General features: G+C 40.4%; 1 protein-coding gene across 1 annotated transcript; it reads left to right on the top strand.

The window, feature by feature from the left end:
* Positions 1–29189: 29189 nt before the first annotated feature.
* On the top strand, positions 29190–102111 carry Hephl1 (hephaestin like 1). Its single transcript, XM_090342476.1, has 20 exons — positions 29190–29359; positions 51403–51647; positions 62053–62265; positions 62949–63128; positions 66508–66762; positions 67686–67854; positions 70538–70677; positions 70809–70940; positions 72641–72852; positions 76563–76713; positions 80109–80321; positions 83264–83477; positions 88097–88236; positions 90516–90656; positions 94787–94893; positions 97124–97346; positions 99832–99971; positions 101127–101289; positions 101746–101814; positions 101909–102111. Exons 1-20 carry the CDS (start codon positions 29190–29192, stop codon positions 102109–102111), a joined length of 3480 nt encoding a protein of 1159 aa, XP_090198602.1.
* The last annotated feature ends 6727 nt before the right edge of the window (positions 102112–108838 follow it).

Genomic DNA, 108838 nt, shown 5'->3' with positions numbered 1-108838 from the left:
ACAAAGGAGTTACCATTCACCCAAACAGAAATTTTCTTATCATCCCAAACAGAAACTTCTCACTTATTAAAAACAACTCCTTATTTTTTTACTTTCCTGGTGTCCTGAAAATATCTAAATATTGTATTCTCCATTTCGGAATTCAATTACTTTGGATGACATATAAGTGGAGCCATGGCATGTTCTTTTGTGTTTGGCTTGTTTTGCTAATGTTTTCAAGGATCCTGCAAAATGTATCAGAATTTCATTCCTGTTTTTTCTTTTTTGTCTGTTGTGCGGCTTAAAATCCGGCCTGGGTGCTGTCCCTGAGCTCTTCAGCTCAAGGCTAGCACTCTATCTCTTGGGCCACAGTGTCACTTCCAGTTTTCTGGTGGTTAATTGGAAATCAGAGTCTCACGGGCTGGCTTTGAACCATGATCTTCAGATCTCTGAAAAGCTAGGATTACAGGCATAAGCCATCAGCATCCAGCAGAATTTCATTCCTTTTTATGGCTAAATAGCATTCTGTTGTATGTATGTGATACATTTTTCTATCCATCTTCTTCATGGTGATTTGGATTTTTTTCCCACATTTTGACTATTTCTAGATGCTTCTACAAACATTGATATACATATATCTGTTTGAGAGACTGCTTTCAATCTTCTGGGGGAAAATCTAGGAATGCAATTGCCAGAACTGGTAATTTATGTTAGATTTTCTCAGAAACTGTAATTTTTTTTCTATATAGCTAGACCATTTTATATTCCTATCAGCAAGGTATAAATCACAAATATTCAAAGTTCTTTACATCTTTGCATCGTCTTCATAGATGTACATTGTGATTTTGATTTGCATTTTCTCAATGATTAGATTTGTTGATCATTTTTTCCAAGGCTTTTTGGACATCTATGTATTTTCTTTGGAGAAATGGCTATTCTTATCCTTTGCCCAACCTCAAAATTGGTTGCTTTAGTTGTGTTGTAGAAGTTATGTTTTTTTTTTTTCAATTTCATTTTTAGTTGTTCTGAGGCTTGCAGTAAGGGTTTGATGCTTGTGCCACGGGTTCTCTGCTACTTGAGCCATTCTGCCAGCCCTTTTATTGTCATTTTTCTTTTGATATAGGGTCTTTTTTTCCTTGGGGTTACTAGGCTTTGAACTCAGAACTCCATAGTTATCAGACAAGTACCCTACCACTTGAACCATATAGCTTGCCTTTTCTTTTTTTCTCCTTCCTTCCTTCCTTCGTTCCTTCCTTCCTTCGTTCGTTCGTTCCTTCCTTCCTTCCTTTCTTCCTCCTCCTCCTTCTTCTTTTCTTGTTCCTCTTTTTCCTCCTGCTTTTTCTATTCTGTCAGTACTAAGGCTTGAACTCAAGGCTTGTCCTCTCACTTAAGTTTTTCATTCAAGGCTGGCATTCTACCATGTGACTCACACATTTAATTCTGGTCTTTTGATGGTTAATTGGAGATAAGAGTCTCACAATGTTTTTTGCTTAGGCTGGTTTCTAAATGGGCATCAGGTCTTAGCCTCTTGAGTAGGTAGGATTACAAGTGTGAATTAGCTTCTTTTTTTTTTTTTTTTTTTTTTTTTTGGCCAGTCCAGGGGCTTGAACTCAGGGCCTGGGCACTGTTCTTGGACACTTTTTGCTCAAGGCTACTGCTCTGCCACTTGAGCTACAGTGCCATTTCTTACCTTTTCTGTGTATATGGTACTGAGGAATCGAAACCATAGCTTTGTGCATGTTAGGTGAGCACTCTACCACTAGGCTACGCTCCCAGCTGTGAGCTAGCTTTTAGATAGGGTCTTACTTTATTCCTAAACTGGTCTGGATTACAGTAGTAATTGTGCTCTCAGCACTGCTGGGATGACAGGAACATGCCATCATGTCTTGCAGACTTTTTCCGCTAATGCTGGCCTTGAAATGTAATTTCACATCCTTTGTTTCCTAAGTAGCTAGGATTATGGACTGGGGTCACAGAATCTAGCCTGTTTTAAGACTTTTTTTTAAAAAATATAGTCTGGACATTAACATATGGATGGTTTACATTTTCCCCCATTCTGTGTGTTCTTTTAAGAGTCCCATGGGTGTTTTTTTTTTTTTTTGGTTTTGTTTTATTTTGTTTTGTGGGTCTTGGGGCTTGAACTCGGCCTGGGTGCTGTCCCTGAGGTCTTCAGCTCAAGGATACCACCCTACCCTTGGGCCTGGGCACTGTTCCTGGCCCTACCCTTGAGCCAAGTCCCATTTCCCATCTTGTAGAGATTAATTGGAGATAAGAGTCTCAGGTCCTTTTGTGCAGGAGTCCCACAGTTTTAATGCGAAGTCTAGCAATTTAATGTATGTGTATGTCCTTTTCTACATGAGTGGTTCTTAGTCAAGAATCTTTTTGCCTAAAGGGACATTTAAAAATGTCTAGAGACATTAACTTGGGCAGGGAAACTCCAAATAAATAGAGGCCAGGGTTACTAGTATGTCTATGTACTATGCAAGAAATAATCCCCAGAGAGATACTATCTACTCTCAAAGCTCAGCAGTACTGAGCCTCAGAAGTTTTGCAGGCTGCTGTTTTAAACTCACTGTCTTCTAGGACTAGAAGTAATTCCAAATATGACAATGGTTACAGCAACTCCTTTTAGCATTCTCTGAATCTCTGTTGTTCTGACATTAATAGAGAGAGAGGATGGTGGTAGTGTTAGGAATAAGACTGAGTGAGGAGTTTTCAAAAAATACTTGTTCCATGGAACTATGATAGCCATAAGCTAATTTCCTCCACTCTTAAGGCCAGATAGTAACTTTCACTATAAAGCATTCCATGCAAAACAATACTATATACTGGCAACTATCCTAAATACTTAATTATTTTAATGGTTTTGGCTAGTAGATTCAATCTCTCTTTTGTACATAAATACCATTAAGTCTTAGAAAAGGTATGACTGTTAATTGCTGATTGGGTTGGATTTGCTTTCCTCTGTAGTAGACAAATAATAAATATTTCCCAAATACATGAGTTAATGCAACAACAGATTGCAGCTGCAGTGGTTTACCTTCCCAGTTCAAAGATGGAGTCTCTGAGAGTTGGGATCATTTGTTAAGATTATCCGTGGTGCTATAAGTACCCAGCATTCTGGTAAGATGATAATGAGTATTTCACAAGTACCTGGTCCTTTGAACTGAAGTAAATTGAGCATCATTTTGAAGGCCTGCTGTGTATGCCCAGCCCTTTGGTGACCGGAAGGCCTTGAAAGGCAGCATTTCTAGCAGTCAAGATTTGAAAAAAAAAGTTGATATTGTATTTTGTGGGGATGTACATGTTGTCATTTTTAAAAAGGGGGAAAGATAATGTCCAAATCTATGTAGAGCTGTCTAGCTGTCTAGCTATCTAAAAGACCTCACAGAAATTTGTAGGGTTTTTTTTGGGGGGGGTGGTTTGTTTTTTTTTTTTGGTCAACACATTAAAATCATTCTTGGATTTCAAGTAGCCAGTTTTTGCGTTTTATGTTCTTACAGTGTTTCCTCTTGAAAAAAAAAAAGCAAACAAGATTTGTGTGTGTGTGTGTGTGTGTGTGTGTGTGTGTGTGTGTGTTTCTGAATCCTTTGTTTTGTTTTTAAGTAAGCAATCAAAAGCTGCATATTGATTTCCCCTAGGTTCTAGTGAACACTTCATTTTTAGAATAAAAGGAGTTAACACAGCTTTGGTTTCATAGTTGCAGTAAAGAAAACTCCCAAAATGGCCCCTCCATAGACCAAGCCAAGTCAAGGGAAGGAATGAGTAGCTGCGGAGCCTGCAGGCTGTGTATGACACATTTCTGTCCCATCGGGGTGGTTAGTCCTAGCAAATGGTGAGCAGTGGCTTCGTGATGTCTTGGGAAAAGACCTTTCAAGAGGAAACTTGGTTATTTCAAACTATTTTCCCTCCTTTCTACCAATTGTCTTCTGTCTGTACTCACTGTGGGGCCTCCTGTGCAGCTGGTGGGTAACTGGGCATTGATTACCAGCATGCCACCTCCTCCATTTCTTCTCTAGAAAGCACCACGGAGGTCCGTGCTTGTCATGGCCTCTCACCTGGGGTGGTGGCAGCTGGGTGACGTCTGTGTATGAAGAACTTGTAGTGGTGGCTAATAAAAAGCTGTGTCTGGAGGGGTTTCCCCTCGTTTCATTTAACCATGCTTTCTTCATATTTCATCAGCTTGCACTTGATGATTCAAAAGAAGGTTGATTATTCCTCAGCTCTGCGCCAAGGAGGGCTTTTTGGGTTTCGTGTGTGTGTGTGTGTGTGTGTGTGTGTGTGTGTGTGTGTGTGTTTAAATATTTTAAATTCCAGACACCATATGGTGATAATTGATTTTAACTGTGTTTTATACCTTAGTAGAAAAGTGTTTGCACAGGCAACCTTTAGAAGTGTTTCAGAATCAGGGTAGGATGGGGGGAAGGGAGGGGAAGGGATGGGAAAGGGGGCAAAGCAAACCTATATTTGGAAACTAGGGAAAATTAAGAAACCAAATACATTGGTTCCTTACTATGAGTTCCGGAAGGACATAGTTCTAAAAAATAAAAATTCTTAGCTGGGTGTGGTGGCTCGTGCCTGTAATCCTAGCTAATCAGGAAGCTGAGATCTGAGGATCAAGGTTCAAAGCCAGCCCAGGCACTAAAGTCCAGGAAACTCTTATCTCCATTTAATTAATTAGTAAGGGTTACAAGATGTGAGGTGAGCTACAGCGCCTGGCTTCTGAAGGTACTTTTATGCAATTTAGCCTGATAAAAGAAAATACTTCTCAACAAAGCTTAATGATATCATTTTATTCCTTGCCTCAGACTTTATTTCCGCAACATCAACTTATAAACATTTGCCAAGAATTTTCATCACAGAAAATACATTTTTATTTGATTCTATTCACTTGAAAATATCATAACAATCAAGACATATGCATGGGTAAACCTTGGCAATATTACGTGAACTGAATGAACTAAATAGTCAGAGAAAAACAAATAGTGCACAAGCCTACTTATGAGTGCACTGGTTGGCTTCATGCTACTGTACTGAGTTGGCTTCATTGGCTATGGCCCCCTTTCAAGAGCAGCACATTGGGGCAGGCATATGTGGAAGAGCAAACCATTTATCTCATGAATGAAGATGGATGGGGAGGAAGAGAAGTCTGCTACACAGACTCTTGGTTGCATATTGAAGGAGAAATGACACAGCCATGTCAGAGATAGTGTAGCAGGACTGGCTACAGACAGGGTTTGAAGAATGATTTCAGTTTGGGTCCCAGCCATGGCTCCCAAAAACAGATTTCAATAAAAGGACAATATACACAGCTGCACCAGGTTCAATGCACACTGAAAGTGCTGTGGCACCAGAAGACCAGCCAAGGAGGAAGCAATCATATCTGTTAGGGTCACAGAAATAGAGATGGAAGAAGCAGAAGGAGGAAGCCCAGGGAGAGCTGAGATGAAGAGTAAGGTCTTGTAGAGGCAGCTGCTGTCACCCCAACGTTGCTATTGCTAAAGACAAGGCAGTGCCTTGTCATTTGGGACACAGAGTAAAGCAAGAAGAGGGAAAGGTGGATTTAGTGAGGATAAGCAGTACATGATCACCCCCAACTCCTCCCCAATTCCATGTAGGGGGGGTCTTTCGAATTCTCACATGGAACTTGAAAACTATCATTCCAGTGCAGAATGAATTGTTTTTTTTTTTTTTTGTGCAAGTCCTGGGGTTTGAACTCAGGCCCGGGTAGTGTCCTTAGGCTTTCCTCAAGGCTAACGCTCTACCACTTGAGCCACAGCACCACTTCTGGCTTTTTCTATGTGTGTGGTACCAAGGAATTGAACCCAGGGCTTCATGCATTGTAGGCAAGCACTCTACTACTAGGCCATACTCCTGGCCTATCATTAGTTTTTGAGGTGAGAATGGGGCCAAGAATGTTAGCCATATTAGAGTTTGTGAACAGCCATAGTTACAAATTTAGGGTCATTTTGTAATTTAGCCCCATTCCCATGAGTATAAATGAACAGGATTAAATCTCAGAAAGAAGTGCAACTTACAAACCATAATGCCAGTAAAGTTTCTAGTAGACACGATGGAAAAGTAAAATAGAAGTAGGTAATGGGATTTTACTAGTATGGTTTCTTTTTTGTAAGTTTTTAATTTTTTAAATTTGCAGGGTTTTTTACACAGCATGGCAAATGAATATATCTTCTTATATATACTATTTCAATATGTAATCAATGTAATTTTTTTCATTCTAGTTCTAAAGCTTGAACTCAAGGCTGGTACTTTACCACATGAGCCACTACTCCACTTCCAACTATTTGCTTGTGTATTAAAGCTAAGAGGTTTATGGACTTTGCTACTTGGACTGGTTTCAAATAGCAATTCTTAGGTGTCAGCTTCATGGGTAGCTAAGATGAAAAGTGTGAGCCACCAGCACCCAGCTTAATATAGAATTATTGTGACATTTTATGTTCTTTTCTTTACAGTAGACCTTTGAATTTTACAGTTAGAGCATTTCTTAGACCAGACTAGCTATAATTCCATCTCCACTGGCATGGGCTATCAAATAGAATGAAACAGTTCCTTTATGTCTTTTCTAGTTGCTATAGAGAATCTCTAGGCAAGCATCTAAGAAATTAGAGCTCAGTCTTCAGACGCTTCCTAGTGAAGTTTGGGTTTAATAAACTTTTTTTGTGTGTGTGCCAGTCCTGGGACTTGAAATCAGGGACTGGGCATTGTGCTTTCTTAAGGCTAGAGCTCTACCACTTGAGCCACAGTACCATTTCTGGCTTTTTCTGTGCATGTGGTACTGAGGATTTGAACCCAGGATTTCATGCATGCTAGGCAAGCAGTCTACCACTAGGCCAAACTCCCGGCCCCTTTAATAAACTTTTTATTGAGGGAACAATGTACAGGCAAGAGAAGAGCACCAATCATGAGTGTGCACCTTGAATTTTCACACAACCCATCTGTGTAATTGGCTCTAAGGTGAAGAAACAGAAATATTCCTCACAGTCACCATCGGTAATTTCCACACCTTCTATTTCCATATGCATTACCACCATCCCACCTTCCAGCAACACAGATACTTTTTGACTGCTTGTAAGAAATATGTATGGAAATTTCAAATCACTTTTGTTTCTACCCTTTTGTGCTCAGCATCTATTGATAATGACTGCTATCATAGCTGTAAAATACTCAGTTGAATGACTCTTCTATCATCCATTATCATCTTCTGGTTGAAAAGCATTTGGCTGGTTTTGATAGTGTTATGAACACACTTTTTTCTTTTTTCCTTTCTTTTGTAAAGTTTATTTATTGTTATTGTAAAGGTGATGCACAGAGAGATTAAAAGTTACGTAAGTCAGATAAAGAGTACATTTCTGTTTGAACAATCTTACCCCTTCCCTCACTCTCTCCCAGTTTTTCCCTCCTATCCTCCCCCAAAAGTTGTGTAGCTCATTTTCTTTATTTTCATAAATTTTTATTGTAATTAATAGAAGGGTTAATTATATTCACATACATTGATACCCTTTCTCATGTCATGGTCCCCATTTCCCTCCCCACCCCTCAGCCGCTCATCTTGTTTTCCCCCCTTCCCTATCCGATTTCAAATAACCAATCAGGCATATATACAATATATCAGATAACAAGATGAAATACTATAACAATATAAGATAACCAAGGGACAGCAAAAGAGATGAGAGATAACATACTACATTAAGGACAACAATGTATAGCTCATTTTCAACGTAGCATCTAGTGCCCACCTATCCTCCCAAAGATGGCAAACAAACAATCAAGACAAAATGAAATGAAAATAAGAAGAGCAACAAAGAAGAAAATCCTCATTTCCACTTTCTGAAGATCATTTTGATAAATATTATTGTTATTATTTTAAACTTTTATTGTAAAGGTGTTGTATGAAAGGGTTATAGTTATATAAGTCAAGGAATGAGTACATTTCCTTTTGAACAATGTCACCCCTTTTTTTCATTCTCTCCCAGTTTTCCCCCTCCAAACTTCCCTCACCCTCAAGTTGTATAGTTCATTTCCAACACAGTGTCTAGTGTGTTTCACTGCTAATTGGTCCACCCTTTGTCACACCACTGGTAAATATTATTTTATATGGTCAGATGCACCATAGCTATGAAGCCTATGTGATCCTCTCCTAAGAATGAGTAGAATGAATATATCCTCCTTTGCTCTCACTGTGTGAAGGCCCAGAGACCTGCATAATATATCACATTGTGTGTGTGTGTGTGTGTGTGTGTGTGTGTGTGTGTGTGTGTGTGTGTGTGAAATCATCCGGTGTGTTGGCCAAAAGGGAACTCTTCTACATTGTTGATGAGAATGTAAACTTGTTCAGCTGCTCTAGAAAGCAGAATGGAGGTTCCTCAAAAGATTAAACATGGAGCTCTCCTATGACCCAGCAATCCCACTTGGCGTTTACCCAGGTATCCACAAACAAGTCCATACTAAACCTACCAGCGTAACCATGTTCAATTGCTGCATTGTTTACCATAGCTAAGATATGGAATCAACCCAGATGCCCCTCAGGAGATGAATGGATCAACAAGATGTGGTATATATAACACAATGAAATTCTACCCTGCCATCAGAAAGAATGATATTGTACCATGCATAAGGAAAAGTAAGCCAGACCCACCAAAACATAGATGCATGGGTTCCCTCATTTGTGGACACACACACACACACACACACACACACACACACACACACACACATTGGTAGATAGCAGAAACACATCTCTTTTTTTTTGTAGAAAGTAATTCTCTCAGGTCTTACACTTTTTATTTTTGTGTATTATCTATTGTCAGTTTTTGTAATGTTTTATTAAGTAGGACACATTCATAATGAGCTAATACACTTTAATATAATTTAACCTAAAACTTTTCTTCATTAAGTAAAACCAAGAGTTTTCTCTATAAATACGAACATTCTAGCAGTTTTGCCTCCAGTGTTAAGTCTAGACTTCTCTGGCCATCAGTCAAAATAAGTATACATGGGCAGATCTTAACAGCTCTTGGAAATATGAGGTGACCTGACTTTACCCACAGTTAAGAGAAGAGCATTTTATATAACTTAGATCTTTGTCTGACCATGAGTCCCTGACTATACAAACAGGAAAGACAGCCACTGGAGCTACCTGGACTAATTAATATAGGTAAATGTGGGCTGAGAAGTCATTCATTAGTGCTTGTTAATTAAGGCCAAGTTAAAACAGAAACCAACTGATCAGCCTTGATATAGCTAGTAGTTCATATAATGTATGAACATAACACATCCTTTACCAGTGACAAGGGATCTGCCATAACACTCCACTGAGATGGTTCAGGTACAGCAAGCTGAAGTATGGGTCCTTTGAAAATATAGCTTGAGGTCTTTACCTTGCCATCCTTCTAACGTCCTATTTTCTCCACCAATGTTTCAGAAACAGAGATTAGGTTACTGCTAATAATAATTATAACAGGTTCCAATCAACATTGAGTAAACTCCTGCCATGTTCCAGGCTCTGACCAATGGGATAGAGGTGCAAATATTATAAATATAACCTTCCTTGCCCTCAGAGAACCATCCAAAGACTTTTATTAGTGGTCAGGGCTCTCAGGTTACCCTGTGTAAATCCTTTCAATAGCTGGTTACCAGTTGTTTGAAATGCTTGGTACCAGAAGCTTCATAGTTTGGATTTTCTTTGGAGGTTGGAATGTTTACACATATATAAGATTCCTTGGAGAAACCAAGTCTAAACACAAAATCATTTATATTCCAGTTATATCTTATACACATATGGCCTGTGGGTGATTATGTACATTTTTAGTGTGCTTTGCTACAGGAAGTCAGGTGTGAAATTTTCTCCTTGTAACATCATGCGGATGCCACAGAAAGTCGTAGAGCACTTCAAGTTTTAGAGTTTTGGATTAGAGATGTTCTATATTTGTCCCCATTTTACAAAGAAAGAAACATTAAGACACACTTCATGCATTGAAAATTAAAAACAGGTATCATGCAGATAACAAAATTAAGAAACATGGGCTAGGTGCAAGATTACAGGAACAGATGAGATTGTAGATAATATGAATGTGAATGCATTAACCAAAGATCTTGGATCAAAGCAACACAAAATAGGAGAGGCCTTTAAAGATCAGCCAAGAAGTTGAGGCCTGAGTCCTGATAGTCCACACCTGTATTTTTACCTATTCAGGAGAATGAACTCTGGGGATTTGGGGGCTGAAAACAGCTGTGAGACTATCTCCAGTTAATCATCCAAAAGCAGAAGAGAAGGTGTGGTTCAAGGGGTAGAGTACCAGCCTTGAGTGAAAAAGTTAAATGAGAGCCTAAAGCACAGTAGGTCCAGACCCAATACTAGCATGAGAGAGAATGAGAATAAGAGAGAGAGTGAGAGAGAGAGAGAGAGAGAGAGAGAGAGAGAGAGAGAGAGAGAGAGAGAGAGAGAGAGACAGACAGACAGACAGACAGACAGAGAGAGACAGAGAGAGAGACAGAGAGAGAGAGACAGATAGAGAAAGACAGAGAGAGAGAACAACCACAAAATTGCAGGGTAGTTGGAAGTTTTTAATATACCCTCACATTGCTATCACAGTCATTCAGATGATGATGATGGGAAAGAATAATAAAGTTCTCTGACCTACTCCAGCTTTCATTGTCCTCCTCTTGCCAAAACAGTGGGGCAATACTATTAGCAATGCTAATAAAGCATGTTACAAGTAACAGGGATTAAAAGTACATTGTTTGGAATTTAGAAGATTCATTGATGTAATAGAACATAAATTATAGAAATTTAAAATTGCAAAAGAACCTTGCAACAATCTAGAGACAATGTTATAGTAAGGAAGAAATCACTTTAATTTACATTTTGAGGAAGCTAAGTATCCATGGGGAAGAGAAGGAACTCAGAACAAAATTCTTTTTTAAATATATTTTTATTGTAATTAATAGAAGGGTTACATTATATTTGCCAGATAGAAGGTGCATTACTTCATAAACATTGATACCCTTTCTCATGTTTTTGTCCCCATTCCCTCCCCTATCACCTCTCCTCTTCTTGTTTTCCCCCTTCCCTATTCTATTTCAAATAAACAAATAAATAAATATACAATATATCAGATAACAAGGTAAAATACTGTAACAACAAAAAAGATGAGAAACAAAATTCTTAAATAAATATTTTTCCCTCCTTTTGCTGGTAGTAGGTTTGAACTCAGGGTCTGGAGTTTGCTTGGTAGGCACTGTACTACTGTAACCACCCTGGAAATCTGAATAGCTTTGACAGGAAGAGTGAAGTACTTGAATAAATACAGCCAGGCGCTGGTGCCTCATGCTTGTAATCCTACCTACTCAGGAGGTTGAGATCTGAGGATTGCGGTTCAAAGCCAGCCCAAGTATGAAAGTTCAGTGAGACTTACCTCCAATGAACCACCAGAAAATCAGAAGTGGCTTGAGCCACTTGAGAGGTAGAGCATTAACTAAAGAGCTCAGAGATAGCACCCAGGCCCAGAGTTCAAACCCCATGATCCACAGAAAAAAAAAAAGGCACAAAGGAGTTTGAAGGAAACAAATGAGCACAATCAAATACTGTTGAAGACAAGGTAAGATAGAATGCTAGCCTCTGTATGCATGACTGAATCGTGCATCCAGATACAGCAGAAAGTGCTGTAAAATACATAGAGAAAAGTAAAGGAATAGATTATACACATTTTTCTGTATAAGCTAGTTTAATGACTTGATAGTATGGTTTCAATGTAATCATGTTCTGCTGCTGTTGGACAAAGCATACTACCTTATGACAGGTGTGGGGGCTCAAGCCTGTAATCTTACGCACTTGGAAAGTGGGAATCATGATTGTAAGTCAAAGTCAGCCAGGGGAAAAATTCATGAGTTCCATCTCGACTAATAAAAAGCTAGGTGCCATGGCATATACCAGTCATCGCAGTCACATGTCAAGAGTAAAATAGGAGGATGGTAGTCCAGATAGGCCCTGGTCTAAGACTATTAAAAATAATTTAAAAAGAAGAGGGCTGAGCGTATGGCTCAAGTAGTAGAGCATCTACCTGGAAAGCACAAGGTCCTGAATTCAAACCCCAGCTCTTTTTTTTTAATATATTTTTTATTGTAATTAATAAAAGGGTTACATGATATTTGCCAGATAGAAGGTGCATTAATTCACTTACATTGATACCCTTTCACATGTCTTGGTGCCCATTACCCTCCCCCCACCCCCCCATCCCCTCCCACCCCCGTCTTCAAACCCCAGCTCTTAAAAACCAAAGATGAAAAACAAAAACAAGAAACAATCCTTAGCTGGGCGTGGTAGGTCACTCCTGTAATCCTAGCTACTCAGGGGGCTGAGATCTGAGGATCACAGTTTAAAGCCAGCGTGGGCACCAAAGAACATTACGACTCATCTCCAGTTAACTACTGAAAAATCAGAAGTTGGGGCTGTGGCTCAGGGGTAAGGCAGTAGTCTTGAGCGGAAGAGCTTGGGACAATGCCCAAGCCCAGAGTTCAAGCCCCATGACCCCCCCCCCCCCCGCCACACACACAAAAGGAACAATCCATGTTATCTCATCCTATGATAAAATGTCCATCCTTGTTAGTAATTAAAACAAGGTAAATGAAAACAACTCAGAGGTACCATTACATCCCTATCAAAGCCATAAAATCACTTATAACATTTTATGATGAAGAAATGGATTTCTCTCATGAGAAACTGTGAATTCATGTCATCTCTTGAGGTCCAATGAAGCAATGTCTGTTGAGGACTGTAAAGTTGTTTGCATGTTTTGATCAAATAGTTCCTGTTGCCATAAGAAGAGATGTCTAATGCCAAAATGTTTAGAGGAAAATCAATTATAAAACCCATAATGAGAAATGAAAAAAATGTACATTATCACTTGAAAGGACACACATACGAAGGATGAAATGTGAACAATCAGAATGTGAAAGTGTGGCTTCAGCTGACCACTGTGGTATAGACCTGCTAATGAGATGGATGAGGTTGAGCGAGATGGAGAGGTGGGGGGGGGATGCTGAAAGGTGACATTAGTCAAGCTGCATTGTACTCATAGACTGACCTGTTGAATAGTAATCCTTTCGTAAAACTACATAAAGATAATAAAACTATGCTAAAGACAAACAAGTCCCAATATGAACATTCATAGCTAAGAGGATTTTGAGTGACAGTTTGTTCAATTTATAGAGCACTAGCTAGTGACTGCTTGGTCCTAGGGAATAAGAGAAAAAGGTGTTTTCATATATACCCATGTAAATGTAAAAAGTTTCCAATGTGGTTTGGTGCTACCAAATGCCTAGAATGTAGGAAGCTATTAGTGTGTGTGGCAGGCATTATTGTCAGTGCTTTGCATACACTTTGAGTAATTTTCCTGGCAAGCCATGAGGATGAAACTGTCACCATTTAATTTGCAGAGCAGGAAATTAAGTGAAGAAAGGTCAGGTCCCTGTGTTAGGGTGAGAAGGCTAGGATGTTCTGTGCTTGCTCTCAGCTGAGCATGAAAGGAACAAAGATGTTTCCAGAAACAGTGACACATTCTCTAAATCTGAGGGAAGAGGAAGGAGATGGCAGAGCCAAGGGATTCCCGGTAGAGGAATCAGGTAAATGAAGGAAGAGGTGAGAATCACGCTGTTACAATGAATGCAAGGCTTGTGGGCACTGGGGACTGCTGAACAGGTCAGAGTGGGCATTTCTGATGGGAGCCAACACTCCCTTGGTGGGAACTTAACAAGCCATTAGAACTAGACTCCGTGTGGTTGAATTTGCCTTTCAGGAGAAGAATGAGAATTCATTGTTTATGGCCACTTGACAAATCTTGTTTTAGACGTTTAGTGTGACTGTTGCAATTTTCTTCTTTTTCTGAAGGCCTTTAAATTTCTGTGAATCACAGGCTATTTTGCACAGGCAGAAAGGCAGAGTATAGACAACATATCCTGTTTAATGTTGACGCTGTAAAAAAAACAAAAGATGCTCCCAGAATTAATAGCTCATTTTTTGCATCATTACACTGGACTTTTTTTTTCGCACATGTATAACTAACAGTTGACCGAGAAATGCAGAACACAGCTCAGAGCCACTAGTATTCAGCAATAAAGAAGGAAATGAAGTCAGAAAGACTTTTTCATTTCCTCCCAAACATATTGTCACAAGTATCCCAGGAACTCATAACCACACAAACGGCAGATTTCAATACACAGGGAGTTGAGACAACGCGGGTGATTAAGGATTGCCAGTCCACGGAGGCAGACTGGAAGCTGTGCTCCAGGAAGCTTCAGTCATCCAAACTGCAGGCACCTCACTTCCTTCAACTCCAAAATAGCCAATTCATTGACAGAAATCCTGCCAGCTCCAAACGCACGTGCCCAGGTCAAGTCTAAAGCCAGATCCCAGCTCGAATTCTGTAGGAGACGTTCCCCTGGCTGTCAGAGAGCACCTGCCCATCCAGTCCTGCCTTGCTGTGGAAGCTCTGACACTCTGGCTGTCCTGCCATCAGTTCTTGCAGCTGCAAGAACCATTTGGCAATGTACCACGGCCAGATCTGGAGTCCTCAGGCTCATTGCTGGGGCATTTCTCTTTGATGACCCGAGACTGCAGTGCTGGGAACCAAGCTCTGTGTCCCCAGGCCGTGGAACTCCTTCCCTCCTCTTCTTTCTGCTCTACCACTCCATCACTTCCGTTCCCCGACATCAGTAGAGATTCTGAGAGGCCTGCACTACACAGCTGTGTCCAAAGCCCAGGAGCTGTCAGAGGGATAGGGTAAGGCCAGCTTTCTTAAGGATTGAAAACAATTATTTACTGTTATTGGAAAGGTGATGTACAAAAGGATCAGAGTAACACAGGTCAGATAAAGAGTACATTTCTTTTTGAACAAAGTCATCCCTTCCCTTGCTCTCCATTTCTGTGTCCCCTCGCATATCCTCCCAAAGACAGATCAATATACAAACAAGCCAAAAGGAAATGAAAACAATAACTGCAACAAAGACAAAAGAAAGACTTTTGTTTCTATTTCCCAGAGTTCATTCTGAGGAGTATCATTTTGTATGGTCAGATCCACGTAGCTATTGTTCTGTGAGATCCTCTCCTAAGAATATCCTCCTTTGTAAAGTCTCACTGTGTGAATGCCCAGAGACCTGTATGTGTTATCATGTCCTCACAGTTCATGGCAGCATTGTTTACCATAGCCAAGATATGGAATCAACCCAGATGCCCCTCTGTGGATGAATGGATCAAAAAAATGTGGTACATATCCCCAATGGAATTTCACTCCTTCATCAGAAAGAATGATATTATACCATTCATAAGGAAATGGAAAGACTTGGAAAGAACAATACTAAGTCAAGTAAACCAGACCCAAAGAAACATAAGTTGCATGGTTTCCCTTGTTTGTAGTAAGTAGAATGCGCCTGCAAATCTTAAGGCCTTTTTGATCCCGCTGCAGTTTCTGCTCAGTAAATTTGTGGGTACGAATTTACTTTTCAAAAAAAAAATACACACGCTGGCAAAGAACTTCCTTATTGAGTGAGACTCTGAACCAGAATTCAGGGATCACAACTTCTATCCATCTACAAATGAGGTGTCCTGAACTGGTAAAGCAGCCTGACAAAAGACAGTGAGCGTGGGGGAGATCCATGGGTAGCTAGGGGTATCAGAGCCTTCAAGGGAAATAACAGTTTTGGCTTTTTGGTGACTTTTTCCCCCTAAATTGACACCTCACATTTGCTACACTGTCACTGTATCACTTGAGCCATGACTCCAACTTAGATTTTTGCTCACTAGTTTTGAGATCAATTCTCACTTTCTACCTAAGTGTTTGCCTGAGCTTCAATCTGACTATTTTAGGCTCCTGGTAGTTACTAAGGTCAGACACACGCCACGAGGTTTAGCTTCCTTCTAAGGAGATGCCGTCTCAGCCTTTTCTGCCAGGACTGGTCTCGATCTAAGAGGATGCCAGGTGTGTGACACTGTACTCATGGGATTCCTACTCTTCTCATGAAAACTTCTGCCCGGACTGTGGTTCTCCTGTTCTCAGACTTTTGTTACAGTCACAAAACCTCAGAACTCTTAATCTGTAGCCTTGTCTACAAGCCTTCTGCATGGTGAAATTATAGGTGCATACCACCACAACTAGCCCCAACTTTTTTTTATTGTAATTAATAAAAGGGTTACATGATATTTGCCAGATAGGAGGTACATTAATTCACATACATTGATACCCTTTCACATGTCTTGGTAGCCATTACCCTCCCCCCCACCCCCTAGCCCCTGTCTTGGTTTTCCCCCCTTCCCTATCAAATTTCAAATAACCAAATACAAATAAATTCAATATATCAGATAACAAAGTGAGATACTGTAACAATATGAGCTACCCAAGGGACAGCAAAGGAGATGAGAGACAACATAGTACATTAAGAACAACGGTCATTCATTATATGGCTTTTGTTTCAATATCCTGGAGGTCCTTTTAATTAGCAATATGTATCAAGGTTTTGCTCTATTGCAGATCTCTGCTAGTAGAGCCCAAGGTCTACTGATTATGACAAATAAGAGAAACCATTGAGCCTAAGTTCCTTTGAGTCTGGCTTACTTCATTTAATATGATTTTTTCTAAGTCTTTCCATTTCCTAACAAATGGGGCGATGTCGTTTTTTCTGACAGCAGCATAGAATTCCATTGTGTACAAATACCACAACTTGTTGATCCACTCATCAACTGAGGGACATCTAGGTTGGTTCCATATCTTTGCTATGGTGAATAGTGCTGCAATGAACATTGTTGTGCTAGTGGATTTAGTATGCCCTAGATTCTGGATGATTGGGTAAATGCCAAGTAGTGGAATTGCTGGGTCATAGGGGAGCTCTATGTTTAGCCTTTTGAGGCACTGCCATACTGCTTTCCATAGTGGTTGAATGAGTTTGCACTCCCACCAACAGTGTAGTAGTGATCCCTCCTGGCCACATCCCATCCAGCATCTGTTATTATTCGTTTTCCTGATCCTGGCCATTCTAACTGGAGTGAGGTGGAATCTGAGAGTTGTTTTGATTTGCATTTCTTTTATGACCAGAGATGTTGAGCATTTCTTCATGTGTCTATAGGCCATTTTTGTTTCTTCTTCAGAGAAGACTCTCTTTAAGTCTTTGGCCCATTTTTTAATGGGATGGTTGTTACTTTGGAGATTAGTTTTGGAGTGATTCAAGTTTTGGAGCTGTTGATATATTTTAGATATGAGGCCTTTATCCGTTGTTTGGTTGATGAAGATCTTCTCCCACTCTGTAGGCTTCCTAATTAATTTACTAGCTATGTCCTTTGCCATACAAAAGCTCTGATTTGTTGTGATTGTTGGTCCTTATTAAGAAAGTTTCGACCTGTGCCAAGGAGGCCTAGTGTATCTCCTATTCCTTCTTGTAAAGTTTTCAGTGTGTCAGCTTTTACCTCGAGGTCTTTGATCCATTTGGAGTTAATTCTAGTGCAGGGTGACAAAGAAGGATCCAACTTTAGTTTTCTGCAGGTGCTTAACCAGTTCTGCCAGCACAACTTGTTGAAGAGGCTGTCTTTCTTCCATTCTATTTTTTTGGCTCCCTTGTCAAAGATTAGGTGGCCATAGGTCTGTGGTTTAATATCTGGGTCCTCAGTTCTATTCCATTGGTCTTCAGGCCTGTTCTTGTGCCAGTACCAAGCTGTTTTGATAATTATAGCCCTGTAATAGAGTCTAAAGTTTGGAATTGAAATTCCTCCAGCGCTGTTCTTTCTGCTAAGAAGTGTTTTTGCTACATGGGGTCTTTTATTATTCCATATGAAATTTTGAATTGCCTCTTCTATTTCTTTAAAGAATGCCATTGGGATATTGATGGGTATTGCATTGAATTTGTAGAGAGCTCTTGGCAAGATTGTCATTTTCACAATGTTGATTCTTCCAATCCAGGAGCATGGGAGGTTTTTCCATTTCCTTAGTTCTGCTTTAATTTCCTTTTTTAGGGTTTTAAAGTTTTCATCAAAAAGGTCCTTTACATTCTTAGTTAAGCTAATTCCTAGGTACTTTATTTTCTTTGAGGCTATTCGTGAAAGGAGTTGCTTTCCTGATTATTGCCTCGTTCTTCTCACTGTTTAGCTCCAACTTTTTATTAGACATTATTTTAGACCAACAGCCAGGCTGGCCTGTGAGCTGTGAGTTGGGACTTCTCATGTGGATGTCCACTTGTTTTTATTTTTATTTATTTATTTTTTTTATTTGAAGCCATCTCACTGGTACCTCTTCCTGGAACACAAGTGCCTCATGGTCTCTTGGTCTAAACTTATTCATGGGAAAAAAACCAATAAACCCATTCACTGAAGGCAACCACAACCAGTAAGATCCATACTTAGATTTTTATGAGTTAGTTTTAAGCCCAACTGAGAATGCTCTGGTGGTAGAATTTCTGCATTAGTGATCGGGCTAGGTAGGTTTGGCTGAACAACAGGATCCATACCACATGTGTCTACGTGTCCAAGCCTGGCAACTGGGAGACAAAGCCCTACTTATGATGCTCTTTACTACAGAATGGATGAAGGCTTTGATCATCAGAAACACTTCTCCTGGGAATCTACATCCCTAGGAGGTCTCAGCTAAATGAACTCCCACCGGTAGCTACAGCTCTCCTTTCTAGAAGAAATTTACTTCCTGCAGGCACCCATATCTGGAAGGCTGTTGTAGCTGATAGCATCTTGATACCATGCAATAAGGTTTGCTTAAAAGTTCTGCTCCTCAGGCAGGGTTTTGTTTGTTTTTCTTTTGTTTAGAAGTGCTGAGGTAAGAAAAGTGCTCCTTTTGCAATGCCTTGCCCATTTCTTCTCCATTCTAGGAATCTAGGCACTGGATGTGTACTAGCAGCCTCTTAACTACCACTGGAAGAACCACAGTAATTGGGAGAAGGAAGAAGGCTCTTCTACTTTCTAAGAAGCTGAGGATCTAGAACGTGCATTGATCTCAGCCCACCTAGACACTGTCCTGACTTCCTAATGACATCAGCCAAATATCAGTCTAGACTTTGTGGCCTCAAAGAAAACGCTAAAGCGCTGAGTTCTTTTTATTTTTATTTTTTTGCCAGTCCTGGGGCTTGAACTCAGGGCCTGAGCACTGTCCTTTGGCTTTCTCAAGGGTTGCTCTCTACCACTTGAGCCACAGCACCACTTCTGGTTTTTTTCTGTGTATGTGGTACTGAGGAATCGAGCCCAAGGTTTCATGCATGCTAGGCAAACATTCTACCACATGTTCCAGGCCCTCTGAGTTCTTTTTGGTTGATGACTGATTTTTAAGAATGTGAAGATTTCTCTATCAGTATGAAATAGTACTGTGCCAATCAAGATCATTACAAAATAAGCACAAGGATCAGGGGAGACTCATTTGTTTTACAAGTGCATTGCATACATACAAGAGTTTAGGACCAACACAAACATCCTGAGAGATCTACTGTAATGGAATCTGACTTTTACTGAACACCAGGTAGCTGTCAGACCATTGTTGCATATTTTTGTAGTTATTTATACATGTGTTTCACTGTAAACACATAGGAAGCCTCGCTCTGTAGGTGGCCAGGTTTAGGAGATTAGAGCCACATTCTATGCACACAGGTTACACTGCAGCTGGTTGTGAGACTTGAGTGAGCAGGAAGGGCATCAGGGCATGCATGGGAGAGTGTGAAGGGTAACCTTAAATCATATGGAGGAGTGAATGGATGTCTTACTCTTTAGTCATGAAAAGAGGTAAGAGGTAGGTCTCTGGAATTGCTCTAGTTTTTTCTTGTTTTGCTCTTTGCATAAAAAACAGACAAGATACCATGGGAAAACTGTCTTTAAACCCCAGAGACATGCCTTCTACCCCATACCCTTTCCCTTCAAAAACCAAACCAAACCAAATCCAACCACTGGGCTTGAGAGGTGAATTGGCCAGATGTCTGAGCTTCAAAACTTGGGGTCCCTTTTTCTGATACCTTCCTCAAAGATGCTTCCCTTCTTGTGTCTGAGATTATCTGAGCCTGGAAGTACTGTTTGAGCAGGAAACTGAGTCCAGACAGTGGCCTACACACCTTGGTCTCTGGTCTGGGTTTATTTTGGGGGAGATTGGGGAAAAGAGAGGTAGTAGAGGGTTTGAGCTCAGGCACTTAGCTCAAGGCTGGAATCTACCGCATATCCACTTCTGGCCTCTTTTGGGAGTGCTGGTCAATTGTAATTGCAAAATAGACTCTTGCAGATTTGTCTACCTAGTCTGGCTTTAAATGGCAATCCTTAAATCTCAACCTCCTGACTAACTGGTGTGAGCCACCAGCATCTGGCTAGTCTCTGGTCTTGTTTTCATCCTTTGAAGTACTCTTTGATCCTCTAGCTTATATATAGGATCGACCAGGTCACCCAGAGGCCCTATAACTAGTGTGACAGGACTGGTCCAAGGCATTGTGGTTAGCTCCAATTCCATGAGGGTGGCCTTTGAGCTGGATAGTCTCTTCTGATGTTTTATTTGCAGGATTGTGTAAGGTTGGATTACCATAATGGTAGCTGGTAATGGTGTGGATACCCACACTGTTTATATGGAACCCTCTCAGCCCACACACACCCTAGAGATTGTCCTGCTTAAACTCATCACTATAGCGAGACACCTGTGGCTTATGCCTATAATCCTAACTGCTTTCAGCAGGCTGAAATCTGAGGATTACAGTCTGAAGCCAGTCTGAAAAAGTTTGCAAGTCTCTTGTCTCTAATTACCAAAAAGCTGGAAGTAAAGCTGTGGCTCAAGTGATAGAGTCCCAGTCTTGAGTGAAAAAGTTAGGGGCTAGTGCTCAGGTCTCTGAGTTCAAAGCCCATTAACAGCATACATGTATGGACACACAGACACAGACACACACACACACACACACACACACACACACACACACACACACGGACACCCCCCACCCCCCGAACCAAAACAGTCATCAAGAGTCACACATGAGAGTAGTGGGGGCTTACACTGTCTAGAGACTGTTGGTTTGGGTGGAAGGAGGGGAAGATGAGAATGAAGAGAGAGTGAAAGGGAGACAGCTTCTTCTGCTTTTCATTATACTCATGACTGAAGGTTGGCTGACATGAGTCTCTGAAACCATGGCTTGCCTCAGGCTGTAGGGTAAAAGGCAGCATCAGGCACTTCTCCAATGAGGAACCAGTGTCTGAAACGGATGTTCCTACCATTATCTTTCCTCATAGAAGTCACCCAGTGTCTCTTAGGCATGCTCTAGTAGGTTTTTTGTTGTTCTTTCTTTTGATGACAATGGGTGGAGTAAGTCTCCAGAGGTTTTGTTCTATCCTATAAAGCAGGCTGCTTCCTCTAGCTCCAAATGCTTCTCCTGGGCATGATTGCGAAGGTTTCTTTCTTTTTTTTTCCCTACACTTGAACTGCACTCAACTCATCATACTATTTAATGAATGTTTAAAATTTAATTATTATTTACAGTGTGTTTCTTCCACAAGAAGAAGGCACTCTCCCATCCCATCCTCAGCTGAAAAGAATAGAATGGCACCAGCTGAGGGATTTCATTCTGGGGCTTGCATTTGGTGGAGTGTTTATGTGTATTCTGTTCAGTAAACATGCTACGTCTTCATGTCTTGCATGTGTTTAAAGAAACCTACTATATAGTGTTAATGTTTCCCCCCCCCCAAGAGGCTATGCTGGCCTTGGACTTTATTTTAATACAGGTACCCCCACCTCCATTTTGTTTGTTTGTTTATGGGGTTTTTGTTGGTGCCAATCCTGGGGCCTGGACACTGTCTCTGAGTTTTTTATTTTGTTTGTTTGTTTGTTTTCCTCAAGACTAGTACTCTATCACTTGAGCCATAGCTCCACTTCCAGCTTGTTTTGGTAATTAATCAGAAATAAGTCACACAGAGATTTTCCTGCCCTGGCTTGCCTTAGACAGAGATCCTCATATCTCCACCTCCATATGCCTAGATTTACTGGCATGAACCCCATCCCTTCTAATCCAGTTTTTCTTTCTTTCTTTCTTTTTTTTTGCCAGTCCTGGGCATGAGCTCAGGGCCTGAGCACTGTCCTTGAACTTTCTCAAGGCTAGAGCTCTACCACTTGAGCCTCGGCACCACTTCCAGCTTTTTCCTATGTATGTGGTATGGAGGAATAGAACCTGGGTCTTTGTGCATGCTAGACAACTAAACTCCAGGCACCCTCTAATACAGTTCTTTTTTTTCCATATATTTTTTATTGTAATTAATAGAAGGGTTACATTATATTCACCAGATAGGAGATGCATTACTTCACATACATTGATACCCTTTCTCATGTCTTGGTTCCCACTTCCCTCCCCCACCCCCACCCCTTGTCTTGTTTTTCCCCCTTCCCTATCCTCTAATCCAGTTCTTTTAACATCTATTGAGTGCAGTAGTCCAGAATGCGGGCTCCAGTGTCAGAAAGACTTGAGTTTTCCCCTTGCTCAGATATTTTACTAACCTTCCCAAACAGTGTATACTATTTCCCTGCCATGGTATTATGGCTGCACAGAATAAAAGATGGTGTGTGTGTGTGTGTGTGTGTGTGTGTGTGTGTGTGTGTGTGTGTGTGTGTAACAGCTAGCAGACAGTGTTACTGTTACTGTCATTTCTTCAGAGTCTGCTTCTAGGCTAACCACAGAGATACACAGATGAACAAGATGCCTTTTAAATCTCCTGATCCAGATAAGAAATGATGCAAGGGCCATTCCTGGGCACGAGGATGAGGCAAGATTGTCTGAGAGTTTGGAGTAAAGGGACAAGGGAAAGGTAGCATTGCAGGCAAGCAGGTGAAGCTAACTCCCCAAACAGGAAGTAGTCAGCAGCTCCCCCACAAAATGTTGAGCCGGGCAGAGGCTGTTAGTAAAATGAAGAGCCTAAAGCTGGAGATGTGGCTCAAGTGGTAGAATGCCTGCCTGGCAAACATGAGGCCCGGAGTTCAAATCCCAGTACAGCCAAAAAAAAAAGTTAGTTATGGGAACGGGAGTTTGGCCTAGTGGTAGAGTGCTTGCCTAGCATGCACGAAGATCTGGGTTCGATTCCTCGGTACCACCTACTTAGAAAAAAGCCAGAAGTGGTGCTGTGGCTCAGGTGGTAGAGCTCTAACCTTGAGAAAATCTAGGGACAGTGCTCAGGCCCTGAGCTCAAGCCCAGGACTGGCAAAAAAAAAAAAAAGAGCCTAAAGCTTGGGGACCCTGAGGCGTGGATGTAGAGGCTAGAGTAGCCCCCTCCAAGCTTTGATTTTTTTTTTATTGTGCCAGTCCTCGTGCTAGCCCTGAGTCTTTTTGCTCAAGGCTAGTGCTACCACCTGAGTCACACTCCACTTCTGTTTTCTTGGTGGTTAGTGGAAGATGAGTCTCCTGGACTTGCCCCAGCTAGCTCAGAACGGAGATTCTCAGACCTCATTCTCCTGTGTAGCTAGGATAATAGAGATGAGCCACTGGCACCTGACTTGTTCCAACAAAATTGTGAGATGTCGTGTACTAGGAAAGTAGTGTGGATGGCTGGTGTGGCACTGTTTTCTTTTCTAGTAAAGGAGAGTAAGCTATAAGCTATTGACCATATAAACAGAGACAAGTGCCCAGTTCAGAGGAAGCCCAGCAAAAGGAATGGCTAATGTTGGAGGAGGAGGGTAGATGTGGTGGGCATGGTAGGAACCAAGGGCTGGGGGCATGAGAAGGTATTTCGCAGGGGTGGAGAGTGAAATGGCAGAGAATGATATGTTTGGGTTCTTGGAAGGTTTTCTAGTGATTAGCTACACTGTCAGAGGTGCATGGCCTAAGTTTAAGAGACATTCTCAGGATCCCCCTCTTATGGAGAGATTCTTAGGAAATCTGAGCTTATATCTCTTTATGGAGAGTGGCTCTCATTCCATCACATGAAGCAGATAGCTGTGGTCTCTGGTCCCTGTTTTCCTTTGGAGACTTATAGAACCCCATCTTTTACTGGTTGTAGGACAGGGAGGAAGAAAAAAACCACCTCATGTTTCTAAACCTCATCTTCCTTCCCTATAAAACAGGGTACAGATCGGACAGGACTGTTGTAATGAGCTCGTGTGATACCATATTTACAAATGTTGTCAGAATTAAAATGGAGTCACTTATGTCAACTGTAGAAAAGCCAATAAAGCCAGAAGGCTCTGAATGTAGCATGAACGTTTGCTTGACGGCAGTATTATCACAAAGGATTCGGGCAGAACCACAGGCTGGAATAGAAGCCCCTACAACCTTGTACAAAGAACACACCAGCAAATACATCTGCTCCGCACTGTGTGCCCCACCTTAGGCTGTCACCATCCTTCTGTAATTCCTGTAGTCAAAGATTGTTGTTCCAAAACAATGTTTGAAATCCTCATCCTCTATGCTCTAAATGTATCCTCTTAATAGTAGAACACATAGTAGCCCGGCATGCTGGCACCAGTGTCCTAGAAAGATGACAGGTTCTAGGCTAGCTTGGGTTACATAACAAGTTCCAGGCCCAGGCCAGCCTTGACCAAAACCAAATAAAACAAAGATAACAAGGCGAGCTAGAGTGCTGGTGGCTCATTCTTATAATACTAGCTACATAGGAGGCTGTGATCTGAGGATCGTGGCTTGAGGCCAGGCTGGGCAGGAAAAGTCCTCCTGAGACTCTTATTTCCAATTAGCGATACACCCATAAAAAGTCAGAAGTGAAGTTGTAGCTCAGGTGGTAGAGTGCTAGATTTGAACAAAAGAGCTCAAGGACAGTGTCCAGATCAGGGAAAAGAAAAAAAAAGACTCCTTGCTTCAATTCCAACTTAACCTCACACAGAATCTGTCTGTAATACATCATATATCATTGATCCTAAATTTGCAAATCCCTATTAAATTTATTTTTAAACGAGACCCAGCTGAGCTCATGCTTTTAATCCTAACTACTTAGGAGACTGAGATCTGAGGACCACAGTCTGAAGTTAACCCAGGCAGGAGGGTCTATGAAACTTTATTTGGAATAAAATATCAAGAAAACCAGAAGTGGCACTGTGGCTCAAGTGGTAGAGTGCTAGCCTTGAGCAAAAAGAAGCTCAAGGACAGTCCCTGGGCCCTGAGTTGAAGCTTCAGGACTGGAAAGAGAGAGACAGAGAGACAGAGACTGAGACCGAGAGAGACAGAGATAGAGAGAGTCTTTTTTGTTTGTTATTGAGGTTAAAGGAAATAAAGGGTATAGGGTAGAAATTGCTATGTAATAGAAGTTGTTGTATTTCTGTAAGCATCATTCATTCACACACGTATGGTTTTTACCCTTTCACCAGTGTCTATGATCTAGACATAAGCAAGGCCCAATCTATAGCCATAGGAAGCCTCTGCTAAGTGCATGGGAGGGGAGACAAGTAAGCATGTGATTGCCGGACTCTGGAAGAAGGTATGCAGAGGGAGGCCAAGCTCTGTTGGGCACACAGATGGAGGGTGCATTTGTCAGGATGATGGCCAGCAGAAGGAGTGCTCCAGGTTAGAAGCAACCTGGAGAGTCAAGAACATCATCATGACTATTCTAAAAGCCAAGAGGAGTCACAGAAAAATCGGAAGCAGTGGAGAGACCCAGTTCTGTCTGCATTTGAGCAGGTCTCTCTGGGACCAAGGGAAAAGGTTAGGAAGTTACAGGGGTCCAGATGAGAGGGAACGGACACCGTGAGGTTTGACATCCACAGTCCACTGTAGCAGGATAAGACTGGGGCTGATGGGACTTCCTAGCAGGAGGGTTAGCTATCAAATACAGAATGTATTTCACCAGAAACAGACTTTACTGCAGCAAGTCTCAAGATGGATCTGCCAATTTTGTCACCTTTAATCTAGTTGTTATTTAAACTGACACCTTAATTAAGGCTACTTAGAATATTATTTATCTCATTTGACTTCTGGCGAACTAACAGTTTTATTTAATAATGTAAACATTTCTGAGAAATACATCCACATCTGGGTATATCTTTCTCTTCTATTGAAGCATGATGTTATACTAACTAAACTTGAGTATATTGAGGAAATAATGTAGTGAACTTGTAGAACTGATCATCTCACATAGTAGGCTCTCTCTCTCTCTCTCTCTCTCTCTCTCTCTCTCTCTCTCTCTCTCTCGCCCTCCCCCCCTCTCTCTTTCTCTCTCTCTCTCAGGTCATGGGGCTTGAACTCTTGCCTGGGCACTGTCCCTGAGCTCTTCAGCTCAAGGCTACTGCCTTACCCTTGAGCCTAGCCCCACTTCCTGTTTTCTAGAGATTAATTGGAGATAAGAGTCTCAGGTCCTTTTGTGCCTGGGCTGGTTTTGAACTTGTAATCCTCAGATCTCAGCCTCCAGCGTAGCTAGGATTGCAGGTGTGAGCCACTGTGACCAGCCCAGCACTCTCTCTCTCTCTCTCTCTCTCTCTCTCTCTCTCTCTCTCTCTCTCTCTCTCTCTCTCTCTCTCTCGCTCTCTCTCTCTCTCTCTCTCTCTCTCTCTCTCTCTCTCTCTTCTCTCTTTTTTCTTTTTGCCAGTCCTGGGGCTTGAACTCAGGGCTTGGGCACTGTCCCTGGGCTTCTTTTGCTCAAAACTTAGGACTCTACCACTTTTTTCTGCTTCTTTGTTTTACTTATTTCTGAGTAGTGCTGAGTGGCGTTGAAAGTATTTGTTAATGTAAACATAGTTTTGTAGTCAAAATCTAGAAATACCAACAGTATCTCTTACAAAAATCACATCACATTTTCAGAGATGAATGTTCCGGGAATGCTGCTTGCTCGCACAACCATTGCTTTCTTTTCTTTTTCTCTGTGTAGGTCCTAGGGCTTGAACTCAGGCCCTGAACACTGTCCCTGAGTTTCTTTTTGCTCCAGGCTAGTGCTCTACCTCTTGAACCACAGATCTACTTCTGGATTTGGGGATAGGTAATTGGAAATAAGAGTCTCATGTATTTTCTTTCCTGGGCTGGTTTCAAGCTGTAATCCTCAAATCTCAGCCACTGACACCCAGCCAATTTCTTTTCTTTTATGGGATTCAGATATCCATCAAGCAGCACAACATCTTTGTTGTCCTAGAGTGAGAAAGACTTTAAGAAAGATTTCTAGAAATGATTTCATTATAGTAAATTCCCCTTGCCTTTTGCTTCTCCATTACCAAGCTCCTTGCTATAAAGAAGAAGAAGGATTCGGGTGCTGGTATCGCATATCTGGAATCCTAGCTACTCCGGAGGCTGAGATCTGAAGATCATGGTTCCAAGTCAACTCAGGAATGGTCCTGAAACTCTTATCTGCAATTAACTACTAGAAAACTAGAAGTGGTGCTGTGGCTTAAAGTGGTGGGGCACTAGCCTTGAGTGAAAAAGGTCAGGGAAAGTGCCCAGGCCCAGAGTTCAAACCCTACCCTGTGACCAAACACACACACACACACACACACACCCCAGAAGGAATGCATTGCTCTCACATACTACGGTAACTGTTGTTGTTGTTATTTGCCTTGTTTTATCTTCCCACAGACCTAACTGAATTGGAAATTGCTGTCTCTCCTTTCTCCTACGTGTTGTTCCAATAGTTTTTTCTCATCCAGAGCAGAAAAGTGTCCTTTTCCCTTTTTTTATTGCTATGGATTTTTATCTTTTGTCTTTTCTAACTAAAGAATCTGGGTAGAGAATGTCCTAATGAATTTTTCAGTAAGTCCAAAGCAACCTGCTTGGACTTTTGTTTTAACCTGGGTTAAAACAAAATTGATCCAGTCCAAACACTTCCAACTCATAACTCCTCACCTTTTTTTTTTTTGCAGGCTGTGCTGTGAGTTGTGGGTATCAATACCCCAAATTAATAGCCTCTGAGGTCATGTAGATTTGCATTAAATCAAAATATGCTGTGCTAATTATTCTACCAGAATATGTACAAAAGCCAAAATCAAGTAACCAAAGACTGTGAAAGAGTCCATCCAGCATACATTTAATGGACAGAGATTACTTCAAGACGTGTGTTAATGGAACATCTAAAGAGCAATATCTAATTTGAAGAAAAAGAGCTTCCGTACTTGCAATTGGTGAAATGATGGTGCATGGGAGTTGGGGAAGAGAAAAGAAAGCAGAAGAATGCTGTTGGAATTGCAAACCAGTCAATATACAGGCTGATAAGGGCTCTTCCAGGGTGTGGGTGGAATGAGGTTTTAGGTATTTACTGAGCACTTATGCTGTGCTAGAGGCTGTGGCAGACGAAAGACATCATCTCTTAAAATCATCTCAATAATCTCTCAATCCTATTTCACACACCGAAGCTTAGCGAGATTAAGCGATTCCTCCTTAACATCCAATGGCAGGATTCAAACCTGAGTCTGTCTGACCTCAGAGGCCAAGGGACTTGACTACTCTCAAGGCGGAGTTGACTCCAGAGCAGCTCGGCTGGGAATCAGATTGGGTCCCTGCCAGGGCTGAACAAGGTTTCATTCAACATTGAGATTCTAGGTCACAGACGAGCTCACCTTGTACTCCAAAGACCTCCTGTGACATTGGTTTTCAGGTGTTTGTGGGGCACTCCTCCTTTATCATTGGCACTATTCAGGGATGATGGTTCGGGAAGTCTGAGTGCCTCAGATTTGCTGGCGGTCAGAGGACTGCGGGATGATGTGATGGTGGGTGAATTAATGCAGTATTAGTGGAGTTTTTACAGTGTTGTTAGGAACTCTATGATGTGCCTTGATTGTTTCATGTAGCCTCATAAAGCCAGCTGCAGCTGGTTACATCACTCTTGCCCTCCTGACAGAGCCCAGATCTTCTTCGGGGCTTGGACTGTTTCCTGATGTTCCACTCAGCCTACTTTGTCAATTAACATAAGGTTCTGTGATAGATGTAAAGTGGAGAGGAACTGAAGGCAAGCCACCGCTCAAGGTGTTCCTGGGAAACATGATGGATGACTCATGTCAAAGCAGAGTACCAAAACTTTCAGAAACAGGCCTGTTTTGCTTGGGCAGTCTGTGAATAAGCCAGTTAGACATTTCTTGGATGGCTGGCAAAAATGTTGTCGTCATAGCAACTCTCCCACCGACCTCACTCTGCTTACACAAGTTGTCAGCTCCTGTCCCAACCCCAAGCTACCTGTGGGGGAGGAGCTGGGCTTTGTCCATTCCTTATTTATAAGTAGCTCAGAGCAAGGGGGAGGGACGAACAAGATTGACTCCTGTGTAGGTTCCTTGGCGGGGTTACATCCACAAATGCCTCGGAAGCAGCTGGCTGGCTGCCTCCTTCTCCTCATACTCTTGGCTCTTTCTGGGCTGGCTGGTGCACTTACCAGAACATACTACATTGGGATTGTGGAAGAATACTGGAACTATGTACCTAAAGGGAAGGATGTTATTACTGGAAAGAGTTTTGCAGAAGACAAGTGAGTGAACTTGGGGTTCTTACAGACTCCCAGATTTGCCTTTTTCTTTTCTACTTCAACTCTGCACGAGAAAAGTTGTCTTTCTTGGGTGGTTTTAAAGAGGGTCAGCTGCCTGAGACCAGGAAATTCACTGGTGCTTGAAGAGGTGTAGCATGGGTAAATGTGCAATTTGTAAGAGAAAATTCTTTACTTCATGTATTTGTTGAGTTGCCTGTTATTTTTATGAAGAGATGTAGACACATCTGGGTCTTCTGAAAAAAAAAAATAGTCTGATCTAGAAAAGAATAATTTTCAGCAGTAACTTCCAGGCAATTCTGCCCTGAGTTTTTAAAATATATATTCGCTATTTTCATTCTAAAGGTGATGACTAGAGAAATTGTGGTTTCAAATTCAGGTATCAGGTTTTTTAAATAAAAATTTGAGGTGAAAACTTGAGAACACTGTTAAAGCAGTGTTTTCTTAGTTGTAATTTTAGAATAAAACATTATAATTGTAGATAAGTGCTATAGTTATGTTTTGGGGTGCTTTTTGTAACACTTAAAACTGTGGGATGTTACAACAGATTCAGTATGTATTTCAAGAGTTTCTTGAGTCTACTTAGAAATGATTCTTTCTGTGATGAGACATTGATTCTAGTCTTCATTCATTCATTCCCAGGACAATGTTCTGCTTAGAGTCCGTGGCATAGATGGATGACTGGTAATGGAGTTTCATGCACCTTTGAGTTTTAATTATTTTTCCAGAAAATAGTCCTTGCTTCTTTCTCCCTGCCTGGATCTAGGGTCTTAAATGGTTTTTATTCCTCTGAAGTCATCAAGGCACCACCTCTTGTTCCAGAAGCTGTCATTTGCATTTTTTTATTTTGTTGCCAGTCCTGTGGCTTTGACTCAGGGCTTGGGCACTGTCCCTGAGCTTCTTTTGCTCAAGGATAGCACTCTGGCACTTGAACTACAGTGCCACTTCTGGCTTCTTATGCTTATGTGTTACTGAGGAATCAACCCTAGGGCTTCATGCATGCTAGGCAAGCACTCTGCCACTAAAGCCACATTCCCAGCCCTGTGATTTGTATTTTTATCTTGGTAGTTCGCAGAATCTCTTCTGAGTCGATTTAGCAACCAGTGTTGAGTAATCGAATGTGTGCTTCTTTCTTGATAGGCAGGCCCTTATATTCAACATCCACATTCTGTTTCCTCCAAGATGAGGTTTGTGAGTAAAACTCAGGCAGTCCTGTTACTGTTCAGGGTCTGCCAACAGGTCTTGAAGAACCAGCTCCTTCTTGGAGGGAAGACCTAAGAGCTAGTTGGTTTGGTTACATAGCTTCATTTCTAACAATACAAGTGGGATAGACAAGTGTTGTTAAATAAAGAACCATGGTGTTTCTACTAACCAACCTTCCGAGGAAAACATTTCCTGAATCTTTATGCTGAGCAATTTATTGTGTATAGCATTTTTCTAATGAAAGTCATGGATTATTTAACCTCTCATCTGCTGGATGGTGGTGGTTTTAATGTGACAAATGGATATTAATAAACAATATCCTAACTTCAATAGGCATAACTAAAAGAGGAGCTTTCCTCTCTCAGAGAAGGTCCCTAGGAAGTGGTTAGTGTGACCAACTATGAGAGATTAGAATATTCAGAAATGTGTTCATGGAGTACATTCAGTATGATCTTCCAGATAAAGTTTATATTGAGCTGCCTTTCTACACAATTGAATAAAACTCACAGAAATCCATTTCTTTCTCCTAAAATAACCATATCAGCCTCTCAGTTTGTAGTCTATTCTGACCCAGACATTCCACAAGGGATTTGCAATCTACCACTGTCTACAGATGTTACTGCTTCCATTTCACAAACCAGGAGCCAAGGCTGGTTAAATAGTTATCTGAATTGACTGCATAAATAGCTTCATCAAGCTTATTTTGGGACCGTAGCTCCTAGTTCTTTCTTGCCACACTACCTAATTCTTAACTAAGATGATCCTTTCCAACTAAATTAAACTTCGGAGAAAGCCAAGGATTGAAAAAGAACTTCCTAGACTGCTGTAATTCTTACCAAGGTACATGTAGTCTTACTTACCAAACTTCTGAGAGTTTTTGAAAAATAATCATAAATAACTTGTGGCCAAACTGGCTAGGTGGGTCTAATCATATGTATGCATATGTATGTATATATGCATATAATAACTATATATCTAATCATATATTTGTGTATGATATATGCATGTCATATAATACAGATATGTAGATATATTTATAAAGATATGTAATATATACTATGTATATACTAGGTATATACATATTAGATATGTACATTGCCATACCGATGTACAAAGGAGCTTTATTACGCCTGTTTTTTTTTTGTTGTTGTTTTTGTGTTTTTTTTGCCAGTCCTGGGGCTTGAGCTCAGGGCCTGAGCACTGTCCTTGGACTTTCTCAAGGCTAGAGCTCTACCGTTTGAGCCTCAGCACCACTTCTGGCTTTTTTCTATGTATGTGGTACCGAGGAATCGAACCCGGGTCTTCGTGCATGCTAGGCAAGCACTTTAACCACTAGGCCAAACTCCCGGCCCCCTCTTGATAATTTTATCTAATGACAGTGAGTGGTAGAGTGCTTGCCTAGCATGCATGAAGACCTGGGTTTGATTCCTCTGTACCATATACACAGAAAAAAAAAAGCTGGAACTGGTGCTGTGGTTCAAATGGTAGAGCTCTAACCTTGAGGAAAGCCCAACGACAGAGTTCAGGCCCTGAGTTCAAGCCCCAGGACTGGCAAAAAAAATAAAGTACAATATAATGTAGAAAAATTCTTATATTGACCAAGGAAATTAGCATAATGCAAATAGCTTAAAATTAGATGAGGCGGATCTATATGAGTAGACGCCTGGTCTCCAGAGCAGCTGACATGGTAAGCTGTCACACCTAGAATGTCAGGCCTCAGATGTTTCTTTCTGGTGTACAGATGGTGTTTTTGTAGGACTGACTGCTTCCCCTTGAAAAGAAAGCTCAAGTAAGTGTACAGTGCATCTTGGAAGCGTCTAGTGGCTATGCTAGATATCTGGGTAGGTATGGCGTGGTAGGCTCCTGCCCTTGCTTGAGGTCTATGGAATACCTATCACAGGTGCACAAGAAGATGCCATAATGGAGGGCCAGATACGGAGTTAGCTATGTATATTCTGCATTGTGCCATTTCCCTAGGAACAGGAAGGAGCCATTCACAATGATTCGCCATGCCTCAGCTTCCTGCTAGATGAATTTCTATATTCTGACAAATGCCAGTCAGTGCCTTGTATTTCACTGTGAATAGAAAGATCTTGAAATAGGAATCCAGAGACTTGGCTTCTAGCTCTCAGTCTACCTCAACATGCTTTGTGATAATGAGCGCCTCACCATGCTCTCTCTGAATATTACTCTCCTTAGTTTCCTTAATTCAATGGAGTTACAATCCCTAAAGCCACAAGAAGTATAGTTTCAAAACATCAATACAGTTTTTCAACCCCAATTGATTTTAAAAGTTAGAACATTTTTAATAAATGCTGAAAGAAAATAAAGAGAAATGATTTGCAAATGTCCAATATTAGCAGTTGAAGCTAGAGAGGATCTAGGAATAATAGTGGGAAGATGACAATTTTTAAAGTAGTTTGTGTCTTTCTTTAACCATACTCTTTTCTCTATTATGTAAGAACTATCTCCAACTCTCACTTCATGCTTAGAATTTTCAGCACAACTCTGACTTATTTTTGTCATTTCCCATCTCAGTTGAGGTCACCTCCTGAACTTGGTACAGTAATTTTCTTCTGTCTTTATTGCTCTCTAGTTGTTTGAAGACTATCAGCTACCTCTGCAGCTAGGGAAAAATCACCACAGTGGCAGGTGAGAGGGTCCAGATATACCTAACACCTCCCATCCCCCCCAAGCCTATACACACATAGAATCGTGTTAGTGAAATATCCAATGGAAGATGGAACAACTGGCGGGCATTTGGAATCATCAAAGCCAAAATATGTCACTTTATTAACACAATATATTAATATTAGTATCTTATATTACTTATGCGCGATTATTAATTATAATAATTAGCAATAAATGTATTAATATTAATATATTGACTAATATAATATTTAATACAATTCTGGTTGTTTCATTTTTAATAAGAGGAATGGGCAAAAGTGAAAAAAAGAAGAAGGTGAGGGGCCGGGAGTTTGGCCTAGTGGTTAAAGTGCTTGCCTAGCATGCATGAAGACCCGGGTTCGATTCCTCGGTACCACATACATAGATAAAAGCCAGAAGTGGTGCTGAGGTTCAAGTGGTAGAGCTCTGGCCTTGAGAAAGTCCAAGGACAGTGCTCAGGCCCTGAGCTCAAGCCCAGGACTGGCAAAAAAAAAAAAGAAGAAGGTGAATGTCAAACAAAAATTTCAGCAATATGAAGACCCTAGTAAATCCTGGTCAAAGAGATGACATGGGAAATAACTGAAACTATTTGACCAAGACTCTATAGCAATCAGATGGTGCAATTTGACTTTCCAGCTTGGTATCTTTCCTTGGTCTTAGTGTTCAAAACTATAACTCCGACTGTAATCACCAGTATTTTCTGGATTTTTTTTTTTTGTATTTCAGAGTTACATGCTATTTAAAACTATTTTCTTCAGGTAAAATACTCCTCTTCCTTTTACGCCACCTCTTCCTCTTCTTCTCCTCACTGGCTTAATTGGGAACACCAGTCTTTTTTGATTTGCCTGAGGATGGTGTCAGCATTTTGATCCATTTATGCCAGTCCAGCTCAGGCTCATAAAGTACTTAATTAAGGTGTGGCTGCTTCAGTGGTAAAGCCTGATCTTTAATGGGACCTGAGTGGGGTCACTTTAGTTAAAGTCACACAAGCAGGCTTCTTTCCAGTAAATATAGGGGTGTGTGTGTGTGTGTGTGTGTGTGTGTGTGTGTGAGTGTGTGTACATGTAGGCTCCCTCATGTTCAGAACTACCTTTGGACATGAGTAGGAATGACCAAGACAAAAAATAAAACCAACCTCCAAATTCATAGGAGTTATGATAGTGGGTCTACTAACCATATCTCTGCATCAGTCTGGTTGGTAGGGAGGAGGCATTACATTGGATCTGAGAAAGGGACTCATGTGTTTCTTTAAAAGAAGGACCAATTGAGGGAAAGCAGTTGAGTGCCAGAAGCTTTTATAAATGTATTTCCCTTTGAAATGAAGGGAAGAAGGCAGATGCAGGTGGTTCACATCTGTAATCCTGGCTACTCAGGAGGCTGAGATCTGAGGATCAGGGTTCAAAGCCAGCTTAGGCAGAAAAGTCTGTGAGACTCTTATCTCCAGTTAGCCACTGGAAAGCTAAAAATGGCTCTGTAGTTCAACGTGATAGAATTCTAGCCTTGAGATGAAGAGCTCAGGGACAATACTGGGGCCCAGAGTTCAAGCCCATGATTGACAAAAAAAAAGGAGGGGGGGGAGCAAAGAAAGGAAGAAAGAAAGGGAAGGATATAATTTCATTAGTAATTTAGCTTAGACAAATGATGACATTTGTCATACCAGTATTAAAAATGTATGTGGTCCTGCTGCCACATGGATATCTTGGAACTGCTATTACACCTTATAGCAGGAAGTGGTGGCTTTAGTTGCCAGAGTGATTAAAATACAACACCAAAACAAGTTAGGAGTTTGCATTTGTTTGAAAGAAATCCAGAGGTTCCTGGTATAAGGCTGGTTGACAGTTATTATGATAGGGACTTAGGAGCATTTTATATTTCTGACCTAATCACGGTTTTCATCACAAGATGGTTTCTGAAACTCCAGCCATTATCTTTATATTCTAGAAAGGAAAAGGTTGAAAGAGCACAGTTCCAGGAGCATCAATCCTTTAAAGATCCTTCATGAAAACGTTACCCAACTTTACTCTGCCCATATCTCTTTGAATATAAGGGAGACTCTAAAATATAGCCTGTTTTCAGAACAGTCTCTTAGAAAAGGATGACATTCAATTTTGTAACTAAGACAGAAGGGCATAGCAGCTGATAGTCCTCATTCCTTCTTCTTCCTATTTTCCTTTGCTTTTTACGAGTCACAAGTAGCTTCTTAGTCTCTTGCTTTTCCAACTTCCATAGAGAAAGGCCCCGTACCCTTTCTGGATCTGGAGCATTGACAGACAACATAACAGTTTAGTGTCTCTGAGTGCTTACTATGCTTCAAACATTGTTCCAAAGGCTGAACGTGTCATGCAGAAGGAATGACTCATCTTCTGCTCCTAGCCAAGGACTCGGAAAATATAACGAGGCTTTCGCAGGTAAGTGGAGCTAGCAGTGGTCCAACAAAAATACAGAGCAGCCCAGCTTGCTGGTGAAGTCGGGGGGCTCTGGCACAATTAACAAATTTAGAATTCTTGCTCCACTTATTTGTCAAGTATTTGAAGTTCTCTTTACTTTGATTTTCTTATTGGGAAAATAATAATAGTGATACTTGCCTTTGGCGCATATTAGTATCCGTGGCTGCTATAACAACTGACCACAAACTAGGTGCCTTTCAACAATGGCAGTTTATTTGCTACTAGTTTTGGAGATCACACGATACTGGCAGGGCCATATTCCTTGGAACCCTTAGAGTTTCCAATGGCTTGTCCTGTTCCTAGGCCTGTGGCTGTATCACTCCAGTCTCAGCCTCCATTTTCATAAAACACAGTAGCTTTCCTATGTCAATGGGTTTTGAGGATCAGGAGCTTTGATGGAGAGAACCCTTGAGCAGTCTCTTTCTTCTTGTATCTAAGAGAACTTCACCAGAAATGGTCCTATGTGCTGGTGATTGAGCTCTGTGTTCTAGGCACTGTGCACGGGGCTCTGAACTCATTTAATGCTTACAACACCTCTGTCATGACCAGTGGTTTACAGCTCAAAAATCTGGAATTCAGGAAGATAAATCTCTTTCCCTAATGGGAAAGTAGAGATTCAAGTGAATTCTTTTTTCTCCTTCACTCTATGGATTTTTTAAAAAATATAATTGTATATATTTCTAGTGGCACCTGTGGAAATGAAGTCCAAAAATGAAAGGTCCAAAGTGTATTTAGGGCTAGAGAGATCAGGGTAAAAAGTATTTGTATTTGGTTATCTGAAACTTGATAGGTAAGGGGGGAAAACCAATATGAGGAGTGGGTGGTGGGTGGGGGGAGGGTAATGGGTACCAAGACATGTGAAAGGGTATCAATGTATGTGAAATAATGCACCTTCTACCTGGCAAATATCATGTAACCCTTTTACTAATTACAATAAAAATATATAAAAAAAGAAAAAAAAGAATTTTACAGAAGCAACTAATAACCAAACTAACTAAGGAAGGTGTGGCTTCTGAGTTCTAATGTGCTGTTTCTATCCTTTTGGCCAAGTGGCATTTGTCCCAATCAGGCACTATTTCCTTGTGGAAAACAATTCCCTCTCAAGCTCAGACGATGCTCTGTGCCCTTATACATGTCTGTTCCAACAACATCTTCTGCTGACGTTACTTGGCAGCTCATCTTTATCAGGCTCTAAGCTGAATAATTACCACCTAATATATGAAGCCTTGTCCTATTATTTATTCTTCAATGTTTATGGTTTGATTCTCTCAACCAGTTTGTAAACCAGTAAGGACTGAGATTTAAATATCTTGGTTCCAGTTTTTAGTTTCATCTACCATACACAGTAGATGCTCAATGCAGAGTGCTGGGGAAAAAATCCTAATAAAGTATCCAGCTTAAAGATGAAACATTGTTAGTGAGGTAGGTACACGCGACTGATAAGCATTAAGCTCCTCTGAATCTGACCAGAAAGTCTCCCTCTTAAGGCAGACTCTTTCTGACTGTGGTTAATCTCACCTGCTTTTGGAAAGTATTCCTACTATCTTATTGAAACTCCGGAGTTCCACAGGTCAGGTTATGCTACTCACCCCTGTGTGCTAAATTAAGAGGCATGGTAAAGGGTAGAGCAAGACTGATTACATAGCAGCCATAGGAATGTAACACTTCAGCACATCTTCAGCTATCTTCAAGGGTAACAACATTTTCCTTAGGTTCTAATAGGGAGAGTTAAGGTGGGAGCTAAGAAAGTATTCATAATTAAAACCATTTTGAATCATAGATGTGTTCAGAGATGGTCAGAGGTAATGTTAGGTGAATTGAAAGCCCATTGTCTCAGGATTGCTTGGGTGGGATCTTGGGAGACTAAGGTTCATTAGCATCTGGCAGGAAATTTTCTGCTTTCTGCCTTCCAAACTAGCTTCTAAGTGACTGCAGAAGAGAATGCCTCAGGAAAAACAAAAGATACGGCTATAAAGGAGAGGAATCTGGAATGCCTAGCCTTTATCCAGTTTTATGGGCCCAAGTAAGGAGTCAAGGTTTCTCAATAAAAGGCAGCTTTTAAAATTTTATTTTGGTGCCGATCCTGAGGCTTGAGCTCAGAGCCTGGGTGCTGTTCCTGAGCTTTTTTGTTCATGGCTAGTTTTCTACCACTTGAGCCACAGCTTCACTTCTGGCTATTTGGTGATTCATTGAAGATAAAATCTCACAGACTTCTGTCCCCATGGCATCAAATCTCAGTCTTCAGATTTCAGCCTCCTGAGTTGCTAAAATTACAGGCATAAAGCAACTTTTAAGCATATTTTACAGTACAGCCTTTTGGCTTCAGCATATGAGGGTCTAAATTTCTTCCCTGTCTTTAAGGCAGTTGCTAATGTGAAACTTCCCCAGGAAACAGACACCTCTCCACATTGAGTGAAAAGGCTCTGATGTAAGTTGGGATGTTCCTATGGGATTATGATTACTTTGACCCTTATAATGTTTGTACAAGTAGCTTTACTGTATTCAGATTTATAGTATTTGGGGTTAATGCCCAGGAGTGGTATAGACAGATCATAGGGTAGTTCTATGTTTAGATTTTTGAGGACTCTCTACACTGCTTCCAACAGTAGTTGCACTACCTTACATTCCCACCAACAGTGTATTACGATTCTTTATCCTCCCATGTGTGCATCAGTATATGCTATTATTTGAGCTCTTTTTTTTTTCTTTTGGCAGTCCTGGGGACTGAACTCAGGGCCCGAGCACTGTGCTTGGGCTTTCTCCAGGCTAGCATTCTATCTTTTGAGCCACAGCACCATTTTTGTTTTTTTCTATGTATGTGGTACTGAGGAATCGAACCCCAGTCTTCATGCATGCTAGGCAAGCATTCTACCACCAGGCCAAACTCCCATCCCCTATTTGTACTCTTGATGATGACATTCTGACTGGAGTGGAATAGAAACCCAATGTTATTTGATTTGCATTTTCTTTATGGCCAGAGACGCTGCGCATTTTTATCATGTACCTTTTGGTCATTTTGTTTTGTTTTCCATAAAGTCTCTATTTAGCTCATTTGTCCATTTATTGATTGGGTTGTTGATTCTTTGAGGATTTAGTCTCTCAAGCTCTTCGTATCTTCTGGGTATGCCATTTTCTGATGAGCTTGAAAAGATCTCTTATTATGTAGGCTGTCTTTTTAGCTTATTAATTGTATCCTTTGCCATGTAGAAACTTTTCAGTTTGATTCAATCTCATTTGTCAATGGTTTCTTTATTTGCTGAACCCCTGGAACTTTAGTCAGAAAGTTCTTGCCTGTGTTGAAAAGTTTCAATATTTCTCCTTCTCCTTCCTGTAGTAGTTTTATGTTGTCAGATCTTAAAGTCTTTGATCCAGTTTGAATTGATAATAAAACAAGGTGACAGAGAGGGATCCAGTTTCAGTTTTCTACATGTGGATATCCAGTTTTCCCAATGCCATTTGTTGAAGAAGTTGTCTTTTTTTCTATTTTATATTTCTTGGCTTTTTTATGAATATTAGACAGCTGTAGGTCAGCGGATTTATTTCTGGGTCTTGTGTTCTGTTATATTCATCCTCAAGCCTGCTTTTGTGCCTATATCAAACTGTTTTCAATATGATACTTCTGCAGTAAAGTCTGAAGTCTGGAATTATTATATTTCCAGCATTACATTTTTTTTTTGCTCAGGATTGCTAATCTTTTCAGGGGAAGCTATTGGAAGGTTAGTAGATAAAAGTCCGGCAATGTGCAAAACAAATCAACCCGTAAGTCAGTGCTAAAATATGCAAATGCTGTGGAAAAGTAACACTTTCTGTCCCTCCAGTGTTCCATTTTGTCTCTTTGTCCTTTGTTTGTATGGCTTTCCTGATAAGTTATAGGAACATTTGGAGTATTGATGATAGGGAGCATAATGTGGTCATGCCCTGTGATTCCTGGGATACATCCTCCTTAGAGCAGGCACATCCTGGAACTTCCATGAGGCTTCTGAATCTCTGGGATTCTAGGGGTGATAGAGAAATTTCTAGCAGGGATGAGATCAAATTAAAAACAGCAGTGTGCACATGAGGATGTGAGTATGAATGTGAGAAGTTTCCAGTATGTATCTGTGTATGTATATTTGTGTGTATGTGGATGCACATACATGTTACATGTGTATCTGTTGGAACAGTAGGGTAGAGAAATGGGAGGGTGGGCTTCTTTCAGAGCTGGTTGCAGTGATCTATGAATAATTTCATTATATCTTTAGCCCATCAGGCTTGGCCAAGAGTACCAGCAATGGAATCGAATCCCAGCTTGTGGATGATTCATATCCGCTCTTTCCCATCCTTTTCATCAGTTTGTTGAGTCAGAAATTATAGTCGATTGTTTATTAGCAGGAAACTATAAAATAATGGTTTAAATATGTTAATTTTTTTTCTTACGCAAAAGAAAAGTTTTTGCCAAAAGAGTGACTTAGTATTTCTGACTCAAGGTCATATATGAGTCTACCTCCTAGGTGTAAATCATCTGTCAAGGACTTCTTTCATAAACAAATCTATACTAATGCTCTTTAAAAAAATGTTTTTTGTCGTCGTGGGGCTTCAACTCTGGGCCTGTGTTCTGTCCCTGAGCTTTTCAGCTAAATGTTATCACTCTAACAGTTGAACCACTGCACCACTTCTGGTTTTCTGATGGTTAATTGGAGATAAAAGTCTCCTGGACTTCCTTGCCTGGACTGGCTTTGAACCATGATCTTCAGAGCTCAGCCTCCTAAAGTAGCTGGGATTACAGGCATAAGCCACCAGCACCTGCCTACTAATGCTCTTTTAATAGGAAAATGACAATGTTCATTGATATTGGCTCTAAAACTTTGAATAGAAATCTTCATTTCACTGTTCAAAGCACTGATGAAAACTTTCCACCATTAAGTGATTTGTGTTCCCCAATTAAATGAAATTAGATTCAATTAGACTAAATGTTACCTTAGGCCTTAGCATATTGGTCTCATCCTTCACTTCAAGTTGGGAATGTTTTAAATCTCTAACTAATTTGTCTATTTTCATATCCACTTAACTACTTTTCAATTTTAAAGAGTTTCTTGTAAGTACAAAAAATATGCAGACTGAGTGAGCTTCTAAATATTTAACAAATTTCAAACATATAGTATGATTTTCATCTAAATGAAACAAGTTGATAAATTGTGTTCTTCTCAATTTAAAAAAAAACAAAAGCAACAAAGAGATCTAAAGGTTGACAACCATCAGGATTCAAGGTTCCTTTTGGTGTTCAGTTTGACTACCCCTATGGTATGGTCTTCTTCTTCATTATTTCAAAGTGGCTTCTGAAGCTTTAGTCATCCCTTCAGTTATGAATAAAGGGCAATAGCAAATGACAAAAGAGTCATTGCCAACTATACACAGAGAAGTGACATTGAGTGACTTCTGTTTATACTTCGTTGTATATAATTACTCAAACTACAAGTGAGGCTGATGAATGAAACAGCTTCTGTCAACACACCCCAGGACCAGAGGTCTAGACACTTTAATCCTCTTTATCTCCTTTTGGAGAATGCAGGCCTCTGCCTTATAAAGCAGAAGAGCAAGCACTTTTGGCTCAACCAAGAACACTCAATGTGTACAATATGCCTTGGGCCTTAGAGTCAGTGTCTGATCGGGATTTTAGGAAACCAGAGGCTGAGTGGTGATTCTTGGAGATCCAGCTCCTGGCAGCAAAGGAAAGATGACTCCATCCACATACTTCATGGTGCCAGCGTTGTCTTCAGGAGGTTATAATGTATGCAAGAGCATGTTAGTACCTCAGTGGCAAAACAGCCTAAACCATCTTTCCTATCTAAAATGTGAGCTTATGGTTGTCTTGTTACCATGTAAGTGAGGCCATGGTAGAATGAAGACGAAGCTTCTCAAAGCTGTTCTTGTTCTTGCTTCCCTGGCTACTTCCCCGATGTTTTTGCTGCTTATACTCATGTGAGTATGGCTCAAAACCACAGAAGTAGAGGACCAAATCTGATCAAGGTACACAGTATACATGGATGAATATGTCAAAGTAAATACCCTGTAAAAATAATGGATACTAATAGAATGTAGAAAAATACTCCACAAAAATGTTCGTGGATCAGCTTAAATACTTTTTAATTATCATTGAATAGTGGTCTCAAGGAGGTGTCATTTAACAAAGCAGTTTATTAACAGTGCATCTTGGTCAATGTCATCTCCTTCAACGTTTTCATCCCTCCGCCCCCCCCCCCCGCCTTGTAACCCACTACTTCACTTTTCTTTTTTTTAAAATAATTTTTATTGTGATTAATAGAAGGGTTACATTATATTCACCAGATGGAAGGTGCATAACTTCACAAACATTGATACCCTTTCTCATGACATGGTCCCCATTTCCCTCCCACCCTCCCCCCGCTTATCTTGATTTCCCCCTTCCCTACCCAATTTCAAATAACCAATTAAGCACATATAAAATATATCAGATAACAACGTGAAATATTATAACAATATGAGATAACCAAGGGATGGCAAAAGAGATGAGAAATAGTACATTAAGGACAAGTCACTCATTATATGGCTTTTGTTTCCTTCTCCTGGAGGTCCTTACATTACTGTCATACTATTTGGCCTAATGTCTCTAGATTTTGTTCTATTGTAAATCTCTGCTAGGAGAGCCCAAGGTTTCTATTGATTATGACAAATGCTTCCCTCACTTTTCTTAATTTTGTGGTATATATAAGAAGTTCTTGACTGCATTCTCTTTCCCTTTCATTTTTGAACCCCTTTGCCCTTGACCCAACCTCCCCTCTTGCACGTTCATGATGGAACTTTACTCATCCATTGGAAAAAAATAATATTGCACCATTTGGAAGGAAATAGAAAGTCTTGGAAAAAATTATATTACATGAAGTGAGGTAGGCCCATAGAAACAAAGGATACATGGTTTCCCTCATTTGTGGCAGACAGGATGTACTTACAAATCTTCAACTAAGAATGTTGGATGGTATGCAAGTGCTTACAAATATGAGCTCTTTTTTTAGTGCCTCTACATCACAAAAGATCATCGTGTATTTGCCTAATCACTAACAATTTACAGTTGAAAAACATTTCTTCTTTTTGGTCGGAAGTGGGACTTAAACTGTGGGCCTGGCCACTGTCCCTGAGCTCTTCAGCTCAAGGCTAGTGCTCTATCACTTAAGCCACAATGTCACTTCCAGTTTTATGGTAGTTCATTGGAGATAAGAGTCTCATGGACTTTAGTGCCAGGCTGGCTTTGAACTATGATCCTCAGATCTCAGCCTCCTGAGTAACTAAGTTTACAGGTGTGAGCCCCTAGCACCTATCTTTCAGATGTTCACAGTTGCAACTATTCTCTGACATTTTAAATGGGATTCCAATCATGTTAATTTCCATATGCAGATTGAAAGTTGAATCCAGGAAGCTGGAATGGGGGAGAGTTTTGTTGATTCTGGGAGATTTTGCCTGGTGTCTTTTGGAGTGTGTATACTTTACTGGCCAGGCACCTCTTGGTTTCTCCATGATGATTCTGAGTCTATGTCATTCTCTTCTGACCAGGTAAGTTCCTCTAGAGACTTAAAATTAAGCATTAGGCAGGGTTGCCCCATCTGAGTGCCTGAGTTGGTTAATAATCTGGTGCCTGCTTAGATAAACAGTGCAGGGCTCATTCAATTTATATTTGCAAAAGTACTTGTTCAATTCTTACTAAGCAAAGAAGCTGAGTGCTGAGGAGAGGAGATGACCTGCTAATAGCAGCTCTCAACTAACCTTTGGCAAAAGGAGCTCACCCTTGAGTTTACTGGACTAATCCGCTTGGGATGGATTTTGGTGACCACTTGCTTTAGTAGATCTTGAGGCCTTCCCTATTGGTGTATCATGGCCCAATCGGACTACCTAACCAAAGCTCTCTCTCCACCCTCATACAGTGCTCACCCTGGAAAAGTCCTGAAAGTTGCAGTTCTCTCAACCTTCAAAGTCATTTCTAGTGATTTTTGCTGACTTCTTGCCTTCCTACCCCCTCTTTATGGTACTTTTACCTCTTTGGTGTTGTTTTTTGTGAGACCCAGCCATTTAATACCTTCATCTGGCTCAGTTGAATACTCTTGTAAGTTCTTGAGCTTCTGAGACCAAGGGTAGTTGTCACTAGTGAGTTTGTCCTTATACATGATCTCATTATGTGGTCTGAACGAGGCTGAACCCTGGTGGTAGAAATAGGGAGCTGGTTAGAGACAGGAAATAATGACTCTTTAGTTTGATTCTAAAATCTTACTGTGCTCGGTTTCAGGGCTTTCCTTTTTAGTTTCACTACCTTGTAAACCATAGTTTATAAATTACCATGGATTTTCATCAATGTGACTATAAATCCTACCAGTCAATAGGTTCTTGGAAAGAAGCCAATGGTCTTTGGAAAGCATAGCTAGCAAAGGTAGGTTGATGAGCAAAAATGACTTAGGAGAAACTTTCAAGTCGTGTGCTACGTTTTGGAGGTGTATCTGCTAGTTCTTTTCTGATGACTATGAACTATACCCTGGAGCCAAGAGTCCTTGGATAATGGTCCAGTGATGTGCGATCCATTATCCATTATCATTGCATAATGCCTTGTGTAGTTTGGTTACAAGTGGGAATTAGTAAATGAACTTGAGTAGATTATTAGTTGTTGCCACCATGACCCAGTGTGTACGTTCGGCCAAGAGTGAGGTTTATCACTTGTAGAGAGGACCACACCTAAAGATCTTTGACACAACTATCGGCATGGAGAATGCAGAACAACCAGCATCATGTATGTCTCAAGCCCCATTTCTACTACAGACCTCTTGTGTGAATTATATCGTTCTTCCCATCTGATGGATCTCAATTCTGATCCCTTTACTAAGCAATCACTACCAATGATCAGATTTAGCACATAAATAAAACATGTTCAAAGTCAAACATGGCAGCACAATTTAGTTTGAAATACTATCCCACCTTTAACTTGCCAGCCTGGGAGAAAAACTCATCATTCTTTTGCTTGTTTTAGATTTCAAAGCCATGCAGTACCAACTCTCTTTCAAAGAGACAATTTGCAGTAGGATATTAAGCAATAGGAAATGAGGCTGGGCATTATGGAGAAGTAGACTATTTGAAGAAGCACTATGTTGAATAAATCACAAACTGGAGATGTATGTATCTTACCTTATAGCATAATTTAGAAAGTATTATTTCAAATGTATGTACAGAATGATGCATGCTATGTAGTGAGAAGGAAAGCAGAGAGAGTTTTCAACTGACAGAAGAGTTCTTGGAAGGTGGAAAATTAAAAAGATATTGAGACTCAAGAAACAGAATGTGTGGAAGTGTTAGAATGCTGAGAGCACGTGCTTCAAGAAGAGAAAGAAATGTGAAGGCCTAGAAAGTGGGGCAAACAAAGAAAATGAGGCCAAAAATCAAGCCGGGACATGTTTCTTCAGAGGACTTCTAATTTTGATTGAACCTGTGGATTTTTCCCCCACCTTAAATTCAAGTGTTCTCATTTCCATCTGCCTAAGTAATTCTTGTGAAATCTGGGGGATTCTCGTCTTCCATTCCACTGCAGAATGGGTTCCTGACTCCTTGCTATATTGACCTTCTCCATGTCCCAAGATGCCTGACGAATGGACAAAGCCATCATTCATAACTGAGACTGTTGAAAACTGAGTAGAAGGAAGTTCTGAGGCACTTGTTTCTGTCTCATGGGTATACTGACATTTGACAGTCTCTTCTAGTAAATGACAACGAGGCCCCTGCAATACCTTTGGCTTTGGATCTGTGGTGCTTTGCCCAATCTTAATGAAGAATCTGTATTTAGTACTGAGGATATCAGACTTGTGGCACTACCAGTGAAGGCTAGAGTGGTGATTGGATGGGGCAGGGATCAAGAACACAACCATGAAATAAAAGGAGATTATGACATTTACCAAATTGGCTAAAAAAAGATGCAGATTAGACTACTGTTGCTTGGGTAGTGGGGAATGTGAGGTTTCATTGAGTTCAGATAGCAAGGAATAAAAACCACCAAATCAAACATGGGATTAGATGAAGCCCTGGTAAGGTGCATACCTGCAATGACGAAGTCACCATTTGCATATATAAACACAGAAAGGGATTGATCCAATGAGCAAAAGGAAATGGAAAAAAAATCTTGTAAGCAGATAGGATAGAGACATAAGATAGGAAATCTACTGAACTGGATTCCTTAAACCCATATACGGTCAAATTTCTTTGATCAAGAATCTTAGAGACTTTTGCCATGCAGTGGCTCATGCCTATAATCCTAGGTATTCAGGAGGCTGAGATCTGAGGATCATGGTTCAAAACCAGTGGGGCACTATAGTCCATGAGACTCTTATCTCCAATTAATCTCTAGAAAACTGGAAGTGTCATGTTACTTCAGGGGTAGGGCAGTAACCTTGAGCTGAAAAGATCAGGGACAATGCGCAGGTCCAGAGGTCAAGCCCCACCACCATCAAAAAAAAAAAAAAGAATCTTGAAACATCATTATAAATTGTATTAATCCAGCACCCAAGTTTCGCCACGATTTTACTCTCATCAAGTTTCCTGAATTTTTCTTCATCTCTAACCACTACTCTTGCTCAAGCATCTTGCTCAAACAATTCCTGCCACATGGAGTGTCCATTGCATTATTTATTTATTTATTTATTTATTTATATTTTCTTATTGTCAAGATTCCATTGAATCCTTAATTCCCAGAGCATGTTGTTCTATTCTTAGGACTCTCATCAGTCTCTTTTGTATAACTATCAATGTGAGTCTCTTCTTCTTGCCCATAAACATACTCAGAGACTATATCTTGTTGATTGTGTCCTAAACATTTAGATTGGCACATTGGGTGTTAGGAACCCTTAATCTGTTCTTGAAAGTCTCTGGGCTTATCCCATGTTGGATGTGTCGGGTACGCATAAGTGGTGAGTTGTACATTGCGAGGGAGGGTTTGTGAGCTCTTTCTTATAGACAAAGCCTATTGCAGAGCCAGGACTTTTAACACTCGCTTCTTTCCAAAGTAGCCATGCATCTCAATGACAGGAACACAGTCACAAATAGCCATTGACTTCTTGGTTCAAAGGACATGTCTACCCCCTAGGATACCATCCCCGATCTGTCTTTGGGCATAATGGAAATGTGACGATGTCTCTGCATTTGTATCCATTCCTGTCAGTATCTGAAGTCGGGGCCTATAAGAAAATGAGGGCACCTGAATCAGGGCATCAGTCTAGGATTCTGACTCAGAAAGACAAGTCAGAGGTGATAATTGTGCCTGTGCTAAGGGGGATGAGGTGGCAGAAATTGGTACGAGACACTCAGGAGGAATGTGGGAGACTAGCGTAGCTCTTCAGGCTGCCATACCATATAACAAATTGTTTAGAGCCTTCTAGATCCAACTGGCCATACTAAAACCCCATAATATTCCTTATGAATCTGTGATGAGCAGAACTGACTGGTGTGCTCATTCTAGCACACTCAATTAAAGACACTAGACTGCTGCGTGTCAGTGACTCACACTTGTAGTCCTAGCCACTCAGGGAAATGAGATTGCAGTTCTAAACCTGTCTGAGAAGACAAATCTGATCTTTTTTTTTTGCCAGTCCTGGGCTTGATCTCAAGGCCTGAGCACTATCCTTGGACTTTCTCAAGGCTAGAGCTCTACCACCTGAGCCTCAGCACCACTTCTGGCTTTTTTCTATGTATGTGGTACTGAGGAATCGAATCTGGGTCTTCGTGCATGCTAGGCAAGCACTCTACCACTAGGCCAAACTCCCAGCCTGAATTTTTTTTTGATGTAAAGACCTCAAAAAGAAAAGAAAAATATTCAGAAAGGGTTTGAGGAGTGCTTCCTCTTTAGTAGAAAAAGAAAAACACCAAGTCACACCAGATAGGTACTTTATAACATTATTAAAAGAATTTGATGAATAATTAATTTCTTTTTTTTGCCAGTCCTGGGCTTGAACTCAAGGCCTGAGCACTGTCCTTTGGCTTTTCCTCAAGGCTAGCACGCTGCCACTTGAGCCACAGCACCATTTCTGGCTTTTTCTATGTATGTGGTACCAAGGAATCGAACTCAGGTCTTCGTGCATACTAGGCAAGAACTCTACCACTAGGTCAAACTCCTGTCCCAATAAAGGTAAATAAAGTATAAAGTAGAATAGAAACTATAAGAAATGGGAATAGTTCTAACTACTCAGAAAGCTGAGATTGGAGGATCAAGGTTTAAAACCAGCCTGGGCAGGAAAGCCCTTGAGACTCTTATCTTCAATTAACCACCAAAAAAAAAAGAAAAGAAAAGAAAGTCAGAAGTAGAGTTGTGGTTCAAGTGGTAGAGTGCCAGCTTTGAGAGATAAGAGCTAAGGGACACTGCTTAGGACCTGAGTTCAAGCCCCCTAGAACCAGAACAAAATGAATGAAGTAAGGAAGAAAAGAAGAAAGGAAGGAGGAAGGAAAAAGAAGAAAGGAAGGAAGGAAGGAAGGATGGAAGGAAGGAAGGAAGGAAGGAAGAGCAGGAATAGTGGTACATGTTTGTCATTCAAGCATTTGAGAGACTGACACAAGATTGTAAATTTGAGGGGCCGGGAGTTTGGCCTAGTGGTTGAGTGCTTGCCTAGTATGCACGAAGACCCAGGTTCGAATCCTCGGTACCACATACATAGGAAAAAGCCATAGTGGTGCTGAGGCTCAAGTGATAGAGATCTAGCCTTGAGAAAGTCCAAGGACAGTGCTCAGGCCTTGAGATCAAGCCCAGGACTGGCAAAAAAAAAAAAAAAAAAAGATTATGAGACCAGCCTGGGTTACAAAATAAGGTTTTATCTATAACAAAAGCAAAAACAAAATGGGGATGGAAAATCAACTGGAATGGTGAAGATGGTAGAAGCAACTACACTTGATTAGAGGTAAAAAGAAGTAGATGGTAAGCTTCAAGCAACTAGAGAAGCTGACATCTCTCAGGCAGACTTGGTCAAATGCATATTTTTCACAGGCCTTGAGATTCCCTCTGATTTAATCCCTCAGCCATTCTGTGGCTATCCTGGGTTTAGAGTAGGGGTCAGTCTGGATCATAAGTCCTCCCTGACAGCAGCTGAATTATGGGAACTTGGTATGCTCATAGATTAGGCTGAATTACCTGCTTCATCACCACACCTGGAGCTGAAAACCCAACCAAAGCCTCCATGATGCGAATGGGGAAGCACGCTCTTAGACTTAATGGAGCATGAGTGTTGCATTGCCAGGGCTCCAGAATGTTGGACACAAATCCTTCTTTCCCTCTTTGCTCTTTGGAAACACATTAAAGCATTTCTTGTGCTAGGCAGCCTCGATCTGACCTCCACTGCAGAGCAGATGTCCCAGAACGTAAACTGTGTGCCCACCATTCTCTTTTCTAGGTGAAACCCTTTCTCTGGATTCCTAGCACTGAGTACAGGGCTTGACAAAAATACCTTGTGTAAAATGACCCATGCATGTGTAGTTTGCAGCAGTCTCCCTGACGTAGACTTTAGCTTCACTCCCTGAAAGTTCACAGCTACACCAAATGGCAGCTTGCACACTAGTCATTCATTCTTTACTCAAGCAGAGGCCAATACTTGTTGACTGGAGCCATGCGCGAGGCATGCGCTCTGAGTACAGAAGCAGGCTGCACTTTTCCAGAAGCTGGTATGGCTGCTGCCAAACTTAGCCAGTACACCTTTTTTTTTATTAAAGGATTTATTAACGTTGCTTTTTACATCATATTTCAAATGACAGGTTTAACAAACAAGTGCCAGTACACCTTTTTTCCCCCGTCAAATTCTACTTCCACAGACCAAGTCTTCCCTTCAGCCCTGAGAACCAAAGGGTGTCTGTTCACATCAGGCCCAGAATTATGCTTTTCATTTTCCTTCACTTGCAATCTTCTCCCCTTTTGCCTTTCATCTTGCCTTTTCCCTTTATCTGACTCTAATATTCATTCACCACTGCCATGAAAGTTCCTTAGACATCAATGATCATTCACCCATTTTATGAAAAGTCCTAGCGAGTCCCGTCCTGTCCTTTCATTTCCTTCCCTTTCCTGTGCTAGTACTGAGGCTTGAACTCCGGGCCTTGCACTCTTGGTTGACTTGTCTGCCCGAGGCTGGCTCTTGAGCACTTGAGCCACACTTTTACTCACTGCTTCTTGCTGGTTATGCGAAGATAAGCATCTCTTGGATTTACCTGGTGGATTGGCTTTGAACCATTCTTCACAGGTATGTCTTCCTGAGCGGCTAAGATTCCAGGTGTGAACCACTGGAGCTCAACCCTAAGGACACTTCAGTGCTTCCGATGTAAATTCTAAATTCTTCAACCTGGAATTACTATTGTCCTGCTACTCTAGGCATTTCTGTGTACCACCTTTCTTGCTCTTTATCTTCTCAGGCAAGTGTCCAGCTCATAACCCAATCACCACCCTGGTAACTACAAGTCTTCTTTCGAGCTTGTCCAGAATCCTGCTCTTGTTCTACAAGCCTTCTTCTTAATTCCTGGTTTTGTCATGGTGCCTTTTCTCACATCTTTCTGTTCTTGGAATGATTCTAGAAAAGTTGACCCTGTATCACTCAGTTATCAAGTACATATTGCTATGTGCAAGTACTTAATTTTCCATGCTTAGATTCCCCCCCCCCTTTTTTTTTTTGCATCATTCACACAGCACCTAGCAAGGTTCTGGAAAGGTAGCAAGTGCACAGTAAGAGTGGGTTCCATGAAAACAGACAGAAGGTGTAAGATTCCACAGAAAGGAGGCTGCCACATGGTTCAGACAGAAAAGAGTTTATTGTGGGAGAGCTGTACTGTCGGCCTGCACAAGATGGAGGCATGCAGGAGCGCGGGAGATGGAGAGGAAGGGAGGAGGAAGGGAAGCAGGAGAGGGGCAAAGGGCAAGGGCAAGGCTGCAAGGGACCAGTGGCAAAAAAGGGGGGACTGCCCGCTGCCCCCAGGTATGCCAGATACCTGGGCGGGGCAGGGGCTTCTAGGGAAAGGACCACTGTGTATTGAGGAAGGCCAATGGGGAAGGCACCATTTTCTCCCGAGGACCTAACAGAAGGCATGTTGAATGAGAAGGGGCAAACCAGGCCTGGGACTTCAGAATCTTTTGCTTTTGATTTAGTTGGGGCTGTGAATGCTATTGTACTTTGTAGTTTTGTCATTGGTGGCTCCTGCCTGTAATCCTACTTGAGAAGCTGAGTTCTACGGATTGAAATTTGAAGCCGGCCTGGTAGAAAAGTTCATCTCCAGTTAACCACCACGCAGTGGAACTGTGCCTCAAATGGTAGAATTCTACCCCACCACCACCACACAAAAAATAAATGTTACCACAAAATCTGAAGGACATTGGCCCAGGATGGTGAACCCCAAACAATAATTTATAATGCAAGTATTTTATGGATATTTAAAAGTAAGCTATTAGGTCCGGGAGTTTGGCCCAGTGGTAGAGTGCTTGCCTAGCATGCACGGAGACGTGTGCTCAATTCCTTGGTAACCACATACATAGAAAAATTGGGAAGTGGTGCTATGGCTCAAGTGGTAGAGCTCTAGCCTTGAAAAAGTCCAAGAACAGTGCCCAGACACTGAGTTTAAGCTCCAGGACTGGCCAAAAAGAAAAAAAAAAAAGTAAGCTATTAGAGTTTGTTTCTCTTATAATCTCAATGATACTTTCCTTTTTCCTTTTAGACTTGCAACATTATTTCTCGAAAGAGGGCCCAATCGGATAGGTGGCATTTATAAAAAGGCTGTTTACAAACACTTCACGGATGAGAGCTATTCCATGGAGGTCCCCAAACCCCCCTGGCTTGGATTCCTGGGCCCGATCCTGCGGGCAGAAGTGGGTGATGTGATTGTCATTCATTTAAAGAACTTTGCCTCCCGACCCTACTCCTTGCATCCACATGGTGTTTTCTACAACAAAGATTCAGAAGGTAAATGTCGATGCCCTGTGATGTGTGTGGTGGTGGTGGTGGGGGGTGAGGATCTTGAATCAGGTCTACTTCCTGGGGGAGGGAAGGTCCTGAAACATAGTAGTTACACATGTTCATTTGTTTTCTTGTCCTTGCTCTCCCAGTCTCTCTCTTCTTTTTCTTCCTCCTTCTTTCGCTCTTTTATCATTCTTGCTCTTTTTTATATTGACACAGAAATGGGGCTGCAACCTCTTGGCATATGCCTACTGTGCCATGCCAAGGGCACAATGGTTTTCTTGTGTGTCACTCAGCGGTGTCCTGAAAGCACCATTGTTCTGCCACCCGTGGCGGCAGCCTGGGCTGCGGGGCTGTGGGTGGTCACCTTGCTCTGAGGATCTCCCTGGGCCTTTCTCCTGGGAAGCATCCTGGTCTGTCTCAAGTCTCACTACAGTAGTTTCTAGATTACTCTGTAATTAGAAAAGTAATGTGGACTGGGAGCATGGCCTAGTGGTAGAGTGCTTGCCTAGCATACACAAAGTCCTGGGTTCGATTCCTTGGTACCACATACCCAGAAAAATCCAGAAGTGTATTTGAAATTGGATAGGAAAGGGGGAAAACAAGATGAGGGGTTGGGGTGGGGGAGGGAAATGGGGACCAAGATATGAGAAAGGGTATCAATGTATGTGAAGTAATGCACCTTCTATCTGGTGAATATAATGTAACCCTTCTATTAATTACAATAAAAATATATGGAAAAAATAAAAAGGATGGGGGAAGGGAAATTGGGAGAAAAACATGAGAAGGGGAATCACTGTTCAAGAAGTAATGTACCCACTGCCTGATAAGTATAACTGTACACCTTCTATATATCACCCCGACAATAAAATACAAATTTTAAATAAAAATTAATAATAAAAAAGTAAAAAGAAAAAAAAGGCCAGAAGTGATGCTATGACTTAAGTGGGAGAGTGCCAGCCTTTAAAATGATTCTGGCTCACAGTTCTGGAATTGCCATGTATGGACTCCGTTCTTTTGAGGCCTGTTGTGAGGCAGAACACCACAATGGAGAGCAAACACATGGCAGAACAAAACTGCTCCTCCTGTGGCGGAGAAGCCATAGGAGCAGGAAGAAGCTGGGGCCTTCTGTCTTCATCCAGAGCTGGGCCTCAGAGACCTGAAGGCCTGTCTCCAGGTCCACATGTTTAAAGATTCTCTAACCTCTCCACAGCACCACTCTGGATACAACTGTTTTCTATTAGGTCTACACTGTGGCCCTGTCTTTACTGTCTTCGGGTCCACACTGGCAGCATCCCTTGAATTCTTACTTGTGATTGAGTGGAATGAGTTGAATGAGGCTACACCTGCTTGGTGGCTGTACCTGGGGAATGTGTCTGGCACAGTAACCATCAACACTGACGCAAACTCACCTTAGCATCAAGGAGGAGCTACTGGATATTATTGAAGGTTCTCAGGCAGCCAAACTTGATTGGCAGCTGCCACTGCCAGCTGTGTATAAGCCTGTAGAGGAGAAAACTCTGAGGATGAACTTGGCATTGGGGATGCCCTTTGTTCTTGACCCATTTCCTTCACCACAGGGTAGCAAAGAGTGGGTCATTTTTAATTGTTGAGAATGAGCTCAAGATCTCATGCTAAGCAAATGTGAAGGTTTGTAAAAACGGGACTGTTTTGGCGATAAGAACAGGAAGGTGGAAGAGGAAAAACGACCAGAAAGAAATATGATTGAAGTATATTGTCTGTATGTATGAATAGGACAAAACGCACTGATAATAAAAATTAAATTAAACTATCATTTTTACTTAGCTTTAATTTTTAATGTAGTTGTACAAGAAGGTTTTAATTCAATACATGCATTTAAAATTTTTCAAAGCAAGCTTCAACTAATTGAAAGGACCTCCAGGATATTGAAACAAAAGCCATATAACGAATGACTGTTGTCCTTAATGTACTATGTTGTCTCTCATCTCCTTTGCTGTCCCTTGGGTATCTCATATTGTTACAGTACCTCATTTTGTTATCTGATATATTGAATTTATTTGTATTTGATTATTTGAAATTTGATAGGGAGGGGGGGAAACCAAGACAGGGGAGCAGTGGGGGGGAGGATAAAGGGTACCAAAACATGTGAAAGGGTATCAATGTATGTGAATTAATGCACCTTCTATATGGCAAATATCATGTAACCCTTTTATTAATTACAATAAAAAAAGCAAGCTTCAAAAGGGTATTGGGAGAAAGTAATAGAGGTAGTGAGTATAATCACAACACAATATACACATGAACTACCACAATGAAACCCATTGTTGGTATACCATAACATAAGATAGTTTTTTTAAAGTTTTAGAAGATATAAAAATTTTATGTTTTTGCTGGGCACCAGTGGCTCACATCTATAATCCTAGCTACTCAGGATGCTGAGATCTGAGGATCACAGTTCAAAGCCAGCCTGGGCACTAAAGTCTGTGATTCTCTTATCTCCAATTAACCACCAGAAAACCAGAAGTGGTGCTGTGACTCAAGGGATAGGGTGGTAACCTTGAGCTGAAGAGCTCAGAGATAGCACCCTGGCCCAGAGTTCAAGTCCCACGACTGACCAAAAAAAAAGTGCTTTTTTTAAAAATACAGTTTAAAAAATATCATTTATACTGCAGGATGAAGGTAAAGATATGGTAAAATAGTTGTGCCTGTCTTTTTACATAGGGAGAAAAAAAAGCAACATTTCTAGATATTCAGGTCTTGTCCTAACCACTTCATGTTTCTGAAAAGCATGCTTTGGCACATTGTGTTCCAGCGCCATGGGTCATTCAGAAGCATGTTCAAGTCAGTAACATTAAGTGCTTTCGTGATGTTGTGCCACTACCACTATTATCCAAGCCCAGGACATTTTCTTCTTCCTAAACAGAGCTCTATAATTTAATAATACTTCCCCTTTCCTCCTTTCTGCAGACCACTGGTAACCTCCCTTCTCCTCTCTCCATGAATTTGCCTGTTCTAGGGTCAGATTTATTTCACTTCATATACTATTTTTCAAGGTTCTTTCCTTTTGAATAATGGGCCCAAAGTGCATTCCTTTTTAAAGCAATAACTAAAAAAATAAAATCCAAGCCCAGTGTTGTTGTTGTTGTTGTTTATCTGTTAATGGATCCTTGGGCTGTTTCGACATTTTGAGTAGAAACATGAACGTTAGTTTATCACAGATCCTTCTGAGCTTCTATGAAAGTCAGGAGTCCTTTCATCAGAAAAATATATAGGTACGTGAAAATGATCTGAAATTTAAGGGATTCTCAGATCTTTGAAAACTATTTAAGTTCTCTAAGTAAAGGATACTTTTACTGCTGGGTATCCATGGAACCTTCTCTGTGCACAGTCCTAAGTAAGTTTCTCCTATTTTAGGAGTCTATTGACTTTTTCTTAGTTACCTTTTATCAGATTGAGGGAGTAGCCTATTCTTTGTTGGAAATTTTCAACTGGACTTTGTTGACTATGTTTTTGTGATATTTGTCTTTGAATATATTTATACATTCACATACTTGATTTGTAGCCTTAAAAACATTGGTTAAATCTCATTTAGCCATGGTTTATTTTTTTTTAAATACTGACATTTTGTTAAGAATTTTTGTGTCTCCAGTCCTATAGAATATTTGTAGTTTTCTTACAATGTCTTCATCTAATGTTGATATCACAGGGCCTTTGATAACTTGTTGCATGGGGTGAATTAGGATGCTTTTCTTCTATTTTTTTATTATTATCATTATCTTCAAATAATTGTACAAGGAAGTTCCCACTTAACATAACCATTTATATATACAATACATCTTTTTTTGCCAGTCCTAGGGCTTGAACTGAGGGCCTGAGCACTGTCGTTGGGCATTCTCTCGGCTAGTGCTCTACCACTTGAGCCACAGCACCACTTCTGGTTTTTGCTGTGTACATGGTACTGAGGAATCGAACCCACAGCTTTGTGCATGCTAGGCAATCACTCTTACCACTAGGCCATGCTCTTGGCCCACAATGCAACTTGATCACCACTTCTATCATTCTTTTTCCCACTTACCCCTTCCCCACTCATCAAGTTTCCTTGTTCTATTTTCGTCTGTCTATATTGAATATTATGACTGTACCCTCCTCTCTTCCTCTTTCTATTCCTCCATCCTCTCCAGCAGCCCTCACCTCTAAATCAAGATATGTATCAATTTCCTAAGATTCTTTGTATTAAATGTCCTGCTAATTGTTCCAAGGGGATATACCATGGAGTCTTACTTCTGTTTGTGTCATGCTTCAGTCATTTTGATCATGCATGTATACATACGATCCTGCGTGTGTTTACATATATGCTTATATTTCGGCCTAACATCTAGAAATGAGAGAAAAACAGGTGACTCTTATCCTCTGAATGTGCCTTGGCTCAACAGGATGTTTTCCAGATTCATCTATTTCCTTACATATGACATGACTGCATTCTTTCTGGTCGCTGAATAAAATTCCACTGCTTATATAGACGGCTTTTCCAATTGATTTATCAGTTGGTTGTAGAACATTTTGGTTGTTTCCATAGCTTGGCAATTGTGAACAGTGCTGCAATGAACAGAGATGTGAAGATATCCTGATTGCATCCTGATTTACATTCCTTTGTATAAATGACCAAGAATGGTATTGCTGGATTATTTTTAATTCTACGTGTGTGTGTGTGTGTGTGTGTGTGTGTGTGTGTGTGTGTGTGTGTGTGTGTGTGTGTGTGTGTTCCAGTCCTGGGGCTTGAACTCATGGCGTAAGCTGTCCTGGAGCTGTTTCCCAAGCTTTTTGCTCAAGGCTAGCACTCTACCACTTGAGCCACAGATCCACTTTTGAAGGTTTTGGTGGTTAATTAAAGATACCAGTCTCCTAGAGTTTTTTTGCCTGTCTGGATTCAAGCCATGATCCTCAGATCTCAGCCTCCAAGCTAGGAATGCAGGCAAAGCCACCAGCTATTTCTAACTTTTGAGGAACCGCCATACTGACTTCCATTCCCACTAACCGTGTATGAGAACTGTTTTCTCCTTTATTGCCCAGTTTTTATCCTAATCTTTATTACTTCTTTCTGTCTTCCAATTTTGGATTTGTTTTTCTTTTTCTTGGAGCTGGAGGTGCCTCATTATATTTTTATTTTGAGATCTCCTTATATATAGGTTCTCAGAACTAAACATTTTTTCTGAAGGTTCTGTTAAGGTATATCTTCATTTCCATTAGCTCCAAAGAACTTTTGGATACTACTCTCATTTCTTAATATTATTTAATATATATTTAATAGTCTTCATAAGTTTGAGTAATTTTTTGTGATTTCTTTTGTTGTTGAGTTCCAGTTTTATCCCGTTGTGGTCAGATAAACTCCAGTGAGTAATTTCAGTTTTCTTATGTTTGTTGGGACATGATTTATGTCCTAAAATGTGATCTATGCTGTAGAAAGTTCTATAGACTGCTGAAACTTTATATTATGCAGCTGCTACATGAAATCATCTGTAGATATTTGCTATATCCGACTGCTGATTTTTTTGTCTAGACTACTTATTCAGTGGTATGAATGATATAATAAAGCCTGCCAGTGTTATTGTTATTGTGCTTCTAATTCCAGTGATTGCTAATGAAATTTGCTGTATGTTGGAGCATGAACAAGAACAATTTGTATGTCCTCTTGGCAGATAATTTCCTTTATTAGAGTGAAGTGATCTTTGCCTTTTCTGACTAATTAAGAAATTTTTGTTGTTGTTGTTGGTTGTGGAGCTTGAACTGTGGGCCTGGGCATTGTCCTTGAGCTTTTAAGCTCAAGGTTAGCGCTTTACCACTTGAGCCATGTAGACACTAAAGTATATTTTTATTCTTATTGTAAAGGTGATATTCAGAGGGATGACAGGTACGTAAGCCAGGCAATGAATGCGTTTCTTTTTGAACAATGTCACCTCTTCCCTTGTTTTCTCCCAGTTTATCCCTCCTAACTTTCTTGCCCAACAAGCTGTGCATTTCATTTTCCACATAGTGTCTAGTGAGTATCCCTGCTGCATTAGCTCACCCTTTGCCCCCCCCCTGTTTCTGGGCCCTTCATATGCTCCCCCAAATATGTAAACTTACAATCAAGACAAAGGTACAGAAATATCAGCAGCAATAAGCAAAATAACAAAAAATGCTCATTTCCACTTCTTTGAGTTCATTTCAAGAAACATTTTATATGATCAGATGCCCACAGTTACTGAGCATTTGAGATCCTCTCCTAAGAATATCCTCCTTTGGTCTCACTGTGTGAATGTCTACAGTCCTGTATACTTTATCATTTTTGTCTCTAGTCTTTCCATTTCCATATGAATGGTCTAATATCATTCTCTCTGACTGACGAGTACATTTCCATTGTGTGTATTTACCAGATTTTCTTGATCCATTCATCCACAGAGGGGCATCTGGGTTGATTCCTTATCTTGGCTATGGTAAACAATGCTGCAATGAACATGGTTGTGCTGATAGCTTTAGTGGGACCTGGGTTGTGGTCAATTGGATGAATGTCCAGGAGTGGATGCTAGGTTATAAAGGAACTCTATGTTTAGTCTTTTAAGGACCCTCCCTCCACACTGCTTTCCAGAGTGGCTGACCAAATTCACATTTCCACCAACAGTGTAATAGCATTCCCTTTGGACCACATCCCTGTTGTTTCTCTGAGGGGTTATTTTGGGGGGAGTTAATTTTTTGAGCTAGGTATTTAATTATATATATATATTTTTATTTTTATTTTTATTTTTTTGCCAGTCTTGGGGCTTGGATTCAGTGCCTGGGCACTGTTTGGGCTCAAGACTTGCACTCTACCGCTTGAGCTGCAGTACCACTTCTGGCCTTTTCTATGTATGTGGTACTGGGGAATTGAACCCGGGTCTTTGTGCATGCTAGGCAAGCACTCTACCACTAGGCCATGCTCTTGGCCCAGCTCTAGGTATAATTTGACTATGAGGCCATTGTCTTGGGAGCCAGTCCCATTCGCTTGTCTTTGGTCAACTCTCTTTACCTGAAGTCCTTTTCAGGCCATTGCATTGTTTACTTGTATCCACTGGACTTGCACAGCAGATTTTTTTGAGCAGTCATGGGACTCAAACTCAGGGCCTGGGTACTGGCCCTGATTGTCTTTGTGCTCAAGGTTAGTCCTTCACTACTTGAGCCACCATTCCACTTTTGGTTTTTGAGTTGCACATCAGTTTTATTGCATTGTTTTCTTTACAAATCTTAAGTTTGGTGCTTTTTAATTTTCTCTGTTTGCTATCTTTTTATTGGTACTTTTGCCTAGTTTACCAATTTACCTGCTTTTATTTGTAGTCATTGTACCTGAATGTTTATTCCTGGTTAATGGGAACACAGAAATATAGTTCAAGTCTAATTGCTATCCAATCCTTTTTAAATTTTTACTACTGACCTTTAACTAGTATCTCTTTGGCCCTTCTGTGAGGGAAGATAGTCTAGAAAACTCCTCTGCTGCAGGGAATTCAAAATTACTTGAGCCAACTGATTCTGAATATTAAAATCCTTGTTAAATGATTTTGACCTTCCTCTCAGCACTGATGAGAAACCATGGCGTGGTTAGATTTGAGATTTGAAAGATTAAACTTAGTCTGGAAAACAGACCAAAGGCAACTGGAAGGTTACTGTAGAAATCCACAGGAAAGATGATGACTGTTTGAATAAGAGCTTTGATGATGGAAATGGGCAGAATTAGATGAGTTTGAGGAAAGCAGGCCTTTTGGTATTTAGAAACTGGAAGGGAGAAAGAGGGAGAAGATAAGAATATTGCATTTTTTTTTCCTGACTTGTATTGACTACACTGGTAGTACCTTTCTCTGGGACAGAAAGCAGTGACTGAGGATTCAAACCTAGCAGAAGAAAATTTTGCTCTTAAAAAGATTACATTTGAGAGCTTGATATTTATAAGTGTAAATGTCAAGAAGATAGATATCAGTGAAGAGTTCAGAGGATAAAGAGAAAAGTAGGAATTGGGTATATGTGGCTGACTTGTGGAACTGTGGCAGCCATTAAGCAGAGAGGAGGTACTGCACACAGAAGGAAGAAGACCGTATTTATTCCTCTGTCAAGTTAATTTATCAAGATTGAAAGTAGCAAATCTCATTAGATTAACTTTGAGTAAAACTAGTTTTGTCAAGTTTCCTCATCTCATACCAAAAATTATTTGAGGATAGTGCAGAGATGAACATAAAATGTATGTGCCAGTGATTGTATATAGAGATTCCCTTCTTGAATACTTGATTGTTAAACATGACATTTGAAATATGATGTAAGAATCAATGTTAATAAAATCTAAAAAGTTATTTGAGGAGCCAAGAGTGTGGCCTAATGGTAGAGTGATTGCCTAGCATGCACAAAGACCCAGGCTTGATTCCTTAGTACCACATACATAGAAAAAGCTGGAAGTGGTACTGTGACTCAAGTAATAGAGCTCTAGCCTTGAGAACCTTGAAAAAACCCATGTACAGCGCTCAGTTCCTGAGTTCCAGCCCCAGGATTGGGAAAAAAAAATTTGAAAAAGGTTTCTGTATCTTTTGAAAATTGTTTTCAAAGGCATTGAATATATAATTTATTATAATAGTAAAGAACGTATATATAAGGATTTTGTTGAAAACACTCTCTTATGACATTATTAGCAAAAAGTTCTATCTTGAGGAACTGATAAGTTTCATTTCATGGGCAGACAAACTATATAACCTAATTATAGTAACTTAATATATATTAAACCTATACTTAAAATATGTAATCTAAATGCAACCAGAAATTCAGACCTGCATTGATCAGAAGTTATTATTTATTCCCTAATTTATTCCTAATTTATTCCCTGCTTCCTCTATATAGGTTTTGTTTGACTTTATAGGTATCACTTACTTCAGATATGTACTTTATGAGCTTAATGTAGACAATAATTTACATTATTTTCAGAATGTAAAAAGTATTCTTATTTTTGTTTTGTCGATCATGGGGCTTGAACTCTTGGCCTGGTAGCTGTCCCTGAGCTCTTCAGCTCAAAGCTAGTGCTCTACCCATTGAACCACGGTGCTACTTCTGGTTTATTGGTGGTTAATTGAAGATAAGAGTCTCATGGACTTTTATGCCTGGGCTGGCTTTGAACCCTGATCCTCAGATATCAGCCTCCTGAGTAGCTAGGATTACAGGTGTGTGCCTGGTAGTATGTAAAAATCGTTGACAGTTGCTATGGCAAAAGTGAATAAACAAATGTAACAATGGTCCATACATTTATCAATAATTTTGATGGGAAATCAGGCATTAAAAAATTCAAATCTGGCTCACTCTGGCAGTGTTAACTTTTCTAGAAATGATCAATACCTTCCATTTGAGGTGGCTTTAGAGAATAAATAGGATAATACACACAATGCCCCCTATACTTGTACAGTAGAGGCTTATCTGGTTTTTTTGTTTGATGTCCTCAAAACTTCAAATTGTCTTTTTATAGAAAGATTTGTTTAGAAAGTAATATGTGAATTTTTGGTCATATCTTTGCCGTGGTTCACTTCCTGTCACATTTGAAGCTGAATTTCTGATGCCTCTACATTCATTAGCATATGGTCTATATCCAGTTCATTCTGTTGAATGAATGAGTGGTGAATGCATGGGAGAATGAATGGTAAATAGGCCTGGATTACATCCATCTTTCTCTGGCACTCATTCTCCTGCCTTCATTTCAGTAATGCACTAACTCCTCCCAGTCCTTTGGAAATCATCTTATCCCACCTCCATCATGATGCTTCTTAAAATTATAAGGTGCACAGCTTGGTCACTAGCCTTCTACTTAAATGATTTTCACACTATTTTTAATGGATTTCATTTAATTAAAAAATCTTGCTGGGCACTAGTGGCTCATGCCTATTATTCTAGCTACTCAGAAGTCTGCAGTCTAAGGATGGTGATTCAAAGCCAGCCTGGGCAGGAAAGTCCATGAAACTCCTCTCTCCAATTAATTACCAAAGAGCAACAAGTGGAGCTATGGCTCAAGTGGTAGAGCACTAGCCTTGAGCAAAATTAAAGTTCAAGTCCTAGGATCAATAATGTAAAATCAAACCAACAAAAAGATTGCATTCATTTTGCCTCAAGCTCCATAGCAAGCACACTTAAATTCACTGATATGTGATTAGAAAGCTCTGACCTTTTTTTTTTTTTTTTTTTTTTTTGGTCGGGCCTAAGTACTGTCCTTGGGTTTTCTCAAGGCTAGAGCTCTACCCCTTGAACCTCAGCACCACTTCCGGCTTTTTCCTGTGTATGTGGTACCAAGGAATCGAACCTGGGTCTTCATGCATGCTAGGAAAGCACTCTACTACTAGGCCAAACTCCTGGACCGAAAGCTCTGGCCTTTTAATGGTATCTTATCTTTTCTTGGAAGGAGCCTTGTACCCAGATGGGACTTCTGGAAGGAACAAAGATGATGACATGGTTCCTCCCGGCAAGAACTACACCTATGTGTGGCCAGTGAGAGAAGAGTATGCCCCCGCCCCTGCAGATGCCAACTGCCTGACCTGGGTGTACCATTCTCACATTGATGCCCCGAAGGACATCTGCTCTGGGCTAATTGGACCCTTGCTAGTGTGTAAAGAAGGTAAGGTACCTCCCCACCCCCAAGAGCCTCTTCCCAGGCAACTCATGTGCAGAAAGAAAATAGGATTCAGGCCTGCTTTCACTTACCTTCCTTGTTCCACACAGAATATGCCTTCCTCTAAACTTTCCTTAGCATACTGGAAATTCCTACAGCATGGGGGATCTGTCTAACCTCATAGCAAAAGGCAACATTTCATCTTCTGCTTAAGAATAATAGAAGCATTCTGAAATGTATCTGGTTCATATACATGGATGTGTGTATATATATATACATATATTTAATAACATTCCCTAATACTATTTACATAAATGTGAAATTTTTCATCAAATGACCCCGACAAAACTTTGGCTTCATTATTACACATAGATAATACATTTGCTATTTAAATCCATATGAGCTAACATGGTCTATCTGTGTTGTCAATAAATCTACCTACTTAAAGGATAGCTGAGTTTCCCAGGCTACAGTTGTGAATATTTCTTTTTTTTAAATGACTTTTCTATTGTTTTGTCATTTCTAACAAAGCCCTTGTACCTTGAGGGGATTGTGGATTAACCAACTATGTTTAGCTGTTTGACCTACTTCAAGTCTACCAAACACCCCGGTGGGAATTAGGAAAGCTCATTTTAATTTAGTTCACCCTGAACTTTGGTTTTAATCTACTCACTGAACATATCGTATAGGTATGCTGAACAGATACTCGGGCACAAGGACTGACGTGGATCGAGAATTTGTGATAATGTTTACTCTTGTGGATGAGAATCAAAGCTGGTACCTTGATGAAAATATAAGGCATTTCTGCACTGACCCTGATTCTGTTGACAAGAAGGATGCTGTTTTCCAGAGAAGCAACAAAATGCACGGTGAGTATCTTTATGATCTCAAAGGTACAGCACCTCCTGAACTATGAGGTACTTCAGGACGTCATTTAGTGACGTCAGTGGTGGGAAATAATATGAATGAGATCCAATACACGATGAAGCCTGGACAACCTGCAACACAATAGATACAAGCTAAATTGCACACGATGGACATGGCTGTACAGAAAATGGAAGGATCAGTGTCATCATTAGGAAAGACTTGATGGAAGAAGTAATTCCAGAGAATAAATGGGATTAGACTGACATAAAAGAGAATGAAATCACAACCATATAATAATTCTGTGAGTTTTTTTATCCTCTTGTCTTATCCAGCAATTATTTCATGAGTAGCTTCTGGTTTAAGAACGGTGTTATGCCTAAGGCTGACAGGAACACTTGTGAATTTGAAGCATTATGTTCCCAGGAATTCTTTAAGCCATGTTTCATTGAGCAACCAATATATACCAGGTCTCGTAATGGTTCAGACTTTCTGTAGTTATTGTTAAGTCCACCTGGAAGAAATGACTTCTTCCCTAGGCTCTCTCCCACTGCATCCTGGAAATCCCTGCCCAGCACCTATAACCCTGGCAACTGGCATGTTTGGGGGCAGTGGGAGGTCCCCCAGCCTGAGGTATTTCCCATCCTCTGAGATCACATCTACTTCCCCTTTGCCCACACCCCTCTCCCTATATAATCTCTCACTTCCCACCATAAGCTCCCTCGCTGCCTGACTCCATCTTGGGAGGCAGGAGTCTGATTTCTCCTCAGACAATAAACCCTCTTCTCCTGAACTGCGAGGAGTTTCCTTTCGGCAGACTTTACAATTATCTTTGTAGTTGAGTCAGAAAACTTACTGTGATTGCTGTTCATAATGGTGGCTTAGTACAGCATTTTAGAATGTGAGGATTAAGCTGTTCTCTACTCTTTGCTGGAGAGCTCGAGAGGATATAAAGGAAATCTTTAATGTAAACATTCAAGATTCACTCTGAAACCTCATCCTGAGGTAGCCTCAATGTTGTCACAAAAACCTATAAGGAAGGAGAGGAGTTGTAAATCCTCTTGCCTCATTTTATGAAAGAGAAACCAAGGTACACGGAGCATCAATGGCTTGCCAAAGGTCAAAGTGATCATTAGTTCTGTGTTTTTGAGAAAAAACTGAGAAAGACATCCTATAGGAAATATTCTTTTTTCTGGTCATGGGACTTGAACTCTGGGCCTGGACATTGTCCCTGAGCTCTTCAGCTCAAGGCTATCACCCTAACCCTGAGTCATAGCACCACTTCCAGTTTTCTGGTGGTTAATTGGAAATAAGAGTTTCATGGACTTGGACTTTTATGCCCAAACTGGCTTTGAATCATGATCCTCAGATCTCAGCCTCCTGAGTAGCTATTTTATAGATGTGAGCCACAGCACCTGGTGCAAATAATTTTTAATTTGCCAGTGTTTGATTATAAAGTACACTGAGACACCATCATCAGTAACCTGTACTTACATCACAGCACAGTTATCTTGGTCAGACTTTTCCTCACTGTGATAAACACTCAGTTTTCAGAAGTTTCATCCCATTATCAGTTGGCTCCATGGCTTGGGCCTAATGCAGGGCAGGACATCATTACAAAATGACGCGATAGAACAGCTGCTCACTTCATGGCAGCCAGAAAGCAGAGAGAAAAAGAGATGGAGCCAGTACTCACTGGCTCCCTATTGCTTTTTTTTCCCTATTTGGGCCCACAGCTTTTTCGAACCCTCCCATATTCAGGGAGGGTTTTCCTCCTCCTTAGTTCTACAGGCCTATTGACTTTGGAAACTTCCTCACAGATACACTGTACCCCAAAGTACGCTTTACTGATCTGCTAGGCATCCCTTGGTTACAGGCTGACAGTCAGAGAACATCACATACTCCCTCTTTTTCTTCCTTCTCACAATTTGTTAGTACCCCTCTCTATTGGTGTATTTGGAAAATATGTTAGGAGGAAAGGCAGTGAGGGAGGGAAGGAAAATGGTTGGGAAGAAGAAAAGAATAAACTAAAAATCCAAGTGATTCAAAAAATTTCTGTGACCAGTTTTTACTTCAAAATGAGATTGAAAAATGTCAAAAATTGCTGAACACTATTTAAATATAATGATGGTTTAAGAATCAGACCATGCGACACTCCTTTATCCTCTGCTATACATTCTTCTGGAATGAAAATGTCCAATACAAAGGAATAAATCCCATAAACAACCACAGACTACTTTTTTTTTATTTTTATTTTTTTTTGCCAGTCCTGGGCCTGAGCTCAGGGGCTGAGCACTGTCCTTGGACTTTCTCAAGGCTAGAGCTCTACCACTTGAGCCTCAGCACCACTTCTGGCTTTTTTCTATGTATGTGGTACCGAGGAATCGAACCCAAGTCTTCATGCATGCTAGGCAAGCACTTTAACCACTAGGCCAAACTCCCGGCCCACAGACTACTTTTTAAAGAGAAATCAGCCTGTATGTAGAAGTAAGTGTTTGCAAGCAATCCTTCCTTAAGACTGACAAATGAGAACTTGCCAACTACAAGGTAGGAAGAAAAAAAACCCTAGTTTCACCCGGCTGCATGCTTTTGTTACCTGATTGAGTAGATGCTACATGTTGGCTTTTCTGCTAGATCCCAATACCACGGGCAAGGCATGTTTACAGCTCAAAGGAGCAGGAAGTGTGGTGTGGATGGTATGGGAGATATGAAAATGAAGAATTTGAATAGAAGGTGACTGAGTCACCTACCTCTTTCTACACCATCCTACACCTGACTGTTCACTGTAGCTCTAGGACTGTATACAATGTATACTGATTTTTTCTTCCTCCTCTAACTTCTCCTCCTCTTCCTTGTTTTATTCAGGCTTTTTGTTTAATGTAGCCAAGTCTGGAAACCTTCTGCTTCTGTCTCCTGAGTAAGGGATTGCAGGCATGTACTACTATGTCCAGTTTGATCTTTACTTGTGTTGATTTATTTTCCTTAAAAAAAAGTCAAAACTCATTGGGTACTAAGAGCTCACGCCTGTAATCCTAGCTACTCAAGAGGCTGAGATCTAAGGACCGTGGTTCAAAGCCAGCCTAGGCATGAAAGTCCATGAAACTCTTACGTCCAGTTAACCACCAGAAAAGTAGAAGTGGCCCTGTGGCTCAAGTGATAGAGCCTTGGGCTGAAGAGCTCAGGGAAAGAGCCCAGGCCCAGAGTTAAGCCTCGCTACTGACCAAGACAAAACTCTTTATTCCTTTGTGAGACAGTAACATATGCTTATTAAGGGCCAGAATTTCCTTCATGAAGCATTACAATCAATGATCTGTATTGGCTTTCCAACATTACTTGTTTGCCTTTGTATGAGAGTCTTTTCCACCAATGTCTTTCTATTTTCAGCCCTCAATGGATTCCTCTTTGGAAATTTTCCTGAACCTGAAATGTGTGTTGGTGAATCTGTGTCCTGGCACTTGTTTGGAATGGGTAATGAGATAGACATCCATTCCATCTACTTTTATGGTAACACCTTCATCAGCAGAGGGCATCGCACTGATGTTGTCAACCTGTTCCCTGCCACCTTTCTCACAACGGAAATGATAGTGGAAAATCCTGGGAAATGGATGATCACGTGCCAAGTCAGTGACCATCTACAAGGTAAAACAGGACAATGTGCACAGAATGGTACCACAAAATCACACAGTACAGTGCCTGCCTAGCATGCACGAAGACCTGGGTTGGATTCCTTGGTACCACATACATAGAAAAAAGCTGGAAATGGTGCAGTGGTAGAGCAAGTGGTAGAGCTCTAACCTTGAGAAAGTCCAAGGACAGTGCTCAGGCCCTGAGCTCAAGCCCAGGACTGGCCAAAACAAAACAAAACAAAACTCCTTTCATGTCTTCGGACATAAATGTCTATTGGAGCATTTTTTCTTCTTCATTTTTTTATTTTTTTTTACTTAGCATATATTAATTATACAAAGAAACTTCATTGTGGTATTTCTATGATGCATAAAATGGACTTTAATCAAATTGACCGTTTCTATTATTATTTCCTACCCTTTCCTCCTTTTATAAATGTAATGGATTTTTATTAATTTACTTTCATATATGTATACAAAGTAGTCAGACCACTCTCTTCCCCATCATACTCTCCTTCCCCCCTTTCAGTGATGTTGAGGATCAAATTCATAGCTTACCCCTGAGCCACATTCCCAGTGAGTCACATCTGCTTATGCATCTTTTGTCATATAAGTTACAAAATTTCTTCTCCTCATTATTACTTTATTTTTTTTGCCAGTCCTGGGGCTTGAACTCAGAGCCTGGGCACTGTCCTTGAGTTTTCTCAAGGCTAGCACTCCACCACTTGAGCCACAGCACCACTTGTGGTTTTTTCTATGTATGTAGTACCGAGGAATCGGACCGAGGGTTTCATGCATGCTAGGCAAGCACTCTACCACTAGGCCACACTTCTGGCCCTATTCTTTATTTTTAACTTTAGTCTGATTTTCTGTGTGAAAGTTTGAATCTTCTCAGTATTTTCCTGAGTTTCATTTATTCCTTGGCTTGTGTTTATTCAGCTGGTATGTTGGGGCAGTACAATGTTGGGACCTGCAAAAGTGATTTTCCTCACCCTAAGATGAATGGTCAACAGAGGCGCTACTTTATTGCAGCTGAAAAAGTTATTTGGGATTATGCTCCTCAAGGGTATGACAAATTCAGTGGTCTTCCTCTAAATGCCTCCGGCAGGTAAGCTCTTTTTGCTGGTGTTTCTAAGTCCTTCACAAGAGAGGCATCTAGTAGATCCTTCCTGTGATCTTTCTTGTATTTCAGGCCCTACTCTGATGATCACATGCCACATTGATGGCACAATGTCACTTCTTGTTTTTAACTTCCTTCGTGTTTCAGTTTTATTGTTATTCTAAAGATTATGTGCAGAGGGGTTACAATTACTTAAGTTAGATAATGAGTATGTTTCTTTTGGGACAATTTTGATGTCACTTCTGAAAAGTTCTGAATATAAATACTGATGACAATTGCTAGTGTTTATTTCCTTAGATTCATTTATCCTTTCATCGAACATTTCTTCAGCACCTACTGTGTGTAATCTGAAGTGCAAACTCTTTGGAAAAGCAAGAGTCACAAAGTATGACTCTTTTACAATGGCAGAAACTTTTTTTCAGGGTAGATGAGCTTCATTTGTTTCAGGGAATGTTAATATTAGTTATGTCCCATCTTTGTCCTTTGAGTGTCTCTTTTTTCCCTGTCCAACAATATCATTTTTTCCTTAAAATTTTGTTTGTTAAGTGAAGCCTTCCCTGACTCCTGAGTCATAATTAATCATTTTTCTTGGTTCCCATAGTATCTAGTATTTTTCAAATTGGATCCTGAAATTTATAATGTAGTGTGAACTTCTGTGACTTACAGAAGCATATGAAACTGTGTCTATGAATGCATTAAAATGAACAATTGGATGCTGATAATGATTGCTATTTCCCAGCATCCTATTTAAGTCCTTCTTTTGTGACCATAATGACAATCTTTGCTTCTTTAACGATATATTTCATTCATCTATTCTGTTCATTCATACTCATAAATATACATGCATTCTTCCACCAAACTAATGCACCTGAAACTTGCATAAAGAATTTGCGGGAACCAACCTAAAAAAAATCTTTACATATCAATATTCTCTATTGTTGAGCATTTCTTTATAAACAGAATAAAGAGAGCAAGCTTTATTATTATTATTATTATTAGTAGTAGTAGTAGTATTATCTTATTTATTTTTGTGCCGGTCCTGGGTTTTAACTTGGGGCCTGAGTGTTTTTCCAGAGCTTTTTACTCAAAGCCTTGAGTGCCCTACCACTTTGAGACATAGCTCCGTTTTCAGATTTTCCAAGGTTAATTGGCAATAGGAGTCTCATAGACTTTCCTGTCCAGGTTGTCTTTAAACTGGGATCCTTCACTCTCAGCTCCTGAATAGCTAGGGCTGCAGTCATAAACCACTGGAGCTTGGTGAGACCTAACTTTTAAAATAATTCAAAGTCTTATAAAACTCTGAAGTGCCTTTTAAGATATGAAAAGACAGAGTCTATTCAATCAGTATTTAATGTGGCACATGAAAGCACAGTGAATTTTGTGGCAGGAGAGATGCAAAGCATCTAAGACAATGCTCCCACCCTTATGTGGAGAAGGTGCAGAGAAGACAACTTTGTAAGTGAGGAGTAAGGGTGAGTCTGATGGCTGTTCAGAGACAGCAAGAATAGCCATAGAGCACTGGACCCAGGAAATGAGGTTTATGTAGAATGTTGTAGAATGGTGGGATTTATATAGGTGACTAGTGAAGGCTGGGGAATTTTAGATGGGAGGGTTAATGCAAAGCACCTGCTGTATGGGAAAGATTGATTAGATCTGAATGATTGCAGTGGCCATTTGCATAAAGAAATGAGCCCTTGCACAGATCAATAGAGACTGAGCCTTGGAATAAATTAGACATCAATCCCAAAGGTTCTTTTATACTTTTAAACTTGGTTTGATTGGTAACTGGAAGCAACTGAACATTTAAGGACAGGTAACTAATAATGCTGGAACTTTTTTGGATATTAATTTTGTGGTAGTATGCATACTGAGCAAAAAAATGAATCAGCCAGAGTGAGCTGAGGTTGCAGAATACACGATTAGGGAGTTCAATTAATGTTCTAAACTGAGATGACAAGGACATCAACTGGGCTTTAAAATTAGGTAGATACAAAGGGAAAAGATGCAAAAAATGTGTTGAAAAAGAAGGGCACAGAATTTACAAAGTGAGGGTGAGTAAGATAAGGGCATTATATAGAAAAAGAAGAGAAAGACAACACGTGACTGTGAGCATGGCATTACCACTGGCGGAGATGAGGTGGTTGAGAGATAATGCTAGTCAGAAGTCATGTTTTTTTATTTCACAACTTTGAACTTTGATTTTTCTTGAATATAATTTATAGGTACTTTCCATTAATTACTTCCTTAAGCAGGGACTCCATTATTTAATCGTGTCAGAAACACATAATCCTATCATATACAGAGCCCATTCAGCAAGAGATTGAGGAATGCTTGGTCAGCAGAGAAACCTATTCGCTCTTTATTACTCTGTAGGATGCAATTCTGGGACTCCAGCATTGGTTAAGCATGGAGGGGTTTTTTTCTAACTTATTTGGTTACTGAACTTTTGGGGAAGGAAGTACCATGGCCAAGAGAGAAGTGAACTTGATCACGTCTGAAGAGCTTTAAGGCTGATTGACTAGCCCTGAGAATCTTACTGAAGCCATTGTGGATATTTGTAGGGAGATTGGTGGGTGAGTGGGCTAGATTGTTATTACTGAAGATACATCATTCATGCTTCCAGTGGATGTGTCAGGTTGTGTTTTTAATCCCATTTTGTTGTCATTTACAGCGACTCTGCAATCTACTTCACACCAGGAGAAAACAGAATAGGAGGGAAATATTTGAAGGCTCAGTACACTGAGTATGTGGATGCAACCTTTACTCAAAGAAAGCAACGCTCTGGGTCAGAGGCCCATCTTGGAATTCTTGGTACAGTAAAACCATCCTCGTGTTTCGAAGGGCTGTGCCTTACTGAGGGAATATTCATCTCTATAGAATGACTCTTCTTACTTAACTTCCTTTTCTCTCACCCACTTTTGTCCCCTCTCAAAAATTTCTAGGTCCAGTCATAAAGGCAGAGGTGGGCGACACGCTGCTGGTGACTTTTGCCAACAAAGCTGACAAAGTGTACAGCATTCTGCCCCACGGTGTGCTCTATGACAAGGCATCTGATGCAGCACCGAATGTTGATGGTACGTCTCATTCCAAACCTAGAGAAGAAAGAGAACGAGTGAGGAGGAAAGGACTGACAACTAAACAGACTTGGCTCAAGTCCTGGTCCTTTTCCTTCCCAACTCCAAGTAGTTAGGCAGTTATTTCCTGAACATTATTCTACTCATCTATCCACTGAGGGTTGGAAAAGGATGGAGAGAATACAAAACAGGTTCCTGAATAGGTTCTTAGGATATGGTCATTGCTTTCCTTTTTCTCTTGGTAATGTAGTAAATTTAAAGTGAGCTTCTTCCATTTCTCTGAAATGGAGAGCCTTTCTCCTCTGAAAGTTTCTCAAGATTCTGCTGATATTCTCTGAGATAGAAAAGGAAAGCTTATTTGCAGTGTTTTGTGAACAAAATCTGACACATCTTTGCTCTATTCACTATCAGAGTATGGATTGGCGATCAGTATTAAGGACTAAATATCATAAACATCATCTCCCTCACAGAGCAGGAAGTATAGGCTCTTTCCACATTGGAAGGCAGCTTCAGCCCCTGGTGGTACCATTCATGATATTGCTTCTGAGAAACTCCTTGGTCTCAGTACCAGTAACCATGGCGGCAGCAGACATCCCATTTTGTCATTTATCCTCCCGGGATCCTTCTTCATCCACTGAATGGAGGCCAGGCACAGAGAGGATTAGGTTTTATGGTGCTGATGAGAGGAAGGAGAAAAGAATCCATGATCTCCAATCTTCACCCTCACCTGAGGAAACTGGGCTTCCTGTACCTGCGCTATTTTTTCAATCAAGATGCTCAGAATAACTCGAGGGGGGGGTGTTAAAGAAGAACCAGGGCCAGCCAAATGCTTGTATTTTTCATTTTTCAACTCAGAATACTCACCGGCACATTTCTCCAAAATGTGGAGTAGTGTGCAAAGGAAATCTTTAGACTTGGTCCAGTAAAAGACATATTATTGTTTTTGTTTTCAGGGGGGGAGGATTTTTTTGTTGTTGTTTTTGGCAGTACACTATAGATTAGTTGCACAGGCTTTTAAATGAAATAGACATGAGTTCAAATCTCTGTTTTGTCATTTATCAGCTTTGTAACCTTGAACATTCACTTACTTATATCCTCCATCTTGTGGTTACCTTTCAAAATAAGTCTCTCATTTCACATTTTGGGAATGTTTCTTGCAGGGATGAGAATAATATATTTCACATAGTAGGCACTCAACAATGAGTCATGCACTTGCATTTCATTGTTGAGTTCTCTCTCTCTCTCTCTCTCTCTCTCTCTCTCTCTTTTTATTTACCAGTCCTGGGGCTTGAACTCAGGGCCTGGGCATTGTCCTTAGACACGTTTTGCCCAAGGATAGTGTTCTGCCACTTGAGCCACAACACCACTTCCAGCTTTTTCTGGGTATGTGGTACCAAGGAATCGAACCCAGGGCTTTGCGCATGCTAGACTAGCACTACCACTAGGCCATGTCCCTGGCCCTACATCTTTCTTTTAATGTTTGCCCAGTTTGGTATTTGAGTACGAAACAGTATACACTCCACAAAGAAGACAGTCCTTTGAGTTAAGGTCCTACCTTGTAAAACAGCAGTGTGTTAAAGGCTGTTAGTGTTTCCCTGGTGGGATACAGGCCAGTGTTGGAGAGAGATATGAGGACAAGATGCAGCCTGAGCCTTTGAGATTGCTGTTAACTTGAATCACTGCTTTATTTGTACCCTCAGGATTTCTGAAACCAGGGGCCCACGTCAAGCCTGGTGAAACTTTCACATACAGATGGATGGTGCCTGAAAGCGTAAGCCCGGCAGCTGGCGATCCTCCCTGTTTGACCTATCTTTACTTCTCAGCAGTTGAGACAATCAAGGATACAAGTGCTGGCCTTGTAGGACCTTTATTAGTCTGTAAAAGGGGCGCTCTCAATGCTGATGGGACACAGGTAGGTCATCAAATGTCACCGAGTTTTATATGGCGGAGTACACCAGTCACATGGCCAGAATATAGCTAGTGATGAAGAGTCCATTACCAAAGCACTAGCTCTTCTTTCCTCTTGACATTGACTCCCGCAGACAGGCACCGGTGGCTCACACCTGTTATCCTAGCTCTTCAGGAGGCTGTGATCTGAAGATGGAGGTTCATAGCCATCCAGGGCCTGAAAGTCTGTGAGACTCTTAAAGCTCCATTAACCAGAAAACTAGAAGTAGTGCTGTGGCTCAATGTAGTAGAGCACTAGCCTTGAGCTGAAGAGCTCAGGGGCAGTGCCCAGGCCCAGAGTTCAAGTCCCAGGCCCCAAAACAAGAAAAACGAACTAACAAATGAAAGGAGGGAAGGAAGGAAGGAAGGAAGGAAGGAAGGAAGGAAGGAAGGAAGGAAGGAAGGAAGGAAGGAAGGAAGGAAGGAAGGAAGGAATACATACTCAGGCTTTTATTTCCTTTTTGTAAACTTTAGACCTAAATTTCCAAAGTAACCAAGGCCACCAAGGATTGTTGCATTTCTGTTTCTTACAGTTGGGATGAGATATGCCTCATTCTCTGTGTATCGCTTTGATTCTGGAATCTTCAGAGACCCACGTGAAATGTACTTAAGATTCTCCTTTTTTGACAAGGTTTCTCAAAGTTGCCCATAAAATGTTGGACCTGTTGTTCAGTTGTTGTAGACCAATTAACTTGTAATCTCTAGATGGTTCCAGTGTTCAGCCAAGACTGTTAATCCCTGTAACTCATCACTGAAAACTGGAAGTCAATGATGGTAGTAGCTGAAAGAAAGTGTGTAAATGATTCTTTATAAGCACATATTTAGTGGCTGAGGTTTTCCCACTGATTAGCGGTGAAAAGCACAGCATTTCATATTACCTCTACATGACATTAAGTATATTTATGAAAAGCAGAAAACCTACTCCTTGAAACCTTCATTTCACCAATTAGAAAATGTAATGCAATTTGCTTAAACTGTGATGTTTTATAGTATCTGGCATTATAAGAACTCAGTTCAGAGCTCAATGGAATTTCTGGATTTAGATGACACAAGGCATCTTGGTCTATCAGATCCCTGTAAGAATAAAAAAAAATCCTAGAAATGTCTATGTGTGTAATACTCTTCAGTATTTTTACGGTACCTCATTAGTAACATAATTTAAAACAGAATGCATGTACTAAGTCAGAAGAACTTATGACTCTGAGCACCTAACTCTATTCCCAGTATATTAACTTATTTCCTACAAATTAAATAAATACCAGAGCTGGAGTTGGACCTAGTTGTAAGAGTGCTTGCCTAGAATGCACAAAGACCTTGATTCAATTCCTCAGTACCACACACATAGGAAAAAGCTGGAAGTGGTACTGTAGTCAAGTGGTTGAACTCTAGCCTTGAGGAAAAGCCCCAGGACAGTGCTCAGCACCCAAGTTCAAGCCCCAGGACTGGCAAAAGATTTTTAAAAATTAATATCTGAACCCAAAAGATAACGCACCAGAAAATATTTCATTTGTTTCCTTGTATGCATTCAGTGATGTTTGATGTTTTTCTAGACATGTCTGTGGAAGTTGGGGTCTTGCCTAAGCCAGATATTATTTATGATGAGATAAGTTATACAGGATGCATGAAAAATAAAACAAAACAAAAAATCTTGAAACCTCCTCATATCTGAGATTTTGTTGAGAGAGAAATTCATTTTATCAGACTTGAAAGTTTTTTTCAATTCTAGAGGAAACATATCCACTATGTATCAGTCTTTCTGTGGGTAAAAACCTACTCAGACCTCTTCTAAGCAGATGAGCAGAGGTAGAGGTATTTACAAACCTTTCTAGTAAGTTTTCATATGGATAGCATAGACTATGGCCCAGTTATGTAAAGCTTTCCTCCCCTTCTTCCCCTCCCTCCCTAAGCCCCTCTCTCTCCTTGCTCCCCCCTCTTCTTTCCCCTCCTCTTCTCTCTCTCTTTCTTTCTCTCCCTCCCTCCTTCCCTTTCTCTTTCCCTCCCCCTCCCTTTCTCTCTGTCTGGATTAGAACTCTGCAAAAGAAAAGGGAGGCAGACTATGTATGCATAAAGACATAAACAGAACACAGCAAGCAGGTAGCTGGGCAGGCACAGTATCACCGTAAGGACAAAGATGCCATCAGAAGGCATTTTTGAGCTACCTCTTTGCCAGGCAGCAAAATGAAACTTGAACGAGAAGCATATTCAAGACAGGAGGGCATCCTGTGACAAAGCATATAGCAGCTTATTTGGTGCATTGCCATTAATTCAGGGTGGTATATGGTCAAATAAGATCTAATAAACTGGTTAGGAATATTCAACATAGTAATGCAAGCTAGCATAACATAACCATGTCTTCTAATTTTTACGAATTTACTCCCAATATGTATTGATCACCTGATTTTCCAGGCATTTTTCTTGGATGCGAGGGTACAGTGAGGAATTAAAAATGTTAAATTGTCTCTCCTGTATGCAGCCCATATTGCAGTGAGAAAGTCGAAAATAAATATATAAAATATAATTTCAGGTGTCGGTAAGTGCTCTGAATATAACAAAAGTAGAGTAAAGTGAGTTTGGGGTGAGACAGAAGATGAATGACTATTTAACATGAAGAGTTTAGGAAAGGAGTGAGCCAGGGAGGGGACTCTTTTAGGAGGGGGAGCAGCACCTGGAAAGAGCCTGAAGCAGGCCGAGTGTGGTGGCTCATGCCTGTTACCCTAACTACTGAGGAGGCTGAGATCTGAGGATCATGGTTCAAAGCCAGCCTGGGCACTAAAAAGTCCATGAGACTATTATCTCCAATCAATCATCAGAAAACCTGAAGTGGTGCTGTGGTTAACAGGGTAGGGTAGTAGCCTTGAGCTGAAGAGCTTTAGGAACAGCACCCAGGTACAGAGTTCAAGTCCCACGACCAACCAAAAAAAAAAAGAGCCTAAAGCAGGAGTGAGGTTGGTGTGTTGTTGATGGAAGAGCAAAAAGGCAGAGTGTCTTCTGAAAATGAGGAAGTGAATAATAGGAAATGTGAAGTCGGGCATAGACATTGAGGCCAGAGTATTAGGGGCCATACTGAGAAGCTGTCAGAGATGTCCAGCCTGTGGACAGGACTTCACAGAGCAGAAGGCCTTCTGAGCAGAGATACCATGCATTAGAAGAAATTGAGAATGATGTAAGGGAGAAATTGTATTCATAAATTGACGTGTTGGGTTGAAATCAGGGCCGAGAGTGTGGCTTAGTGGTAGAGTGCTTGCCTAGCAAGCATGAAGCCCTAGGTTCCAATCCTTGGTACCACATACATAGAAAAACAAAGCTGAAAGTGGTGTTGTGGCTCAATTGGCAGAGCACTAGCCTTGAGAAAGCTCACGGACAGTGCCCAGGCCCTGAATTCAAGCCCCAGGACTGGCAATAATAATAATAACAAGAATAACAACATTTTTTAAAGGGCAAGAAAAAGAAGTTTCATAGTGAATGATTGGGATATAAAAGAAAGGCATATTTCCTGGATGTCATGTGAAGCCCTCAGAGTCGTACTCAGAATTCTGACTTACTTGATTACTCGTTGAATCTGTGATCTCATGGTGGTCATCACAAATCCATTTTGTCTTAAATTTGAAAGTGAAACAGGCTATGAATTCTTCAAGCTGTATGTTATGTGTATTTCTGTTGTTTTCTTCTCCATAGAAAGGAATAGACAAGGAATTTTACTTACTGTTCACAGTCTTTGATGAGAATCTGAGCAGGTATATTGACGAAAACATTCAGAAGTTTACCTGGCATCCCTTCAGTGTTGACAAGGAAGAAAAAGAGTTTGTGAAATCCAACCGAATGCATGGTATGATAAATGGCTTTCCCTTCTAGAAATGACAAGCATAATGGCATTTGAAATGAAAATACTTGTGGTGTTTAATTATCTTAATTTGTGTTTCTTGGCCCAAAGTAAGTGATTTCACATCTTCAGCTTCCACAGGTTATCTTCTACAGAGACTATAAAACTTTATTTTTACATATCGCCATGGCTTATCCTTTAATCTTAGCTATTTAGGAGGCTGAGATCTGAGGATCTCAAAGCTAGACTTTGCAGGAAAATTCCATGAGACTCTTATCTTCATAAACACCAAATGCAGGGGCTGAGAATATGGCTTAGTGGTAGAATGCTTGCCTAGTATCCATGAAGACCCGGGTTCCTCAAGGGGTAGAGCACTAGCATTGAGCAGAAAAGCTCAGAGATAGTACCCAAGCCCTGAGTTCAAGCCTCATAATTGGTGCATGCGCATGCACACATGCGCACACACACACACACACACACACACACACACACACACTTTATTTTTATATCTAATCAGCCTTAGATGAAAAAAACAACACTGGTTTGACATAGCAAAGTCATTGAGCATCAGGAAAGGTAGAAAATTACTGATGAAAGTCTTCTTTGGGTTTATAATAACACCCAGATTGATAACCCAAGAAAGAATAATTGTATAAAGTAGCCCTAATCAAGTATGTCAAAGTGACTGCTTAAAGGTGTTAATTTATAAAATACTAGTGATCTCAGATCTTCCTTTGGGAGAAAATTACTTAATTTTCCCTCAGTCTCTTTTATATGAAATAGTACAACAGCAAACCGGGAAGTGAGAGATTGTGATTTACAGGATTCTCATTGGTTTGGGGCAGCTACTTATAATGACAGAATAATTAGTGAAAATGAATGCCTGTGAAAGAGAACAGTCTAGAAAAGTGCTAAAGCAAGTATTTCAACACTGCTCATTTAAGGACTAAACACAACATCTATTTATTGACTTTAAAACTACTGTGGGATTTCAATTCAACACGTCAGTTTATAAATACATGTATCCTCATCATCATCACCTCTTCCATTTCTCCTCCATCTCTCCCAACCCCATCCAATCCCTTCACATTGTCACGTTCAAAATTGTACATTGAATATTCTGGCTATTTACCCACTTACCCATCTTTCCATTCATCTGCCTCCTCCGTGCCTTGACTCACCCTCCCAAGGACAACACGGCTTCTAGCTTTTCTTTTTTTTTTTAGGACTCTTTAGAAATACATTATGAAGGAATTGAAAAATAGTCCCAATCGTCCTGCCAGCATAGTAGTTCCAAAAAGTCCAAAGTTACCGAGTCACAAACCCCCTTGATCCTTGATGCCTCTTTCCCAAGATAGCCTCTGCCGGACAGAGTCTGGGAGCAAGGGTCTTCCATTATCATCTTCTAGGAAAAGCTTTCTGATACCTGGATAAAAAAGTTGTACCTGGAGTTTGTAGAAGACAGTAAAAGAGGGACACAAAACTAGAAATGAGCAAACATGTTAATTCACTTAATGGGGATGTTAAATTATAAGACAGTTATCAGGAAATCTCTATGGGGAAAAAATGAAATGGATGGGCCACATCAAATTCTGTTGCCAACCTGGTTTGGTGATATAAAACTCATTAACATTTTTTAATTACTATCTTTAAGTTATTGTGCGAAGGAGTTGTCATTTAACAAAGCAGTCTATGGATCCAATATCATGTGATCATCGTCACCTGTTTCAGCATTCTCATTTTCACGTATCATTTGAAAAGCAAAGTTAAGGGGGGAAAAGGTGTCCAAAGTCAGATTTCACATGAATTATAAATTAAATTCTAATAATGCTAGTCTTGCTTGCTTGGGATATGAGGAAGAAAGTAACAAAACCAAAGAGATTGGGTCTAACGTGGTACTGTATTTTGACTTGCATGTGTTTAAAGGAAGTATTTGAAAGGTGTTTATTAAGTGAATTGAGGCAAGATGTAGAAAATGAAGCTTTAAGCGAAAGTATAAACAAAAATCAATTCTCTACCAAGTACTAAATTTATTAAAACCAACCAGCCACGTACTAAATTTGTCAAGACCTATATTTACACTAATATTTTCAATGTTTTATGAGCAAAAGTTTAGGTCATTTCTCTGAATAGTCCTAGATTTAAGTATACTTAGCAAGCACCACTGCTCTGTAGTCAGTCACAGAACTAAAAAGAACTTTCTGAGAAGGGGCTTAGTCTAGAAGGCCATTCATTAAGGGACATTGATGAGACATTGATAATATTTTGTTTTGTTTTTTTGGATGTGGGGCTTCAACTTTGGGCCTGGACACTGTCCCTGAGCTCTTCATCTCAAGGCTAGCTCTCTACCACTTGAGACACAGCACTCACTGCCTACATTTGTTGTTGTTGTTGTTGTTATTGAAGCAAGAAAGGAAATTTTACCATTGAGGTTTATTTTCTCAAGTATTAAGTCTTTATAATGTACGGCTTCCACACCTCTCCCAAATCATTCTCCACTGGTCAGACACATGTACAAATACATTCATTTTTACCATGAAATTAAAACAATACAAAACCCATGAAATCAATTATGTCTGATAACTCCTAGAACTGAAGATCTGGTAGAACTGAATGAATGAATAACCCTAGATCTCAGCCTCTTGAGTGGCTAGGATTATAGACTCAGCTTCCAACTCCTGGAAATAAATACTTTCACAAGGGTGATGATCTTTGTGATCTGAAAAAGTAAAGTGAATGGACCATATCATGCCATGAAACAATTTGTAGAGAAAACTTAGGCACAAACAACCTGACTTTATTTCTTATTTATTCTTTTTTAGAAAGTAAGCACTTGGCCGGGCTCTCGTGGCTCATTTCTATAATCCTAGCTACTTAGGAGGCTGAGATCTGAGGATCATGGTTCAAAGCCAGCCAGGCACGAAAGTCCTTGAGACTCTTATCTCCAATTAACCACCAGAAAACTAGAAGTAGTGCTAACCTTTAGCTAAAGAGCTCAGGAACAGTGTCCAGGCCCAGAGGTCAAATCCCATGACCACCACCACCAACAATAACAAAAAAAAAAAAACTAAGCAGTTGTAAAGGGGGTCTCAATTCAACAAGTCAGCTTATAACACAACTTATAACATCCTTGCACATGTATCATTAAATTTTCTTCTAACTGTAGTGTATTTCTATTATTGTTATTTTGCCAGTTTAAACAAATCCACCCTCTAGGTTTTCCATTTGGATTTTTAGGAACAGTTCTTTAAGCAGATTTTATTTTCTAATAACAAGGATATTCTGCACATTACAAATGCATCTGAAACCTCTTCTTCTACACCCCATCATGTTGATGATTTCTCTCTAAGATGGTGTCTACATACCCAGAAGGTTCTGACTTTCTTCTTTCTCCTATTTAGCTATTAATGGTTATATGTATGGCAACCAGCCAGGCCTCACGATGTGCAGAAAGGATCGAGTTTCCTGGCATTTGATTGGAATGGGCACTGACACCGACATGCATGGAATTTATTTCCAAGGAAACACCCTCCACCTCCGTGGGACTCATCGTGATTCCCTGGCTCTGTTTCCTCACATGTCCACAACAGCATTCATGCAACCAGACAATGCAGGTAAAAATGGCATGTCTATCTAGAGACCAGATTCCAGCTCATCCTCAAGGAGCCTTTGCTTAGAAGCCATTGATAGGCTTTTTGGCACTTCAGGAGTTATAGAAGCAGATATAGTTTTAATTCAAATTAGAAGACTCCTAGCTATGTTTGTCCACTCAGTACAAAGGGCAGAGGAGATAACAATCCACAAAGCAGAGGCAGAAGTCATACAAATCCTAGGTGAATACTCTTGAATCCATGACAGGCTACTTATTCTAATGCTGAACCATTACTTGTGTATCTCATAAGCTTCTAAGGAACTTCATAGCAAAGTTTTCTGGTTTATGTTTGGTGGTAAATATAGATATATAAACACTTAAGAGCTTGGTCATTTTAATTATTCTTGTCCCTTAGAAGCTGAGAAGAGGGCTCAAAAAGTGTGCGGACCTGGTTTCCAGTGGCTTTTGCCTACAATCCTACTTAAATGGTTGAAATCTGAGTGCTATGGTTCAAAAGCAGCTCAGGCAGGGAAGTCTATGTGACTCATCACAATTAACCACTAAAAATACTAAAAATGGAGCTGTGGCTCAATTAGCAGAGTGCTAAACTTGTGTGAGAAAACTAAGGAACCAGCACCCAGCCCCTGAGTTCAAGCCTCAGTACCCCAAAATAGATAGAACGGACAGTGGTTAAAACTGGCATATTTCTTCTTTATCTTTGAGAAAATAATTCTTGACTAAGAAGCCATAATGGACAATATATATCATGAGCTGCCAGAGAAAAGCAAACACAGAAGAAAATCTTTCCAAATGTGTTCTCAGAGGGGTCTTCTTTGTAGTTTCATAAGACCTGCCCCAAGTTTTTAAAAAGAATCAACTTATATTTATTATGCTCCAAGGGGCACTTGAATATCTACTGAATTATCTGGTTTTTTTCTCTCTTTATGGAGGGAATTTGAAAATAATTAGGCAACAGTTTCATGTGTAGAAAAGGATTAAAGCTCTTTTGGGGGAGTGCAGATAGTTAGTGACAGACATGCCAAATTATGCAAGTCTAAGTCTATTAGAGAAAGGGAAGAGTTATTGATCCAATAATTTCTTATTTTGTTGCATATAATTTTATACTGAGTTTAGTTAAAATATATCTAATGTCAGTTTATCTAGAAAATTCCATTAAAATACAGTTAATGTTTTCTCTGCATAATTCTAATAAATCACATCTAAGTTTAGGGAGGCGTGATTTACTAGAATTATGCAGAGGAATCAAACTTTTTTCCTTGTTGCTTTTTATTTGGTTCAAAGCAGAACAAGCATTAGAACAAGACTCTCCTTAAGACCTTACTGAAGTAATTCATGCTTTTAATAATTAAAAAATAAGACCTCACACTTTTATTTTCCATAATCACTTATGAAATCCTTTGGGGAACACTCTTTCCACGACTGCAGAACTTTGTCTAGACTAATTACAGCAATTAGTTCTTTTGAAACTAGGCTAGGCTGAAATAGTCATATCTATTAATGATATTACAGAGGTGGCCGGTTTTAGTAGGTGTGCACTATAACAAGAATGACCCAGAAAAGTCATTTCTTTTTTTTTTTAGTACTTATCTTTATTTATTTTTTTATTGTAATTAGTAAAAGGGTTACATGATATTTGACAGATAGAAGGTGCATTAATTCACATACATTGATACCCTTTCACATGTCTTGGTACCCATTTCCCTCCCCCCGAAAAGTCATTTCTTAATAGCAACCTTTAGGGCTTTTTTTCCCCCAGATAAATATAAGATTATTTTTTATTCTCCTGAAGTAAATCTATTCCAAGTCATCTCTTTCCACTGGGGACCAATTTTAAAATATGATAAACCTGGTATTTTAAAAGTCAACCCCTCTTAGGAAATGGAAAGACTTAGAAAAAATCATATTAAGTGAAGTAAGCCAGACTCAAGGGAACTTAGGCTCAATGGTTTCCCTCATTCGTCATAATCAGTAGAAACCTTGGGCTCTACTAGCAGAGATTTGCAATAGAGCAAAATCTTGATACATAAGGCCAAATAATGTGAAGCTAATTGAAAGGACCTCCAGGATAGTGAAACAAAAGCCATATAATGAATGATTGTTGTCCTTAATGTACTATGTTGTCTCTCATCTCCTTTGCTGTCCCTTGGTTATCTCATATTGGTATAGTATCTCACTTTGTTATCTGATATATTGAATTTATTTGTATTTGGATATTTGAAATTTGATAGGGAAGGGGGAAAACCAAGATGGGTGGGGGGTGTGGGGGGGGGGAGGGAAACGGGTACCAAGACATGTGAAAGGGTATCAATGTATGTGAATTAATGCACCTTCTATCTGGCAAATATCATGTAACCCTTTTACTAATTACAATAAAAAAAGAAGAAAAAAAAAAGTCAACCCAACTGGTGATTGATCAGGGGATCAACTGTGCAGGTTTGGTGAAAGCCAAAGGGAATGAAAGTGTCCTGTGATTCTTCCTCCAGTGTATTCAAGGTGCTCTAGATTCTTCCTCCAGGTACATTCAGGGTGCGCTCGATTCTCCCTGCAGGTGCATTCCGGGTGCTCTGGATTCTCCCTCCAGGTGCACTCAAGGCGCTCTGGATTCTCCCTCCAGGTGCATTCGGGGTGCTCTGGATTCTCCCTGCAGGTGCATTCGGGGTGCTCTGGATTCTCCCTGCAGGTGCATTTGGGGCGCTCTGGATTCTCCCTCCAGGTGCACTCAAGGCGCTCTGGATTCTCCCTCCAGGTGCACTCAAGGCGCTCTGGATTCTCCCTCCAGGTGCACTCAAGGCGCTCTGGATTCTCCCTCCAGGTGCACTCAAGGCGCTCTGGATTCTCCCTCCAGGTGCACTCAGGCGCTCTGGATTCTCTCTCCAGGTGCAATCAAGGTGCTCTCGATTCTCCCTCCAGGTGCATTCAAGGTGCTCTCGATTCTTCCTCCAGGTGTATTCAAGGTGTTCTGTTCCACCTTGCACCACTTCGCCAGAGGCATGAGCCAGATTTACGAGGTCAGCAGCTGTGGCAACAGGGATCCTTCTGAGCCGCCCTACGGGATGCTAAGAACCTTTTTCATCGCCGCTGAAGAGGTAGAATGGGATTATGCCCCTAACAAAAACTGGGAGTTCGAAAAGCAGCACTTGGACGCAGGAAGGGAAAGGTACCAAAGGCCAAGCCACCAAGGCTCTTCCGTGGGAATGCACATGTTCTGTCGGCGTTTATCACTGCTGGAAACACTAAAGTGGCCGGGGTTTTCTCTGCACAGCTTTGACAGATGGAGGCTTGATCAGGGCTGCTTGCCATCTTCCAGCTGAGGGACAGGAAGGCCTCCTGAGGCTGCTCTGGGTGTCGTTCCCCAGGGGTGGCTGGGCAGATGGATAGATGGATATGTCTGTGAGAGTGCACTGAGGAAAAAGGCTCAGGGAAAGTGAGTCCTCAGTGCCCTGGAACTGGGAAGACACAGAGGCCCGGAGGAGGCAGGGCAGGTGTGAGGATCTCTGGTGGAGGGTGTGATGCTGTAGTGGGAGAGGAGATCCAGGCCCAGATGTGTAAGGGGAGTAGAGGCCAAGAGGCCATTGTCTCCGAAGAGAGCCCTGGCCTGGGATGAGAAGATCAGATCTCTCTTAGCATCTGTACCCACAAAGTCTGCGAGACCCACCTACCTTCCTTTGAAAATGTCAGAAGCCAGTGCTCCATGCCAAAGAATGAGCAATGCTGGAGCCCTGTGTGAGTATTGGTGCTCTACTGCCTGTCCTGGAGTCCAGTGAGCAAGCCCTTTATGACTTAGGGATAAGGTCAGGAGCAGACTGCAGGCCTCTCCTCCAAAGTGAATACCGTCCACTTCACGACTCACCACTGTCCTGCTGCTCTGATGAGGAGACTTGGGAGCAAAGAGTTAAGTTGTCTAATAGCCTTGGGTAGACGGGGAATTGAATCTTTGAAGGAAGCAAACCCATGTTTTATTGTCTCCGCAGCATATCACGCTGTGGTTCTCTAGTTCCTGTTTCTTTTTTTTTTTTCTTTATTGCAAAGGTAAAGTACAGAGGGGTTGCAGTTAGCTAAATCAGGTACTGTGTACATGTCACCTCCTTTTTTGCCTTTTTGGGGGGCCTACAACTTGCACGGGAGGTACTCCGTACTTGAGACATATGTCTAACATTTTCTCTCTGTATATTTTAAAGATTGAGTTAGCACAGACTAACTCCTCCTATTTATCCTCTTATTTATCTCCCTGTAGACGGGATGACAGGAACACACCCCTACACATTTCATAAACTGAGCCAGAGTTCACTCCAGCCCATCCCCTCCTCATCTCACTAAATCTTCTAAGGCTGGGATACACACAAACAACTCTATGCGTGGTTACATTTTTTTCCTTTTCTTTTCTTACATGCTGTCCTTCATTGTGAGGTTTCTCTATTCCTGGAAAAGAGAAAGTGTAATAGTGCCATCCAATGGGTAAATGGAAGAGAAAGAAAAAAAAGGGAAAAACACCACAATTAACTATTTTGAGGATTGCCTTTAGGACAGAAGGGTTTCAAATCAATTTGTTAATCTAGACACTTCTTCTGGAAACCTGATACTGCCAGGACAAGCAAAAAATGATCCTAACGCAGTAGAAAAGGAAGGTACCACTAACTTGGCTTTCTATAAAATAATTACATTATTCACCAGCTACCATTGCCAAATAAATCATTGTACAAAGATTTTCTCATGGATATAATCTTAGCCTACAAGTGTGTAAAACAAACAGCTTTCAATATCTTCTTGTGACTCATTTTCACCTCTATTTGAAGCCCCCCACCTTTTTGCTGGTCCTGAGACTTGAACTCAGGGCCTGTCCTTGAGCTTTCTCAAGGCTAACACAATACCACTTGAGCCACACTACTCCTGGCATTTTCTGTGTATGTGGTACCAATGAATCAAACCCAGGGGTTTGTGCATGCTAGGCAAATACTCTACACACTCCTGGCCTCCGTGAAGCCCCCTGTCTTCTGAATGATCAGGCAGGTCTAGTTCTAGGCTCTGGGACTCTGTCCCAAGTGACACTAGAAAACAGAGAATGCTGGTGGAGATAAGGAGTAAATTCCATAATCATATCCTTTCTGCCACTCTATCACTCATGAATAAATACAGGAGAAGAGAGGTAAGGACATGGTTACAAGTTCAAAGTTCAAATTCTGTTGAAAAAATTTCAGTACAGAACTAAAGGCTCACATCTACAAACTCTCTGTAAATAGGAATCCAGGGACAAATACCTCTGCACACCCAGTTTTTTGTGCATCTGCCTTTTGTCCCAACGCTGTGGGAGCACATAAGGAATTTGAACAATTCTTGATTCAATGTCTATGGCATTGGTTTAATGTTTATGAGACATTGTCTTCATCAGCGCCAGTACAGACCTTCTGCCAGATGTTAAGAACATCTGGGAAGGCGTCAGGACCCCAGAAATAGAACAAGTAGATTCATCTGCACAATTCCAGGAAACAATTCTGTGAGAACAAATTGTGTGTGTGTGTGTGTGTGTGTGTGTGTGTGTGTGTGTGTGTGTGTGTGTGTGTTGGGTCCTGAAATCAGGTCCATTGCTCTCTCCTTTAGCTTTTTGAGTCATAGCTCCAGTTTTGGCTTTTTAATGGATAATTTGGAATAGATGTCGCACAGACTTTTCTGCTTAGGCTGGCTTTGAATCACAATCCTTATATTTAAGCCTCTTGAATAACTAGGATTACAGGCACACTCCGTGGGCACCTAATTATATGAGAGCAAATTTGAAAAAAAAAAATAAGTTGCTATAGACAGAGTTATAGTTCATATTGCTGGGCTTGAGGACTGGAATGTGCCTAATTGAACCCTAATAACCATTTCTACATAATAACCATCACCTACTGAGCAACCATTACGGGGCATTTGTACAGTTTTACAAACCATATGTAGTTTGAACCTGACAATGTGCTTGACCAATTCAACTAACTTCCACCCAAAATTCCATGCAGATGAGATGATGACAAAGGGCTTAATTAGCTTTTAATCTGCTCCTAATCCATTGCTTGGCTTCTACCCAGAACATAGCAAACCAGGATACCATAAAGACACCTCCATATCCGTAGAGAAATAAAGCTGGGAAACAGCTAACTCCAAGGTCTGTGTCAGTCAACTCCACAAGCTCCTTGGCAAGCAAAAATAGAAGAAAGGTCTTTTCCTTCCTAAAACATATAGTCTAAACCAGAGGCATTATGCAAAGCATGAAAGAGTGTGGGGAAGGAGAGACGAAAAAAGAGGAAAGATGAGAGATTCGCCATATTTTGGAGCTAAAATGGATAGATTTTCCTTTTTCTAAAATTTATTTGTAACCTGCAAATTTTTGTAACCTGCAAATTTTTGTAACCTGCAATTTATTGTTAACTTGTAGCTCTTTTGTGGGTATTTGAAGATATTTAAAAGGAAAGGAAAAAAACCCAAGTTGTCTGATAAGGTGAAGTAAAGTATCCTTCTGTTTTCTTGCTGTGGCTTTCTAAATGTAAACCAAGGGTCCTTTTAACTGAGCATCTGTGGTCCAGCTAAAGTCGTAGCTATCTACAGCCTTAGCTACTCAAGAGGCTTCAATCTAAGGAATGGGGTTTAATGAAGCCAGAAAGGGGAAAAAATGTCCTTAGAATTCTTAACTCTAATGTAGTTGTGGCTCAAGTCATAGAGCATTAGCCTTGAGTAAAAAAGCGGAGGAAGAAGAGACACTATGAGTCACAGTCACAAAAATAAGCATCCTTTTCAAAGTCTATGTAGTGTTGTAGGTTTTACATGTGTGTGTTTTATTTTGGTGATTTCTCTGTTGGAGCCCTGTCTTGTCTTCGCGTTTGCAAGCATGACGGGATTAGGATGTGCCTTGAAGACTGGACACGTTCACTCACGATGAGGTGTACCATTGTTGACTGCGAGTTCAAAATTATTGAGTTGTCATCATCATATGTTAAATAAAATGTCTTTAAACAGTCACACACTTGTTTTAACAAAGTTAAAGTGATCACTTTCTATAACTTAGCTGTGAATAACAGAATCACTGTAGCTACAGGTGATTTGTACGGAATGATATGTACAATATGCAAAATGTAAACTCTTAAGGTAGGAAGGCCCAATATAGTATAAAATGGTATCTGTGAAACTGGAGAAATTCAGAATGGTAAAGTGAATGTGTGTGTGTGTGTGTGTGTGTGTGTGTGTGTGTGTGTGTTCTCTGATATGAAGCAGAGAACCCCAACTTGGAGAAGCCCTAGGTTTCCGAGCTTAGCACTTGTTAGCACTCTCAATTACTCTTTCTTTTTTTCCCCTGGGGCTTGAACTCAAGGCCTAGGAGCTGTCCTTGAGCTTCTTTGTGCTCAAGGCTAGTACTCTACCACTTGAGCCACAGTGCCACTTTTGGCTTTTTCTGATTAATTTATTGGAGATGAGAGTCTCACAGACTTTCCTGTCAAAGCCGGCTTTGAACCATGATCCTCAGATCTCAGCAACCTGATTAGCTAGGATTACAGGCGTGAGCCACCAGCAGCCAGCTCAATCACTCTTGAGAGCAATCACTTCTAAGAGTGGGCCATGGGTTTTCCTTATCAGTACCTGAGAGCCAGTTCCTGGTCCTACTCCCCAAGAGAAGGGCCCAGCTCTCCCAGGAGACCCTGATTATATCCAGGTTTCGGGAGCTTTGCTCTGAATTCTCCCCAAATTCCTCAGAAATACTTGAAAGTTTTTCTCCCTTCTGACAACTTAAATTTCTGATGCTTCTGTTTGCAGACATGGAGATATATTTATGAACCACACTGAAAACTGGATTGGTTCTCAGTACAAGAAGGTGGTTTACAGGGAATACACCAATGGAGAATTTGTGGAGATCAAAGCCCGACCACCTCGAGAGGAGCATTTAGAACTCCTGGGTATGGCAGATTTCAGCATGCACTCTCAGCCCCAAGCATGAGTACACACACACACACACACACACACACACACACACACACACACACTTCATTCATCTGTGTGCAATATCTTCTTGCTCTGCCATAATCAGGAAGCATAATGTAAACTTGGCTCACACAAAGGATACTTGTAATATAACAGAGCACACACAGTCAGGAATCTACATCAACAGGAATCTGACACTGCTTGAACCACAGGTCAGCAGAGCTCTGAAGGAAGGGTGCTGATTCTGCTGTGGAAGCTGGGTACACTGCCACCCGGCCCTTGTTTGTTTCTAATCAGCAAAATGAGAGACGTGAGCATTTTAATTTGACACAATTGGATGTCTCAGAGGATGTGGCAAAATATTTGCATGACTTCCCTAAGGTTCTGGATAATTCATGCACAGTGCCATACTTTCCACATGATATAAAAGAAGTATGACAAAACAGGAAACTCTGATGTGGGATATGTGCCAAGACTAAAATGTCTGGTTTCAGTTTCAAGGGACCTGACCCCATAAACTCAGAATCGACTTGGCCCTGTCTAGTACTGCTTCTCAACTTCTGAATGCATGAGGAAGCCTATATAAACAGTATAGCTTTACATTATACTTGTCAATATTAAAATCAGGTTCCATGACTCTCAGCTTGAAAAATTATTAAACGCCCCACCCACCTTCATCCACACCTCCATGGTCTATTAACTAATATTTGACACGCAAGCTTGTTTGTCTCCCCAAATGAGTCATCCATTTGCCATAGGTGTCCATAGAGTTCTGAAAGAAAGGTGTTGGTCTTGCCAGAGGGGCTGGGTGTACTCCCCAATCTCCCTCATTTGTCCTACTCAGAGAGGGAAGTAAGTGACTTCATCAGTGATTTGAGCAGCCATCAGCCAGGGGAGTGTGAGACCCATGCACTTATCTTCTGCAACACAAGGACAGACCTGAGCTTCTACAATAGCTTGAGAGCCCACATAAGGCACGCTTTTTCTACTCAGCACTGTTCCTGTATCCAGTTACACTATCACATAGAAAGGATTTGGTTTTACTTGTCAGTATAAGAAGATGAACACAGTTTAAGAAGCAATAAGAATGTGAATAAATACTTTATTCTATGTGAATTCACACACCCATATGTCCACATTTACTGCGTTAAAGTTTTGGGTGGTGATGGAGCTGGCACTTGAACGGAGTGCTTCAAGCCTACTAGGTAGTGTTGCTCTGCTGAGCAATGCCTCCAGTGCTCTTTTAACATTTTGGCATGAAAGAAAATGCTTTTCAGAAAACTTCCTTGTTTATGATAAATGTTTTCTTCTGAAGATGATAACATTTCAACAAATTTTATAGTTGTTGCTACCTTTAATGGTGTTTCTCAGAAAAGCACAACCAAAATGGTGGCTTGCATTAGTGAAGAATGGATAGATGTTGCCACATCACCAACTGTGAGTGTCTCTATGAATGGAGAATACACACCAAATGGCCAAGAAAAAAGCCATAGGGATCAGGGCTGACGTGCTTTTAAAATGGGAGTCCATGCAATGTGAAGCCATGTCTCATTTAGGCAAAAGTAAGGCCCTAGAGCATGTCTCTTCAACATATCTGCATATCTAACATAAAGAAAGCATTTGACATGCATTAGTGAAATCACCGTGCTGCTCATAAATCACTATGTAATCCTTTTTAATACAATTTTACATTTTGAAACCTTTTAATAAAATTATTTCATACGACTAGCAATTTCATACTTCCTAAAGGTTTATACACAGGAAATGACATAGATATAGATATCATGTTCACATGGCTTTTCTTAGAGATTAGTAAAAAAGTAGCAAGAGTAGCAAAAAGTTAATCATTTACCCAATAGTATATTTCAAAGCACTGAAATAAGCACTTTATTTTTGCCAATCTTGGGGCTTGAACTCAGGGCCTGAGCACCGTCCATGGACTTTCTCAAGCTAAAGCTCTACCACTTGAGCTACAGCACCACTCCCGGGTCTTTCTATGTATGTGCTACCAAGGAATCAAACGTGGGTCTTTGTGTATGCTAGGCAAGCACTCCACCACTCGGCCAAACTCCCGGCCTCTGAAATAAGCACTTTATAAAGACTGATTTATTTTATCCTTGCCACAATTCTGTGAGCAAAGTGTACATGTGTCAGATTACATGACTCATCCAAGGCCTTCCAATAAGTGAAGGAAGCACTACACTGCCATTGGAAGGAACAACAGTAATGCCCACAGGCCTGTGATCTGCTTTAGGACCAATGATTCATGCTGAAGTGGGTGACTCCATCCTGATCATATTTAAGAACAAAGCCAGTCGGCCATACTCCATCTCTGCACAAGGTGTGGAGGACACAGAGAGCGGGAAGCAACTCCAGGTGCCTGTTACACAGCCAGGTCAGTTATTCCAGAGATCAGCTCCATTCTTCTAGCTTGCTTTCTTTTCTTTTATTGTGATTGTAAAAGTGATGCGCAGAGGGGTTACAGTTATAGAAGTCAGGTAATGAGTACTTTTCAATGATGTCACCTCTTCCCTTGTTTCTCTCAGTTTTCCCCTCCTTATCCCCCTCCTGACAAGTGTCCAATGAGTATCATGGTTACATCTGTTCACCCTTTGCCTCTCCATTTCTGTCCTCCCTCTTAGCCTTTCCCAACAGATAAACTTACATACAAAACAAAAGGTACAGAAATCAAAAACAGTGACAAAGGAGAAAAAAAAAGCACCAAGAAGCAAACAACATAAAACCTCAAGTTTTCACTTCTTGGAGTTCATTTTGATAAACATGATCTTATATGATCACATTCCCACAGCTGTTGACCTCTGTGATCCTTGCCCGAGAATATTCTCTTTTGGTCTCACTGCGTGAATGTATAGACTCCTGGATGATGTATCATCCAAGTATATATTTTTGTCTTTTACCATCCAGTGTGTTTACTCATAGATTTATAGGCACTTTCTAGTGACAACAAGTGAGGGAAACCATGAAACCTATGTTTCTTTGGGTCTGGTTTACTTTATTAATATATTTTTTTCCAAGTCATCCCTTTTCCTTGCAAATGGTAAAAGATCACTCTTTTTGATGGAAGCATATAATTCCACTGTGTTTATATACCACATTTTCTTGTTCCATTCACCCACCAAGGAACATCTGGGTTGGTTCCATAACTTAGCTATGGTAAAATGCTGCAGTGAACATGGTTGTGCTAATGGCTTTAGTGTGGCCTTGTTTTGGTCATTTGGGTAAATGCCCAGGAGTGGGATTGCTGAGTCAAACAGGAGCTCTACGTTCAGTCTTTTGAGGAACCTCCATACTGCTTTCCAGAGTGGTTGAACGAGATTATATTGCCACCAACAGCATAGTAGCAGCATCTGGTCTTACTAGTTTTCTTGAAAATGGCCACTCTGACTGGGGTGAGGTGGAATCTCAATGTTGTTTGGATGTGCATTTGTTTCTGTTGCCAGAGATGTTATTGAACATTTCTTCATGCATCTATTGGCCATTCTTACTTCTTCTTCTTCTAAGACATCTCAACAACTTGATACTGGCACAGGAATAGGAACAGGAATACTGGCCTGAGAACGAATGGAACAGAATAGAAGACCCAGAAATAAATCTACAGGCCTATAGCCATCTAATATTTGACCAGAGAGTCAAAAACACAGGATGGAAAAAAGACAGCCTCTTCAACCAACGGTGCTGGCAGAATAGGGTATACACATGCAGAAAGCTGAAGTTAGATATATTCACCCTGCACCAAAATAAATTCTAAATGGATCAAGGACCTCAATAGAAGGCCAGATACTGTGAAAATATTACTGGAAGAGACAGGCTAAACATTAGGGCTCCTAAGGCACAAGTTGAAACTTCCTAAGTAAAGATCCACAATCACAACAAATAAAGAATGAATAAATGGAATTGCATCACACTGACGAGTTTCTTGACAAAGGACATAGCTAGCAAGATAAATAGAAAGACCACAGAATGGGATCTTCACTAGCCATGTATCAGACAAGGACCTCCTATCTTCTCCATTCTAATGGGGAATGTAATTTCTTTCCTTTTTTTAAAAAAAATCTTTGAGCAGAGAACTCTGTTTCATCATTCCCCTGTCACCCTGGTATGAGAAAAATCATTCCTCCAATGACTTAGTCTTTAAGAAATTTCTAGGGTTCTATTAGAGACTTCAAAGAGTCAGAAGAAATAACAATGGTCAACACATACTGAATGGTAACAAATTCTATACTTTACATTTAAAATAAAATAAAGAAGACATAAAAACTCTCATTTATCTTTACAACAATCTGGTGAGGAAGATACTAACATATTTTATTGATTCCAATGTCATTGATTTTAGAATCTATCCTCATGCTATTTGTTACTAAAAAAGAAAAATATGCTGTCAGTTAAAACTTAATGTGTTACAGATTTCATGATGCATGAGATGTTAAATAATGATATGAAGGTTTTGCATCTTACAATTGATGAAATATGCAATGTTATGTTCATTTGATAAATACTTGAAACCTAGAAGCGAAAAGAACTTGGTCGGGCCCTATATTAGCAAAGATGCTGCTTCAGTTTGTTTGGCTACAGGATCTGATTTCTTAACCACATATTTACTTTAAGGTGCTTAAAATAAGACAGAGGGAATAAAAGATAAGACTGGGGGCTAGGAGTGTGGCCTAGTGTTAGAGTGCATAGAGACTGGAGCTCAATTCCTTGGTACCACATACATAGAAAAGCCAGAAGTGGTGCTGTGGCTCATGTGGTAGAGAGCTAACCTTGAGGAAAGCCCAAGGAGAGTGCTCAGGCCCTGAGTTCAAGCCCCAGGACTGGCCAAAAAAAAGAAAAAGAAGAAAAGAAAAAGAAAGAAAAAGATAAGACTGAATAATTTCAAAACAACGCAGATGACCCATGATAACATTCTAAGGGATGAAGCACTTTTTTAAAGATATATGGGACAGTGTGTAAAAAGTTTCAAAAAAAAATCTGCAATGGCTAATGAATTGACTAGGAGAAATTAAGGAAAGAATGAATTAAGTCAAGTTTGGTAAATGAGTTAGAATTTGTTAGTCTGTTTTAAATCAACCAACTTTATTTTGCCCTGTACTTAAGGTTCACAGGTGAGCTCAGCAGAAGGTAGCAAAGTTTCAATAGCTTCAAAAGGGATATTGATTTAATTGTAGCTTCTCTTTGGAACTTTGGCAGTATGATTGTTTTGCTAGTTAATCTAGATTTATTAGGGCCTCCTCTGTCAAGGCCCTGCCAGAGTGGATGCATTTATTTATTTACTGCCAGCCAGAACTGATGCACTTATGTATTTACTGTCTTCAGTCAAAGGACCATCCCATATATTTATTTATTATATTATTTAGTCCTTACAACAATCAAATAGTTAAGACAGCTAACTAAATTTACAGGCAAGGAAACTGCAGGTCAATGAAATTAAGCACCTTGTCAAATGTTCATTCAGAAGTCCACATAGGGCTGAAACTTTGGTCTAGGGTTCTCTGATTCCCTGTAATTCAAACTGAATTTTAACTTCTTATATACTATATCCCCAAGCTTTTAATACATGGGTAGCAGAATCAGAGAAGCGATATATTTCTCATATCAGTTGGTCTCATATCAGTTGGCTTGGGCAGAGCTGGTTTACAAGACTTCCTGATGATTCCTCAAGAGGCCAAGACTGAGCCTCTTGATGACCATCTATCTATCCTGAGACTACATAGCCGCTCTTGGGAAAGAGATAAAAACATTTAGTCTAACATAGTCCTAGCAGACTCAATAGCTAGGTTCAGATAACCATCTAAAATGCTGCTAATTGAAATGAACTCTAAGATTTGAAAAAAGCATTCTTTTGTTGTTGTTGTTTTTAATGTACTTTAATGAAGTTATTTCTTTTTTTCTTTTGTGTTTTCTCCTTCAGTTTATCATCTGTAGTCACTGCATTTGATTCTGGTATCCTGTGTCTTATATATACATTCATCTGATTTGGGGAGAGGAAGGGGAATAACAAAATGAAACAAAGGACACAGGGTGAATCGATACAACAGCAATACTCAGGAGATACTAGGTTGAAAATGAACTCTACAACTTAGGGTGGGGAAAAGTCAAGGAGGGAACGGGGAAGTGAGAGAAAACCACGGAAGGGGGTAAGAATATTTGACAAGAAATGTACTCATTACCTTTCTGTCATAACTGTAACCCTTCTGTGTATCACCTTTACAACAAAATTAAATTAAAACTAAAAAAACATATAGAAGAGGAAAATCAGGTACAGATAGTCACTTCCTAAACATATAATAGTTCACAATAGAAAAAGGAAACCAGAGAGAAGACTAGAGACTGGGGTGAGAGATCTACTGTTTCCTCATGAAATTGTAGAAATCAAGATATGTGCTTAAAGACTATTTCTAATGAATGAATACCATGAACCAATATCTATGAAGACTTGCTTGTGTTTCTTCAGATAAATCACAGGAGTAACTCTAACAAATTCTTTCATTCCTTCTTTGCTTTCAGGAGAAATAAAAACTTACAGATGGAATGTCCCCAAAAGATCAGGTCCAGGGCCTTCTGATCCCAACTGCATTCCATGGGTTTACTATTCAACAGTGAACTTTGTGAAGGTAAGGAGGAGAAAGCACCACAGTGTTCAATGTAATGTATGGGTAAGGTGACTGTTGAAATCATTGCACCTCTTGTACGCAAGGGGAAAAGTAGGAAAAGGAGATGGAATTTAGAGCTGGGGCCTCAAACTAGAGCCTACTGGCTAAATTCAGCCAGGCTAATTTATTAACATTGTCTATGGTGTAACAGGGACCAGATGACTCACAGAATAAAAAATACTTTCAACACAGTGCTTTAATTTTTTTCTAAGTTTTCTAGCCATTGATTTGAACTAAAGAATTAAGAACAAAGCCTCATTCAATTAACAAATTTAGAAACTTATAAGGTATTTTGAAGCAAAAGAAGATAGGTGAGCAGATAAGAAAAATGATGTTTCACAGTATAATTTGTTCATGGTTTTGGATGTCGAAAATCTAGTAATTTTAAAGGATTACCAGGGATAACAAAGGATCAGGAAAAGAAATCACACAGCAACTAAAATAGCAAAGCTATTTGAATGATAAATAGGCCAAGAAATAAAAGGTCAAGATTCAGCCTTGACATAGTTAGGTACATGCAGGTGAAACAACTGTAATTGTTCATTATATGTCATAAACCAAAGTTCAAACTAAAGTCATATCTGATAAAACAACAGTAAATTTTCCCCATTACCTGTCACCAGTGGCTCAGGCATGCAGTCTTAGCTACTCAGGAGACTGAGATCTGAGGATTGCAGTTCAAAGCCAGTTTGGGCAGGAAAGTCTGAGACTCTTGTCTCTTGTCTTCTGACACTGCCAGAAACCGAATTGTGGTTCAAGCAGTAGAGTGCTAGCATTGAGCAAAAAAGTTCAAGGACAGTCCCCAGGTTCTGAGTTCAAGCTCCAGTACTGGCACACATTTTAACTTTGTTCTTCGGTATTAACTGACTTGAATTAATGTCCTAGATGGTATTAGAATACAGGAGACAGACTTACAAGTGACTTGAAGGAATTAATTTACAAATTATAATTATGGGAAGCTTAAACTTATCCATTTACTCATTCATGCATTCTGACAAATGCTTAAGTATTTATGAAAAAACTATGAGAGATGCAACTGTTCTTCTCTAGAAGAAACATATGACTATGAGGATAAGAATACATGTCCATGCTTATGATTCTGACTTTGATGAATTGTGTAGTGTCGGGGTTTTTAGCACTCTTTGCCTCTTGACCAGCAGGAAGGGCAAAGAGAACACGCCCCGACTAAGAAAGGATAGGGCCGGCTGGCCGCTTTCACCCAGCCCTCCCTTCTCCAGAGGGAAGACGCAGACGCACCAGGGAGAATGTCACAGCAGACTCGTTTAATGGGAAGATACCAGGGGCTAAAGTAAGAAGCAGGATTGTCTATTAACATAAAAGTAGGCAGGACAGGGGGCGGTAGGTGCGGTCAGAGAGGGCAGCGGGGCCAATCCATGGGTTCGAGGTAGCCTTATTTTACATCACAAACCATAGCCAAACCTCCCAACCAAGAGACAGGCAGGTTGGATCTCCAAAACCAGGAAATGAGCACTGGGGCATGAGGTAGGCCTTTTACCCTTGATGCGACGTGCCCCACAGTGTAGTGTTGAAGGTTCTATAGGAGGCTTTGGACAGAGTCTAAGAAGGGGGAAAAGATGGATAAGACTGAAAATAGAAAAGTAGAAGGGGTGTCTGGGAAGTATTGAAAGTCCTATTTGGCTATCATGAAAGGGCCAAAAAAAGGAAAGTTCACTGGGGATCATATGGAAGGGCTTTAAGACCTGTCAAGGTTTTGAACTTTCTCTGTAGGCCATGCAGTCAGTGAAGACTTGTAGCTCTGGGAGTGGGGAGTTTAATCTTAGGGTGACAAATAGGAGGAACTGATGGGCTGGGCCAGAGACTAAAGAGAAACCAGTTTCTAGATTCTAATACTAGAATGGTGACAGGGAATGGAATATAATTAAATATTTAATAACTCATTTCTTTTAATTTTCAAAATTACCTTTAAGTAGCTATACAAAGTTGATTCAAGGGGTCGGGAGTTTGGCCTAGTGGTTAAAGTGCTTGCCTAGCATGCATGAAGACCCGAGTTGGATTCCTTGGCACCACATACATAGAAAAATAAATAAATAAATAAATAAATAAAAACAAAGTTGATTCAATTTACCATATCGGTTTGTGAGAACAATATTATCTTGATCAATGTTACCTCTATCACTCCCTACTTCAACTTTTTCTTTTTTAATTCCAGGATACATATAGTGGTTTGATGGGTCCTCTGATTACATGCCGAGAAGGCATATTGAATGAAAAGGGAAGAAGAAGTGATGTTGACTATGAATTTGCCCTCTTGTTCTTGGTATTTAATGAGAATGAATCCTGGTATCTGGATGACAATATTAAGAAGTATCTCAATAAAGATCCACGAGATTTTAAGCATACTGATGATTTTGAAGAAAGCAACAAAATGCATGGTATATCAGTAATTCTTATTGTTGAGCTAGGTCCATAGGAATTCCTGCCACTGTAGGCAACCATTAGTCACTCTCTCTGAGCTTTTCTGCTTTTCAGGGACCCTGAACTCAAGAAAGTTCTCTATGGTTTCTTATTGGAGTGAACCAGCCTACCCATTGGTTGTCTGGCAGCAAAGTCACTGAGGCTTTGGACCTGCTGTTTTTAGGGCCACCTGTTGCTGATAGACCTCAGCAGAAATCTTTAAGCAATGAAGAAGTAATTTTTAAATGATTATTTATTGCAGTACTTATATATCTACATCTCCATATTACATATCTACATATCTATATCATCTAATTTGTGTATACGTGTGTGTATGTGAGTGTGCATGTATGTGTGTGCTAGGACTTATTTTAGGGATTGGGTATTGTCCTTTTTTTGTTATTCAAGGAAGGAGTGCTATCATTTAAGCTATAGTTCCACTTCTGTCTTTTTGCTGGTTAGTAGGAGATAGAGTCTCACAGACTTTGTTGTCCAGGTTGGCTTTGAACCAGGATCTTCAGACCTCAGTCTCCTGAGTAGCTAGGATTACAGGCTAAAGGCATGATCCACTGGTGCCTAGCTATTGATATATTTTGTATGAATCAAATAACTAATGCTTCATAAAATTTAAATATTAAGTTTAGTTCTGGTGAATATGAAAGGCTACCAACTAAATTTTAAAAATTATCTCTTATTTAATTTTGGGTAATTTGTTCAGGGAGGAATAATTTGTTCAAATTGACTTATCCATAATCTCTAAGACCTATTTGTGTGTGTGTGTGTGTGTGTGTGTGTGTGTGTGTGTGTGTGTGTGTGTGTGTGCTGGTCCTGGGACTTGAACTCAGGGTGTTCTCCCTGAGTTTTTTTGCTTAAGGTTAGTGTTCTGATACTTGAGCCACAGTATCACTTCTGGATTTTGAATGGTTATTTGGAGTTAAGACTCTTACAGATTTGTTTTCCTGCCCAGGCTGGCTTTGCCAGCCTCAATCTTCAGATCTCAGCCTCCTGAGTAGCTAAGATTATAGGCGTGAGCCACCAGTTCCTTAAGACCTAGTTTTGAAGATGAGCCTTATCTATGATCACAGAGTTAGTTGGTAATATAAATGATAATATTGCAATTATTCGTCCCTGTCTGGTTTTGCTATCCCCTCTTTAAAATTTCTAAGTATCTTCTCTCTTTTGTAATGGTTGTCCTCTACTTGGGTGTACCTTGATGCACAGAATGAAGAGGCAGTAGAAGGGATGAGTCACTATCACATAAATCCATCTTTCTTTGGTAATTGTTAAGTTCTGGGTACAGCTGGTGTGAAGATCCTACTTTTGGAGTTTTTAAAGTGAAACATTATGGAAATGGCTTATCATTCATTTGGTGTTGATTTTATTTTATTTTTTTGTGGGTCATGTGGCTTGAACTCGGCTCAGATGCTGTCCCTGAGCTCTTCAGCTCAAGGCTACGGCCCTATCATTGAGCCAAGCCCCACTTCCCGTTTTCTAGGTTAATTGGAGATAAGAGTCTCAGGTTCTTTTGTGCCCAGGCTGGCTTTGAATGTTGATCCTCAGATCTCAGCCTCCAGGTAGTTAGGATTACAAGCATGAGCTACCATGCCCGGCTCAGTGTTGATTTATATACATTGGATTCTTGGTGATTTAGTCTACAAAGAATTCTACCATCTACAGAATAGTATAAAGTGGCTTCTCACTTATTAGTCAATCTGTAATCTACTTCCCACATAGGTCATGCAAGATAACAAATAGTGTACAACACTACCAACTAACATTTAGCTTGGGGAAAATAAGCCTTCTGTGACTTCTCTTTCCTAGCTCTTGCTGTACAAAGACTTCTTGGTAATCTACATTTTGAATTTAGCATGGTGAGTGGGAGTGAGATTATTAATTGTTTATCAGGTAGAGAAAAATACCAGTGATTTAAAGACCTTGAACTGCCCAGGTGTTGATGGTTCATACTTAACTACTCAATAGGCCAAGTTGTGAGTATTGCAGGCTGAAGTCAGTTCAGGCAGAAAAGTACTGGAGACTTTTATCTCCAATTAATCCCTCAAAAGCCAGAAGTGGGGATTAGGAGCATGGCCGAGTGGTAGAGTGCTTGCCTAGCATGCACGAAACCCTAAGCTTGATTCTCCAGTACCACAATAAACAGAAAAGGCTAGAAATTGTGCTGTGGCTCAAGTGCAAGAGCGCTAGCCTCAAGAATGCTCAAGGACAGTGCCCAGGCCCCAGTGCCCAGTGTTCAAGCCTCAGGACTGGAAAAAAAAAAAAGCCCGAAGTAAAGCTGTGGCTCAAGTGGTAGAACACCAGCCATGAATAATTAGTCCTCACCCCAGTACTGGCACATATGTATACACACACACACACACACACACACATACACACCTTGACCTATTTGAAAATCGGATTTAGTATGTCTTCTCACTGACCAGAGCTATTTTGCTTTTGTCTTCTTAGCCATTAATGGAAAGATTTTTGGAAATCTCCATGGTCTCATAATGAATGAAGATACAATGACAAACTGGTATTTGTTAGGAATAGGAAGTGAAGTAGACATACACACCATCCATTACCATGCTGAGAGTTTTCTTTTCAAGGTAAGCATAAGGAAAAATATACCTTCTTGGAACCTTGGATGAGAGTCTTCTCATTAGTTTTATGCCCTGATCCTCTCTTTTTCCCCCTTTCCCTTTCTTTTTCCTGTCTTTTCTTTGTGATTCATTAACAGAATTTCTCTATCCAGGAAGGAAGAAAAGTTGAGCTCTAGCTTGGGCCCTAACTTTCTCTTGACTTTTGCCCTAGAGAGTTGGACTGGACTGCCTGTGACCTGGCCTTACGTTGTACTTTAAAGGTGGTGCTGGTCATGTAGAAGAATCACCTGAGATGCTGATTGACAGGCCCCTCCCAGCTCTGACGTCCCTTCAGAAACTTTGTAGGAGTAGAATTGCTATGCCATTTGATAAGTGTATATTGAACTTTTAAAGAAGGAAGCCAGCTGCTGGTGGCTCATGCCTGTAATCTTGACTACTCAGGAGGCTCAGGTCTAAGGATCACAAATCAAAGCCAGCCTGGGTAGCAAAGTCCACGAGATTCTTATCTCCAATAAATTAACAAAAAGGCTAAAAGTGGAACTGTGGCTCAAGTGGTAGAGTGCCAGCCTTGAGCTTAAGGCCTGAGTACTGTCCCTAACCCTTTCTGTTTGAGGCTAGCACTTTGAGCCATTGCACCACTTCTGGCTTTCTGGTGATTAGTTGGAGATAAGAGTCTCCAGACTTTCCTGCCTGGGCTAGCTCCAAACCGCAATCGTCACCTCAGCCTCCTTATCATTTCTTAATGGTTAAAAAAACCCACAAAACTTTAAAATTTCTTTCTTCTACTAGTTTTTTGAAATATTCAGTAGAATATTACTTAGATATTGCCCAATCAACAACTGGGCAATAACACACAAATTGTACTTGTAATTAATTATGACTGGCTACACATCGATTAACTTTCCTCCATATTTCTTTCCTCCTTACCCTTTCAATCTTTATCTACTCTGGAAGGTTGATCTGTTTTATTTTATTGATCTGTTCGAACAACTAGTTTTGAGTTTCTGTTATTTTTTCCTATTCTATCTTTGCTTGTATGTATTTCTGCTTTTTGTTATTTCATTCCTCCTCTATGTTATGTGTTACGTTGTTCTTTTCTTTTCTTTCTTTTTTTTTTCCTGTGATGAACCACAAGCTGTATTTTCCCCCCCATGCTTGCAGATAGATAAATCTTACAGAGAAGATGTGTATGACCTCTTTCCTGGAACATTCCAAACCATTGAACTGTTTGCGGATCACCCAGGGACCTGGCTATTGCACTGCCACGTGTCTGACCACATCCATGCTGGCATGGAGACAACGTACACAGTACTCCGGAACATAGGTACTGTTGTCTATCAGTGATGCCAGGTGATAGCACTCACTTTCCTGTAGTCCTGGAAAACAGGAAGTATGAGGAAAAACAAACCCCAAGGAGCTCAGAGTCAAGAAAGAAAGATATGCAAATGTCATTGCAATGCTTTGATGGAATGAAGAGAAAAGGGTTCAGTGGCAGGAGGAGAAGGAGGGCAGGGTTCACATTTTGGAGATATGAACCAAGGTTTCTATGAAGCTCAGGAGAGCACAGCTCAGTGTGTGAGTTGAAACATGGAGCGGGTAGGAATGCATGTACTGGAATGAAGTAAATCAGTGAGAATCCAAGAAAAATGGCAGGCGCCTATAAGGCAAAATTATTGTTGTCAAAAAGACATGTCTTATACCATAAAGGAACTAGCTTCTCTTGTTTATAAACCAATGAACTTGTCTTTTCTTTTTCCTCCTTATTTTTCTTTTTGCCCAGACAACAGAATTCCATACTCCACTAAGTCTCCTGGCGGAGCCTCCTACCCCACCACCGTGCCCTCCAATGGTAAATATTCTCTCCTGCAGCCTGTGTGCAAACACCTCAGTGTTTCCTTCCCCAGAGAGACAGGTATCTGAGGCTTCACTTTCCTTTTTCACAGGACAACCTGGCAAGGAGGAGCTCTATTTCTTTGGCAAGAATCTGGGTCCAAGAGGAGCCAAGGCAGCTTTGGTCATCCTTTTCATTCTGGGACTCCTTTTCCTGGTGGCCACCGTAATTCTCTTCCTCAGACTCCGTTCTGCGAGGAGACAGATGGCTTATCGCGAAGTCCAGTCCTGTGCACTGCCCACAGATGCCCTGTGACCTATCTGGTCTTCCTCAGCAAGAAGGAGTGCAGTTCCTCACCTGGTTTGATGCAATCATAAGGAAACCAGACCAAGGCCATCATTCACTAAGGAAGGTTGCCATTGTGTGCTGGGTCAGGGCTCAGATCCTCTGGAACATCATTGCAACCAATGTGCTTTTATTTATTTATTTTCAAATGGGCTGTGAATAATCCTCAAGTATAAAGTATACAGGAAAAGGAGAATGCACAGGACTGAGAAATGCCTATATTTACTCTATTTTCCCAATGAATTCACTAAAATGGAGATGCTCGGAAAAATGTTTTCATACTCCATGTTTTATAACTTTTACTTTTTATTTTCTTTTCATGCCAATACCGAGGCTTAAACCTGGGGCCTGTTGCTCTTTTTTGGCTTTTTCACTCGAGACTGGTACTCTACTACTTGAGCCACATCTCCACTTTCAGCCTGCCGGTTAACTGGAAATAAGAATCTCATGGATGTGTCACTTCAGGCTGACTTCTAACTTCTATCCTCAGATCTTGGTCTTCTAAGTAGCTAGGATTACAGGCATGGGTCACTGGTGTCAGGGTTTTTTGCTTTCTTTTGTTTTGAAATAACCTTTAGATTAAACTTTTCTAGCTAGTTGTTTCCAGATGGGCAATTTATTGTGTCTCAGACATTTATCTACCTAATAGCACTGATTGTCAATACTGTTACCTAAAAATGTTCCTCATTTTTTCTAGAGAAAATAAGTGTCTGAGTAGTTCACTAAGAGGTCTAACTCAGCATCTATCTGTTGATAGATCTAACCAAATGAATTTTTGGAGGTTTTATTTACTTGTTCTGGCCTATTCTTCTTACTCTAAATAGCCTGTGCATAGTTATACAAGACAGAGTAATACATTTAAAAAATTAAATTGCTGCTGTTTTTATTCAAACCTGTAGAATTACTTGAATGTTTACAATTTATTTCATGTTATTTTTTTATTTTTATTTTTTATTTTTTGCTTTTGATCAATCATGGGGCTTGAACTCTGGGCCTGGGCACTGTCCTTGAGCTCTTCAGCTCTACCCCATGAGCCACAGCACCACTTCCAGTTTTTTGTTAATTGGAGATAAGAGTCTCATGGACTTTCTTGCCTGGGCTGGCTTTGAACCTTGATCCTCAGATCTCAGCCTCCTGAGTAGCTAGGATTACAGGCACCTAGCTGCACCCGGCTAACTTTTTCTTTTGTTATAATATATTTCTGTGGCAATGTCTGTGTTTTCATAAATCAACTAGAGAATTCATGTTTCAGACTGTGGGAGGTAGAATCTGTGAAGGAGAAGGTTTGCTTTTCCCATGATGAGTCAGAGACTCCTTGGGAGTTTACTTGAGCTCTCAGGGCTCTCAGTAATGGGTGGAATTTCAAGTCTGGGCTTGAATTTGAGTCTGAATTTTCATTGAGTTAGGGAGACTCTTTCTAGGTCTTCATTCCTTACAAAATAATAAGTCTTACCATGTGAGGAACAGAAGGAGGAATCTGTCAATACAGCTGACTGGTTGGGAGAAGAGATCTTTCAATATATGAATCTCAGGCTCCTGAATAAGACATAGCTCTTAAGGGGAAAATAAAAATGAAAAGGAAAGTACAGGCTAGAAAAAGAGTCTCAGTCATTATATTTTTTAAACCATTACGTCAACTTTCAGGATAAGCCTTACAGTTTCTAAGATTTGCATGCAAAAGAAAAATACAGAACAACTAAACACAACCCATCAGGAGGCAAAGCACTCTCTTTGTAGGCATGTAGACTCTCAGTAGAGACTGGTCAAAGCAACATTGTTTATCATCAGACTTGAGAACTCAGGGAAGTTGCCTAGGATGGGGACACCAGATGAGTGTGATATTAGCTTTAGCAGTAGATCGTTTGAAAGTCAAAGTAAGTCAGGCCTAATAAATACTCTGGTGGAGGGAACCTTTCATACTGTTCTTCTTAGTGACGGGAAATGGGGATTAATAGAAGCAAATGCTAGTGGTTCTATTTGTAGCTGGTTGTTGGAACAAACAGGATACTCAAAAGATTTTGTAGTTCATCCTGCTAACCACTGACAATGTGATTTTGTAGGATGTGTTCCATGTTGTTCATTCATGTGTAGGCTGTCATTGCATAATAATAATTACGGTAAATGCCTTATTTATTATTCACCTTTAGTAAGACAACAAATTACTTAGTTGTAAGTTTATTTTCTTTTTCATTTAGTTTATTTTTTTAATGGAAATGAGCCAATAAAGTAGTTTCATTGCATCATTTCTCTTTTTAATAAAGTTTCATATATTATAAAATGGTTATTTGCATGGTTTTACAAATTGTCTGTTACAAATATTTTTATTATATTTGTATTATGTTTAAGTAGTTGTACAGATTACCATTCAATATGTCAGTTTAAGAGTCAATACATCTTAACAATCATCACCCCTTTCATTGTTCTCCCCAATCTCACATAGTCCCTCCATTTTCCTAGTTTTATAGAATACACATGCAATAGTATGGCTGTGTTCTCATAGCATTTTTTTCTTTCTCAGAATCACCTGTCATTAAACAAGGAGAGGGAAAGGGAGGAGAAGTTAGAATTGTCCTTCAAGTATTTAGTCACTATGGCAGTTATACATTTCCCCAAACTGTGAGTCTCCAAATTTATCTTCTCAGATGTATCATTCCCTTCCACCTCAAACTCACTGAGATGAACCAGTCTTCTATTTACTTGGTCTTTCCACTTGGCCCTAGAACTCATCTCTTCTGACTTTCTCAGACTTAATTTTCTTCATTAGCAGCTTTTTCCTTTGCATCACTCTATAAAATGATCAACTGTGTTGACTTTAAAAATGGACAACAAAGAAAGAGCTGTCTGCCTTATAACCCTGTTATAACCCTGTCTCCATAGCCCTATTAACCCAGTGTCTTTCTTGCCTTACCAGCAGAAAGAGCTGTCCAGACTACTGCTTATACCACCTCTACTGCATACCACAAGGAGAACCCCATGCAAATCTCAGCCCACACCACTGACTCCCAGGCCCCACATTTTAACTCCTGTGATCAGGATGACCAACCACAATGCCCTTCCCAGTGGCTTCTTTCCCATCTTCTCTAACCTTCTTTTACCCAATCTCTCAGCAACAATTATCAGTGTCTTCCTCTGGACAACACCTCTAGCCCCCTGGCTCTGAAGTATGATTTCCTGTCTGTCAGCTTTCCTTCTTCCTTAATTTCCATTTCTTTGCAATGCCTTTTGCTAAGGCCTCTCATTAATCTGACTTAAATGTTAGCATTTTCAAAATTTGCCACTGGGACCTTTTCATTACTTTACCTTTTGATATTTAGCTGAATATTCCCTAAGATTTTTTTTTTTTTTTGCCAGTCCTGGGCTTGAGCTCAGGGCCTGAGCACTGTCTTGGGCTTTCCTCAAGGCTAGTGTTCTACCCTGAGCCACCGCACCATTTCTGGCTTTTTCTATGTATGTGGTACTGAGGAATCGAACCTGGGTCTTCGTGCATGCTAGGCAAGCACTTTAACCATTAGGCCAAACTCCCAGCCCCTATTCACTAAGATTTTATATCTGAATCCCCAAGCCTGTGGTGTTATATTATTTTGTAAAAGAAACATTGTGGGTAGGATTATGTTAAGGATCCTGTGACCGAGAATTGGATTATCCAGCTTGGTCTTAAATTTAATCGCAAGCGTCCTTATGAAAGAGGCAGATGGAGATCTGACTACAGTGTGACAACTAAAGCAAGACAGAGAAAGAGGTCACAGACAAGGAACACGAGGTATGAACAGCCTGAGAAAGCAGAAAAGGCCAGGGAATAGATTCCTTTCTTATGTGTTCTCCAGAGAGTCTGACATAGCTAACACTTTGAAACTAATGTCAAACTTCTAAAACTATAAGAGAATAAATGTGTGCCACCAATTGTTTGAACCCTTCTCCATCCTCAAAGATTTGAAGCACACAATTATGCTAATTAAGTCATACATGTATGCTAATTAAGTCAGCAATACATTATTTTAACCCTACAAGTCTCATGTTCTTGAATGAGTGCTCCATAGTGTTCATCTCCTGTCACCCCCGCCCTTTCCATGCACTGCTGTCGTAATCTTCCAAATCTACCATATCACTTTTCTAGTTTACACTCATTCATGTATTTCCATCAACTTTTAATAGCCCCTAGACTCTTTACCTTGGCTCTAAGGCCAGTCTAACTTGGCCAATGCCCTTTCTATTTTCTTAGATTCCCTTCTGCTTTCTCTTTTATCACTTCTTTTATCTTTGTAGATCTTTCTTGTCAGAAGGCCTTTGCCTGTGCTTCTCTTCTCTCAAGTGCTCTCCATCTTCAACATCCAGATTCCCCGTCCTACTTTGCTAGCTCAAATGTGAGCTCCTCAGATTACCTTCTCCAATGTGAGTCTCTTCTATTATCTCCTATCTCCACTGATTTCCCTTGTAGCACTTATCACAAGAAATAACAATTTTATGTCTGTTAGTTTGACTTTCGTTTGCCTCTGCCTAGAATGTAAGGTCCATAAAAGCAATGACCCTTGGCTCAATTCTGCATCCGTAGCAAAATGATAGCACAGATATATGCTCAGCAAATATATCTCATCATGATTATTGTGACCTTATTTGGTTGCAAAGTTTGTTATACTAAATGCCAAGTACATTAAACAAGCAACATAGAGTTATGGGAGAGACTGTGAGTTCCATAACACATCCTGACCTTCTCCTATCAAATGACACTATAGCAATGATTAAAGGAGGGAAGACGAGATGAGGATGTATAATTTAATCCCTAAATGTATCTTATAATTTTGAGATGCATCATATTATTATAAAAAGCAATGTTATCATCAAAAGAAAAGTCTGAGAAGTTCTTATAGCCAAGACTGATACTTAAACATATCATGCTATCCTAGATGGGATCCTGGAGCAGAATAAAATTATGGGGAAATGAAAGAAATGTGGATTAACCATAGCCCTTCATTGAAGTATTAATAACGGTTGTCACAAAATACTTTGTAAATTAGTAGTAATAAAAGAACTTGGGCATGAGTGCGGTATGGAGAACTCTGAACCATTTACTTACTTTTTTCTGTAAATCTAAAAGTGATCTAAAACGAAAACTAAAGTAAAATCTATAAATTAGTCTATTTTTCTTAAAAGAAGCAATGTTACCTACACTTTTACTTGATGTCTTCAATTCCTGAAGTTGTTCATGATAGCTATGAAATACTAAATATCTGGGTTTCAGCAGACATAAAACGTTATCCTATCTAACTCTTCCATGGGGTGAACATTAGCCCTATATGGCAAAGGAAAAAACTGAGGTGTTAGGATTGTTAGTGACCTATCCTTGGTCATATAGTAACAATGTGACTAACTCAGGTGTTGAGCCTGGCTTTTGTTTCTGTGAACTCCAAAAGAACATCAGTGTATGTCAGATGGTTCAGTCTGATTTTTACAGTTGGAAAGATAGCTCTCTTAGTTATCATCCATGGATGATACTTTTTCTTTTTTGCATGCGCGCCTCCGTGTGTGTGTGTGTGTGTGTGTGTGTGTGTGTGTGTGTGTGTGTGTGTGTGTATCTTGGTGCTGTCTCTAAGCTATTTTCCTCAAGGCTAGTGCTCTACTGCTTGAGCCACAACTCCATTTCTTGCTGGTGAACAGCAATCCTCTGACCTCAGCTTCCTGAGTAGCTAAGATTATAGGCATGAGCACTGATATCCAGCTTTAGATAGCTTTTAAAGTCTCCAGCTTAGGCCCTAAAAATTTATGTTTTTTGTTTTTAAAATAAACAATCACAGGGCCGGGAGTTTGGCCTCGTGGTAGAGTGCTTGCCTAGCATGCATGAAGACCCGTATTCAATTCCTCGGTACCACATGCATAGAAAAAAAAGCTGGAAGTGGTGCTGAGGCTCAAGTGGTAGAGCTCTAGCCTTGAGAAAGTCCAAGGACAGTGCTCAGGCCCTGAGCTCAAGCCCACGACTGGCAAAATTACTAATACTAATAATATAAAATAAACAATCACAAACATGAATGCTGGTACTTTTACTTTTTTTTTTCAGCCCCAGATTTTATTACATTCATGATCTGAGAAACAAACTATGTAAAAGCACACGGACACCTGTTTTCCCTGCCCCTTTGAGAACCTGATGTAGATTAGAAAAAGTGGATCTCTCCAGGGGGTACCATGACCCGTGGCAGCCCCAGGGAGCCCTTAGCTGGACACTTGTTGCTCAGCTGGTGTCCATTATGTCTATCCTAAAGCCTCAATACCAGTTTGGGACCTTGTTAATTCTTACATGCAAACTTGTGACAGTCTTTTACCTAGTCTTTCCACCTCCATATTCTACTTCTAATCTATTGTGCACACAGATGACAGACTAAAACCAAAACTCTTTATTATTCCCTCAATCCACTTTAAATACTCCAAACTCCTTTAATACTTGATAATAAAAAAAAGTCTGTACTTCCTTTGCTAGCCCCTATCTTTTTTTTTTTTTTTTGCCAGTCCTGGGCTTTAGCTCAGGGCCTCAGCACTGTCCTTGGACTTTCTCAAGGTTAGAGCTCTACCAATTGAGCCTCAGCACCACTTCCAGCCTTTTTTCTATGCATATGGTACCAAGGAATCGAACCCAGGTCTTCGTGCACGCTAGGCAAGCACTCTACCACTAGGCCAAACTCCTCACCCCTATCCCTTATCTTTTTATATT

This window comes from Megascapheus bottae, chromosome 12, assembly GCF_031878675.1.
Source record: "Megascapheus bottae isolate mThoBot1 chromosome 12, mThoBot2.hap1, whole genome shotgun sequence".
NCBI classification, from domain to species: Eukaryota; Metazoa; Chordata; class Mammalia; order Rodentia; family Geomyidae; genus Megascapheus; species Megascapheus bottae.
The sequence above is the reverse complement of the archived record's forward strand: the minus strand, read 5'-3'. Positions and strand labels throughout refer to the sequence as shown.

Bases quoted from the DNA above. Each gene is read 5' to 3' on its own strand.
- Hephl1 (XM_090342476.1), top strand. From the start codon at position 29,190: ATGCCTCGGAAGCAGCTGGCTGGCTGCCTCCTTCTCCTCATACTCTTG. The intron at 51,648-62,052 runs GTAAATGTCGAT...TTTTCTTGGAAG, and splicing joins CTACAACAAAGATTCAGAAG to GAGCCTTGTACCCAGATGGG. The intron at 97,347-99,831 runs GTATATCAGTAA...TTGTCTTCTTAG, and splicing joins AGAAAGCAACAAAATGCATG to CCATTAATGGAAAGATTTTT.